The 121,896-nt window shown below is 46.1% G+C and overlaps 6 protein-coding genes and 2 long non-coding RNA genes across 13 annotated transcripts in view; 4 read left to right on the top strand and 4 right to left on the bottom strand.

Annotated features, from left to right (window-relative positions):
• Positions 1 to 653, bottom strand: part of LOC125986142 (uncharacterized) — a 4,142-nt gene extending 3,489 nt beyond the window's left edge. For 2 of the 3 annotated variants that reach the window (XM_068648786.1, XM_049749598.2), the window contains exon 1: positions 534 to 620. The gene's annotated coding sequence lies outside the window, so the exon portion shown is untranslated. Of the gene's footprint in view, positions 1 to 533 lie in introns of all 3 variants that reach the window. The other variant, XM_068648787.1, reaches the window with a different exon arrangement.
• Positions 654 to 1,301: 648 nt separating this feature from the next.
• LOC125986025 (gamma-aminobutyric acid receptor subunit rho-3-like) lies at positions 1,302 to 9,702 on the bottom strand. Of its 2 annotated transcripts, none has more exons than XM_049749361.2 (10): positions 9,552 to 9,702; positions 5,478 to 5,590; positions 3,492 to 3,559; positions 3,198 to 3,421; positions 2,958 to 3,040; positions 2,745 to 2,882; positions 2,424 to 2,576; positions 2,274 to 2,335; positions 2,080 to 2,211; positions 1,302 to 1,986 (listed from the first exon to the last, which is right to left on the bottom strand). In XM_049749361.2, exons 2-10 carry the CDS (start codon positions 5,494 to 5,496, stop codon positions 1,684 to 1,686), a joined length of 1,182 nt encoding a protein of 393 aa, XP_049605318.1. In that variant the 5' UTR covers positions 5,497 to 5,590; positions 9,552 to 9,702; the 3' UTR covers positions 1,302 to 1,683. The 2 variants fall into 2 exon arrangements, with proteins under 2 accessions (XP_049605318.1, XP_049605317.1); XM_049749360.2 differs by lacking the exon at positions 9,552 to 9,702 and adding an exon at positions 5,865 to 6,744.
• LOC125986026 (CD276 antigen) lies at positions 6,839 to 25,573 on the top strand. Of its 2 annotated transcripts, XR_011085692.1 has the most exons (9): positions 6,839 to 6,985; positions 7,747 to 7,881; positions 8,925 to 9,221; positions 9,573 to 9,857; positions 9,920 to 10,246; positions 10,323 to 10,430; positions 23,286 to 23,348; positions 23,776 to 23,940; positions 25,130 to 25,573. XR_011085692.1 is itself a non-coding variant. In XM_049749362.2 (8 exons), the coding sequence occupies exons 2-8, from the start codon at positions 7,809 to 7,811 to the stop codon at positions 11,082 to 11,084; spliced, it is 1,227 nt and encodes a 408-aa protein (XP_049605319.1). In that variant the 5' UTR covers positions 6,844 to 6,985; positions 7,747 to 7,808; the 3' UTR covers positions 11,085 to 11,462. The 2 variants fall into 2 exon arrangements, 1 of the variants encoding a protein (XP_049605319.1); XM_049749362.2 differs by lacking the exons at positions 23,286 to 23,348; positions 23,776 to 23,940; positions 25,130 to 25,573 and adding exons at positions 10,506 to 10,568; positions 11,011 to 11,462 and having other exon boundaries at positions 6,844 to 6,985.
• Positions 25,574 to 43,381: 17,808 nt separating this feature from the next.
• LOC125986308 (uncharacterized) lies at positions 43,382 to 94,201 on the top strand. The gene is made up of 13 exons (XM_068648816.1): positions 43,382 to 43,549; positions 44,290 to 44,610; positions 44,693 to 44,968; positions 45,046 to 45,336; positions 45,438 to 45,599; positions 45,727 to 45,939; positions 48,292 to 48,612; positions 48,707 to 48,982; positions 53,393 to 53,683; positions 55,054 to 55,161; positions 80,150 to 80,278; positions 80,360 to 80,422; positions 93,398 to 94,201. The coding sequence occupies exons 1-13, from the start codon at positions 43,480 to 43,482 to the stop codon at positions 93,583 to 93,585; spliced, it is 2,709 nt and encodes a 902-aa protein (XP_068504917.1). The 5' UTR covers positions 43,382 to 43,479; the 3' UTR covers positions 93,586 to 94,201.
• On the top strand, positions 48,989 to 49,676 carry LOC137839654 (uncharacterized). Its single transcript, XR_011085693.1, has 2 exons — positions 48,989 to 49,489; positions 49,568 to 49,676. It is a non-coding gene; the product is annotated as an uncharacterized lncRNA (long non-coding RNA).
• LOC137839655 (uncharacterized) lies at positions 71,964 to 73,573 on the top strand. Its single transcript, XR_011085694.1, has 3 exons — positions 71,964 to 72,171; positions 72,557 to 72,580; positions 73,213 to 73,573. It is a non-coding gene; the product is annotated as an uncharacterized lncRNA (long non-coding RNA).
• A 15,357-nt stretch (positions 94,202 to 109,558) lies between the features above and the next one.
• mynn (myoneurin) lies at positions 109,559 to 114,709 on the bottom strand. Of its 2 annotated transcripts, none has more exons than XM_049749359.1 (8): positions 114,639 to 114,709; positions 113,322 to 113,589; positions 112,092 to 113,098; positions 111,843 to 112,002; positions 111,574 to 111,752; positions 111,410 to 111,502; positions 111,187 to 111,312; positions 109,559 to 110,713 (listed from the first exon to the last, which is right to left on the bottom strand). In XM_049749359.1, exons 1-8 carry the CDS (start codon positions 114,646 to 114,648, stop codon positions 110,340 to 110,342), a joined length of 2,217 nt encoding a protein of 738 aa, XP_049605316.1. In that variant the 5' UTR covers positions 114,649 to 114,709; the 3' UTR covers positions 109,559 to 110,339. The 2 variants fall into 2 exon arrangements, with proteins under 2 accessions (XP_049605316.1, XP_068504873.1); XM_068648772.1 differs by having other exon boundaries at positions 114,559 to 114,688.
• Positions 114,710 to 115,038: 329 nt separating this feature from the next.
• Positions 115,039 to 121,399, bottom strand: tnfsf10 (TNF superfamily member 10). Its single transcript, XM_049749967.2, has 6 exons — positions 121,190 to 121,399; positions 119,700 to 119,825; positions 118,095 to 118,140; positions 117,842 to 117,964; positions 116,481 to 116,734; positions 115,039 to 116,304 (listed from the first exon to the last, which is right to left on the bottom strand). Exons 1-6 carry the CDS (start codon positions 121,295 to 121,297, stop codon positions 116,095 to 116,097), a joined length of 867 nt encoding a protein of 288 aa, XP_049605924.2. The 5' UTR covers positions 121,298 to 121,399; the 3' UTR covers positions 115,039 to 116,094.
• Positions 121,400 to 121,896: the final 497 nt, after the last annotated feature.

A 121,896-nucleotide genomic window follows, 5' to 3' on the forward strand; every position in this document is an offset into this window, starting at 1 on the left:
TGGACCTCTATATGATCAAGAGCCTCCGGAGGAGCATCCCAGAACTCCCACGTGTGTTCCTTCCAACGGCAAATGTTAACAAATGTAAAAGGTAGGCTATTTCACTAATTTATTATTAGACCTTAATTTACAGTGTTGGGAACTCACTACTTGTTCAAAAAAGTAACGGAGTTATTAATTGTATTACTGAAAAAAAGTAACTCGTTACCAGGTAAAGTGTTACACTTGAAAAAGAAACAACAAAATACATGCACATTTTTGCCTTTAACCTAAATGAATTTGAAATACCATTTCTGCTCTTCTGTTTGTGTCGAGTGTGACTTCTAATGAAAGTGCGTCAGTCGGCACACTAAGTTAGCTAGCTTGTGAGCGGCACGAGGCTTGTTAGCTCACTCGGGAATTTACGAAGTGGTTAGCGAAACGTGCACCGCTATATACTCAAATTTAAACTTCAATTAGGTTGTAATTTCTGTGAGGTAAAAAAAAGTTACCGATGAGTAATTCAGTCAAAGTTGGTCAAGGGAGAAACTTACCACGGTTGTCTTCTGAGCTGACTGCCAATTAGCGAATTGGCGCGCTCGTTCGTTGCGTTATTCTTCTTCTTTTTGGATTGTTCAGCGGTTGGCCACCTAACGGGGCATTACCGCCACCTACTGTTCCGGATACTCGATCAGAGCATAAACTCACAATCTAAAATCAAGAAACCCAGTAATAATAGTAAGAAACTCTGTGCCCGAAATCTGACTTTATTCTCAGAATTCTGACTGTGAATTAGGAATTCTCACTTTAAAGTCAGAATTCTGAAAAAAAAAGTCAGAATCCTGTCACCGCCATTTTTCTTCTTCACTGGCCCTAAACCTCTTCCATACAATCAAGATCCACCTTACTTTTATCCTTTTTCTTTCATCCACTTGGCAGGATGAGACTCTCTATGGCTCTTCAGATGAATCAAGAAGTTAACCATGATTTGTTTCCTCCTCAAGTGCAAAGGCACCTTACCCATCTCCACCTGCAAGCAACATATCTTCAGAGCCTGGGCCTGTATTACTTTTTAACGACGACGGTGCTGCTGACCCATAACTCACACACCCATAGTCGATCACAGATCTTATCAGAGCTTGATCGTTTTGACCCCTTTGGTCACGTCTGCGCAGTAGCAATCTTGAGTTGCTATGACAACTGCTTTACGTACTGCTGCAAAGCATAAAGACTCAAATGGACTCAACGACACATCGCACGTTGTGTCGTTTTATTTTTTTTAAAATAAACAATACATTAAAAAGACAAGCACGTGAAGAGAATAACTTATGTAAAATGTAACTTTATCCTTTCTCCATTAATTTTTACAACAAAGATATGAATTAGTCAGAACATATGACCGTTTTACAAGAATTTGCCCTTCAGTTTTTGCTTAAGTTTTCAACAGAGAGAAATATTTGACGTACAAAACATGTCAAAAAGCATTAACTGATGAATTTAGCTTGGGGCATGGATCCAAGCAAAACATCACTTTCATTGCCAAGGAACGATGACCTCAAACAATCATTCTGTTTCATAATAAAGTAAGAATATATTGCGTTTATGCAGCAAAACTCAGGCCGATTGTAAATATTTAGAAAATGGCTAATATTAGCCGATAAAATCGTCCATCAGATGAATGCGTATACAAGACACGCACCCGTCTCAGGAGTAGAGGCTCCAGTAGATGGTGTTGAAGAGGAGGTAGGAGAGCGGGAAGGCCAGGCGGGAGTACGAGTCAATCATGTAGCTGTTGCTCACCAGGAGGTCCACGTTCTCCCGCACCGACCGCTGCCGGCGCAAACGCGTCCCTTCCGAGGGCCGCGTGTCCACCTGCGGCGAGGCGGCGGCCGGGGACTCGGGGACCGGGCCCTGCGCCGGGCGGGGGAACGGCGTCAGCTCCATCTCGTCGTCATGGAAGCAGCCGTCAAAGGCCATGGCCTGGCTGGCGTTGAAGGTAGATGGAAGCTGGGGGGACACGGAAAATGTCAATTATCTGCATTTTGACATGTGTCGCTTTGGCCTTCTGCCACCGGAGGGAGCTGTTTCCTGTTTGCTCACCTTTCCCCGTTTCATCTTTCTCATCTCCTCCAGCGTGGTGCAGTAGTTCACGGCGGCGTACTCGATCACAGTCAGGAAGACAAACAGGAAGCTGGTCCACAGGTAGATGTCTACTGCCTTCACGTACGACACCTGCAAGCAGAAGTGTCTCACTTAAGTAGCTAGCGTGAGTACTTGGTGAACGCAGGTGGTACCTGAGGCATGGAAGAGGACACGCCTGTGATGATGGTGGACATGGTGAGCACGGTAGTCATGCCTGCGGAGGAGATGGGAAGGTCAAAATACATGTGTGCTTCAAAATACACCGGATTAGCAAAAAAACGGTCTTCGTCGTGCGTATGCACCCAGAGAGACGCGGGCCGGTACGGCCCGGCGGTCGATCCAGAAAGACACCCAGGACAGGACCACCATCAGCATGGTGGGGAAGTACGTCTGCAGCATGAAGAAGAAGATGTGCCGCCGCAGGATGAAGTTGATGAACAGCCGGTTGTACCAACCTGGCACGCACACACACAGGGTGTGACCTTCTCGACACCACGCATGCTAATTATAGTGTTTACCTTTCTAGAACCATAATTAGAGTGCAGACGTATTTTGTTTTCATCTTGGTCAGTTCTCAAGCTCAAACAGCTTTGGACTAAAAAAAAAAAATTGAGGATCCAGACCTGTGCTGCTGTAGAAGGCCAAGCCGCTGGAGGGGTGAAAGTGCTCGATGAAGAACTGAGACAAAACGATCTCGTCGGTTCTCAGGGAGTCGTTGCCGTTTTTCCAATAGAGCATCAGGTCGTTCTCGTTGTACGCATCTGGGGAGACACACAAACTATTTGATTTGTGCAGTGCTGGGCGACACTACGCTTATGTGTGTGTGTGTGTCTCACAGCTCTCCAGTTCCAGCGAGCAGTTCTGCGTGTCCAGCGGGAAGCTGCTAAAGTCCATTGAGCACAGTGACGTGACGGTGACCCTGAAAGCAACAGCAGAGTCTTCAGCAGCCAGACGGCATCCGTCTTGTCCCCGACTGACCTTTCTACCGGTGTTGCCACGGCAACCTGGCAGCAGCTTGTGATTCAGAAAGCGCCAGGTCGTTTGTTTTCGTTTTTGGTGCCGGCATCGAGGCTGACCTGACGCTGTAGAGGATGTTCCCGTCGGGGTAGACGCGCAGCATGATGTTCTCCATGGTGGTGTCGTGGATGAAGGACCGCTTGGAGTGCGCAAAGAAGACATCTGGCACCCAGATCTTCTTGACCAGCCGCGAGTCGAACGTCCTGCTCCGGTTGTTTTGCGACGGGAAGGCCAGACGCTCATCCTTCCAGTAGTGGCGCAGGTACAAGGTCATGGTGAAGTCCTGTGGACACATCCACGTGAGTCACTATAGCAACAAGAAGGGGGCGGGGGTTCATCATGAGGAAGCTCACCATGTTGACTTCGGAGATGCTATCGATGCTCTCCACCTGAACGTCGATGCCCACGGGGATGGCCGCTCCTGCCGGTTAAAGAAATTCAATCGCTTCAGTCCGTGCACGTAAAAGAACTGCAGCGGAAAGTTCCATCAGCGAGTGATGTCATGCCGAAAATGTCTGTAACATGCTTTTGGTGGCAGCGGGGGAGTCACGTTGTGACACAACAACATAGCGATGAGGAGGCTTTTTTTGACCGCGTCTGCGGGCTGTCCAGGAGACGCTGGCGTTTGCTTTCTCACTGACCTCGGCCTGCACCAGGTCATGTGTGTGTGTGTGTTAATTCCACCTGAGCGTCAGCATGACAGCGGCTCAATAAACACTTTATCTAATGAAGCTCGGCAAAGCTCCTGCAGAGGCCGTCGCCATGGCAACCTCTGCTGGGGAAAAAGTGAGACGGCCGGGTGACTCACACACTCTTTTCCCACATCACGGCCCAAACTTGGTGCGAGAGGTCCTTCTTAGAAGTTCACCTCTGCCAAGGCCTTAAGTGCTAACATGGCATCAACTCGAACGATTTGTTCAGTGTTGCGAGTCAAACGTTCACAAAATTGTTGAAAGGCAAGTTTTGGCGACCCCGCATCACGAGTGTCGTCTCAAGCGATAATATGCTGAGTGACTTCGAGATTCATGTGACACAGAGGAGAATGTCACAAACATGTCCATTAGTCAAACGGCGCGCACGACGTTAACCTGTGACTTGACAACGGACGGGAATGACAATAATGAAGACGATGATGGATGGCCAGGTGATGGATCCGCTCTCATCACGATAACTCGACAGCCTCCGGCTGCGACCTCTGGGTCAACTCAGTCACACAAACCAAAACGAATGCAGACAAGACTCAAGATGGATGAAGAAAAACACCCGAATGGAATTTGAGTGCAAATTAGAAAAGACAGGACAGAAAGTGGAGATAATCATAAGGGCAATTAGACGCCATTTTCTTTTTTCTCCGAAACAGTCCATACTGGTTCAACACACACACAAAGCAAAAAAACTAGGACGCACAACACACACTTTTGTGCGCGTGCGTGTGAGGCCCCTCAACAAAGTTCAATTTTGACATGACATCAATCACCTGGAGTGACAGTGATTTGTTTTCTCAAGGCGTGTGTGTTTTTGTGAGTGTCCCCGGGACAGAGCGGAGGTGGAGGGCTCATTTGTTTGCTGTGGCATGCATGCACATGCATAACACACACACACACACAAATTGTAACACATTCAAACCTGAATGTGCACTGTGTGTGTGTGTGTGTGTGTGTGTGTGTGTGTGTGTGCTGTTTGAGCAAATGACAGGTCCTGCACTCCAATATAGTCCATGGAGGCGGCGAGGAGGAACACACATTTCGATTCTGAGAACATTTAATGTTTTTGGGAGCGTCTTTGTTTGCTTGTTTGTTTTCAAACTCTGACTTGCCATTTTTTTTTTTCCCACCTTCACGCGTATTTTCGAACGCAGAAGTCGGTCGGCATCATAGTGTATGTTGCCGTGCTTTGTTTCCATCTGCTCTAGACCCTGCATATAATCCAGATTATTGCACTCGACCCCCCCCCCCCCCCCCGCCTCTCTGAGGGCCGCACCCCCCCACCCCCAACTCACACAATCGTTATATTACAATAACACGCACGCAAGGACACACAATCCTGTTGGAGTGAGTGCACACACACACACCCGTTTGTAATATGTGGGTCATTTGTTGAGTGATTTGGGATTGGTGACGCGCCCCAGTGCCCTTTATCACATCATCGGGCCGAGTCTCAATCGCATTTTTGTAGCGGTCGTGTCACGAGTAGCATCCTCGCTGTCATCAACATCGTTAACATCCTCATCGTCACGATAACGCGTGCGGCACAAGGGACAAATAGTTTGTCATCTTTGCCATTCCTACAACAGTGTCAGGAAAGATGTGGGTGTGTGTGCGTGTGTGTGTGTGTGTCACCTCCAAAGCCAGGTCTCATGGCAAAGTCATGCTCCTCGATCCTGAGCAGCTGTTCAGTTTTGATCAGCAGAGTTTTGGTGCTGTCCTGCCTCTTCAATTTGTAGTCAATACGTCTGATCGGAGTAAAAACAAGATGAAGAATTCAATTCCTGGAAAGGGCCCGCGGTCCCGAAGAATGAAAAATCGCATGTCAAACAGATTTTGTCTGATTAGAAGGTCACAAATTGTCTCGGCAGACAGTCGGGGGCCAATTTCGGCATTTGTCGAGGATGATGATATCACGCAACAAACAAAAGTGTGAGATGTTGATTGATCTCCACCAATAAAATAAAACTGCATTGATTAGCATAGCAACACTCAGAAGTGAGTTTCAACATGACCCCTCACCCTCCAAATTTGAACTTGCTGTTTTCCCCGAGGAAGACCTCCTTGTGCCTCCTGCGGCCGGAGTTGCGTCCGCCGGTCACCATGGCGACCAGGCTGGCGAGGGCCACGGTCAGACAGGTCAGACAGGTCAGCCAGGTTAGCCCGACCACCTTCATCTTCCTCCCCCTCCCCTAGCCGCCACGTCTTCCGCGCTCCGGTCGGGCCCGCTAACTGTGGACGCTGGCGTCACTCATGTGGAGGGTCCGCATGAGGCTTCCACGAGCATCCCGCAAAGTCGCTGCTCTTTTCCTTTTTCTTCTTCTTGTTATTCCCGCCGCATCCTTCATCTCCGAGAAGGTTTCTGGGCTCACGTCGGTCGTCGTCGCCGTCCTCGTCCGTCTGCCCGCCGGCCGCCCGCCTGCTTCATCTGCGGCTTATTCTCTCTCTCTCTCTTTCTCACTCTGATTAAAATCGATATGAATCCATTTCTCTCGGTGATAGAGGAATGACACTAATTCCACACTAATCCTCTTATCCTCGGCCACAGCAATCTTTCTCGAACCTACGCACACACACAACTCGGCACTAATCAGGATTTTCTCGCTGCGCCGTGAAAAATGAGACATCTGACCAACAAAGGAATTCAAAGCGGCAATCAAACAATCAAGTCGTCACGCTAATCCCAACAAACTCACACCTCTGGAAAATCCTTTTTCCAAACACACAAATTTGATTGCATCTTAAGGGGTGTGCAAACTTTTGATCCAAGGCCACCGCCAGGTTTCACATAATTTTTGTTGCCGATTTTGAAGTAAGGGGGAGGAGCTTCTTTTTATTGGGCCATAGCCTTGTCTAATCGAAAAAAAATCTCTTTTGCACAATCTTGTGATCTGATTACAAAGCGTTTTTGCCGGACAAAAGTGAATTGTGCAACAAGCAACCTGCCCTTTGGAAACAAAGCGCTCTGCTGACATTTGGCAAAGTTGCGCGCGTCCACGCAAACTCCACCCACGGTGAGAGAGACAAGCGTGTACCGGAGTGTGTGAGAGGGAGCGAGCGAGCATCTATTCTCTAAATAACCTGTTGATCCAGTCAAGCTCTGTCAGGCGCTCGCGGGGCTCACTCTTCCTCTTTGGCTTCACGTAAGTCCCCCCAGGCTTCCTCGCGTCTCGACTTTCTCAAACTTTCCGCTATTCTCTTGCTCTTTATCACGCATGGCTAATTGGGAAACAATCTCACATCTATTCCTCTCATGCGGCTCGCACGTCTGGCTCCTCTGCTCACTTTCTGACGTCACCCACTTTCAGTTTTTTGGGACATGACGTCTGACTCCTCTCTCGGTTGTTCTGACTTTTTATGCCTTGCGCGGCTCTCACACGTCACTCACTAATCAGTCCTGTTTTGCGCAAGAATGCCTCGCTGTGCGTAAATCTGTCGAGTCGGGGGGCAATGGTCGGCGTGCGACAAAGTGCGCTGATAAAGTAGTTAATAATAAATATAATTTTATTGCTAAGCCACAAAATGCCGGTGTCGTTCCCGATTGTGCGCTCCGACACTTTATTTTGTTAAGGTGATGAGCGTTTATCAGTAGCGGATCAGCACGCTTTCTTTGGCTTTGTATCGGAGCGTGATGAGCTCACTCATCAGCTGTCAGCGGGGGATAAAGTTCTCCCGAAACAAAACGCGTCGATCCAAAAGCATTCCAGGAAGGCTGGGACTAACTTTTGATACTCTGCTTTGAGGTGATGACAAGGGAGATTGAAACAAAAATCCTCAAACATGGATTGTCCTCAAAGGGCAGCACATGCTCTGTCACGTTTTCAGCATCATCCAGGGCTGCTTTGTAATTACGCCTTTCTTCCCCTTCTCCGTGTGTGTGCTTGTGGGCTGCCAAACCACATAGATCCAAAGAAAAAACTGCAGAGCATGGAGTGAAAGCTTGCAGGAGTTTTCTGGCCCCAAACCATGTCAGCATTCATTTGCATCTGGGCCTGCTTCCTGCTGCGACTCATCGCCGCCGCAACGGAAAAGACGCCAGGTGAGACACAAACTCCTCTTTGTCCCACGGCAAAGCGGCGAGCCTCGAGGGGCTTCGCTTTGAGACTGACCCCATTGGATCGCATATCTGGCAAGAATCTGGCCAAGGCAAACGGACTGGGCCCGATTGATTAAAAGCTTTGCAAAACCCCACACCGTTTTGTTTTGATCCATTTTTGTAATATTCCATCACTTCAAACATCTGATAAGATTTATGAAATTGCGGGAAAGCAGTAACAAGCACAAAGATAACGAGAAGCCTCTCATGGTTGCTGCTGTTAGCCCCGGCTCACGGCCAGCCACTCACAGGAAGATATCGCGGGCCACCTCAGCTTCTTAAAGACTCCAACCTCAGATACAAAAATATTTACAGGGATTTCTCTACATGATAGATGTACAGATCTTTAAATATGTCTTTAAAAAGTGTCATTTCAGTTAAGGTTTGGATTATAATGGAAAATTGTCTCCTCTGAACCTCAAATGTCCGTTGACACTTGCTCAACTTTGATTTTTGAACGATCAGGTGAGCACATAGGGGAGTTTTCTTTTTTGGGCTGTGCTAATCTGTGCTGTGAGTCAGCCAAGTGACTCACTGCTCTGCTCCCGTCTGCGCCTCAGCCAAAGAATGACGGGAACGTCCGTCCCATCTGCGAGTGAGCCAGCCGGCTGGCGAGGGAGCGGGCAGACGCCTGAGGAATGTCAGGGACTCATTTTTAGAACAAAACCCACGCTCTTGATCCACATTTGCACACCTGCGACACCGTCATTTGGCAAAGTATGAAGATGTGCTCCACTTCCTCTTTTGACTCGGTGAACAAGCCACGTCACGGCCTGGCTGAGAAGTCACAAAGATCCAAAGAGGAAGTAAGACTTAAATACGTCAGTAGGGCATCACATCAATGCTTTGACTTAAGAGTGCCCCAACTTCAGAGTTTTTCCAAATTACAAGCCGCTTGGTCTATTTCTGGTGCACCTGCTTGATCTTTGCCTTGAAAAAAGACTTTTGGCATCCAAGCTCACCACGGCCACCCATTCTCATTGCAGATGAAAGCGTCACTTGTTTCGTGTCAGAGGAGTGCCACCTCCCGTGTATGTTCCCCCCCGCCTCCAACCAGAGCGTGCGCTGGTTCCGGCAGGACGCGGTGATGCTCAGTTTCGGCGAAACGCCCAGTGAAGGCCAGCCGCTGGCCGGGCGGGCCGCCGTGTCCCCGCCCATGATCGCCGGGGGCAACGCTACTCTGGTCCTCAGGGAGGCGGCCCTCAAAGACCGCGGCACGTACCGGTGTCATGTACGTACGTCCGAGGGGGAGCACAGCGCCAAGGTGGTCTTGAAGGTGGAAGGTATGTTTTGCATTCGCTTTACGACAACTGATTGATTTTGACACTTCGATTGTAAAATAAGAATTTTAAATGAATCGGCATACGCTGTACAGTTTCAACCATTTTTTGGTGGGGGTGGGGTCAAAAGGTCATTATTTCCTTATGGGATCTAAGTGACAAATCATTTGTTGTTTTTGCTTCCTGTTGTTTTTTTTTTGCAAGAGAGCCATTGTTATTCATCAGATCTTTGACATTGTATTTATTTAAATTATGTGTTGTAAATGATTGTATTTAAGGGTCATAAATCTAAACATCAGTGGGGGCCATTTTGTACGTACGAGTTTGACTTACTTGTACTTTTGTATCACGCAGCGCCCATCCGAGGCCTTTCCCTGGAGCTGTCGCGGCTAAGCGGCTACGAGGAGATGAAGTGCATCGTGCGGGACGTCTTCCCTCCGCCCCGGGTCACTTGGGCCACGGAGCCGCCCACCTTCGAGGACCTGCGACCCATCACGCGCATGCTGGCCGACAAGCGGGGCCTGTACACGGCTGACAGCAGGCTGAAGGTTCTGGAAGGCCAGCCGGACCTCATCTACATTTGTAAAGTCACCACCTCCTACGGGGGGCCCACCTGGACGTCCTCACTGCGGGAGAGAGGTAAGACCGCAGACCTGGCGCATATCTATGTCCTGTACCCAACTATGCCGTCCCCCCGACAGCTATAGCAGGTAGCGAGGGTCGAGATTTGACCATCCCATGCTTCGCCCCGCCGTACCTGAACAGCCTCACCCTCCGGTGGAGTTTCTCCAACGGCGAGGACCCGGTGCACATCCTGACCTATGACAGCCACTCGGGGCACAGCACCTCTGCACCATCCTGGGACCACCACTTGGAGCTGGACGGCTTCAGGGTCCCATTCGGGGACGGCTCGCTGCGCCTGATGGACCCCGAACACGTCCACCATGAGGGCACCTATAGCTGCGTCTTCTCCATGCCGTATAACACGCACACGGAGCGCTCCGACGTCGCCATCAACTCGCCCATTGGTGAACACAAGGCGGCGCTAACATCAACATCATGTCCGGTCTGCCTGAACTCACGTGTGTGTGTGTCTTTGTGCAGCCAATCGGAGCACCTCGCTGCAGAATTCATACTGGTGGATCGTCGGCCTGGTAGTGGCGTTGACAGTCCTGGTACTGGCAGCCATGTTGGTTTACCTGAAGATGCGAGGTGAGGCCACGGCAAGCCTCGAGCATGTGTGTGTGTGCATCTATGTGTGATGCTCACAATGTGTGTGTGTCTTAGGAAAAGCAGCAAAATCTTCATCATGTGACCCTGAGGAGGAGAACGAGCTGAACTCGGTCAAAGGTACAAGAGTAGAAGATAAAAATACTTACGTATGAGCACTAGGTGGCGCCATTGTGTTGTCCAGCAATAACAACCCTGAAAAGACACGGGAAAAATAAGTTGCTGTTTTCATCTTTATTGCAAAATATGTCTCGTTTTTCCATCAATGACCATCGAATTTAAATTAGTAAAAAAATATCAAGGAAATATTTCATATGTTTGAGAAACAATTCCCCCTAGTAATTCAAATGAGTGCAATATAGTATTCCAATTAAACATTTCTGTAAATATATTAAAGTAAAATTGATATCAATTAGGAAAATACAAATAAATGTACTTGCCATCGAGTACAAAATAATTTTGATCTATTTTATATGACTATTTCTTTCAATTATATACCTATTGGGACTAAATTTAGTTGCATAAAATAACACTGAATGTACATTATCCCTTGGATTTTCAGGCGTAGAGGGTGAAAGTGAGAAGAGCAACCAACTCCCTGCCAGAGGCAACAACGGACAGACTGGACCCTCGTGACCCCCGACCCCACCCCTCCACACACTGAACTATGTTTCTATTGTAGACATTTTATATGAAGTGATGTCTACTAAAGTTGCATATTGAACCGGACACGCACTAGAACCTTTACAGGTGAACTTCCCTAGACCTTCTGCAAACCTTTGAATGCACTTGTCTGGGGGAAAGCGCGCCATGGCGCGATATTCCGAGGAAATTGAAGGGAAAGGTGGGCGAGCATGTCTTCAGAATTAAACCCTGTTGCGCAACTGTGTGTGTGGGGAGGGGGGAGGGCTGTGAGTTATCACGTAGGGGTGTACTCACTTTTGCAATATGAAAATTAATGGCTGTGTGTTGACTGATTTTGAAAGGACAGTAAAAATATTGCCAAAAATCTGAGGAGTGTGTTCAGTTTACTGAGATTGCGTATCCCTAACGACGCTTAATTAGGAGGGAGACACCAGGAGGGCTCTCGAGAACCGCCCCACCAGGCACGGTGCTGAGCAGTTTTGAGTTTTGTGTATCTCTCATTTTTGGACCGACCAGTGGCTTCCAAGTTTAACATGCGGACTGGCAATTCTGCTGTAAAACAAAGTCCGCACGAGTGTGAACGCAAACTGAGGTATTCACGTCATGTGAGCGGGGGTGTGGCGGAAGACTTTGACACGCCTATTTGAGAGCTCTTTTCCAGCCACAGGGAATGCTGGTGGACCAGTCCGGGTACTCGGCAACAATGAGAAAAGCGAAAAGATGAAGAGCAGCGGCACTGCTGTGGTGGGCTTTTTGGTGGTCATTGTCCTATGGCGTCTGGTCATTGGAGGTAAAGTGGAACGAGACAAACATATACTTTTTTATGATGTACGTATATCTTGTATTTTATGCCACACCAGAAAAGTTCACTCATTCGTTTAATTACCTGTTATAGGGAAATTGATGAAAAATATCATACGATTCAATGTTGCATTTTTTTTGGCTTGGTTTTTGACCTGTTGTCTCAGACCATATGAGGTTGTCATTATCGAGCTGACCTCAAAGCTATTTTCAGTTTCATTTTTACGCCATTTGATTTACTTTCAAAGTTAATAAAACCTGGAAACCTTTTTTTCTCTCATTGTGCCAAGTAAACAAACCGAGTAATACATATTTAATACATACTTTCGCTTTTAAATTGAGTACACAAGTACTTTTACTTGAGGTCACTTCCCTAACGCCCCAAGTATCAAATTCTTAGTAAGTACCTTACGAGTACAAGTGCCTTTGTTTTCCCTACCGTTGCTGTACTATGGTCTCATTTGTAAATGAATGTCAATCATCTTCCAAGGATCTTTTATTACGGCTATACTACCCTGAGAATGCTCGACCTTGGAAGATAAGCAGGGTTAAGGTTAGTCCTTGGATGGTAGACCTCCTGGGAATACCGGGTCCTGTAATCTTGACTAAGATTTACGTTTATGCGCTTGTAAATATGACACATTTGTTGTTATAAGAAACATAACTTGAGCACTTGTTATTCAATGTGGATTTGATACTTTACGAGCAAAACAATCAATGCCTATTCAGTGGCCTTTCATTTAGAATCAGATATTGAAATGAATGTTAATAACACAAAGCTATTTGAATGTTGCTCATACTGGAAGTACTTAGAGAGCGACATGGGAGTGTTGGGAGTAATTAGCGTTTGAGAACAAGTGGTGGAACAGAAACAGCTGCTGGGGGGTGGGGGGGGGGGCTTCCCTCACGGAGCATCTGCGTGAATATTATGTTTGCTTACTTAGCCGTCACTGAGTTCCAGCTCAGGTACTCGACACGGGCATGTCATCAGAAGGAATTTGGTGTGACATTGCATTGCTGACCTGATTGCGCGGACCTTTTGCAGGCAACCGTGACGTCTGGTGTCGCTGGAAGGCGCCCTGCCTTTTGGAGGCCAACTTTCCCATCGGAGATGACGTGGTCATCCACTGGAAGCGGGAGTCACCAAGCAAACTCCAGGTTCATTCCTTCTACTATGAGAAAGACCAGCTGCAGGAGCAGGACCAGCACTTCAGGGGCCGCACGTCGCTGTTCAAGGAGAACATCCCCAAAGGGAACGCTTCTCTGCTGCTCACCAATGTGCTGGTTGCAGATGAAGGCACCTACATGTGCTATGTGGGAACACTCACGGGACATGGGAGGTCCTTCATCAAGCTCAACGTGGTAGGTGAGTCCACAAGCCACCTGATCAGAGGTCATTCAATGAATGGAATGGAAGCGAGTGGACGTTATCCTATCATGGCATCCCATTGCAGCTGCAGTCACCTCAATCTGCTTCCGTCCCGACGATGAGGATCAACTGATCTGCAGCTCGGGCGGAATCTTCCCGCAACCCGAACTCCGCTGGTCCACAGAGCCGGCGCTGCCTGACACCCTCCGCAACAGCAGCCAGGTCCAGCAAGAGACGCAGACGCAGCTTTACAACATCAACGGCTCGCTGGCGTTGGCGGGTGACGCCCACCCCAACCTGGAATACATCTGTGATGTCAGCACCAGCAACAGCAGCCGAAGAATCACGTGGAGGAAAACAAGTGAGACACTCACCCGGTGGGGGGGCATTTCAATTGCCCACCGCACATGCTGACAAACTTTAAATGCCTCCTTCCAGTTCTGGACATTTCCGTCGCAGAAACGAGCATCGAGTGTGCGCCCGTCTCTCACCCGAGCAGCCTCGAATGGACGTTCAACCGCAGCAACGTCATCGCAAATAGGTCCGCCGGACACAAACTCCATATCGTCAGCGACTGGAAGGAGCACGTGAAGGACGTGTCCGAGGCGGGCGCCCTCAACCTGTACTACCTGAGCGCTAACCAGAGCGGCACATACACGTGCACGCTCAGCAACAACACACAGACGCGCGTTCAAGACATCCTGCTGACCGTGACGGAGGACGGTGAGTTCCTGCCGAGATACCTTGCAGCATCCACAAAAACATGGTTCCTCTGAGCTTCTGAAAATGGAACCTACATGAGTTTCACATTTTGTTCTTAGGTCAACTTTGTTTGCTGCTGAGAAATAGTGAGATGCCATTGTGAATAACAAACCATCTCACCCGTTCTGTTACAGTGCACAACGACTCGGCCAAAATCGCAGGGGGCGTGGTTGGAGCGATCGTGGTTGGAGCATTCATCGTGGCTGTAGCCATTTACTGCAAGACCAAATCGCGGTGCTGCACTCGTGACGGAGTTATATAATGTGACATTTGCAGGAGAACAGCGATTGTCTACTCTCACCCCCACTCTCACCTCCACTCTGTTTCTCTCAATAAAAATGCTCCTGCCAGAGGTCTGAGTCAGACTTCATTCGATCATCGCTGTTCACACAGCGACGAATGGACTCTCCACCTGCAGGTGCTTAAAAGGACTTACTTGTCTCCTGTTCTTGCAAAATAAGTTGGAGTGTGCACAACTCTAACACTGCACGTCAGTGCGATAGAACGTCCACAAAGTTTTCAACTTTTTGTGCCCTCAATATCCTACTACTTCTTGACCTTAGCGCAGCCTTTGACACTGTGAACCATTCCATCCTCCTTCAAAGGCTGCACCAACTAGGTGTTGAGGGCACTGCGCTCGACTGGCTCGCCAACAGAAACCAGTTCATCTCTCTCTCCGACCACACATCCATCCTCTCCCCAGTTACACAGGGGGTCCCCCAAGGCTCAGTTCTTGGCCCCCTCCTATTCATCTGTTACCTCTGTAATGTCATCCGCAAACTCAATCTAGACTTCCACTGCTACGCCGATGACACGGAGATCTATATACGCACCGCACCAACCCAAAACCCTCCCCTCACCCACTTTGAAACCTGCATCTCTACAATAAAAACATGGCTGACCCACAACTTTCTCAAACTTAACAGTGACAAAACAGAGCTCCTCCTCATAGGTACTAAATCCTCCCTTAATAAAACTGGATCCATCACACTCACCATTGACTCCTCAAACATCACTCCCTCCCCTCTGGAACGCAACCCTGGCATTATTTTTGACCCTACGCTGTCCTTCCACCCTCATGCTAGATCAGTTGTTAAGACCTCCTACTTCTACCTCCGACGCATCGCCAAAATCCGGCACTGCCTCTCTCTCCCTGCCGCTGAATCCCTCATCCACGCTTTCATCTCATCCCGGCTTGACTACTGCAACTCCCTTCTCACTGGAATCACTGCTCACTCACTCCACAGATTTCAACTAGTCCAAAACTCTGCTGCCCGCCTCCTTATCCACACCCGGTCCTGTGAACACATCACTCCTGTTCTCCACTCTCTTCACTGGCTCCCCATTAAGGAGCGTATCATCTTCAAGATACTCCTCCTCACCTTCAAAGCCCTTCACCACCTGGCTCCCACTTACCTATCCGACCTCCTTGTCCCCTACTGCCCCAACCATTCCCTCCAATACTTCACGTCTGACAGTCCCAAAATCTAAACTCAAATCCTTCGGTGACGGAGCGTTCTCCTGCCCATCACCCCGACTCTGGAACTCTCTCCCTCAGTCTGTCTGTGACTCACCCACACTCCCCATATTTAAGTCCCGTCTAAAAACGTACCTCTTCTCTCAAGCCTATTACCTCCCCTTCCCATAACTGGTTTCCTCTTCTTAATTATATCCCAAAGTCTTTTCCCCGTCCCCCTCCCCTCCTGTGTGTCTTTGCATTGTTCCCTGTAAGCGTCTTTGGGTTTTTGAAAAGCGCTATACAAATTTTATTATTATTATTATTATATTTATTATTATTATTATTATTATTATTATTACTAAAGTTGCATATTGAACCGGACACGCACTAGAACCTTTACAGGTGAACTCCCCTAGACCTGTTGCAAACCTTTGAATGCACTTGTCTGGGGGAAAGCATGCCATGGCGCGATATTCCGAGGAAATTGAGAAGAAAGGTGGGTGAGCATGTCTCCAGAACTAAACCCTGTTGCGCAACTATGTGTGGGTGTGTGGGGGTGGGTGGGTGCTCTCCATGGATCACCACTTTACCGTGGTGGAGAGCCTTGCGTGTTCCGATGAACCGGAGAGCGATGCCGTCTGGAGTCTCGGCTCCTGGTAGGTTCAACCATGGCGGTGAGGTCGAAGGAGAGGTTCCAGACAAAGTGCGATCCAAAGACCTCACCGGTGAGAGTGGCGGAGGATGACACTGTGAGTCACAACGGCACTGAAGGCGGATGAAGGCTGCAACAGAGGGTGGTTTTCAATTGTCATGGACTCCATGCCATTGGATCCTGGCCCCTTTCTGCCAAGGACCCTGTGGTGGCTGCAGGCGCATCAGTCTCCCCACGCTAAAAGACGTCACGCGCAGGCGTCCTCCTGAAGGGAACCTATTCCATTTTACATCCTGGACAACAAAGTCCTGTGGCGATCAGGAAGTGGTAACGGGGGCAGGACAGTAAGGTCTGGCAGCCCCTAGCCACAACCTAGCACACAGGCGGTGGGTGTTAGATTCAGTCGTTAAGTTCTTGGACTGAGGCAGAAGAGCTTCTCGGCAGCTGCACCCATGACTGAGCAGCCCTATTCAGGATCCACTCTGCTCACCCCATTAGAGGAGGGGGTTAGAAAGGTACTGCAGGAAATGGGGTCAAAATACAAAAAGTCCTGCCTAGCTACAAAAACAGATATGCTCAAACCTCATTGAATAAAGTACACAAGCAGACAAGTATACTCACATATTAAATAAATAAAAGAAACATTTTAAGCATATAATTATACCTACACACCAAATCAATAAAGAAGACATAACTACACATTTTTGATAAGTGGTGATGAGAAAGGTTTTTATAACTTTATGATCTGATATATTTCTGAGGACTTTGAAATAACAAATGACTTTTGATATATTGCCTAAATAGCTTAATGACCCTTAAGGAACTGTGGAATGTATGCCTGATGTTTTTTCTCTGAATCATGGACACGGCCAGAGTCGTCTTGACCGTTCAGTACTTGATTGTATCTTATGTTTTGACTAATGCTAGACGCCAGTTTTTGATTACTACCGAACGCTCTGCACAGAGGGAAATAGTTTGCCTAACAAAGAAAAGATACGGTTGAATGAGGTACGACAGTGTATGTCCAAGATTGGAGAAGAATGTTCACAAGAAGGTCACGTGGAGATAAAACCAGCAGGTGCCAGAAGGAGCCACCCAAAGACTCGGCCAAAGATGATCGCCAAGGCCGAAAGACGGGAGGGAAGACAACAGCCCCCACCCGAGAACTCGGCCAAAGATGATCGCCAAGGCTGAAAGACGGGATGGAAGACAACAACCCCACAACCCCCCCCCCCTCCACACACATACACCAACAGCCGCCTACCTACACACCGAATCGCCCATAACCAGCACCACTCCCATGGAAGCAGACTCTCCTTCGAACTTGCCCCACCCCGAAGACTCATCGCCCATCAATCCCGGCCCACAATGTGCTACTGAATATAAAACTGATCTAACAACCTTGGACTTTGCCTTTTCTGAATGGAGACTTTCCGCTCTTGAAGGGCCCAGCGCTGTAGTGTACTTTCCTGAAAACAGAGCTTTTTGAACAAGAATTGTGATTGAACTCAACCAATCTGTCTAAGTCTAATTTCTGCTTCAGTGTCTTTGCATTTTCCTAAATCTGAAGAAATCAAACGAGCACGCAGTGAGTAAATGGGATAACAGGTTATTGGCAAAGGCTTTTGCCGTGAGGCGCAGATAACGCGCTCCCTAAATTGTGTACAAAATCCAACAATGGCTCAAAATGTCACAACTGTGCCTTTCTGTGACTCTTCCAGTCTCGCCGCAACATGCCGATGACATTGGCCATTTGGTTTGGAATGTCATCAGCAGGTTGTAACACAGAGACTGGAAGAAGTGGACTAACTTCCTTGGTAGCTTTGGGTCAGAAACAAACCTTATGAATTTGGGCGTTGAGCTCCCGAGAGAGAGAAAGAGAGAGAGAGAGAGAGAGAGAGAGAGAGAGAGAGAAAGAGAGAGAGAGAGAGAGAGAGAGAGAGAGAGAAAGAGAGAGAGAGAGAGACAAAACGCAATTCAGATGTGGAATGAATGCGAAGAGATAATGCGCCCAAGAAGAGTTTGTGTTTACAACATTTCGCGCATCACGCAGAACGCGATCAAGACTGACATTACTGAAAGGAAGATTTTATACACAAACCGTCATTATGGGGGACAAAAGAAATGCATATGATGCCGCTTTTAAGCTAAAGGCAGTCGATGTTGATGACATTGTGTTGCGGCACCCTTTTCTTTATTTCGTGGTCCCGTCTACTCTGGAGCTATACGTGTCGCTCGCTAGTATAATGTAATTTAGCATAATGTAATTTAGCGCTTCGTGCATGAATAAGATTAGCATGAACAGACCCTCATCATGGAAAATGCTAAAAGAAATGGATAAAAACGACGACGAAAGAGATACTGAGAAAGTGTGTGGCGAAGGATATCTAACGCTATTCCAATCGGAAATTGAGGAGGAAGACTTCGACGGTTTCAGTGCACAAGAGGAAGATGAAGACGATGAAGCTCTTTTTTTACTTTTATTTTAACCAGCCCTGTTAGTGCTGTGCTACCGTGTTGCTGCTGTGTTACCGCCGCGTCTCAGTGACTTTTACCGGTATGTTTTATTTAATCAAACCCTATTAGTGCTGTGTTACTTCCGTGTTGCTGCGGTATTACTGCCGCGTCACAGGCAATGTTTGGAAAGACATGTTAAAGCATGTTATTCAAACTTCAAAAAGGCTTTCTGTGTACTGTCTTTCTTTGTAAAAAACTCGTGTGCACGTGCAGCTTATAGTCCGGTGCGGCTTACGTAAGAAAAAAAACAAAAATATCCCCGAATTTTAGCTGGTGCGGCTTATACACCGGAAATTACGGCACTCACTTTTGCAGTTTGAAAATTAATGGCTGCGTGTTGACTGATTTTGAAAGGACAGTAAAAATATAGCCAAAAATCTGAGGAGCGTGTTCAGTTTTGTGAGATTGCGTATCCCTAACGACGCTTAATTAGGAGGGGGACACCAGGGGGGCTCTCGAGGACCGCCCCACCAGGCACGGTGCTGAGCAGTTTTGAGTTTTGTGTATCTCTCATTTTTGGACCTCCCACTGACTTCAAAGTTTACCATGAGCAGTTTATAGGTTTGTGATTGGCAATGCTGCTGTAAAACAAAGTCCGCGTAAGTGTGAACGCAAACTGAGGTATTCACGATACGAGACTTTGACCCTCGTATTTTGAGAGCTCTTATCTAGCCATGGGGAATGCTGGTGGACCAGTTCGTGATGATGAAGAGCAGCGGCACTGCTGCGGTGGGCTTTTTGGTGGTCACTGTCCTATGGCGTCTGGTCATTGGAGGTAAAGTGGAACGAGACAAACATACTTTTTTATGATGTACGTATGTATAGCTTGTATTTTATGCCACACCAGAAAAAAAGTTCAACATGGCGTTATAATGTGGTAAGTCTCACTCGTTTAATTACTCGTTATAGGGAAATTGAGGAAATTCATGATAAGAAAAATATCATACGATTCAATGTAGCATTTTTTTTGGCTTGGTTTTTGACCTGTTGTCTCAGACCTTATGAGGTTGTCATTATCGAACTGACCTCAAAGCTATTTTCAGTTTCATTTTTACGCTATTTGATTTACTTTCAAAGTTAATAAAACCTGGAAACCTTTTTTTCTCTCATTGTGCCAAGTAAACAAACCGAGTAATACATATTTAATACACACTTTCGCTTTTAAATTGAGTACACAAGTACTTTTACTTGAGGTCACTTCCCTGATGCCCCAAGTATCAAATTCTTACGAGTACAATTGCCTTTGTTCTCCCTGGTCTCATTTGTAAATGAATCTGAATCATCTACCAAGGATCTTTTATTACGGCTATACTACCCTGAGAATGCTCGACCTTGGAAGATAAGCAGGGTTAAGGTTAGTCCTTGGATGGTAGACCTCCTGGGAATACCCGGTCCTGTAATACTGACTAAGATTTACGTTTATGCACTTGTAAATATGACACATTTGTTGTTATAAGAAACATAACTTGAGCACTTGTTATTCAATGTGGATTTGATACTTTATGAGCAAAACAATCAATGCCTATTCAGTGGCCTTTCATTTAGAATCAGATATTGAAATGAATGTCAATAACACAAAGCTATTGGAATGTTGCTCATGCTGGAAGTACTTAGAGAGCGACATGGGAGTGTTGGGAGTAAGGCGTTTGAGAACAAGTGGTGGAACGGAAACAGCTGCTGTGGGATGGGGGAAGCTTCCCTCACGGAGCATCTCTGTGAATATTTTGTTTGCTTACTTAGCCGTCACTGAGTTCCAGCTCAGGTGCTCGACACGGGCATGTCATCAGAAGGAATTTGGTGTGACATTGCATTGCTGACCTGATTGCGCGGACCTTTTGCAGGCAACCGTGACGTCTGGTGTCGCTGGAAGACGCCCTGCCTTTTGGAGGCCAACTTTCCCATCGGAGATGACGTGGTCATCCACTGGGAGCGGGAGTCACCAAGCAAACTCCAGGTTCATTCCTTCTACGACGAGAAAGACCAGCTACAGGGGCAGGACCAGCACTTCAGGGGCCGCACGTCTCTGTTCAAGGAGAACATCCCTAAAGGGAACGCTTCTCTGCTGCTCACCAATGTGCTGGTTGCAGATGAAGGCACCTACATTTGCTATGTGGGAACACTCACGAGACAGTGGAGGTCCTTCATCAAGCTCATCGTGGAAGGTGAGTCCACAAGCCACCTGAAGTACATCAGAGGTCGTTGAATGAATGGAATGGAAGCGAGTGGACGTTATCCTATCATGGCATCACTTTGCAGCTGCGGTGACTTCAAGCCACTTCCGTCTCGACGATGAGGATCAGCTGATCTGCAGCTCGGGCGGAATCTTCCCTCAACCCGAACTGCGCTGGTCCACAGAGCCGGCGCTGCCTGACGCCCTCCGCAACAGCAGCCAGGTCCAGCAAGAGACGCAGACGCAGCTTTACAACATCAATGGCTCGCTGGCGTTGGCGGGCGACGCCCACCCCGACCTGGAATACATCTGTGATATCAGCAACACCGTCAGCAGCCAAAGAATCACGTGGAGGAAACACAGTGAGACACTTTGAGCGTCATGTTGTCAAAGTCATGTTGATTCTTTTAGATTTTAATCACCATCACTTTCAATAGTTTATTCCCGTCTAAAACCTATTTAAAAAACCCGCACCTTTACATAAAAAAAGTAAAAACAGGACGTTTTTTTATTCAATGATCCCACTCTCTTTTTATAGGCATATATAGGACATTTAAAATGTCTTCTATTGTAATATACTAATATACTTGACAGATTTTTGTTGGTGGTGTGCCTCAAGCTTTCCTCCAATGAAAAAGTATGAGGTGGCTAAAAACATGTTGGGAAACACTCAGTTGGAGCAAGAAGCTGAATGGTACAAAGTCTGTTACACATCACAGATAAAATGTAACGTTGAAAGCGCTTCAAGGAAATGAAAGCCTGGACTGTATTTCAATAATCATTTACTAGACTGCAATTAACTGCTTAAGATTTGTTCAAGGTCAATTTGAAAGAAAGGTAATGGGCTTGTTTGGCAGCCTGCTCCGACGTCGCCATCAACTCGCCCACTGGTGAACGCAAGGCGGCGCTAACATCAACATCATGTCCGGTCTGCCTGAACTCGTGTGTGTGTGTGTGTCTTTGTGCAGCCAATCGGAGCACCGCGCTGCAGACGTTACACTGGAGCATCCTCGTCGGCCAGATACTGGCTTTGACGGTCTATTTACAGGCAGTCTTCTTGGTTTACCCTAAGATGCGAGGTGAGGCCACGGCAACCCTCGAGCATGTGTGTATGCATCTATGTGTGATTTATATAAAAAAAAAATAAAAACAGGACGTTTTTTTATTCAATGATCCCACTCTCATATATAGGACATTTAAAATGTCTTTTATTGTAACATACTAATATACTTGACAGATTTTTGTTGGTGGTGTGCCTCAAGCTTTTCTCCAATGAAAAAGTATGAGGTGGATAAAAACATGTTGGGAAACACTCAGTTGGCGCAAGGCGCTGACTGGTACAAAGTCTGTTACACATCACAGACAAAATGTAACGTTGAAAGCGCTTCAAGGAAATGAAAGCCTGGACTGTATTTCAATAATCATTTACTAGACTGCAATTAACTGCTTAAGATTTGTTCAAGGTCAATTTGAAAGAAAGGTAATGGCCTTGTTTGGCAGCCTGCTCCGACGTCGCCATCAACTCGCCCACTGGTGAACGCAAGGCGGCGCTAACATCAACATCATGTCCGGTCTGCCTGAACTCGTGTGTGTGTGTGTATGTCTTTGTGCAGCCAATCGGAGCACCTCGCTGCAGACGTTATTCTTGAGCATGGTCAGCCTGGCACTGGCTTTGATGTTCCTGTCAGAGGCAGCCATGTTGGTTTACCAGAAGATGCGAGGTGAGGCCACGGCAACCCTCGAGCATGTGTGTATGCATCTATGTGTGATTTATATAAAAAAAAATAAAAACAGGACGTTTTTTTATTCAATGATCCCACTCTCATATATAGGACATTTAAAATGTCTTTTATTGTAACATACTAATATACTTGACAGATTTTTGTTGGTGGTGTGCCTCAAGCTTTTCTCCAATGAAAAAGTATGAGGTGGATAAAAACATGTTGGGAAACACTCAGTTGGCGCAAGGCGCTGACTGGTACAAAGTCTGTTACACATCACAGACAAAATGTAACGTTGAAAGCGCTTCAAGGAAATGAAAGCCTGGACTGTATTTCAATAATCATTTACTAGACTGCAATTCACTGCTTAAGATTTGTTAAAGGTCCATTTGAAAGAAAGGTAATGGCCTTGTTTGGCAGCCTGCTCCGACGTCGCCATCAACTCGCCCACTGGTGAACGCAAGGCGGCGCTAACATCAACATCATGTCCGGTCTGCCTGAACTCGTGTGTGTGTGTCTGTGTCTTTGTGCAGCCAATCGGAGCACCTCGCTAAAGACGTCATACTGGTGGATCGTCGGCCTGGTAGTGGCGTTGATAGTCCTGGAACTGGCGTTGACAGTCCTGGTACGGGTAGTCATGTTGGTTTACCTGAAGATGCGAGGTGAGGCCACGGCAACCCTCGAGCATGTGTGTATGCGTCTATGTGTGATGCTCACAATGTGTGTGTGTGTGTGTCTTAGGAAAAGCAACAAAATCTTCATCACGTGACCCTGAGGAGGAGACCGATCTGAACTCGGTCAAAGGTACAAGAGTAGAGGATAAAAAACTCACTTATGAGCACTAGGTGGCGCCATTGTGTTGTCCACCAATGACAACCCTGAAAAGACACGGGAAAAATAAGTTGCTGTTTTCATCTTTATTGTAAAATATGTCTCGTTTTTCCATCAATGACCATCGAATTTAAATTAGTACAAAAAAATCAAAGAAGCATTTCAGATGTTTGAGGAACAAGTAATTCAAATGAGTGCAATATAGTATTCCAATTAAACATTTCTGTAAATATATTAAAGTAAAATTGATATCAATTAAGAAAATACAAATAAATGTACTTGCCATCGAGTACAAAATCATTTTGATTTGATTTTACATGACTATTTATTTCAATTAGATATCTATTGGGACTAAATTTAGTTGCATAAAATAACATTGCATTATCCCTTGGATTTTCAGGCGTGAAAGTGAGAAGAGCAACCAACTTCCTGCCAGAGGCAACAACGGACAGACTGGACCCTCGGGACCCCCGACCCCACCCCTCCACACACTGAACTATGTTTCTATTGTAAAAACATTTTGTATGAAGTGATGTCTACTAAAGTTGCATATTGAACCGGACACGCACTAGAACAGGGGTCACCAACCTTTCTTAAACCGAGAGCTACTTCCTGGGTACTGATTAAGGCAAAGGGCTACCAGTTTGACACGCACTTCTGAAATAGCAAATTTGCTCAATTTGGCTTTCACTATGTGTTATTATTGTCATTTCCAGTTCATATGTAAGTGTGATTTTAACAAGAATAGCAAAAATACAGTCAAACCTTGGTTTTTGACCACAATCCGTTCCAGAAGGTGGTTCGAGAAGCGAATCGGTCGAATTCCGAATCTATTTTTCCCATTACAAATAATGGGAATTTTTTTTATCCGTTTCAAGACAAAACACCCCGCCTTTTTTAAGCATTATTTTTCATTTGCGCATATTTGTCCGATCGCGCAACTGCAGCTCACCGCCGAACGTGCAACCGTAGCGCGTCGCCCACCGCGCAACTGCACCACGCTGGTCGCATTATTGTGACAGAGCCGTCGCTGTAATTTAGAAAATATTTTTAAAGTCCTGATGTACTTTCAAAAATGTAAGTGGACCTCAGTGCGCAGGGAGCTTAATTAGGCCCGATCGCCCAACTGCAGCGCACCGCCGAACGCGCAACAGTAGCACGTCGCTGACCGTGCAACTGCACCGCGCTGGTCGCATTATTGCGACAGAGCCGTCGCTAAAATTTAAAAAATATTTTTAAAGTCCTGATATACTTTCCAAAATGTAAGTGGACCTCAGTGCGCAGGGAGATTAATTTGGTTCGATCGCGCAACCGCAGTGCGCTGGGCGCTCACTGTCGCATTGCTTTAAGAGCGTCTTTGTGTTTAAGGATGACTTTACTGCTCCCACTTGCTTTCTTTGGAGGCATGATTAGGGGTTAATACAATCGTCAAAGTAACGAAAATACAATAACAACAGTCAGTCGGCATCCGGGCCGCGAGGTCGGGTTTTCTCGGGTCCTCCCGGCTCATCTCGCGAGGTTCGACCTCCGAATTTTGTTCGACAACTGAAGCTAAAAAATCTTGAATTTTTTGTTTGAAATCCGATTTGTTCGAGAACCAGGACGTTCGAAAACCGAGGTTTGACTGTAAAATAAATAGATGCATCTCACTGACAAGTGCCGCGATTTGAGCTAATTTTAGAACAATCCTGCGGGCGACTCATGCGGTCCTCACGGGCGACCTGGTGCCCGCGGGCACCGTGTTGGTGACCCCTGCACTAGAACCTTTACAGGTGAACTTCCCTAGACCTTCTGCAAACCTTTGAATGCACTTGTCTGGGGGAAAGCGCGCCATGGCGCGATATTCCGAGGAAATTGAAGGGAAAGGTGGGCGAGCATGTCTCCAGAACTGAACCCTGTTACGCAACTGTGTGTGTGGGTGTGTGGGGAGGGGGGGAGGGCTGTGACTTATCACGTAGGGGTGTACTCACTTTTGCAATATGAAAATTAATGGCTGCGTGTTGACTGATTCTGAAAGGACTGTAAAAATATTTGCATAGGTTCTTTGGTAGGGTAGGTCATTTATAGATGCCATTCTCTAATCTTGCCCCCTTTTTCGTCCATAATTGAATTTCACTCTATGGACTTTGTCGCTGCACATCTTTAAAAATGTTTCAGTGATTTAATCTGCTTCTTGTGTATATAAAATTTGAAGTGTCTTTTGCGCTGCAGCTTTGTGGTTCTGTCTGCAAGCTTGTTACCTCTTGTGTACTGCACACGTGCATATAGCTACTTTTCGCGGCAATTGGACTGTTTCGACAACTAGCTTAGCAAGTAAATGGATGCCCTCCCCGAATGGGGAGTGACCCAGCTAGCAAATGATTAGACATTTTCACTTTCTTGTAGTTTCTTTAGTTACTTATGTATGTATGTACGTATGTTTTATTTTACTCAATTGTATGATTTAGAGAATCCATATGTAGTAAAGTGTTGTATTACTACATATGATTTCATCATCTTTTAATTTGACTTTCTTTCCAAAACGCTTCTTAATTTCTCAGTTCACACATCTTCTACATGTGTTACTGGTTCTCCAGTTTTTTCTCTAGTTAATTATCAATCCAAAAGCTACGTTTTCGTTTTAGCATTCAACCTGCTCAAAATCACTGTTAGAAAAATTGTATATATATATATGTTATCATGCGTTCTCTAATGAGTACTTATTCATAATGTTACTGTTCAGTATGCTTGCTGCTTTGCCTTGCTTATTCTCATCTTGTACAACAGAACAGAAGGATTACGTACGGCTGGGTCAGGGGCGAGATGACGGTTGTGTCAAACAAGATACTGCTGACATCTCAGCGTCCACCAGAACAGATCGTGAAAACAACACGTCAAACGACGTGTCATGAACCTTCTGATCTTCCTTAAAGAACGTCACTTTCTCTTTTTATCTCTCGGAATATTGCTTAAACTGTTTTGCTGATATAGCCATATCTGCACGCACTTTGTGCGTTACTTTATGTTTCTTTTCTTACGAGACGAAGCCACAAAAAAAAGGACCGGAAACTCCTCTTGCCCCTTGCTTGAGCCGCGGCTTGAGCTGCGGCCTTGCACCTGCTCACAGGGGCCTTATTGTCTCCTGGTCTGACAAACACTTGTGACCGCATCAGTTTTCATCTTTCTAGCTTTTGTCTCTTGAATTCGTTCTCATCTCTTTGTCAAGATTTCAACCACACTCTAGCACTTCTACCACTTCTTCCACATTTCAAATTTCCTTGTACTCCATACATTTTCTTCCACTTCAGCATCTATTGCACAAATTTAAGAAATCTACTTGCCATGAACTTCTCATCTCAAAGAAGAGCAGAGCAAGAGATTTACCGTTCTTATTTCCCATCTTAATTCTAGTAGTTTAAGGTTTTACAATTTTTTTTTCAATTTTTTTTTTTTTTTTTTTGTCTTTGAGGATCCTCAATGCAGGTTTAAATTGACCTTTCAACAGATTACTAGCCTGTTTTATTGCCGTGGATAAACGGTAGAACTGCTATTTAGTCAATTTATCCTACCAGTCACACACTCAATCACACAAACTCCAGCGCTTTTTTTTTAGGCCTCATAGCTCGGACAAACCAAAGCCGTATCTCATAGCTCGGACAAACCAAAGCCGCATCTCATAGCTCGGACAAACCAAAGCCGTATCTCATAGCTCGGACAAACCAAAGCCGTATCTCATAGCTCGGACAAACCAAAGCCGTATCTCATAGCTCGGATAAACCAAAGCCGTATCTCATAGCTCGGACAAACCAAAGCCGTATCTCATAGCTCGGACAAACCAAAGCCGTATCTCTCGTGCACCTGTGGCTTTTTACGCGTTTCACAACAACACAATCACACAACTTCAGGCCTTTAACTTACTTGTCCCCTGGTTCGTTGCACTGCCCGGTCCCGTCAATCCACCTCTGTCAGACGAAGGCAGACCTAAGATGCTGGCCCAGCGAAGAATTCTCTTCCCAGGACTTTCTCCTCCAGGTCCTCCTAGTGGACGCTGGCTTGTCGACAATGCAGCACGGCCTTCTTCGTCAGACAGATAGCGGGTATGAGGGGTCCCGGGTTTCGGCACCAAAATGTTAGAGATTTGCTCACTCCAACTTATTTTGCAAGAACCACACGGGAGACAAGTAAGTCCTTTTAGACACCTGCAGGTGGAGAGTCCATTCGTCGCTGTGCGTGCAGCGATGTTTGAATGGAGGTCTGAAATCTCCCAACTGCAAGGACATATTTATTAAGAGAAACAGAGTGGGGGGAAGAGCAGGCTGAATAGGAAGCCCTTGTGCTCTTCAAAACATATCAGGGGATGTTTTACGACCTTGTAGAGGATGGGACAAGGTAGGTTATTTATTACCGGTTGCATTCCAACATAATCATACGATAAGGATAATCTGAAAAACCCTAACAGCTCCCTCCTATTCATCTGTTACCTCTGTAATGTCATCCGCAAACTCAATCTAGACTTCCACTGCTACGCCGATGACACGGAGATCTATATACGCACCGCACCAACCCAAAACCCTCCCCTCACCCACTTTGAAACCTGCATCTCTACAATAAAAACATGGCTGACCCACAACTTTCTCAAACTTAACAGTGACAAAACAGAGCTCCTCCTCATAGGCACTAAATCCTCCCTTAATAAAACTGGATCCATCACACTCACCATTGACTCCTCAAACATCACTCCCTCCCCTCTGGCACGCAACCTTGGCGTTATTTTTGACCCTACGCTGTCCTTCCACCCTCATGCTAGCTCAGTTGTTAAGACCTCCTACTTCCACCTCCGACGCATCGCCAAAATCCAGCACTGCCTCTCTCTCCCTGCCGCTGAATCCCTCATCCACGCCTTCATCTCATCCCGGCTTGACTACTGCAACTCCCTTCTCACTGGAATCACTGCTCACTCACTCCACAGATTTCAACTAGTCCAAAACTCTACTGCCCGCCTCCTTACCCACACCCGGTCCTGTGAACACATCACTCCTGTTCTCCACTCTCTTCACTGGCTCCCCATTAAGGAACGTATCATCTTCAAGTTACTCCTCCTCACCTTCAAAGCCCTTCACCACCTGGCTCCCACTTACCTATCCGACCTCATTGTCCCCTACTGCCCCAACCGTTCCCTCCGATCCTCCAATACTTCACGTCTGACAGTCCCAAAATCTAAACTCAAATCCTTCGGTGACGGAGCGTTCTCCTGCACATCACCCCGACTCTGGAACTCTCTCCCTCAGTCTGTCTGTGACTCACCCACACTCCCCATATTTAAGTCCCGTCTAAAAACGTACCTCTTCTCTCAAGCCTATGACCTCCCCTTCCCATAACTGGTTTCCCCTTCTTAATTATATCCCATTGTCTCTTCCCCGTCCCCCTCCCCTCCTGTATGTCTTTGCTTTGTTCCCTGTAAGCATCTTTGGGTTTTTGAAAAGCACTATACAAATTTAATGAATTATTATTATTATTATTATTATTATTATTATTATTATTATTACTAAAGTTGTATATTGAACCGGACACGCACTAGAACACAGGTGTCAAACTCAAGGCCTGGGGGACAGATATGGCCCGCCACATCATTTTATGTGGCCCGCGAAGACAAATTGTGCTTCAAATTCGTGTCATTACTAGAATTGTAAATTGTTTTCACTTTTAATATATATTTTTTAAATGTTTGACCAGTTTTTACTCATCTGATTTGAAAACGAGTTATTTGTCAATTTGTTTTGTAGCTTTTACTGTATATAATATAAGGTGCTCATAAGTTTATTTGGGTTGACAGTCATAATGGCCCTCCGAAAGAAGCTATGACTACAATGCGGCCCGTGAAAAAAATGACTTTGACCCTTCCTGCACTAGAACCTTTACAGGTGAACTTTCCTGGACCTTCTGCAAACCTTTGTATGCACTTGTGCAATGTTTCGGACCAGCTGGCTGAAGGGCAAACTCACAATTGCTGTATGATGGCTCAAAATGTCACAACTGTGCCTTTCTGTGACTCTTCCAGTCTCGCCGCAACATGCCGATGACATTCCAGGCCATTTGGTTTGGAATGTCATCAGCAGGTTGTAACACAGAGACTGGAAGAAGTGGACTAACTTCCTTGGTAGCTTTGGGTCAGAAACAAACCTTATGAATTTGGGCGTTGAGCTCCCGAGAGAGAGAAAGAGAGAGAGAGAGAGAGAGAGAGAACGAGAGAAAGAGAGAGAGAGAGAGAGAGAGAGAGAGAACGAGAGAAAGAGAGAGAGAGAGAGAGACAAAACGCAATTCAGATGTGGAATGAATGCAAAGAAGAGATAATGCGCCCAAGAAGAGTTTGTGTTTACAACATTTCGCGCATCACGCAGAACGCGATCAAGACTGACATTACTGAAAGGAAACTTTTATACACAAACCGTCATTATGGGGGACAAAAGAAATGCATATGATGCCGCTTTTAAGCTAAAGGCAGTCGATGTTGATGGCATTGTGTTGCGGCACCCTTTTCTTTATTTCGTGGTCCCGTCTACTCTGGAGCTATACGTGTTACTCACTAGTACAATGTAATTTAGCATAATGTAATTTAGCGCTTCGTGCATGAATAAGATTAGCATGAACAGACCTTCATCATGGAAAATGCTAGAAGAAATGGATAAAAACGACGACGAAAGAGATACTGAGAAAGTGTGTGGCGAAGGATATCTAACGCTATTCCAATCGGAAATTGAGGAGGAAGACTTCGACGGTTTCAGTGCACAGGAGGAAGATGAAGACGATGAAGCTCTTTTTTTTACTTTTATTTTAACCAGCCCTGTTAGTGCTGTGCTACCGTGTTGCTGCTGTGTTACCGCCGTGTCTCAGTGACTTTTACCGGTATGTTTTATTTAATCAAACCCTATTAGTGCTGTGTTACTTCCGTGTTGCTGCGGTATTACTGCCGCGTCACAGGCAATGTTTAGAAAGACATGTTAAAGCATGTTATTCAAACTTCAAAAAGGCTTTCTGTGTACTGTCTTTCTTTGTAAAAAACTCGTGTGCACGTGCGGCTTATAGTCCGGTGCGGCTTATGTAAGAAAAAAAACTAAAATATCCCCGAATTTTAGCTGGTGCGGCTTATACACCGGAAATTACGGTACTCACTTTTGCAATTTGAAAATTAATGGCTGCGTGTTGACTGATTTTGAAAGGACAGTAAAAATATAGCCAAAAATCTGAGGAGCGTGTTCAGTTTTGTGAGATTGCGTATCCCTAACGACGCTTAATTAGGAGGGGGACACCAGGGGGGCTCTCGAGGACCGCCCCACCAGGCACGGTGCTGAGCAGTTTTGAGTTTTGTGTATCTCTCATTTTTGGACCTCCCACTGACTTCAAAGTTTACCATGAGCAGTTTATAGTTTTGTGATTGGCAATGCTGCTGTAAAACAAAGTCCGCGTGAGTGTGAACGCAAACTGAGGTATTCACGATACGAGACTTTGACCCTCGTATTTTGAGAGCTCTTATCTAGCCATGGGGAATGCTGGTGGACCAGTTCGTGATGATGAAGAGCAGCGGCACTGCTGCGGTGGGCTTTTTGGTGGTCACTGTCCTATGGCGTCTGGTCATTGGAGGTAAAGTGGAACGAGACAAACATATACTTTTTTATGATGTACGTATGTATAGCTTGTATTTTATGCCACACCAGAAAAAAATGTTCAACATGGCGTTATAATGTGGTAAGTCTCACTCGATTAATTACTCGTTATAGGGAAATTGAGGAAATTCATGATAAGAAAAATATCATACGATTCAATGTAGCATTTTTTTTGGCTTGGTTTTTGACCTGTTGTCTCAGACCTTATGAGGTTGTCATTATCGAGCTGACCTCAAAGCTATTTTCAGTTTCATTTTTACGCTATTTGATTTACTTTCAAAGTTAATAAAATCTGGAAACCTTTTTTTCTCTCATTGTGCCAAGTAAACAAACCGAGTAATACATATTTAATACACACTTTCGCTTTTAAATTGAGTACACAAGTACTTTTACTTGAGGTCACTTCCCTGATGCCCCAAGTATCAAATTCTTACGAGTACAATTGCCTTTGTTCTCCCTGGTCTCATTTGTAAATGAATCTGAATCATCTACCAAGGATCTTTTATTACGGCTATACTACCCTGAGAATGCTCGACCTTGGAAGATAGGCAGGGTTAAGGTTAGTCCTTGGATGGTAGACCTCCTGGGAATACCCGGTCCTGTAATACTGACTAAGATTTACGTTTATGCACTTGTAAATATGACACATTTGTTGTTATAAGAAACATAACTTGAGCACTTGTTATTCAATGTGGATTTGATACTTTATGAGCAAAACAATCAATGCCTATTCAGTGGCCTTTCATTTAGAATCAGATATTGAAATGAATGTCAATAACACAAAGCTATTTGAATGTTGCTCGTGCTGGAAGTACTTAGAGAGTGAGATGGGAGTGTTGGGAGTAAGGCGTTTGAGAACAAGTGGTGGAACGGAAACAGCTGCTGTGGGGTGGGGGAGGCTTCCCTCACGGAGCATCTCGGTGAATATTTTGTTTGCTTACTTAGCCGTCACTGAGTTCCAGCTCAGGTGCTCGACACGGGCATGTCATCAGAAGGAATTTGGTGTGACATTGCATTGCTGACCTGATTGCGCGGACCTTTTGCAGGCAACCCAAAGTCAGTCTGGTGTCGCTGGAAGACGCCCTGCCTTTTGGAGGCCAACTTTCCCATCGGAGAGGAAGTGGTCGTCCACTGGGAGCGGGAGTCACCAAGCAAACTCCAGGTTCATTCCTTCTACGACGAGAAAGACCAGCTACAGGGGCAGGACCAGCACTTCAGGGGACGCACGTCTCTGTTCAAGGAGAACATCCCCAAAGGGAACGCTTCTCTGCTGCTCACCAATGTGGTGGTTCCAGATGAAGGCACCTACATGTGCTATGTGGGAACACTCACGGGACAGTGGAGGTCCTTCATCAAGCTCAACGTGGAAGGTGAGTCCACAAGTCACCTGATCAGAGGTCATTCAATGAATGGAATGGAAGCGAGTGGACGTTATCCTATCATGACATCCCTTTGCAGCTGCGGTGACTTCAAGCTTCCGTCTCGACGATGAGGATCAGCTGATCTGCAGCTCGGGCGGAATCTTCCCTCAACCCGCACTGCGCTGGTCCACAGAGCCGGCGCTGCCTGACGCCCTCCGCAATAGCAGCCAGGTCCAGCAAGAGACACAGACGCAGCTTTACAACATCACTGGCTCGCTGGCGTTGGCAGGCGACGCCCACCCCGACCTGAAATACATCTGTGATATCAGCAACACCGTCAGCAGCCAAAGAATCACGTGGAGGAAAACAAGTGAGACACTTTGGGCATCATGTTGATGTCAAAGTCATGTTGATTCTTTTGGATTTTAATCACCATCACTTTCAATAGTTTATTCCTGTCTAAAACCTTTTTTAAAAAACCTGCACCTTTATATAAAAAAAATACAAACAGGACGTTTTTTTATTCAATGATCCCACTCTCATATATAGGACATTTAAAATGTCTTTTATTGTAATATACTAATATACTTGACAGATTTTTGTTGGTGGTGTGCCTCAAGCTTTTCTCCAATGAAAAAGTATGAGGTGGATAAAAACATGTTGGGAAACACTCAGTTGGAGCAAGGCGCTGAATGGTACAAAGTCTGTTACACATCACAGATCAAATGTGACGTTGAAAGTGCTTCAAAGAAATGAAAGCCTGGACTGTATTTCAATAATCATTTACTGGAAAGCAATTAACTGCTTAAGATTTGTTAAAGGTCCATTTGAAAGAAAGGTAATGGCCTTGTTTGGCAGCCTGCTCCGACGTCACCATCAACTCGCCCACTGGTGAACGCAAGGCGGTGCTAACATCAACATCATGTCCGGTCTGCCTGAACTCGTGTGTGTGTGTGTGTGTGTGTGTCTTTGTGCAGCCAATCGGAGCACCTCGCTGCAGACGTCATACTGGTGGATCGTCGGCCTGGAAGTGGCTTTGATAGTCCTGGTACTGGCGTTGACAGTCCTGGTGGCCTGGTTGGTTTACCCTAAGATGCGAGGTGAGGCCACGGACACCCTCGAGCATGTGTGGATGCATCTATGTGTGATGCTCACGATGTGTGTGTGTCTTAGGAAAAGCAACAGAATCTTCATCACGTTACCCTGAGGAGGAGACCAAGCTGAACTCAGTCAAAGGTACAATAGTAGAGGATAGAAATACTCACTTATGAGCACTAAGTGGCGCCATTGTGTGATGCTCACAATATATGTGTGTGTGTGTGTGTGTGTGTGTGTGTGTGTGTGTGTGTGTGTGTGTGTGTGTGTGTGTGTGTGTGTGTGTGTGTGTGCGCGTGTGCGCGTGTGCGCGTGTGCGCGTGTGTGTGTGTGTGTGTCTTAGGAAAAGCAACAGAATCTTCATCACGTGACCCTGAGGAGGAGACCGAGCTGAACTCGGTCATAGATACAAGAGTAGAGGATGAAAATACTCACTTATGAGCACTAGGCGGCGCCATTGCGTTGTCCAGCAATGACAACCATGAAAAGACACGGGAAAAATAAGTTGCTGTTTTCATCTTTATTGTAAAATATGTCTCGGTTTTTCCATCAATGACCATCGAATTTAAATTAGTACAAAAAAATCAAGGAAGCAATTCAGATGTTTGACAAACAATTCCCCCTAGTAATTTAAATGAGTGCAATATAGTATTCCAATTAAACATTTATGTAAATATATTAATTAAAGTAAAATTGATATCAATTAGGACAATACAAATAAATGTACTTGCTGTTGAGTACAAAATAATTTTGATCTATTTTATACGACTATTTCTTTCAATTAGATACCTATTGGGACTAAATTTAGTTGCATAAAATAACATTGAATGTACATTATCCCTTGGATTTTCAGGCGTCGAGGGTGAAAGTGAGAAGAGCAACCACCTTCCTGCCAGAGGCAACAATGAACAGACTGGACCCTCGTGACCCCCGACCCCACCCCTCCACACACTGAACTATGTTTCTATTGTAAAGACATTTTGTATGAAGTGATGTCTACTAAAGTTGCATATTGAACCGGACACGCACTAGAACAGGGGTGGGCAAACTTTTTGACTTGCGGGCCGAATTAGGTTCTAAATTTTGACCGGGGGGCCGAACCAGGAGCAGGTGGATGTAGTGTTTGTGTGAAGTAATATAAACGACCTGTAAAGGTCATTGCATAAAAGGTTTTGGCCTTTAGTAGTTAGTAAAGCATGGATATTCAAAAAAAGTTTTTTGAAAACAAATGCATTTATTAACAGCATTTAAAAAAAAAAATCCCTAAAAAACTGCTATCAGTGATTCTCATAAAATACGACACTGTTATTATGAATAACAGTCTCCATCACTTCAGTGTCTGCAGGTCAGATTAATGAAAGATGTTTATCTCATGAGATCACATCAAACGGCAAACATTCTGACCAAATATATCATCTTGAAGAATCGGTGAAAGCATACATCCAAATAAAGTAATCAAAACGGAAACACGGTGAGGGGTATCTGAAAATCAGAGCAGAGTTTTAACTCACAAACACCTAATAACAGAGGTGAGGAAACGGGAAACCCTTCCTTAAAGTAAGCCTTAAGAACTTTACAGGTTAAGATTAGTCACAAACAGGTGGTGCATCAATGTCCTTGAGCATCCTGCATTGTTTGAAAATGAGAATGGTCGCTAGTTTCAATCCCTGCTATTTGTACAGATCATATTCAAAATGCATTTTTTTTACAACAAACTTGAAAGCCTCCCTTTCATTTTCAGTGGTCTCCCTTTTTTTGCTAGTGTGTCATAGTCTGGAGTAAAATTTGTTGTGGCAATTCTTAGGAGAGATCCGAGGTGTTGGTCCGTTTACCTAGATCTGTGACGGGTTGATGTTGATGTGGCTGAACGTCACGTCGCGTACGTCGAGCCAAATTGGCCACTCTTTTGAAACACTCGGCACTCAGTGTCCACCTTGCTTTTCCTTGGGCGACTCATTTTAATGGAAGGATTCCAGGGGAAGGTTTGTGGGTGGCTTTAGCGTAAAACTGTATCCGAAAGCTCGGCGCGCAAATTACAAGAATGCTGTCGTCACAGCCCACGCTCTAAATTCGGCACTGAGACAAATAGAGCGAGAGTGCGCCATTTCCGTACTACTGAGTACGTACACGCACTTGTGAGTGTGCACCGAGCTTTCTGACACGGCTTCCGGTAGTAAATGCGCAGGCGAGTGGTTCCCCATCTATTGGGGAAACGCAGTCATTGCAGGCAAAATTATCCAAAAAAAAAAAGTTTAATAATACAATTTATTTAGGGTTGGCGGGCCGGATTAAACGGTCCCGTGGGCCGGATGTGGCCCGTGGGCCGTAGTTTTTTTGGACTGGAAAAATGGGAGTGTTGCAAGGAGAATCCGAGCTCTCCCTAATGATTCCTCCTGTCAAAAGATCATTTATAACAGGGGCAATCCCGTTCACTGCCTCCTGTTTTAAAGGATATTGTTTAACTCTTGGACGCCACTCTGATCTTGGTTTGATCTGTACTGGGGAAATGGATTTTAAAAGTCCTACATCAGATGGGCCCTTGGTCCACAGTTTTTCAGGAAGCCCAGCCAATTCCCCCTCCTCCTTTTCATTCAAATAAATGTCAACTAGTCAGGGAAGCGCACAAGCGCCTGCTCTGCCTACAGCTACTTCACACACTGTTTGGTTCCACACGTCACAACTGGTACTGTAGCTCTACCCATCACCCTTGTCCTCATAATCAGTCACAGATCCAGCAAGTTTAATTCGGGAACCCACATCTGCCCACGTTATACTGTGAGGTTTAAACAATGAGATGTGGGGTACAGCCGACAATTTGTATCCGTCTTTCCGAGTAGCGGGCAGGAGCACAGCAGCAGCTGCAAATGACCTGCGATCAGTGTACAGAGCAGTGATTGTTAAAGTTACTTCTGTGTCGCTGAGAAAACTTCCAATATAGTCATCTTGTGGATCAGTGAGAATATTCATGGTGACATGTAATTCATTACAAGTCATTTCTGATTCAGGTTTGTCACGCCCGTGCCACTTCGCTCAGCCACACCCCTTTCGTTACCGTAATGTCTGTCACCTGCTTCCTCTTGTTACCCTGTGTATTTAAGCCCTGCCCGTGTGTTTCTCCCTGGCGGTGTCTACTGTTGTGTCCATTCCTGTTCGTGCCCAGTGTTCCTGTTCGTGTCATCTGGTTTTCCCTCGGTCTGTCTGAAGGCTCACGGTCAGAATTTTAATCTTGTCCAAGGGGACTTCATGTCGGTCTGTCTGTTTTGCTGGCCGTGAGTCTTCCTCCCGTCTGTGTCGTTCGTTCCCCACCTGCCTCCCTTCCAACTCCTTTTCCCTGCAATAAATCCTGGTTCAAGCTGCATTTGGTCGCCCTGGCTCAACTCATTCCTGACAGAAGACACCGACCCTCACAGCGACCAGCGCTTGGACCAACCTTTGCCGGCTCCCGCAACTGCTGCATGGTCGCCAAGGAGATGATTTCAAGCGACGCAAGATGCACGGTTGCCCCCCCCCCAAAACAGATCCGACGGCGCGGATGTTGCGGCCGCCACTTGTTCCGGCGGCGCGGATCCAGCGGCTGTCACCGTCGGCCTTCAACGGTGCATGACGCACGGCCGCCCCCCCGACCCAGTCCCGACGGCGCGGATGCTGCGGCCGCCACCAGTTCCGGCGGCGCGGATCCAGCGGCCGTCACCCAGTCGGCTTCAACGGCGCATGACGCACGGCCGCCCCCCGATCCAGTCCCGACGGCGCGGATGCTGCGGCCGCCACCAGTTCCGGCGGCGTGGATCCAGCGGCCGTCACCCAGTCGGCCTTCGGCGGTGTGTGACGTGCGGCCACCTCCCCATTTCCTCCCGGCCCTTGTTGGACAGTTTTGGACTTTTTCTTTTTTGGGACGTCGGGAGCCGTCCCTTGTGGGGGGGGTACTGTCACGCCCGTGCCACTTCGCTCAGCCACACCCCTTTCGTTACCGTAATGTCTGTCACCTGCTTCCTCTTGTTACCCTGTGTATTTAAGCCCTGCCCGTGTGTTTCTCCCTGGCGGTGTCTACTGTTGTGTCCATTCCTGTTCGTGCCCAGTGTTCCTGTTCGTGTCATCTGGTTTTCCCTCGGTCTGTCTGAAGGCTCACGGTCAGAATTTTAATCTTGTCCAAGGGGACTTCATGTCGGTCTGTCTGTTTTGCTGGCCGTGAGTCTTCCTCCCGTCTGTGTCGTTCGTTCCCCACCTGCCTCCCTTCCAACTCCTTTTCCCTGCAATAAATCCTGGTTCAAGCTGCATTTGGTCGCCCTGGCTCAACTCATTCCTGACAAGGTTGGGACAATTGTTTTCGAGCTTCACTCAGCAATCTGCTTGGGAGTTTAGGATTTCGTTCAGGAGGGATGGCATAGGAGCAGCAAATCTGTTCACCTGCTTGTGCAGCATATGAGTCCACATCTCTCACTTTACATGCTCGCATGCCACCCTTTACTGGAATTATTACAATTCCCAACCAAGTCATCAGATCTCGTCCCAGCAGGTTTATGGGACATTTTGGGGATAGGACAATCAAAACTGAAGCCATGCTTCCAGTTTCCTTATCTCTCACTTCAACTGGATTAGAGATACTCTCCTTGTGTACCTGCCCATCAGCAGATTTCACCCAAATAGTATTTTGGGAGGCCTTTAGATTTGGGACTTTAGTTTTTATCACGGTTTTACAAACCCCGATATCACACAAAAACTCGACATCACTTCCTCCAATGTTTAGAGTAACATATGGTTTTTCTTTTAATGCACTCAGAATGTCCCATGCTGTATGGACATCTACTATTTCTTCCTCTATAGGAGTACCAGAGGTCAAAGGGGGGGGGGGGATCTAGTCATGCTGAAAATTTGGCCTTTCCTCTGCCTCTTCCTGCACCCTTTGATTGATATCGTTTTGCAGAACGACACACTCTTGCATAGTGTCCTCGTTTCCCACAGTTCCAACAGTTGTCAGAATCTCGTGGGGGTTTTGAATTATATGGCGGCCCGCGACCTTGTTGGCCTCTACCTCCTCCTCTGCCTTGCTGGGACCCTTGGAAGAAGACTCTTGTATCTTCATCTAGTTCATCATCATTATCTAGATGAAATACATCAGAACTTTTGCCTTTTTCGATCACTTTTTCAGCATGTCTGGCCCATTGCATAGTTGTTGTCACACTTGCAACATCCACTTCCACCAAATGTTTCCTCACCCAGTTGCCTATTTCAGGGCGGAAATTAGTGAGGAGCGCATTTTTAAGCTGTTGTTGATAAGCACTCTCAGCTGTATCATTGAATGGGATGCCACTATGCACCCTGAATTCTTTTTCAAATCTCAAACGAAAATCATCAGTATCTTCGCCAGGCTTCTGTTTTATTCCTGCCAAATGACCATAATTCGCTCGTCTTTGAAATATAGTTCGCACTCTTTGCACAAGACCATTCCATTGTGCTGCATACTCCCCTCCCAATTGATTTCCCTCAACGGGATAGGGAAAAGGCCCTTGATTATTTCTACCTGTATAATTACCTTTGCCCAGTCTTTTCCCAAGGAGGACATTGCAGCTTCTCCTGCCTCATGTCCATTCAGTCTATAGGAATGTATAATTCCAGCCATGTCCTCTGCCCATATATCTGGGTCTTCAGCAACAGGGGTAACCCCTTCAACTGCTTTTCTTGCCTCTTCCAGAGTCCATGGCCGGAAAACATATGTATGTGGGGGTTGGCCTTCCCCTACAATAGGGTTTGGCGCCTGTATCAACATTGTCTACATTTTGAGAAAATTTAGCAGCAGTGGTCAAACTTCTTGTTTGCACAGGACTTCTAATAATGTGACCCTGACTTCTTTTGCTGTTATATGGGGGGGCTGCAGGTCTGTTAAGCTTGGATACAAGTTTTGCGTACGAGCGGAAGGCCCCTCTTGCTCCTCTGCTTGAGCTGCGCCTTCAGCTTCGGCTGGAGCCGTGGCCGCGGCAGTGCGCCTGTGCACTGTGGCCTTATTGTCTTCCGGCCTGACAAACATAGTCTCAGCCTCATCACCTTTCATCTTTCTATCTTTTGTCTTTTGGATTTGTTCTTTTCTCTCTTGTGAAGCTTTCAACCACATTTTAGCACAATCCAATTCTCTCTCTTTTCTTTTTCAGTCCATTTTTCTTTTTATCCACACTCTCTTCTAAAACATCAACTACTATCTTCCACACTTCAACCCTCAACTTCCCTTCTACTCCATACTTTTTCTTCCACTTCGGCATATATTGCATACAATTAAGAAATCTACTCGCCATGTACTTCTCATCTCCGTCAAGAGGTAGAGATTTACCATTTTTATTTCCCATCTTAATTCTAGTAGTTTTAGGTTTTACAATCTCTTTGTCTCAAAAATATTATTATTATTATTATTACTATTATTACTTATTTATTTCTTTGAGGAGCCTCAATGCAGGTTTAATTTTTTTTTTTTAAGGCCTCATAGCTCGGACAAACCAAAGCCGTATCTCATAGCTCGGACAAACCAAAGCCGTATCTCATAGCTCGGACAAACCAAAGCCGTATCTCATAGCTCGGACAAACCAAAGCCGTATCTCACGGCTCGGACAAACCAAAGCCGTATCTCATGGCTCGGACAAACCAAAGCCGTATCTCATAGCTCGGACAAACCAGAGCCGTATCTCATGGCTCGGACAAACCAAAGCCGAATCTCATAGCTCGGACAAACCAAAGCCGTATCTCACGCGCACCTGTGTTTTTTTTTTATTTTATTTTATTTTTTTTTATACGCGTTTCACAACAACACAATCACACAACTTCAGGCCTTTAACTTACTTGTCCCCTGGTTCGTTGCACTGCCGGGTCCCGTCAATCCACCTCTGTCAGACGAAGGTAGACCTAAGATGCTGGCCCAGCGAAGAATTTCCTTCCCAGGTCTTTCTTTACCAGGTCCGGCTAATGGACGCTGGCCCGTCAACGGTGTACAGCGCGTCGTCCTCCGTCAGCCAGATGATGGGTATGAGGGATCCCGGGTTTCGGCACCAAAATGTTAGAGATTTGCTCACTCCAACTTATTTTGCAAGAACCACACGGGAGACAAGTAAGTCCTTTTTGGCACCTGCAGGTGGAGAGTCTATTCGTCGCTGTGTGTGCAGCGGTGATCGAATGGAGGTCTGACCCTCTCCCTCCTGTAAGGGCATATTTATTAGGAGAAGCAGAGTGGGGGTGAGAGTGGACAGGTTTGGTGAACCCCCGGCCTCTGGTAAGATCAGAGCAGGGGGTGTTTTACGATGTTGTGGGAAAAAGAACAACTTTGATTGCTTCCTCTGCAGCTGGTCACTCAAGCAGAGGAAGCAACCACTTCATTTTACTGCATTGTGAGTGCAAGACAAGATTGGTTAATCATTATAGTCTACATTCCAACATAATCCTATGATAAAGATAACCTGGAAAACCCTAACACGGGATGTTTTACGACCTTGTGGAGGATGGGACAAGGTAGGTTATTTTTTTACCGGTTGCATTCCAACATAATCATACGATAAGGATAATCTGAAAAACCCTAACAGCTCCCTCCTATTCATCTGTTACCTCTGTAATGTCATCCGCAAACTCAATCTAGACTTCCATTGCTACGCCGATGACACCCAGATCTATATCCGCACCGCACCAACCCAAAACCCTCCCCTCACCCACTTTGAAACCTGCATCTCTACAATAAAAACATGGCTGACCCACAACTTTCTCAAACTTAACAGTGGCAAAACAGAGCTCCTCCTCATAGGCACTAAATCCTCCCTTAATAAAACTGGATCCATCACACTCACCATTGACTCCTCAAACATCACTCCCTCCCCTCTGGCACGCAACCTTGGCGTTATTTTTGACCCTACGCTTTCCTTCCACCCTCATGCTAGATCAGTTGTTAAGACCTCCTACTTCCACCTCCGACGCATCGCCAAAATCCGGCACTGCCTCTCTCTCCCTGCCGCTGAATCCCTCATCCACGCCTTCATCTCATCCCGGCTTCTCACTGGAATCACTGCTCACTCACTCCACAGATTTCAACTAGTCCAAAACTCTACTGCCCGCCTCCTTACCCACACCCGGTCCTGTGAACACATCACTCCTGTTCTCCACTCTCTTCACTGGCTCCCCATTAAGGAGCGTATCATCTTCAAGATACTCCTCCTCACCTTCAAAGCCCTTCACCACCTGTCTCCCACTTACCTATCCGACCTCCTTGTCCCCTACTGCCCCAACCGCTCCCTCCGATCCTCCAATACTTCACGTCTGACAGTCCCAAAATCTAAACTCAAATCCTTCGGTGACGGAGCGTTCTCCTGCACATCACCCCGACTCTGGAACTCTCTCCCTCAGTCTGTCTGTGACTCACCCACACTCCCCATATTTAAGTCCCGTCTAAAAACGTACCTCTTCTCTCAAGCCTATGACCTCCCCTTCCCATAACTGGTTTCCTCTTCTTAATTATATCCCATTGTCTCTTCCCGTCCCCCTCCCCTCCTGTATGTCTTTGTCTTGTTCCCTGTAAGCATCTTTGGGTTTTTGAAAAGCGCTATACAAATTTAATGAATTATTATTATTATTATTATTATTATTATTACTAAAGTTGTATATTGAACCGGACACGCATTAGAACACAGGTGTCAAACTCAAGGCCTGGGGGCCAGATATGGCCCGCAACATCATTTTATGTGGCCCGCGAAAAGAAGTTGTGCTTCAAATTCGTGTCATTACTAGAATTGTAAATTGTTTTCACTTTTAATATATATTTTTTAAATGTTTGACCAGTTTTTACTCATCTGATTTGAAAATGAGTTATTTGTCAATTTGTTTTGTAGCTTTTACTGTATATAATATAAGGTGCTCATAAGTTTATTTGGGTTGACAGTCATAATGGCCCTCCGAAAGAAGCTATGACTACAATGCGGCCCGCGAAAAAAATGAGTTTGACCCCCCTGCACTAGAACCCTGACAGGTGAACTTCCCTAGACCTTCTGCAAACCTTTGTATGCACTTGTGCAATGTTTCGAACCAGCCGGCTGAAGGCCAAACTCACAATTGCTGTTTGATGGCTCAAAATGTCACAACTGTGCCTTTCTGTGACTGTTCCAGTCCCGCCGCAACATGCCGATGGCATTGGCCATTTGGTTTGGAATGTCATCAGCAGGTTGCAACACAGAGACTGGAAGAAGTGGACTAACTTCCTTGGTAGCTTTGGGTCAGAAACAAATTGATGAATTTGGGTGTAGAGCTCCCAAGAGAGAGGGAGAGACAAAATGCAATCCAGATGTGGAATGTAGCCCGACTAGAATGATTTGCCAGCGTCCCGCCTGCAAATTCCCAAAGCGTGATCACGTTCAGAGCGTCAACATGGACATTCAGCAACAGATTCTTCAACTCTTGACCGCTGATGTTATAACCCCCCAGCGAGAGGGAACTGCATAAGTAAACATCTGCTTGGGGAAAGCGCGCCATGGCGTGATATTCCGAGGAAATTGAGGGGAAAGGTGGGCGAGCATGTCTTCAGAACTGAACCCTGTTGCGCAACTGTGTGTGTGGGGAGGCAGGGGGGGGCTGTGACTTATCACGTAGGGGTGTACTCACTTTTGCAATTTGACTGATTTTGAAAGGACAGTAAAAATATTGCCAAAAATCTGAGGAGCGTGTTCAGTTTTGTGAGATTGCGTATCCCTAACGACGCTTAATTAGGAGGGAGACACCAGGAGGGCTCTCGAGGACCGCCCCACCAGGCACGGTGCTGAGCAGTTTTGAGTTTTGTGTATCTCTCATTTTTGGACCGCCCAGTGGCTTCAAAGTTTAATATGCGGACTGGCAATTCTACTGTAAAACTATGTCCGCGTGAGTGTGAGTTATTCATGTCATGTGAGCGGGGTGTGGCAGAAGACTTTGACGCTTGTATTTTTAGAGCTCTTATCCAGCCACGGGAATGCTGGTGGACCAGTCCGGGTATTCGGCACCAATGAGAAAAGCGCAAAGATGAAGAGCAGCGGCACTGCTGCGGTGGGCTTTTTGGTGGTCACTGTCCTATGGCGTCTGGTCATTGGAGGTAAGGTGGAACGAGACAAACATACTTTTTTATGATGTACGTATATCTTGTATTTTATGCCACACCAGAAAAAAAAAAAGTTCAACACGGCGTTATAATGTGATAAGTCTCACTTGTTTAATTAATAGGGAAACCGATGAAATTCATGATAAGAAAAATATCATACGATTCAATGTAGCATTTTTTTATGGCTTGGTTTTTGACCTGTTGTCTCATCAGACCATATGAGGTAGTCATTATCAAGCTGGCCTTGAAGCTATTTTCAGTTTCATTTTTACGCTATTTGATTAACTTTAAAAGTTAATAAAACCTGGAAACCTTTTTTTCTCTCATTGTGCCGTGCTTGAGCACTTGTTATTCAATGTGGATTTGATACTTTACGAGCAAAACAATCAATGCCTATTAGTGGCACTTCCTTTAGAATCAGATATTGAAATGAATGTCAATAACACAAAGCTATTTGAATGTTGCTCATGCTCGAAGTACTTAGAGAGCGACATGGGAGTGTTGGGAGTAAGGCGTTTGAGAACAAGTGGTGGGACGGAAACAGCTGCTGTGGGGTGGGGGAGGCTTCCCTCACGGAGCATCTGCGCGCGAGTATCATATGTGATGAGTAAAACTTACTCAGCTGACACTGAGTTCCAGCTCAGGTGCTCGACACGGGCATGTTATTCGAAGAAATTTGATCTCTCAATGGTGTGACATTGCACTGCTGACCTGATTGCACGGACGTTTTGCAGGCAACCGTGACGTCTGGTGTCGCTGGAAGACGCCCTGCCTTTTGGAGGCCAACTTTCCCATCGGAGATGACGTGGTCGTCCACTGGGAGCGATGGTTACCAAGCAAACTCCAGGTTCATTCCTTCTACTACGAGCAAGACCAGCTCAAGGGGCAGGACCAGCACTTCAGGGGCCGCACCTCTCTGTTCAAGGAGAACATCCCCAAAGGGAACGCTTCTCTGCTGCTCACCAATGTGCTGGTTGCAGATGAAGGCACCTACATGTGCTATGTGGGAACACTCACGGGACAGTGGAGGTCCTTCATCAAGCTCAACGTGGAAGGTGAGTCCACAAGCCAGTACATCAGAGGTCGTTCACGAATGGAAGCGAGTGGACGTTGTCCTATTATGGCGTCCCTTTGCAGCTGCGGTCACCTCAATCCGCTTCCGTCCCAACGATGAAGATCAGCTGATCTGCAGCTCGGGCGGAATCTTCCCTCAACCCGAACTGCGCTGGTCCACAGAGCCGGCGCTGCCTGACGCTCTCCGCAACAGCAGCCAGGTCCAGCAAGAGACGCAGACGCAGCTTTACAACATCAATGGCTCGCTGGCGTTGGCGGGCGACGCCCACCCCGACCTGGAATACATCTGTGATGTCAGCACCACCAACAGCAGCCGAAGAATCACGTGGAGGAAAACAAGTGAGACACTCAGCCGGTGGGGGGGCCTTTCAATTGCCCACCGCACATGCTGACAGACTTTAAATGCCTCCTTCCAGCTCTGGACGTTTCCGTCGCAGAAACGAGCATCGAGTGTGCGCCCGTCTCTCACCCGAGCAGCCTCGAATGGACGTTCAACCGCAGCAACGTCATCGCCAATAGGTCCGCCGGACACAAACTCCATATCGTCAGCAACTGGAAGGAGCACGTGAACGACGTGTCCGAGGCGGGTGCCCTCAACCTGTACCACCTGAGCGCTAACCAGAGCGGCACATACACGTGCACGCTCGGCAACAACACACAGACGCGCGTTCAGGACATCCTGCTGACCGTGACGGGGACGGAGGACGGTGAGTTTCTGCCGAGATACCTTGCAGCATCCACAAAAACATGGTTCCTCTGAGCTTCTGAAAACGGAACCTACCAAAACATCTCACCCGTTCTGTTACAGTGCACCCCAACGCGGCCGGCATCACGTTGGGCGTGCTTGGAACGATCGGATCCGTGGCTGCAGTGGGCGCTATCTACTTGTTCACCAGGCGAGGACCAAACAGATCGTGGTGCTGCAACCGAGATGGAGCTCCTGTGACATCGTCACCGAATGGAGTCATATAACGTGACATTAACAGGAGAACAGCGATGAAATCTTAAGATGTCAGTGCGATTGAATGTTCACAAAGTTTTTGACTTTTCGGAATATTTCACTGTCAGTCATGATGAAGGCGGCAAGAGTAGATGAATGAAGAACAAAGAAAAAGGACCTTCTCTGAGAGTAAAGGCTAGTCATCCAACGGAACCTTTGGCCCAAGAGCTGGAAAAAGAACAAATGACGAGGATGAGACTTTTGACGACAAGCAAGCTACATTCTGGACTGGTCGCCAAACAGGCATTCGCACATACGAGCAGTTTCTGCTCACACGTGAGCTGGAAGCAAGCCCCAATGACTTTTGGAGGTGAGCTGAAGCAGTTTCCCAACCACTGAGCATGTGTGGCTAATTGAAGTGACGCTCTGACGGCCGTGGTGCGTTTACAGACTAATGGAAATAAGAGCATCCTTGACTGTGATAGCCACTCGGCTGCTGCCACAACAGTAGTGCGTCTTTAAAAGTGACTTTGTTCTTATTGTCGCAATATTTATAGAGCTAGTCTAAAACATAAAGCAAAGTCATGTCTATTCTTTTGGATTTTAATCACAATCACTTTCAATAGTTTATTCCTGTCTAAAACCTTTTTAACAAAACAACAACGCACTTTTATACAAAAAAAGTACAATTTAAAACATCTAGAATGTTTTTTTTTTTATTCAATGATGCCACTCTCCATTGATATATAGGAATAGGGTTTTATATAGCACATTTTAAATGTCTTATTGTAATATAACTCATTTTATAATTGAAGCTGAGTAGTTTTGAGTTTTGTGTATCTCTCATTTTAGGACCGCCCAGTGATTTCAAAGTTTAATACGCGGCGGTGTGGCAGAAGACTGACACGCCTATTTAAGAGATCTTATCCAGCCACGGGGAATGCTGGTGGACCAGTCCGGATACTCAGCAACAATGAGAAAAGCGCAAAGATGAATAGGAGCGGCACTGCTGCGGTGGGCTTTTTGGTGGTCACTGTCCTATGGCGTCTGGTCATTGGAGGTAAGGTGGAACGAGACAAACATACTTTTTTATGATGTACGTATATCTTGTATTTTATGCCACACGAGAAAAAAAAGTTCAACATGGCGTTATAATGTGATAAGTCTCACTCGTTTAATTAAGAGGGAAACCGATGAAATTCATGATTTAAAAAAATCATACGATTCAGTGTAGCATTTTCTATGGCTTGGTTTTTGACCTGTTGTCTCATATAAGCTTGTCATTATCAAGCTGGCCTCGAAACTATTTTCATTGTCATTTTTACGGTACGGTGATCCCTCGCTACTTCGCGTTTCGTTTATCGTGGCTTCATTACATCGCGGATTTCTTTTTCAAATTAAAAAAAAAACATTTAAAAGTCAAAATAAAACTTCTAAATCGAGGAAACATGTGTCTAACCTTTAGGACAATGTAGTATTGCTCCAAATGTTCGTTTATATTCCTTTAGAAGTCCGCTTTCGCGTATTAGCACGATCGCGAATTAGCATCTATCCGCTAACTCGTTAGCCTGCCCAGTACTTCTTGTTGGTGAACATACTTCACGGATTTCACTTATCGCAGGTGGTTTTTGGAACCAATTATCCGCGATAAACTAGGGATTACTGTACTTGATTTACTTTCAAAGTTAATAATACCTGGAAACTGGAAATCTTTCTCTCTCATTGTGCCAAGTAAACAAACCGAGTAATACACATTTAATACACACTTTTGCTTTTAAATTGAGTACACAAGTATTTTTTCTGCTGTATGCACACTTGCTCCATTTTTGCTCCTCTTATTTGTTATTTCTTTATTTATTATTTATTCATCACTCTTATTTATTCATTGTTTGTGCCTTCTTGTTTTTACTTTTTGTGTTGTTTACTTGTATGTATATTGTGTACTATGTCTTGTCACCGTGGGATAGTGGGAAACGTAATTTCCATCTCTTTGTGTGTCTTGACATGTGAAGAAATTGACAATAAAGGAGACTTTGACTTTTGACTTTGACTTTTACTTGAGGTCACTTCCCTGACGCCCCAAGTATCAAATTCTTACGAGTACAATTGCCTTTGTTCTCCCTACCGTTGCTGTACTATGGTCTCATTTATAAATAAATGTCAATCATCTTCCAACGATCTTTTATTATGGCCATACTACCCTGAGAATGCTCGACCTTGGAAGATAAGCAGTCCTCGGATGGTAGACCTCCTGGGAACACCTGGTGCTGTAATCTTGACTAAGATTTACGTTTATGCACTTGTAAATATGACACATTTGTTGTTATAAGAAACATAACTTGAGCACTTGTTATTCAATGTGGATTTGATACTTTACGAGCAAAACAATCAATGCCTAATCAGTGGCATTTCATTTAGAATCAGTTATTGAAATGAATGTCAATAACACAAAGCTATTTGAATGTTGCACATGCTGAAAGTACTTAGAGAGGGACATGGGAGTGTTGGGAGTAATTAAGCGTTTGAGAGCAAGTGGTGGAACGGAAACAGCTGCTGTGGGGTGGGGTGGGGTGGGCTTCCCTCACGGAGCATCTCGGTGAATATTATGTTTGCTTACTTAGCCGTCACTGAGTTCCAGCTCAGGTGCTCGACACGGGCATGTCATCAGAAGGAATTTGGTGTGACATTGCATTGCTGACCTGATTGCGCGGACCTTTTGCAGGCAACCGTAACGTCTGGTGTCGCTGGAAGACGCCCTGCCTTTTGGAGGCCAACTTTCCCATCGGAGATGACGTGGCCATCCACTGGAAGCGGGTGTCACCAAGCAAACTCCAGGTTCATTCCTTCTACTACGAGAAAGACCAGCTGCAGGAGCAGGACCAGCACTTCAGGGGCCGCACGTCGCTGTTCAAGGAGAACATCCCCAAAGGGAACGCTTCTCTGCTGCTCACCAATGTGCTGGTTGCAGATGAAGGCACCTACATGTGCTATGTGGGAACACTCACGAGACAGTGGAGGTCCTTCATCAAGCTCATCGTGGTAGGTGAGTCCACAAGCCACCTGAAGTACATCAGAGGTCGTTGAATGAATGGAATGGAAGCGAGTGGACGTTATCCTATCATGGCATCACTTTGCAGCTGCGGTGACTTCAAGCCACTTCCGTCTCGACGATGAGGATCAGCTGATCTGCAGCTCGGGCGGAATCTTCCCTCAACCCGAACTGCGCTGGTCCACAGAGCCGGCGCTGCCTGACGCCCTCCGCAACAGCAGCCAGGTCCAGCAAGAGACGCAGACGCAGCTTTACAACATCAATGGCTGGCTGGCGTTGGCGGGCAACGCCCACCCCGACCTGGAATACATCTGTGATGTCAGCACCAGCAACAGCAGCCAAAGAATCACGTGGAGGAAAACTAGTGAGTCACTTTGGGCGTCATGTTGATGTCAAAGTCATGTTGATTCTTTTGGATTTTAATCACCATCACTTTCAATAGTTTATTCCTGTCTAAAACCTTTTTAAAAAACCTGCACTTTTATACAAAAAAAAGTAAAAACAGGACGTTTTTTTATTCAATGATCCCACTCTCTATTTATAGGCATATATAGGACATTTAAAATGTCTTTTATTTTAATATACTAATATACTTGACAGATTTTTGTTGGTGGTGTGCCTCAAGCTTTTCTCCAATGAAAAAGTATGAGGTGGATGAAAACAAGGCGCTGACTGGTACAAAGTCTGTTACACATCAGAGATAAAATGTAACGTTGAAAGCGCTTCAAGGAAATGAAAGCCTGGACTGTGTTTCAATAATCATTTACTCCACTGCAATTAACTGCTTAAGATTTGTTCAAGGTCAATTTGAAAGAAAGGTAATGGCCTTGTTTGGCAGCCTGCTCCGACGTCGCCATCAACTCGCCCACTGGTGAACGCAAGGCGGCGCTAACATCAACATCATGTCCGGTCTGCCTGAACTCACGTGTGTGTGTGTGCCTTTGTGCAGCCAATCGGAGCACCTCGCTGCAGACGTCATACTGGTGGATCGTTGACCTGGTAGTGGCGTTAAAAGCCCTGGTACTGGCAGCCATGTTGGTTTACCTGAAGATGCGAGGTGAGGCCACGGACACCCTCGAGCATGTGTGGATGCATCCATCTGTGATGCTCACAATGTGTGTGTGTGTGTGTGTGTGTGTGTGTGTGTGTGTGTGTGTGTGTGTGTGTGTGTGTGTGTGTGTGTGCGTGTGCGTGTGTGTGTGTGTGTGTGTCTTAGGAAAAGCAACAGAATCTTCATCACGTGACCCTGAGGAGAAGACCGAGCTGAACTCGGTCAAAGGTACAAGAGTAGAGGTTAAAAATACTGACGTATGAGCACTAGGTGGCCCCATTGTGTTGTCCAGCAATGACAACCCTGAAAAGACACAGGAAAAATAAGTTGCTGTTTTCATCTTTATTGTAAAATATGTCTCGTTTTTCCATCAATGACCATCGAATTTAAATTAGTACAAAAAATCAAGGAAGCAATTCAGATGTCAATTAGATACCTATTGGGACTAAATTTAGTTGCATAAAATAATATTGAATGTACATTATCCTTTGGATTTTCAGGCGTCGAGGGTGAAAGTGAGAAGAGCAACCAACTTCCTGCCAGAGGCAACAACGGACAGACTGGACCCTCGGGACCCCCGACCCCACCCCTCTACACACTGAACTATGTTTGGATGAAGTGATGTCTACTAAAGTTGCATATTGAACCAGACACGGACTAGAACACAGGTGTCAAACTCAAGGCCTGGGGCCATATCTGGCCCGCAACATCATTTTATGTGGCCCGCGAAAACAAGTTGTGCTTCTAATTCGTGTCATTACTAGAATTGTAAATTGTTTTCACGTTTAATAATATACGTATATTTTTTTAAATATTTGACCAGTTTTTACTTGTCTGATTTGAAAACGAGTTATTTCTCAATTTGTTTTGTAGCTTTTACTGTATATTTTATAAGGTGCTCATACGTTTACAAGAAGAGTTTGTGTTTACAACATTTCGCGCATCACGCAGAACGCGATCAAGACTGACATTACTGAAAGGAAGCTTTTATACACAAACCGTCATTATGGGGGACAAAAGAAATGCATATGATGCCGCTTTTAAGCTAAAGGCAGTCGATGTTGATGACATTGTGTTGCGGCACCCTTTTCTTTATTTCGTGGTCCCGTCTACTCTGGAGCTATACGTATCGCTCGCTAGTACAATGTAATTTAGCATAATGTAATTTAGCGCTTCGTGCATGAATAAGATTAGCATGAACAGACCCTCATCATGGGAAATGCTAGAAGAAATGGATAAAAACGACGACGAAAGAGATACTGAGAAAGTGTGTGGCGAAGGATATCTAATGCTATTCCAATCGGAAATTGAGGAGGAAGACTTCGACGGTTTCAGTGCACAGGAGGAAGATGAAGACGATGAAGCTCTTTTGTTTACTTTTATTTTAACCAGCCCTGTTAATGCTGTGCTACCGTTTTGCTGCTGTGTTACCGCCGCGTCTCAGTGACTTTTACCGGTATGTTTTATTTAATCAAACCCTATTAGTGCTGTGTTACTTCCGTGTTGCTGCGGTATTACTGCCGCGTCACAGGCAATGTTTAGAAAGACATGTTAAAGCATGTTATTCAAACTTCAAAAAGGCTTTCTGTGTACTGTCTTTCTTTGTAAAAAACTCGTGTGCACGTGCGGCTTATAGTCCGGTGCGGCTTATGTAAGAAAAAAAACTAAAATATCCCCGAATTTTAGCTGGTGCGGCTTATACGCCGGAAATTACGGTACTCACTTTTGCAATTTGAAAATTAATGGCTGCGTGTTGACTGATTTTGAAAGGACAGTAAAAACATAGCCAAAAATCTGAGGAGCGTGTTCAGTTTTGTGAGATTGCGTATCCCTAACAACGCTTAATTAGGAGGGGGACACCAGGGTGGCTCTCGAGTACCGCCCCACCAGGCACGGTGCTGAGCAGTTTTGAGTTTTGTGTATCTCTCATTTTTGGACCTCCCACTGACTTCAAAGTTTACCATGAGCAGTTTATAGTTTTGTGATTGGCAATGCTGCTGTAAAACAAAGTCCGCGTGAGTGTGAACGCCAATGAGGTATTCACGACATGTGAGCGGGGGGGGGGGGGGGGGGGGGCAGAAGACTTTGACCCTCGTATTTTGAGAGCTCTTATCCAGCCACGGGGAATGCTGGTGGACCAGTTTGGGTACTCGGCACCAATGAGAAAAGCGTGATGATGAAGAGTAGCGGCACTGCTGCGGTGGGCTTTTTGGTGGTCACTGTCCTATGGCGTCTGGTCATTGGAGGTAAAGTGGAACGAGACAAACATATACTTTTTTATGATGTACGTATGTATAGCTTATATTTTATGCCACACCAGAAAAAAAGTTCAACATGGCGTTATAATGTGGTAATTCTCACTCGTTTAATTACCCGTTATAGGGAAATTGAGGAAATTCATGATAAGAAAAATATCATACGATTCAATGTAGCATTTTTTTTGGCTTGGTTTTTGACCTGTTGTCTCAGACCATATGAGGTTGTCATTATCAAGCTGGCCTTGAAGCTATTTTCAGTTTCATTTTTACGCTATTTGATTTACTTTCAAAGTTAATAAAACCTGGAAACCTTTTTTTCTCTCATTGTGCCAAGTAAACAAACCGAGTAATACATATTTAATACATACTTTCGCTTTTAACAATTTTTAACAATTCAGTGGCATTTCATTTAGAATCAGATATTGAAATGAATGTTAATAACACAAAGCTATTTGAATGTTGCTCATGCTGGAAGTACTTAGAGAGCGACATGGGAGTGTTGGGAGTAAGGCGTTTGAGAACAAGTGGTGGAACGGAAACAGCTGTTGTGGGGTGGGCTTCCCTCATGGAGCCTCTGCGTGAAAATTATGTTTACTTACTCAGCTGTCACTGAGTTCCAGCTCAGGTGCCCGACACGGGCATGTCATCAGAAGGAATTTGGTGTGACATTGCATTGCTGACCTGATTGCACGGACCTTTTGCAGGCAACCGTGACGTCTGGTGTCGCTGGAAGGCGCCCTGCCTTTTGGAGGCCAACTTTTCCATCGGAGATGAGGTGGCCATCCACTGGAAGCGGGAGTCACCAAGCAAACTCCAGGTTCATTCCTTCTACTACGAGAAAGACCAGCTGCAGGAGCAGGACCAGCACTTCAGGGGCCGCACGTCGCTGTTCAAGGAGAACATCCCCAAAGGGAACGCTTCTCTGCTGCTCACCAATGTGCTGGTTGCAGATGAAGGCACCTACATGTGCTATGTGGGAACACTCACGGGACAGTGGAGGTCCTTCATCAAGCTCAACGTGGAAGGTGAGTCCACAAGCCAGTACATCAGAGGTCGTTCACGAATGGAATGGAAGCGAGTGGACGTTGTCCTATTATGGCGTCCCTTTGCAGCTGCGGTCACTTCAATCCGCTTCCGTCCCGACGATGAGGATCAGCTGATCTGCAGCTCGGGCAGAATCTTCCCTCGACCCGAACTGCGCTGGTCCACAGAGCCGGCGCTGCCTGACGCCCTCCGCAACAGCAGCCAGGTCCAGCAAGAGACGCAGACGCAGCTTTACAACATCAATGGCTCGCTGGCGTTGGCGGGCGACGCCCACCCCGACCTGGAATACATCTGTGATGTCAGCACCAGCAACAGCAGCCAAAGAATCACGTGGAGGAAAAAGAGTGAGACACTCACCCGGTGGGGGGGCATTTCAATTGCCCACCGCACATGCTGACAAACTTTAAATGCCTCCTTCCAGTTCTGGACATTTCCGTCGCAGAAACGAGCATCGAGTGTGCGCCCGTCTCTCACCCGAGCAGCCTCGAATGGACGTTCAACCGCAGCAACGTCATCGCCAATAGGTCCGCCGGACACAAACTCCATATCGTCAGCGACTGGAAGGAGCACGTGAAGGACGTGTCCGAGGCGGGCGCCCTCAACCTGTACCACCTGAGCGCTGACCAGAGCGGCACATACACGTGCACGCTCAGCAACAACACACAGACGCGCCTTCAGGACATCCTACTGACCGTGACGGGGACGGAGGACGGTGAGTTCCTGCCGAGATACCTTGCAGCATCCACAAAAACATGGTTCCTCTGAGCTTCTGAAAACGGAACCTGCCAAAACATCTCACTCGTTCTGTTACAGTGCGCTCCAACGCGGCCGGCGTCACGTTGAGCGTCATGTTGATGTCAAAGTCATGTTGATTCTTTTCAATTTTAATCACCATCACTTTCAATACTTTATTCCTGTCTAAAACCTTTTTTTTTTTTTAAACGCACTTTTATATTAAAAAAAGTAAAAACAGGACGTTTTTTTATTCAATGATCCCACTCTCTATTTATAGGCATATATAGGACATTTAAAATGTCTTCTATTGTAATATACTAATATACTTGACAGATTTTTGTTGGTGTGCCTCAAGCTTTTCTCCAATGAAAAAGTATGAGGTGGCTAAAAACATGTTGGGAAACACTCAGTTGGAGCAAGGAGCTGACTGGTACAAAGTCTGTTACACATGTTAGGTTACGGATTCTAGTTATTGATCTGACTCCAAATTGCGATCAACACTTAACACATAAATTGCTATGTCCTAATCCACACACTGGCGCACCTAACAATTTTGCGAGTTCGTTCTGTCAAAGAGAAGACCAGTAGATCAATCAGACCAAATTTACCAATTATTTATTCCTGACAAAGCGCACTAATACAGGCCTGGGTCCCGGGTCCCTCACACTAAAACTCGTGCGTTTTTGTGACCACCAAAAGACGACACATTCTTCCGGGTTGCCCAGTTTTAAAGAAACACAATATGAATATTAAAGCATGCAAAATATTGTGAGATGATTGGTCGATGGCCATCTCCTCCCCGGTCCAGGTGTCGCTGAGGTCAGACAGTTGGGTTTTTCCCTCGAAGGCCGGTCTCATAGACGTGCTGTTGTTCTTGTTCCTAACCGACCTTGAGATGGTCTCCTCCGGTACTCCCTATCCGGGCCTATTCCACAACACTTTGAAGAAAACAAGTTCATGCAGTTTGTCTGCACATTCCTCACCCCCCACCAATCCACACGAGCACTCTAATACTAGATATTAATATGATTATAAGTTTAACACAACCTTAAAACATATGTTTGCAAACTGCCGAAAGCACATTTTCCTTTACACATCACAGATAAAATGTAACGTTGAAAGCGCTTCAAGGAAATGAAAGCCTGGACTGTATTTCAATAATCATTTACTAGACTGCAATTAACTGCTTAAGATTTGTTCAAGGTCTATTTGAAAGAAAGGTAATGGCCTTGTTTGGCAGCCTGCTCCGACGTCGCCATCAACTCGCCCACTGATGAACGCAAGGCGGCGCTAACATCAACATCATGTCCGGTCTGCCTGAACTCGTGTGTGTGTGTCTTTGTGCAGCCAATCGGAGCACCTCGCTGCAGACGTCATACTGGTGGATCGTTGACCTGGTAGTGGCGTTGAAAGTCCTGGTACTGGCAGCCATGTTGGTTTACCTGAAGATGCGAGGTGAGGCCACGGCAACCCTCGAGCATGTGTGTGTGTGCATCTATGTGTGATGCTCACAATGTGTGTGTGTGTGTCTTAGGAAATGCAACAGAATCTTCATCACGTGACCCTGAGGAGGAGATCGAGCTGAACTCGGTCATAGGTACAAGAGTAGAGGATGAAAATACTCACTTATGAGCACTAAGCGGGGCCATTGCGTTGTCCAGCAATGACAACCCTGAAAAGACACGGGAAAAATAAGTTGCTGTTTTCATCTTTATTGTAAAATATGTCTGGTTTTTCCATCAATGACCATCGAATTTAAATTAGTAATTAAATTTAGTAATTTAAATTAGTACAAAAAATCAAGGAAGCAATTCAGATGTCAATTAGATACCTATTGGGACTAAATTTAGTTGCATAAAATAATATTGAATGTACATTATCCTTTGGATTTTCAGGCGTCGAGGGTGAAAGTGAGATGAGCAACCAACTTCCTGCCAGAGGCAACAACGAACAGACTGGACCATCGTGACCCCCGACCCCACCCCTCCACACACTGAACTATGTTTCTATTGTAAAGACATTTTGTATGAAGTGATGTCTGCTAAAGTTGCATATTGAACCGGACACGCACTAGAACAGGGGTGGGCAAACTTTTTGACTTGCGGGCCGAATTAGGTTCTAAATTTTGACCGGGGGGCCGAACCAGGAGCAGATGGATGTAGTGTTTGTGTGAAGTAATATAAACGACCTGTAAAGGTCATTGCATAAAAGGTTTTGGCCTTTAGTAGTTAGTAAAGCATGGATATTCAAAAAAAGTTTTTTGAAAACAAATGCATTTATTAACAGCATTAAAAAAAAAAAAAATCCCTAAAAAACTGCTATCAGTGATTCTCATAAAATACGACACTGTTATTATGAATAACATTCTCTGCAGGTCAGATTAATGAAAGATGTTTATCTTATGAGATCACATCAAACGGCAAACATTCTGACCAAATATATCATCTTGAAGAATCGGTGAAAGCATACATCCAAATAAAGTAATCAAAACGGCAACACGGTGAGGGGTATCTGAAAATCAGAGCAGAGTTTTAACTCACAAACACCTGGTAACAGAGGTGAGGAAACGGGAAACACTTCCTTAAAGTAAGCCTTAAGAACTTTACAGGTTAAGATTAGTCACAAACAGGTGGTGCATCAATGTCCTTGAGCATCCTGCATTGTTTGAAAATGAGAATGGTCGCTAGTTTCAATCCCTGCTATTTGTACAGATCATATTCAAAATGCATTTTTTTTTACAACAAACTTGAAAGCCTCCCTTTCATTTTCAGTGGTCTCCCTTTTTTTGCTAGTGTGTCATAGTCTAGAGTAAAATTTGTTGTGGCAATTCTTAGGAGAGATCCGAGGTGTTGGTCCGTTTACCTAGATCTGTGACGGGTTGATGTTTATGTGGCTGAACGTCACGTCGCGTACGTCGAGCCAAATTGGCCACTCTTTTTAAACACTCGGCACTCAGTGTCCACCTTGCTTTTCCTTGGGCGACTCATTTTAATGGAAGGATTCCAGGGGAAGGTTTGTGGGTGGCTTTAGCGTAAAACTGTATCCGAAAGCTCGGCGCGCAAATTACAAGAATGCTGTCGTCACAGCCCACGCTCTAAATTCGGCACTGAGACAAATAGAGCGAGATTGCGCCATTTCCGTACTACTGAGTACGTACACGCACTTGTGAGTGTGCACCGAGCTTTCTGACACGGCTTCTGGTAGTAAATGCGCAGGCGAGTGGTTCCGCATCTATTGGGGAAACGCAGTCATTGCAGGCAAAATGACCCAAAAAAAAAAGTTTAATAATACAATTTATTTAGGGTTGGCGGGCCGGATTAAACGGTCCCGTGGGCCGGATGTGGCCCGTGGGCCGTAGTTTTTTTGGACTGGAAAAATGGGAGTGTTGCAAGGAGAATCCGAGCACTCCCTAATGATTCCTCCTGTCAAAAGATCATTTATAACAGGGGCAATCCCGTTCATTGCCTCCTGTTTTAAAGGATATTGTTTAACTCTTGGACGCCACTCTGATCTTGGTTTGATCTGTACTGGGGAAATGGATTTTAAAAGTCCTACATCAGATGGGCCCTTGGTCCACAGTTTTTCAGGAAGCCCAGCCAATTCCCCCTCCTCCTTTTCATTCAAATAAATGTCAACTAGTCAGGGAAGCGCACAAGCGCCTGCTCTGCCTACAGCTACTTCACACACTGTTTGCTTCCACACGTCACAACTGGTACTGTAGCTCCACCCATCACCTTTGTCCTCATAATCAGTCACAGATCCAGCAAGTTTAATTCGGGAACCCACATCTGCCCACGTTATACTGTGAGGTTTAAACAATGAGATGTGGGGTACAGCCGACAATTTGTATCCGTCTTTCTGAGTAGCGGGCAGGAGCACAGCAGCAGCTGCAAATGACCTGCGATCAGTGTACAGAGCAGTGATTGTTAAAGTTACTTCTGTGTCGCTGAGAAAACTTCCAATATAGTCATCTTGTGGATCAGTGAGAATATTCATGGTGACATGTAATTCATTACAAGTCATTTCTGATTCAGGTTGGGACAATTGTTTTCGAGCTTCACTCAGCAATCTGCTTGGGAGTTTAGGATTTCGTTCAGGAGGGATGGCATAGGAGCAGCAAATCTGTTCACCTGCTTGTGCAGCATATGAGTCCACATCTCTCACTCTACATGCTCGCATGCCACCCTTTACTGGAATTATTGCAATTCCCAACCGAGTCATCAGATCTCGTCCCAGCAGGTTTATGGGACATTTTGGGGATAGGACAATCAAAACTGAAGCCATGCTTCCAGTTTCCTTATCTCTCACTTCAACTGGATTAGAGATACTCTCCTTGTGTACCTGCCCATCAGCAGATTTCACCCAAATAGTATTTTGGGAGGCCTTTAGATTTGGGACATTAGTTTTTATCACGGTTTTACAAGCCCCAGTATCACACAAAAACTCAACATCACTGCCTCCAATGTTTAGAGTAACATATGGTTTTTCTTTTAATGTACTCAGAATGTCCCATGCTGTATGGACATCTACTATTTCTTCCTCTATAGGAGCACCAGGGGTCAAAGGGGGGGGGGGTCTAGTCATGCTGAGAATTTGGCCTTTCCTCTGCCCCTCCCTGCACCCTTTGATTGATATTGTTTTGGAGAACGACACTCCCTTGCAAAGTGTCCTCGTTTCCCACAGTTCCAACAGTTTGTATCTGATGGGGGTTTTGATTTATATGGCGCCCTGTGACCTTGTTGGCCTCTACCTCTCCCTCTGCCTAGCTGGGACCCTTGGAAGAAGACTGTTGTATCTTCATCTAGTTCATCATCATCATTATCTAGATGAAATACATCAGAACTTTTGCCTTTTTTGATCACTTTTTCAGCATGTCTGGCCCATTGCATAGTTGTTGTCACACTTGCACCAAATGTTTCCTCACCCAGTTGCCTATTTCAGGGCGGAAATTAGTGAGGAGCGCATTTTTAAGCTGTTGTTGATAAGCACTCTCAGCTGTATCATTGAATGGGATGCCACTATGCACCCTGAATTCTTTTTCAAATCTCAAACGAAAATCATCAGTATCTTCGCCAGGCTTCTGTTTTATTCCTGCCAAATGACCATAATTCGCTCGTCTTTGAAATATAGTTCGCACTCTTTGCACAAGACCATTCCATTGTGCTGCATACTCCCCTCCCAATTGATTTCCCTCAACGGGATAGGGAAAAGGCCCTTGATTATTTCTACCTGTATAATTACCTTTGCCCAGTCTTTTCCCAAGGAGGACATTGCAGCTTCTCCTGCCTCATGTCCATTCAGTCTATAGGAATGTATAATTCCAGCCATGTCCTCTGCCCATATATCTGGGTCTTCAGCAACAGGGGTAACCCCTTCAACTGCTTTTCTTGCCTCTTCCAGAGTCCATGGCCGGAAAACATATGTATGTGGGGGTTGGCCTTCCCCTACAATAGGGTTTGGCGCCTGTATCAACATTGTCTACATTTTGAGAAAATTTAGCAGCAGTGGTCAAACTTCTTGTTTGTACAGGACTTCTAGTAATGTGACCCTGACTTCTTTTGCTGTTATATGGGGGGGGGCTGCAGGTTTGTTAAGCTTGGATACAAGTTTTGTGTACGAGCGGAAGGCCCCTCTTGCTCCTCTGCTCGAGCTGCGCCTTCAGCGTCGGCGGGAGCCGTGGCCGCGGCAGTGCGCCTGCGCACTCCGGCCTCATTGTCTTCCGGCCTGACAAACATAGTCTCAGCCTCATCACCTTTCATCTTTCTATCTTTTGTCTTTTGGATTTGTTCTTTTCTCTCTTGTGAAGCTTTCAACCACACTTTAGCACAATCCAATTCTCTTTCTTTTCTTTTCTTTTTCAGTCCATTTTTCTGTTTATCCACACTCTCTTCTAAAACATCAACTACTATCTTCCACACTTCAACTCTCAACTTCCCTTTTACTCCATACTTTTTCTTCCACTTTGGCATATATTGCATACAATTAAGAAATCTACTCGCCATGTACTTCTCATCTCCGTCAAGAGGTAGAGATTTACCGTTTTTATTTCCCATCTTAATTCTAGTAATTTTAGGTTATACAATTTATTTTCTCAAAAATATTATTATTATTATTACTTATTTATTACTTATTTATTTAATTATGTCTTTGAGGATCCTCAATGCAGGTTTAAATTGACCTTTCAACACATTACTAGCCTGTATTATTGCCGTGGATCAATGCTAGAACTGCTTCTTAGTCAATTTATCCTACCAGTCACACACTCAATCACACAAACTCCAGCGCTTTTTTAGGCCTATCCAGGGATGGGTGTAAAACCCTCCCAAACAGCTTTGGAAAAACGGACAAAAGAAAAAATCTACGCCCTTCTTCAATTAAGAAAAAGAAGCTCTGTTTTTCTTAGCCCGTTTCTTCCACTGGGACTTGAACCCAAGCTATTCTTTGGCTTGGAAAAACATACAAAGAAAAATCTACGCCCTTCTTTGATTAACAAAAAAGAAGCTCCGTGTTTCTTAGCACGTTCCTTCCACTGGGACTTTAACCCAAGCCAGATCCCTCAGCTCGGAAAAACAGACAAAGAAGAGTCTACACACTTCTTCGATGAACGAAAAAGAAGCTCTGCCTTTCTTAGCCTGTTTCTTCCACTGGGACTTGAACCCAAGCTATCTCCCGTGCACCTCTATGTGTTACGCGTTTAACAACACAACACAATTTCAAGCCTTTAACTTACTTGTCCCCTGGTTCGTTGCACTGCCGGGTCCCGTCAATCCACCTCCGTCAGACGAAGGCAGACCTAAGATGCTGGCCCAGCGAAGAATTTCCTTCCCAGGTCTTTCTTTACCAGGTCCGGCTAGTGGACGCTGGCCCGTCGACGGTGTACAGCGCGTCGTCCTCCGTCAGCCAGATGATGGGTATGAGGGTCCCGGGTTTCGGCACCAAAATGTTAGAGATTTGCTCACTCCAACTTATTTTGCAAGAACCACACAGAGACAAGGCAAGTTCTTTTAGACACCTGCAGGTGGAGAGATCACTCGCTACAGGAATGAAATCTGAAAAGTCTCCTTCCTGCAAGGGCATATTTATTAGGAGGAACAGAGTGGGGGTATGGGTAGGCTGGCTAAAGCCCTTGCCCTCTAGTCTAAACATGTCAGGGGATGTTTTATGACCTTGTGATAAGGAGGACAAGGTAAGGTATTTATTACCTGTTGCACTCCAACATAATCCTACGATAAAGATAACCTGGAAAACCCTAACAATGGGAGTGTTGGGAGTAAGGCGTTTGAGAACAAGTGGTGGAACGGAAACAGCTGCTGTGGGGTGGGGGGGAGGGGGGCTTCCCTCACGGAGCATCTTGGTGAATATTATGTTTGCTTACTTAGCCGTCACTGAGTTCCAGCTCAGGTGCTCGACACGGGCATGTCATCAGAAGGAATTTGGTGTGACATTGCATTGCTGACCTGATTGCGCGGACCTTTTGCAGGCAACCGTAACGTCTGGTGTCGCTGGAAGACGCCCTGCCTTTTGGAGGCCAACTTTCCCATTGGAGATGACGTGGTCATCCACTGGAAGCGGGAGTCACCAAGCAAACTCCAGGTTCATTCCTTCTACTACGAGAAAGACCAGCTGCAGGAGCAGGACCAGCACTTCAGGGGCCGCACCTCGCTGTTCAAGGAGAACATCCCCAAAGGGAACGCTTCTCTGCTGCTCACCAATGTGCTGGTTGCAGATGAAGGCACCTACATGTGCTATGTGGGAACACTCACGGGACAGTGGAGGTCCTTCATCAAGCTCAACGTGGTAGGTGAGTCCACAAGCCACCTGATCAGAGGTCATTCAATGAATGGAAGCGAGTGGACGTTATCCTATCATGGCATCCCATTGCAGCTACGGTCACCTCAATCCGCTTCCGTCCCGACGATGAGGATCAACTGATCTGCAGCTCGGGCGGAATCTTCCCGCAACCCGAACTCCGCTGGTCCACAGAGCCGGCGCTGCCTGACACCCTCCGCAACAGCAGCCAGGTCCAGCAAGAGACGCAGACGCAGCTTTACAACATCAACGGCTCGCTGGCGTTGGCGGGCGACGCCCACCCCGACCTGGAATACATCTGTGATGTCAGCACCACCAACAGCAGCCGAAGAATCACGTGGAGGAAAACAAGTGAGACACTCACCCGGTGGGGGGGCCTTTCAATTGCCCACCGCACATGCTGACAAACTTTAAATGCCTCCTTCCAGTTCTGGACATTTCCGTCGCAGAAACGAGCATCGAGTGTGCGCCCGTCTCTCACCCGAGCAGCCTCGAATGGACGTTCAACCGCAGCAACGTCATCGCCAATAGGTCCGCCGGACACAAACTCCATATGGTCAGCGACTGGAAGGAGCACGTGAAGGGCGTGTCCGAGGCGGGCGCCCTCAACCTGTACCACCTGAGCGCTAAGCAGAGCGGCACATACACGTGCACGCTCAGCAACAACACACAGACGCGCGTTCAAGACATCCTGCTGACCGTGACGGAGGACGGTGAGCTCCTGCCGATATACCTTGCAGCATCCACAAAAACATGGTTCCTCTGAGCTTCTGAAAACGGAACCTACATGAGTTTCACATTTTGTTCTTAGGTCAACTTTGTTGCTGCTGAGAAATAGTGAGATGCCATTGTGAATAACAAACCATCTCACCCGTTCTGTTACAGTGCACAACGACACGGCCAAAATCGCAGGGGGCGTGGTTGGAGCGATCGTGGTTGGAGCGATCGTGGCTGGAGCCATTTACTTGAAGACCAAATCGCGGTGCTGCACTCGTGACGGAGTCCTATAATGTGACTTTTGCAGGAGAACAGCGATGATAACCTGCACGTCAGTGCGATAGAACGTCCAAAAAGTTTTTGACTTTTCGGAATATTTCACTGTCAGTCATGATGAAGGCGGCAAGAGTAGATGAATGAAGAACAAAGAAAAAGGACCTTCTCTGAGAGTAAAGGCTAGTCATCCAACGGAACCTTTGGCCCAAGAGCTGGAAAAAGAACAAATGACGAGGATGAGACTTTTGACGACAAGCAAGCTACATTCTGGACTGGTCGCCAAACAGGCATTCGCACATACGAGCAGTTTCTGCTCACCCGTGAGCTGGAAGCAAGCCCCAATGACTTTTGGAGGTGAGCTGGAGCAGTGTTTCCCAACCACTGAGCATGTGTGGCTAATTGAAGTGACGCTCTGACGGCCGTGGTGCGTTTACAGACTAATGGAAATAAGAGCATCCTTGACTGTGATAAGCCACTCGGCTGCTGCCACAACAGTAGTGCGTCTTTAAAAGTGACTTTGTTCTTATTGTCGCAATATTTATAGAGCTAGTCTAAAACATAAAGCAAAGTCATGTCTATTCTTTTGGATTTTAATCACAATCACTTTCAATAGTTTATTCCTGTCTAAAACCTTTTTAACAAAACAACAACGCACTTTTATACAAAAAAAAGTACAATTTAAAACACCTAGAATGTTTTTTTTTATTCAATGATGCCACTCTCCATTAATATATAGGAATAGGGTTTTATATAGCACATTTTAAATGTCTTATTGTAATATAACTCATTTTATAATTGAAGCTGAGTTTTGTGTATCTCTCGTTTTAGGACCGCCCAGTGATTTCAAAGTTCAATACGCGGACTGGCAATTCTACTGTAAAACAATGTCCGCGTGAGTTCGACAATGCAACCTTTGAGCGGGGGTGTGGCAGAAGACTTTGACACGCCTATTTAAGAGATCTTATCCAGCCACGGGGAATGCTGGTGGACACTCGGATACAATGAGAAAAGCGCAAAGATGAAGAGCAGCGGCACTGCTGCGGTGGGCTTTTTGGTGGTCACTGTCCTATGGCGTCTGGTCATTGGAGGTAAGGTGGAACGAGACAAACATACTTTCCAGCTCAGGTGCTCGACACGGGCATGTCATCAGAAGGAATTTGATCTCTCAATGGTGTGAAACTGCATTGCTGACCTGATTGCGTGGATGTTTTGCAGGCAACCGTAACGTCTGGTGTCGCTGGAAGACGCCCTGCCTTTTGGAGGCCAACTTTCCCATCGGAGATGACGTGGTCATCCACTGGGAGCGATGGTTACCAAGCAAACTCCAGGTTCATTCCTTCTACTATGAGAAAGACCAGCTGCAGGAGCAGGACCAGCACTTCAGGGGCCGCACGTCGCTGTTCAAGGAGAACATCCCCAAAGGGAACGCTTCTCTGCTGATCACGGACGTGCGGGTTGCAGATGAAGGCACCTACATGTGCTATGTGGGAACACTCACGGGACAGTGGAGGTCCTTCATCAAGCTCAACGTGGAAGGTGAGTCCACAAGCCAGTACATCAGAGGTCGTTCAATGAATGGAATGGAAGCGAGTGGACGTTAAATTGAGTACACAAGTACTTTTACTTGAGGTCACTTCCCTGAAATATCTAATTCTTAGTAAGTACCTTACGAGTACAAGTGCCTTTGTTTTTCCCTACCATTGCTGCACTATGGTCTCATTTGTAAATGAATGCCAATCATCTTCCGAGGATCTTTTCTTACGGCCATACTACCCTGAGAATGCTCGACCTTGGAAGATAAGCCGGGTTAAGGTTAGTCCTTGGATGGTAGACCTCCTGGGAATACCGGGTCCTGTAATCTTGACTAAAATTTACGTTTATGCACTTGTAAATATGACACATTTGTTGTTATAAGAAACATAACTTGAGCACTTGTTATTCAATGTGGGTTTGATACTTTACGAGCAAAACAATCAATGCCTATTCAGTGGCCTTTCATTTAGAATCAGATATTGAAATGAATGTCAATAACACAAAGCTATTTGAATGTTGCTCATGCTGAAAGTACTTAGAGAGCGACATGAGAGTGTTGGGACTAAGGCGTTTGAGAACAAGTGGTGGAACGGAAAAAGCTGCTGGGGGGGGGGGGCTTACTTGCTTACTTAGCCGTCACTGAGTTCCAGCTCAGGTGCTCGACACGAGCATGTCATCAGAAGGAATTTGGTGTGACATTGCATTGCTGACCTGATTGCGCGGACCTTTTGCAGGCAACCGTGACGTCTGGTGTCGCTGGAAGACGCCCTGCCTTTTGGAGGCTAACTTTCCCATCAGCGGTGACGTGGTCATCGACTGGGAGCGGTGGTTACCAAGCAAACTCCTAGTTCATAACTTTGACTACGGAAAAGACCAGCTGCAGGAGCAGGACCAGCACTTCAGGGGCCGCACATCGCTGTTCAAGGAGAACATCCCCAAAGGGAACGCTTCTCTGCTGATCACGGACGTGCTGGTTGCAGATGAAGGCACCTACATGTGCTATGTGAGAACACTCACGAGACAGCGGAGGTACTTCATCAAGCTCAACGTGGAAGGTGAGTCGACAAGCCACCTGAAGTACATCAGAGGTCGTTCAATGAATGGAATGGAAGCGAGTGGACGTTGTCCTATCATGGCATCCCATTGCAGCTGCGGTCACCTCAATCCGCTTCCGTCCCGACGATGAGGATCAGCTGATCTGCAGCTCGGGCGGAATCTTCCCGCAACCCGAACTCCGCTGGTCCACAGAGCCGGCGCTGCCTGACGCCCTCCGCAACAGCAGCCAGGTCCAGCAAGAGACGCAGACGCAGCTTTACAACATCAATGGCTCGCTGGCGTTGGCGGGCGACGCCCACCCCGACCTGGAATACATCTGTGATGTCAGCACCACCAACAGCGGCCGAAGAATCACGTGGAGGAAAACAAGTGAGACACTCACCCGGTTGGGGGGGGGGGGGGGCATTTCAATTGCCCACCGCACATGCTGACAAACTTTAAATGCCTCCTTCCAGTTCTGGACATTTCCGTCGCAGCAACGAGCATCGAGTGTGCGCCCGTCTCTCACCCGAGCAGCCTTGAATGGACGTTCAACCGCAGGAACGTCATCGCCAGCAGGCTCGCCGGACACAAACTCCATATCATCGGCGATTGGAAGGAGCACGTGAAGGGTGTGTCCGAGGCGGGCACCCTCAACCTGTACCACCTGAGCGCTAAGCAGAGCGGCACATACACGTGCACGCTCAGCAACAACACACAGACGGGCGTTCAAGACATCCTGCTGACCGTGACGGAGGACGGTGAGTTCCTGCCGAGATACCTTGCAGCATCCACAAAAACATGGTTCCTCTGAGCTTCTGAAAACGGAACCTACCAAAACATCTCACCTGTTCTGTTACAGTGCACCCCAACACGGCCGGCATCATTTTGGGCGTGCTTGGAACGATCGGATCCGTGGCTGCAGTGGGCGCTATCTACTTGTTCACCAGGTGAAGACCAAACAGATCGTGGTGCTACAACCGAGATGGAGCTCCTGTGACATCGTCACCAAATGAAGTCGTGACATTAACAGGAGAACAGCGATGAAATCTTAGATGTCAGTGCGATTGAACGTTCACAAAGTTTTTGACTTTTCGGAATATTTCACTGTCTGTCATGATGAAGGCGGCTTGAGTAGATGAATGAAGAACAAAGAAAAAGGACCTTCTCTGAGAGTAAAGGCTAGTCATCCAACGGAACCTCTGGCCCAAGAGCTGGAAAAAGAACAAATGACGAGGATGAGACTTTTGACGACAAGCAAGCTACATTCTGGACTGGTCGCTAAACAAGCACTTGCACATATGAGCAGTTTCTGCTCACGTGTGAGCAGGAAGCAAGCCCCAATGACTTTTGGAGGTGAGCTGAAGCAGTTTCCCAACCACTGAGCATGTGTGGCTAATTGAGGTGACGCTCTGACGGCCGTGGTGCGTTTGCAGACTAATGGAAATAAGAGCATCCTTGACTGTGATAGCCACTCGGCTGCTGCCACAACAGTAGTGCGTCTTTAAAAGTGACTTTGTTCTTATTGTCGCAATATTTATAGAGCTAGTCTAAAACATAAAGCAAAGTCATGTTGATTCTTTTGGATTTTAATCACAATCACTTTCAATAGTTTATTCCTGTCTAAAACCTTTTTAAAAAAAAACAACGCACTTTTATACAAAAAAAAGTACAATTTAAAACACCTGGAATGTTTTTTTATTTTATTCAATGATGCCACTCTCCATTGATATATAGGAATAGGGTTTTATATAGCACATTTAAAATGTCTTATTGTAATATAACTAATTTTATAATTAAAGCTGGGGGTAATGACAGATTTTTGTTGGTGGTGTGCCTCAAGCTTTTCTCCAATGAAAAAGTATGCGGTGGATAAAAACATGTAACAACTCAGCTGGAGCAAGGCGCTGACTGGTACGAAGTCTGTTACACATCACAGATAAAATGTGACGTTAAAGCCCTGCTGACTCATTTGTTGCCTTCAAAGAAATGAAAGCCTGGACTTTATTTCAATAATCATTTACTGGAAAGCAATTAACTGCTTAAGATTTGTTAAAGGTCCATTTGAAAGAAAGGTAATGGCCTTGTTTGGCAGCCTGCTGACAGGTAATATTACATTTACATTTGTAAAAATTCTGATTATTGTACTGAAATAAACTGAAGTACTGGAAAATCCAATAAAAAATGAGAATGAAGCGGGGGGGTGAAGAGATATTAAGTGTGAAGGCATATTTGTAACTGAAGAATAGTCATGACGCCAGTTGTCTTAGTGCAACCAATATTAAAGTTGACTAGCTAACATTTAAGTCAACAAATAAACAAATTGAGATCGGATAGTTTAGGGCTTGAATTTGCTTCCACAGAACAAGTACACCCTTATTTACCATGCTGCGCAAAGTTCGCTCGTCTTGTGCTATCAACATAATTGTTCCTCTTATCTTTAAGTCCAAGTAGGAGTCGAGTTGGGAGCTAAATAAAAAAAAAAAAAGACTTGTCCAAACAAGTTGTGTTGAATCGCTTTTTTTATTGTGCGGTAAAAGATTTCATCCAGTCACAAGTGTCATGGGTATTTCTGTACATATGTCAACACATCCATCAAAAGCAAACAGGAGAAGAAAAAAAACCCCACATTGGGCATCTACAAAAGGTGAAGAAGCACTACAACATCACATCATGTCGTCAAAGTTTTAACGGGAGTGCGGCTGACTTCATTGTAAGATATTGCCTTTTCCTGCACCACACAAAATCTGTGCGCTCTCTGTACTAGTACACTTTTTGTCCTCAACAGCAAGACATATAGAAATAATAGCGACCGAGTTTTTATTCCCCATACAGGTAAAAAGAATCTATTGGGGATGAGAATGGCAAATGTGAAAAAACACTGAAAAGTAGCCGGGGGTCTGAGGGGCCCACCGAGGGTCTGTATATATATTGACTGAAGATTGATATATATTGAAGATTTATTCTTTAACAATAGTGTAACATTAGCTTACATGTTACTTTCTAAACCCACATGCTTGTAAAAGTAAGAAAGTATCTTTGTGTTTTTTTGTTTCGATGTGCTCCTTAATGTTCCTCGTGCCGCGACCCCCATAGCTGATCATATCTTGATAGAAAATACTCAAAACCTTCCCCGGGACATCTACTTTACGGATATGTTCCGTCAAGCACGTGGTTACGGACTGTGTTCCGAATTGTACGATGACGCTGCTCTCGAGCCATGCCCATCTGAGTTCTTGTTCCTGTTCGGCTTGTCTAATTCCCTGGCACGATCCACATGCTGGCGAAAACTTTTGCCGAGTAGGCCCTAGATCAGGGGTCACCAACACGGTGCCCGCGGGCACCAGGTCGCCCGTGATGACCGCATGAGTCGCCCGCAGGACTGTTCCAAAATTAGCTCAAATAGCGGCACTTGTCAGTGAGCTGCATCTATTTATTTTACAATCAAACCTCGGTTTTCGAACGTCCTGGTTCATGAACAAATCGGAATTCTAACAAAAAATTAGAGATTTTTTTGCTTCGGTTGTCCAACAGAATTCGGAGGTCGAACCTCGCGAAAGGAGCCGGGAGGACCTGAGAAAACGCGACCGCGCGGCCCGGATGCCGACTGACTCCGTTGTTATTGTATTTTCATTACTTTGAGGATTGTATTAACCCCTAATCATGCCTCCAAAGAAAGCAAGTGGGAGCAGTAAAGCCATCCTAAAACACAAAGACGCTCATAAAGCAATGCAACAGTGAGCGCCCGGCGCGCTACGGTTGCGCGATCGGACCAAATTAAGCTCCCTGCGCACCGAGGTCCACTTAAATTTTGGAAAGTACATCAGGACTTTAAGAATATTTTCTAAATTCTACCGGCGGCTCTGTCACAATAATGCGACCGGCGCGGTGCAGTTGCGCGGTGGGCGACGCGCTACGGTTGGGCGTTCGGCGGTGCGCTGCAGTTGCGCGATCGGACAAATATGCGCAAATGAAAAAGTGCTTATAAAAGGCGGGGTTTTTTTTTTTTGTCTTGAAATGGATTTTAAAAAATTCTATTATTTGTAATGGGAAAAATAGATTCGGAATTCGACCGATTCGCTTCTCGAACCGCCTTCTGAAACGGATTGTGGTCAAAAACCAAGGTTTGACTGTATTTTTGCTATTCTTGTTAAAATCACACTGCAAATTCCGTTATTTCAGAAGTCTATGTCAAACTGGTAGCCCTTTGCCTTAATCAGTACCCAGGAAGTAGCTCTCAGTTTCCGAAAGGTTGGTGACCCCTGCCCTAGATCTATCTACCTAAATAACTCGTCTACAAGAGATGAAAACCCAATCGCAAATTCACATTGTGGCGGTGTAAAAACACTAGTTCTCCAGGTAAGTTAAGTTAATAAGTGGAAAATTAGCGCCAAAATACTGCCGAAAATAAGGCGGATGTTGTCGCATCACTGCTGCCAGTGAGTTAGGTTAACAGGGGCCAACCGATTTCCATACTCACAGCTTAACTAATTTTGCCTTGAGATGTGCCAAAAGATGGCGTCGTGACGGGCAAATGCTCGTGAGTCGCCGAGGCTAACGTTGCCCGGTGTTACAGGTTAACTTGCTCATGTTATCTTGTTCCCCGTCTCCAGTTGCGCTCGTTCGGGTAAAGCGTGTCGCGCAGTCTTGTGTTTTGTGACTGCAGATTCGTCACAAGCGATATGGAACTTGCCTGACTGCAAAACTGTTCAAATTCTCAATTGAAAAGTTGAACAAAACACACACTTACCGTCTTTTTCGCACTATAAGGCGCACCGGATTATAAGGCGCACCTTCAATGAATGGCCCATTTTAAAACTTTGCCCATATATAAGATATAAACATTTGGCCCGCGGGCCGGACTTTGGACACGCCTGATGTAGTGTTTGCAGAAGCAGTCCAGGTATCATACCCGGAGGAATCCGTGTATAAATGTATAGCACTGAAATTAAAACAGGCGCCAGCGCGTTGTGGTGGTGGGGGTTATGTTAGGAAACGAACCAAAAGATGCTAGCAGCCCCCTGATCCAGGCCTAACACGACCCTACTGTGGTAGGATTTGTGGTTCCAGGATCGGACTGCATGGCGTGGCATCGTCGCCAGCAGCAATAGCCACCGACCAGAGCAACAAAATGGAAGCTACGTCATATTGGCCTGCCTAAGCAATATGCAGACGCCACAAGGGTCTCACGCACTCGGCCAAAGTTGTTAAAACATCTGCTGAGGCCAGCGATATCTTCCACGATTTGCATGTAACCAGTCATGAGGGTCACTGTGATATGGAAAGGACCCACGATGCCATCAGCAAGCATTTTTATTGGCCTGGAATGCAGCTAGATATTCGCAAATGGGTAAATTATTGCATTTTTCAAATTTAATTTCAGGCAGTCAACTAAAGAATGACCTTCATCTCTAGATTTTTGGAATGCCCTGAATGCCAGGCCAAGCAGAATTGCCTTAAGGATAAGAAATCCTACATTCCCATAGAAGTGTGCAGTAATAAAATGGATAAAAAAATATTAATTTTATAGGACTATTATATAAGTGTCACCAATAACACACTATTGCATTGTAGGTCACAGAGCCATTTGAGTTGGTGGGGATGGACCTCATTGGGAAGATGAAGCCCACCCAAAATGGCCACCATTACATTTGTGTAATGGTGGACTATTTCACTAAGGGGACGGAGGCCTATCCGCTCAAAACGAAAAAGGCTATTGAGGTGACTAATTGTGTGCTAGATTATTTTTATAAGTTTGGGCCACCCAAGACAATTTTAACGGATCAAGGAAGAGAATTTGCTAATGAGGTATGCTAATTACTAGTGGTGGGTCCGCGCCAAAGCTCTGTTAAAGGACGCGCATTGTCAACGGGATGGATTTGCTAAAACAATATCTGATATTTTGCGGTTCATCGTCGAAGTTATCCGAAATTATGGAGCGGCCCCAAGTCAAAAGAAAGGTTTCTGCTGTGTGGGACCATTTTGATCTCATATCGGAAAATAAGGTATTTGTTTTAATTACCTTGTTGTTTACACTTTATATATCTGAATTCAAATTAATTTCAAAGTGACTCTTACTATTCATATTATTTTCTGCAGGTTAAATGTCACGTTTGTTATACCGAACTTTCCTATTCAATACGAGCACCTCCTCAATGCTGAGGCATTATAGGGCCAAGCATGAACCTGAAGTCCAAGATCCACCCAACATTAACTCAGGTATACAGCCAGTTTACAACTTACTCACAGTTGCTTTCTTGATAATTAATTCATATTAATGACAATTTTATTGTATTTTATTAGGGCTCTTGAAAGATGTTCATGCAGTTCCTGGCACATCTTGGTATGCATTGTACTCCGTGAGTTGTCACCTTATCGTGGAGGAGGGGTTTGCGTGCCCCTATGATCCTAGGAGCCATGTTATCTGGGGGTTCTTGCCCCTGGTAGGGTCACCCATGGCAAAAGGGTCCTAGGTGAGGGGCCAGACAAAGCACGGCTCAGAAGACCCCTTATGATGATTAAAATATATGGACCTAATTTTCCCCTCGCCCGGACGTGGGTCATCGGGGGCCCCCTTCTGGAGCCAGGCCTGGAGGTGGGGCTCGAAGGCAAGCACCTGGTGGCCAGGCCTTCGCCCATGGGGCCCAGCCGGGCACAGCCCGAAGAGAAAACGTGGGTCCTCATCTCATGGGCTCACTACCTGTAGGAGGGGCCAAAGGGGTCGGGTGCAAAGCGAGCCAAAGGCAGGGACCTTGGCGGTCCGATCCCCGGCTGCAGAAGCTGGCTCTTGGGACATGGAATGTCTCCTCTCTGGTTGGAAAAGAGCCCAAGTTGGTGTGTGAGGCAGAAAAGTTTCGACTAGACATAGTCGGACTTGCCTCCACACAGTTTGGGCTCTGCTACAAGCCCTCTCAAGAGGGGCTGGACTCTCTTCCACTCTGGAGATGCCCACGGTGAGAGGCGTCGAGCAGGTGTGGGCATACTTATTGCCCCCCCGGTTGGGTGCCTGCACATTGGGGTTCACCCCGGTGAACGAGAGGGTAGCCTCTGTACAGAGGCCTACAATACCTAAACCCACACCAACCCTCCAGAGCTGTAAGTAAACCCTTTAATTCATCACAATGAATAATAAATTCCTGTTAATATAATTTACTTTAAGTAATATATGACATATGGAATGGGAGCTTCCTGACAAATGTATTGTGGAGCAAAATAGGCCCATATAAGCTTTACACTCAGGACCTTCGGGACCACCTTGGGCCTGGGAAGCTCTTCGAGAGCGAAGTATGTTACTTTGGTCCCATTCAGAATTATAGTTTGTATTTGTATTATCGGCGTGCGCCTTCTCCTATGTGTTTTGTGTGTCCTATACCAAATACTGTCGGTGGTAAATGCATTCTTGGCCACCACGGTCAAAGGCCACGAATCTCGAATCAAAGGTCATTTAATTGACTTTTATGAAATTACTTCCATTTGGCAGGGGAGGTTCAAGGGTCTTAGGAAGGTAAGAATAAGTTCAATGTATTCCTAAATTAACTATATTGTTCAGAATATTTCATCTGCACATAAAGAGATTAATCAAAGACACTGATAAAATATTTAATTAGATATTAGGAAGTATGTACATACTTGATACAATATTTTATTTTGCAGACGATTTGTCAAATATATCATCCTATAGAGTAACTGCGTGGAATGGGCTGGAAGAAAGCAGAAATATAGTTCTATTTAACAAAATGTATAAAGGAATGATATTTGCAAATTACCAAAAAGAGGAAAATGTAGGCGACTACTGTTAAACTTTTGGATTATAAGATGTTTTTGTTGCTTTTCTTTTGTAGTTTTAATGTTCTCACTTGGAACTAAGTGATGGATGGGGTAGGACATGATAAGCTTAGGTTTCTTCCTACTCCTTTTCGAACAGTAATATATATATATATATATATATATATATATATATATTTTTTTTTTATTGTTTTTATTCTTTAAATCATGTTCAAAATATAGATTCATTCATATATGTAGAGTGTGTGGGGCGGAAGATTTGGAAGAAGTAATCGATTGGGTAAGACCTGACAACATCCAGATGAGCGTTACATTTTGCTCGAATGTATATTCTGCTTTTGTGCCCCACAGATAGAGCGTTCGTTTTGATGGACATGGTACCATTCTAAATGTGTGGGTGAACCAAATGTGGAGGATTATTGTTGCCCTTTGTGTATTTGACCATTTTTTTCTGTATTAAAAGTTACGTATTGCCTTCTTCACCAAACTACCGTAATTTCCGGACTATAAGCCGCGACTTTTTTCCATAATTTTGGACCCTGCATCTTATAGTCAGGTGCGGCTTATACGAGATTTTTTTTCGTGATTTTTGTGACGACTTTATCACTTTTACTCTTAACACTATTATACACAGTAAAATCTACAAAACAAACTGACAAATAACTCGTTTTCAAATCAGACGAGTAAAAACTGGTCAAATATTTTAAAAAAAGATATTAAAAATGAAGACAATTTGCAATTCTACACACAAATTTGATGCACAATTTGTCTTTGCGGGCCACATAGAATTATGTGGCGGGCCGTATCTGGCCCCCGGGCCTTGAGTTTGACACCTGTGCTCTAAACCCTCTCTCTTACTCTGCCATATCACTCAGAGATTACACAAAGCAGTGGCGCTGTTTGGACCATCTGCATTGTATTAAAAGTCAAAGTCAAAGTCAAAGTCAGCTTTATTGTCAATTTCTCCACATGCCAAAGACACACAAAGAAACCGAAATTTCGTTCCCCCCTATCCCACGGTGACAAGACATGGCTCACAACAGACAAACAAGTAAACAAGTATAACAAAAGCGTGCTGAATAAATAATGAATAAATAACACAACAATAAATAAATAAATAAATAGGAGGAGCAGGAAAAAAAAGGAGCAAGTGCGCGTACAGCAGACATTCCCGAAAATAGCGCAACAGTGCCGCACGCTACGCAGAAGGGGGTAGCGAGTTCAGGGCCCTAACAGCCTGGAGAAAGAAGCTGTTGGCGAGTCTGGTGGTGCGGGAGCGCAGGCTCCTGTACCTCTTCCCAGAGGGCAGAAGGTCAAACAAAGAGTGAGCCGGGTGACTCACATCTCTGGCAATCGAGGTTGCCTTGCGGGCGACATGGGAGGTGTAAATGTCCTTCAGGGAGGGTAGCGAAGCACCAATAATCTTACCAGCCGTATTCACTATGCGCTGCAGGGCCTTCAAGTTCTGTTCAGTGCAGTTACCACCCCAGACAGCGATGCAACTGGTGAGGACGCTCTCAATGGTGCCACGGTAAAATGTAGACAGGACTGCCTGAGGAGCACATGCACGCCTGAGCTTCCGCAGGAAGTACAAGCGGCGCTGAGCTTTCTTTGCCAGTGACGAGGTGTTTTCGGACCAGGAGAGGTCCTCACTGATGTGCACCCCCAGGAACTTGGTGCAGCTCACCCTCTCCACCACAGCACCGTCGATGATCAGCGGCAGGTGTGTTGTGTGACCCTTCCGGAAGTCAACAATCATTTCCTTGGTCTTATTGACGTTCAGCAGGAGGTTGTTGTCCCTGCACCACGTGGTCAGAAGGTCAACTTCCGACCTGTACCGAGTCTCGTCACCCTTCGTGATGAGACCCACCAGAGTCGTGTCGTCAGCAAACTTCACTATGCGGTTGTCGCTGTAGGTTGCAGTGCAGTCATGCGTCAGCAGGGTGAAGAGCAATGGACTGAGCACGCAGCCCTGGGGGGCTCCCGTGCTCAGCGTGATGCTGGCGGAGATTTTGTCGCCAACACGCACCACCTGAGGCCTCTGACAGAGGAAGTCCAGTATCCAGTTGCAGAGGGAGGTACTGAGGCCCAGCTCGTCGAGTTTGCAGACGAGTCGCTGCGGCACAATGGTGTTGAAGGCAGAGCTGAAGTCCACAAACAGCAACCTCACATATGAGTCCTTTCTCTCCAGGTGGGTGAGGGCCGAGTGGAGGGCAGAGCAGATGGCATCCTCAGAGGACCGCTTGGCACGATACGCAAACTGGAAAGGGTCAATGATGGGGGGGAGAACGGACTTGATGTGCTCCATGACCAGCCGCTCAAAGCACTTCATGATGATGGGCGTCAGTGCCACAGGGCGGTAGTCATTGAAGCAGGACGGTGCAGGTTTCTTTGGCACAGGAACGATGGTGGCAGCCTTGAAACACGAGGGGACGATGGCCTGCTGCAGGGAAACGTTAAAGATGTCCGTGAAGACACCCGACAGCTCCCCAGCACAGTCCTTCAGCGCTCGACCCGGGATGTTGCCAGGGCCCGCCGCCTTACGGGTGTCAATAGCGGCAAGCGCCCTCCTCACACGGTCGGCAGAGAGGCGCAGGGGCTGCTCGTGTGGGGGGGGAGTGGACTTCAGTGGGCAAGTGCTGTTCTGGGCGTCGAAGCGAGCAAAGAAGCGGTTCAGATCGTTCAGCAGACGGACGTCGCCCTCACAGCTCCTCGGCGCGGGCTTGTAGTCCGTGATGGTCTGAATGCCCCGCCAAAGGCTACGTGCGTCCTTGCTGTCCTTGAAGTGGGTGGAGACCTTGCACGAGAACGCCTTCTTCGCTTCTTTGATGCCTCGGGACAGGTCGGCCCTCGCTGTCCTCAAGCCAGCCTCATCCCCCGCTCTGAAAGCCTTGTCCCTGGCCCTCAACAGTCTGAGGACAGCCCCCGTCAGCCACGGCTTCCAGTTCGCGCGAGTGACGACGGATTTTGAGCAAGTCACATCATCGATGCACTTTGTGATGTAAGAGGTAACAGAGTCAGTATACTCCTCTATGTCCGTCCAATCGTTGTAGGTGGCTGCCTGCTTAAATAAACCCAATCAATCAGCATTTAAATTCAATTCTTCTGACATTTTGCTCACCAAAACAAGTTGTAATGAATGTGAACTTTTAATGCATTTTAATCAGAAGGTTACTTTGAACCTTAAACGGCGGCGCGGCGTACTTATGGATTTTTAATGCGCCTAAGAAGACGTGATCGTCTCGGGCATCATGCACACACCCGCATTCACACAAAGACAGGAAGCTTTTATACACAAACCGTCATTATGGGGGACAAAAGAAATGCATATGATGCCGCTTTTAAGCTAAAGGCAGTCGATGTTGATGACATTGTGTTGCGGCACCCTTTTCTTTATTTCGTGGTCCCGTCTACTCTGGAGCTATACGTGTCACTCACTAGTACAATGTAATTTAGCATAATGTAATTTAGCGCTTCGTGCATGAATAAGATTAGCATGAACAGACCCTCATCATGGAAAATGCTAGAAGAAATGGATAAAAACGACGACGAAAGAGATACTGAGAAAGTGTGTGGCGAAGGATATCTAATGCTATTCCAATCGGAAATTGAGGAGGAAGACTTCGACGGTTTCAGTGCACAGGAGGAAGATGAAGACAATGAAGCTCTTTTTTTTACTTTTATTTTAACCAGCCCTGTTAGTGCTGTGCTACCGTGTTGCTGCTGTGTTACCGCCGCGTCTCAGTGACTTTTACCGGTATGTTTTATTTAATCAAACCCTATTAGTGCTGTGTTACTTCCGTGTTGCTGCGGTATTACTGCCGCGTCACAGGCAATGTTTAGAAAGACATGTTAAAGCATGTTATTCAAACTTCAAAAAGGCTTTCTGTGTACTGTCTTTCTTTGTAAAAAACTCGTGTGCACGTGCGGCTTATAGTCCGGTGCGGCTTATGTAAGAAAAAAACCTAAAATATCCCCGAATTTTAGCTGGTGCGGCTTATACACCGGAAATTACGGTACTCACTTTTGCAATTTGAAAATTAATGGCTGCGTGTTGACTGATTTTGAAAGGACAGTAAAAATATAGCCAAAAATCTGAGGAGCGTGTTCAGTTTTTTGAGATTGCGTATCCCTAACGACGCTTAATTAGGAGGGGGACACCAGGGGGGCTCTCGAGGACCGCCCCACCAGGCACGCTGCTGAGCAGTTTTGAGTTTTGTGTATCTCTCATTTTTGGACCTCCCACTGACTTCAAAGTTTACCATGAGCAGTTTATAGTTTTGTGATTGGCAATGCTGCTGTAAAACAAAGTCCGCGTGAGTGTGAACGCAAACTTGAGTGTTGGGGGTGGCAGAAGACTTTGACCTTCGTATTTTGAGAGCTGTTATCCAGCCACGGGGAATGCTGGTGGACCAGTTTGGGTACTCGGCAGCAATGAGAAAAGCGTGATGATGAAGAGTAGCGGCACTGCTGCGGTGGGATTTTTGGTGGTCACTGTCCTATGGCGTCTGGTCATTGGAGGTAAAGTGGAACGAGACAAACATATACTTTTTTATGATGTACGTATGTATAGCTTGTATTTTATGCCACACCAGAAAAAAAGTTCAACATGGCGTTATAATGTGGTAAGTCTCACTCGTTTAATTACTCGTTATAGGGAAATTGAGGAAATTCATGATAAGAAAAATATCATACGATTCAATGTAGCATTGTTTTTGGCTTGGTTTTTGACCTGTTGTCTCAGACCTTATGAGGTTGTCATTATCGAGCTGACCTCAAAGCTATTTTCAGTTTCATTTTTACGCTATTTGATTTACTTTCAAAGTTAATAAAACCTGGAAACCTTTTTTTCTCTCATTGTGCCAAGTAAACAAACCGAGTAATACATATTTAATACATACTTTCGCTTTTAAATTGAGATTTACGTTTATGCACTTGTAAATATGACACATTTGTTGTTATAAGAAACATAACTTGAGCACTTGTTATTCAATGTGGATTTGGTACTTTACGAGCAAAACAATCAATGCCTATTCAGTGGCCTTTCATTTAGAATCAGATATTGAAATGAATGTCAATAACACAAAGCTATTCAAATGTTGCTCATGCTGGAAGTACTTAGAGAGCGACATGGGAGTGTTGGGAGTAAGGCGTTTAAGAACAAGTGGTGGAACGGAAACAGCTGCTTTGGGTTGGGGGGGGCTTCCCTCACGGAGCATCTGCGTGAATATTATGTTTGCTTACTTAGCCGTCACTGAGTTCCAGCTCAGGTGCTTGACACGGGCATGTCATCACAAGGAATTTGGTGTGACATTGCTTTGCTGACCTGATTGCGCGGACCTTTTGCAGGCAACCCGAAGTCAGTCTGGTGTCGCTGGAAGACGCCCTGCCTTTTGGAGGCCAACTTTCCCATCGGAGATGACGTGGTCATCCACTGGGAGCGATGGTTACCAAGCAAACTCCAGGTTCATTCCTTCTACTACGAGAAAGACCAGCTGCAGGGGCAGGACCAGCACTTCAGGGGCCGCACGTCTCTGTTCAAGGAGAACATCCCCAAAGGGAACGCTTCTCTGCTGCTCACCAATGTGCTGGTTGCAGATGAAGGCACCTACATGTGCTATGTGGGAACACTCACGGGACAGTGGAGGTCTTTCATCAAGCTCAACGTGGAAGGTGAGTCCACAAGTCACCTGATCAGAGGTCATTCAATGAATGGAATGGAAGCGAGTGGACGTTATCCTATCATGGCATCCCTTTGCAGCTGCGGTGACTTCAAGCCACTTCTGTCTCGACGATGAGGATCAGCTGATCTGCAGCTCGGGCGGAATCTTCCCTCAACCCGAACTGCGCTGGTCCACAGAGCCGGCGCTGCCTGACGCCCTCCGCAACAGCAGCCAGGTCCAGCAAGAGACGCAGACGCAGCTTTACAACATCAATGGCTCGCTGGCGTTGGCAGGCGACGCCCACCCCGACCTGGAATACATCTGTGAAATCAGCAACACCATCAGCAGCCAAAGAATCACGTGGAGGAAAACAAGTGAGACACTTTGGGCGTCATGTTGATGTCAAAGTCATGTTGATTCTTTTGAATTTTAATCACCATCACTTTCAATAGTTTATTCCTGTCTAAAACCTTTTTTAAAAAACCTGCACTTTTATATAAAAAAAAAGTAAAAACAGGACGTTTTTTTATTCAATGATCCCACTCTCTATTTATAGGCATATATAGGACATTTAAAATGTCTTTTATTGTAATATACGAATATACTTGACAGATTTTTGTTGGTGGTGTGCCTCAAGCTTTTCTCCAATGAAAAAGTATGCGGTGGATAAAAACATGTTAGGAAACACTCAGTTGGAGCATGGCGCTGACTGGTTCAAAGTCTGTTACACATCAGATAAAATGTAACGTTGAAAGTGCTTCAAGGAAATGAAAGCCTGGACTGTATTTCAATAATCATTTACTAGACTGCAATTAACTGCTTAAGATTTGTTCAAGGTCTATTTGAAAGAAAGGTAATGGCCTTGTTTGGCAGCCTGCTCCGACGTCGCCATCAACTCGCCCACTGGTGAACGCAAGGCGGCGCTAACATCAACATCATGTCCGGTCTGCCTGAACTCGTGTGTGTGTGTGTGTGTCTTTGTGCAGCCAATCGGAGCACCGCGCTGCAGACGTTATACTGGAGCATCGTCGTCGGCCTGATACTGGGTTTGATTGTCCATTTACAGGCAGCCATGTTGTTTTACCAGAAGATGCGAGGTGAGGCCACGGCAACCCTCGAGCATGTGTGTATGCATCTATGTGTGATTTATATAAAAAAAAATAAAAACAGGACGTTTTTTTATTCAATGATCCCACTCTCATATATAGGACATTTAAAATGTCTTTTATTGTAACACACTAATATACTTGACAGATTTTTGTTGGTGGTGTGCCTCAAGCTTTTCTCCAATGAAAAAGTATGAGGTGGATAAAAATATGTTGGGAAACACTCAGTTGGCGCAAGGCGCTGACTGGTACAAAGTCTGTTACACATCACAGACAAAATGTAACGTTGAAAGCGCTTCAAGGAAATGAAAGCCTGGACTGTATTTCAATAATCATTTACTAGACTGCAATTAACTGCTTAAGATTTGTTCAAGGTCCATTTGAAGGAAAGGTAATGGGCTTGTTTGGCAGCCTGCTCCGACGTCGCCATCAACTCGCCCACTGGTGAACGCAAGGCGGCGCTAACACAACATCATGTCCGGTCTGCCTGAACTCATGTGTGTGTGTGTCTTTGTGCAGCCAATCGGAGCACCTCGCTGCAGACGTCATACTGGTGGATCGTCGGCCTGGTAGTGGCGTTGATAGTCCTGGAACTGGCGTTGACAGTCCTGGGACTGGTAGCCATGTTGGTTTACCTGAAGAGGCGAGGTGAGGCCACGGCAACCCTCGAGCATGTGTGTATGCGTCTATGTGTGATGCTCACAATGTGTGTGTGTGTGTGTGTCTTAGGAAAAGCAACAAAATCTTCATCACGTGACCCTGAGGAGGAGACCGAGCTGAACTCGGTCAAAGGTACAAGAGTAGAGGATAAAAAACTCACTTATGAGCACTAGGTGGCGCCATTGTGTTGTCCACCAATGACAACCCTGAAAAGACACGGGAAAAATAAGTTGCTGTTTTCATCTTTATTGTAAAATATGTCTCGTTTTTCCATCAATGACCATCGAATTTAAATTAGTACAAAAAAATCAAAGAAGCATTTCAGATGTTTGAGGAACAAGTAATTCAAATGAGTGCAATATAGTATTCCAATTAAACATTTCTGTAAATATATTAAAGTAAAATTGATATCAATTAAGAAAATACAAATAAATGTACTTGCCATCGAGTACAAAATCATTTTGATCTATTTTACATGACTATTTCTTTCAATTAGATATCTATTGGGACTAAATTTAGTTGCATAAAATAACATTGCATTATCCCTTGGATTTTCAGGCGTGAAAGTGAGAAGAGCAACCACCTTCCTGCCAGAGGCAACAACGGACAGACTGGACCCTCGGGACCCCCGACCCCACCCCTCCACACACTGAACTATGTTTCTATTGTAAAGACATTTTGTATGAAGTGATGTCTACTAAAGTTGCATATTGAACCGGAGACGCACTAGAACCTTTACAGGTGAACTTCCCTAGACCTTCTGCAAACCTTTGAATGCACTTGTCTGGGGGAAAGCGCGCCATGGCGCGATATTCCGAGGAAATTGAAGGGAAAGGTGGGCGAGCATGTCTCCAGAACTGAACCCTGTTACGCAACTGTGTGTGTGGGTGTGTGGGGAGGGGGGGAGGGCTGTGACTTATCACGTAGGGGTGTACTCACTTTTGCAATATGAAAATTAATGGCTGCGTGTTGACTGATTCTGAAAGGACTGTAAAAATATTTGCATAGGTTCTTTGGTAGGGTAGGTCATTTATAGATGCCATTCTCTAATCTTGCCCCCTTTTTCGTCCATAATTGAATTTCACTCTATGGACTTTGTCGCTGCACATCTTTAAAAATGTTTCAGTGATTTAATCTGCTTCTTGTGTATATAAAATTTGAAGTGTCTTTTGCGCTGCAGCTTTGTGGTTCTGTCTGCAAGCTTGTTACCTCTTGTGTACTGCACACGTGCATATAGCTACTTTTCGTGGCAATTGGACTGTTTCGACAACTAGCTTAGCAAGTAAATGGATGCCCTCCCCGAATGGGGAGTGACTCAGCTAGCAAATGATTAGACATTTTCAATTTCTTGTAGTTTCTTTAGTTACTTTTCAATCGTTTTCTCATTGTTTATCACAAGAATCTTAGAAATTTGAATACGAATCAAAGCGTATGTTTTATTTTACTCAATTGTATGATTTAGAGAATCCATATGTAGTAAAGTGTTGTATTACTACATATGATTTCATCATCTTTTAATTTGACTTTCTTTCCAAAACGCTTCTTAATTTCTCAGTTCACACATCTTCTACATGTGTTACTGGTTCTCCAGTTTTTTCTCTAGTTAATTATCAATCCAAAAGCTACGTTTTCTTTTTAGCATTCAACCTGCTCAAAATCACTGTTAGAAAAATTGTATATATATATATGTTATCATGCGTTCTCTAATGAGTACTTATTCATAATGTTACTGTTCAGTATGCTTGCTGCTTTGCCTTGCTTATTCTCATCTTGTACAACAGAACAGAAGGATTACGTACGGCTGGGTCAGGGGCGAGATGACGGTTGTGTCAAACAAGATACTGCTGACATCTCAGCGTCCACCAGAACAGATCGTGAAAACAACACGTCAAACGACGTGTCATGAACCTTCTGATCTTCCTTAAAGAACGTCACTTTCTCTTTTTATCTCTCGGAATATTGCTTAAACTGTTTTGCTGATATAGCCATATCTGCACGCAACACTTTGTGCGTTACTTTATGTTTCTTTTCTTACGAGACGAAGCCACAAAAAAAAGGACCGGAAACTCCTCTTGCCCCTTGCTTGAGCCGCGGCTTGAGCTGCGGCCTTGCACCTGCTCACAGGGGCCTTATTGTCTCCTGGTCTGACAAACACTTGTGACCGCATCAGTTTTCATCTTTCTAGCTTTTGTCTCTTGAATTCGTTCTCATCTCTTTGTCAAGATTTCAACCACACTCTAGCACTTCTACCACTTCTTCCACATTTCAAATTTCCTTGTACTCCATACATTTTCTTCCACTTCAGCATCTATTGCACAAATTTAAGAAATCTACTTGCCATGAACTTCTCATCTCAAAGAAGAGCAGAGCAAGAGATTTACCGTTCTTATTTCCCATCTTAATTTTAGTAGTTTAAGGTTTTACAATTTTTTTTTCAATTTTTTTTTTTGTCTTTGAGGATCCTCAATGCAGGTTTAAATTGACCTTTCAACAGATTACTAGCCTGTTTTATTGCCGTGGATAAACGGTAGAACTGCTATTTAGTCAATTTATCCTACCAGTCACACACTCAATCACACAAACTCCAGCGCTTTTTTTTTAGGCCTCATAGCTCGGACAAACCAAAGCCGTATCTCATAGCTCGGACAAACCAAAGCCGCATCTCATAGCTCGGACAAACCAAAGCCGTATCTCATAGCTCGGACAAACCAAAGCCGTATCTCATAGCTCGGACAAACCAAAGCCGTATCTCATAGCTCGGATAAACCAAAGCCGTATCTCATAGCTCGGACAAACCAAAGCCGTATCTCATAGCTCGGACAAACCAAAGCCGTATCTCTCGTGCACCTGTGGCTTTTTACGCGTTTCACAACAACACAATCACACAACTTCAGGCCTTTAACTTACTTGTCCCCTGGTTCGTTGCACTGCCCGGTCCCGTCAATCCACCTCTGTCAGACGAAGGCAGACCTAAGATGCTGGCCCAGCGAAGAATTCTCTTCCCAGGACTTTCTCCTCCAGGTCCTCCTAGTGGACGCTGGCTTGTCGACAATGCAGCACGGCCTTCTTCGTCAGACAGATAGCGGGTATGAGGGGTCCCGGGTTTCGGCACCAAAATGTTAGAGATTTGCTCACTCCAACTTATTTTGCAAGAACCACACGGGAGACAAGTAAGTCCTTTTAGACACCTGCAGGTGGAGAGTCCATTCGTCGCTGTGCGTGCAGCGATGTTTGAATGGAGGTCTGAAATCTCCCAACTGCAAGGACATATTTATTAAGAGAAACAGAGTGGGGGGAAGAGCAGGCTGAATAGGAAGCCCTTGTGCTCTTCAAAACATATCAGGGGATGTTTTACGACCTTGTAGAGGATGGGACAAGGTAGGTTATTTATTACCGGTTGCATTCCAACATAATCATACGATAAGGATAATCTGAAAAACCCTAACAGCTCCCTCCTATTCATCTGTTACCTCTGTAATGTCATCCGCAAACTCAATCTAGACTTCCACTGCTACGCCGATGACACGGAGATCTATATACGCACCACACCAACCCAAAACCCTCCCCTCACCCACTTTGAAACCTGCATCTCTACAATAAAAACATGGCTGACCCACAACTTTCTCAAACTTAACAGTGACAAAACAGAGCTCCTCCTCATAGGCACTAAATCCTCCCTTAATAAAACTGGATCCATCACACTCACCATTGACTCCTCAAACATCACTCCCTCCCCTCTGGCACGCAACCTTGGCGTTATTTTTGACCCTACGCTGTCCTTCCATCCTCATGCTAGCTCAGTTGTTAAGACCTCCTACTTCCACCTCCGACGCATCGCCAAAATCCAGCACTGCCTCTCTCTCCCTGCCGCTGAATCCCTCATCCACGCCTTCATCTCATCCCGGCTTGACTACTGCAACTCCCTTCTCACTGGAATCACTGCTCACTCACTCCACAGATTTCAACTAGTCCAAAACTCTGCTGCCCGCCTCCTTATCCACACCCGGTCCTGTGAACACATCACTCCTGTTCTCCACTCTCTTCACTGGCTCCCCATTAAGGAGTGTATCATCTTCAAGATACTCCTCCTCACCTTCAAAGCCCTTCACCACCTGGCTCCCACTTACCTATCCGACCTCCTTGTCCCCTACTGCCCCAACCATTCCCTCCAATACTTCACGTCTGACAGTCCCAAAATCTAAACTCAAATCCTTCGGTGACGGAGCGTTCTCCTGCCCATCACCCCGACTCTGGAACTCTCTCCCTCAGTCTGTCTGTGACTCACCCACACTCCCCATATTTAAGTCCCGTCTAAAAACGTACCTCTTCTCTCAAGCCTATGACCTCCCCTTCCCATAACTGGTTTCCTCTTCTTAATTATATCCCAAAGTCTTTTCCCCGTCCCCCTCCCCTCCTGTGTGTCTTTGCATTGTTCCCTGTAAGCGTCTTTGGGTTTTTGAAAAGCGCTATACAAATTTTATTATTATTATTATTATATTTATTATTATTATTATTATTATTATTACTAAAGTTGCATATTGAACCGGACACGCACTAGAACCTTTACAGGTGAACTCCCCTAGACCTGTTGCAAACCTTTGAATGCACTTGTCTGGGGGAAAGCATGCCATGGCGCGATATTCCGAGGAAATTGAGAAGAAAGGTGGGTGAGCATGTCTCCAGAACTAAACCCTGTTGCGCAACTATGTGTGGGTGTGTGGGGGTGGGTGGGTGCTCTCCATGGATCACCACTTTACCGTGGTGGAGAGCCTTGCGTGTTCCGATGAACCGGAGAGCGATGCCGTCTGGAGTCTCGGCTCCTGGTAGGTTCAACCATGGCGGTGAGGTCGAAGGAGAGGTTCCAGACAAAGTGCGATCCAAAGACCTCACCGGTGAGAGTGGCGGAGGATGACACTGTGAGTCACAACGGCACTGAAGGCGGATGAAGGCTGCAACAGAGGGTGGTTTTCAATTGTCATGGACTCCATGCCATTGGATCCTGGCCCCTTTCTGCCAAGGACCCTGTGGTGGCTGCAGGCACATCAGTCTCCCCACGCTAAAAGACGTCACGCGCAGGCGTCCTCCTGAAGGGAACCTATTCCATTTTACATCCTGGACAACAAAGTCCTGTGGCGATCAGGAAGTGGTAACGGGGGCAGGACAGTGAGGTCTGGCAGCCCCTAGCCACAACCTAGCACACAGGCGGTGGGTGTTAGATTCAGTCGTTAAGTTCTTGGACTGAGGCAGAAGAGCTTCTCGGCAGCTGCACCCATGACTGAGCAGCCCTATTCAGGATCCACTCTGCTCACCCCATTAGAGGAGGGGGTTAGAAAAGGTACTGCAGGAAATGGGGTCAAAATACAAAAAGTCCTGCCTAGCTACAAAAACAGATATGCTCAAACCTCATTGAATAAAGTACATAAGCAGACAAGTATACTCACATATTAAATAAATAAAAGAAACATTTTAAGCATATAATTATACCTACACACCAAATCAATAAAGAAGACATAACTACACATTTTTGATAAGTGGTGATGAGAAAGGTTTTTATAACTTTATGATCTGATATATTTCTGAGGACTTTGAAATAACAAATGACTTTTGATATATTGCCTAAATAGCTTAATGACCCTTAAGGAACTGTGGAATGTATGCCTGATGTTTTTTCTCTGAATCATGGACACGGCCAGAGTCGTCTTGACCGTTCAGTACTTGATTGTATCTTATGTTTTGACTAATGCTAGACGCCAGTTTTTGATTACTACCGAACGCTCTGCACAGAGGGAAATAGTTTGCCTAACAAAGAAAAGATACGGTTGAATGAGGTACGACAGTGTATGTCCAAGATTGGAGAAGAATGTTCACAAGAAGGTCACGTGGAGATAAAACCAGCAGGTGCCAGAAGGAGCCACCCAAGGACTCGGCCAAAGATGATCGCCAAGGCCGAAAGACGGGAGGGAAGACAACAGCCCCCACCCGAGAACTCAGCCAAAGATGATCGCCAAGGCTGAAAGACGGGATGGAAGACAACAACCCCCCAACCCCCCCCCTCCACACACACACACCAACAGCCCCCCACCTACACACCGAATCGCCCATAACCAGCACCACTCCCATGGAAGCAGACTCTCCTTCGAACTTGCCCCACCCCGAAGACTCATCGCCCATCAATCTCGGCCCACAATTTGCTACTGAATATAAAACTGATCTAACAACCTTGGACGTTGCCTTTTCTGAATGGAGACTTTCCGCTCTTGAAGGGCCCAGCGCTGTATTGTACTTTCCTTTTTGAACAAGAATTGTGATTGAACTCAACCAATCTGTCTAAGTCTAATTTCTTCAGTGTCTTTGCATTTTCCTAAATCTGAAGAAATCAAACGAGCACGCAGTGAGTAAATGGGATAACAGGTGATTGGCAAAGGCTTTTGCTGTGAGGCGCAGATAACGCGCTCCCTAAATTGTGGACAGAATCCAACAGTACCCTAAACATAGCCTGCCTCACAAAATCCTGTTTGGTATACCGCATCCAGAGGGATCACCACCACGCGGTCAGAAACAAGAACATGTACACATTGGAGCCTGGAACGTGCGGAACCTAACGGACAACCAAGCCAGCGATCGACCTGAAAGGTGAATTGCCATCATCTCCAGAGAGCGAAGGAAGTTCCAGATCGACATCGCAGCACTCTCCGAGACCCGACTGGCAGATGAAGGGCAGCTGAAGGAGGAAAAAGGTGGATATACTTTCTTTTGGAAAGGAAAGCCTGCAACTGAGCCAAGAATCCACGGTGTGGGTTTTGCTATCAAGAACCGCCTCATCAACCACCTCCATGAACTCCCTGTGGGCATTAACAAGCTCCTAATGACCATACGCCTGATGCTTGTCAACAATCAGATGGCCACGGTCATTAGTGTCTATGCACCAACACTTGATGCACAGGACGAAGTGAAGGAGGCCTTCTACGCTGACCTAGACAAAGTCCTATCGGAAGTCCCCAAGGAGTATAAGCTAATCCTGCGTGGAGACTTCAAAGCCAGAGTGGGACGAAACCACCACCTATGGAGGGGTACGCTGGGGAGAGAAGGGGTTGGAAACACAAACTCTAATGGCACATTACTACCAACCAAGTGCTCAGAACACAACCTGGTCATGACCAACACACTTTTCCGTCCAAAAAACAAGTTCAAAACATCTTGGATGCATCCTCGCTCCAAACTGTGGCATCTCATCGACTATGTCGTTGTCCGCTCTAAAGACCGCCGCGATGTCTTAAACACCAGAGCAATGACCAGTGCAGACGACTGCCGGACCGACCATCGCCTCATTCGCTCCGTCATGTCCATCCGCCTAATGCGGAAAAAACGGATGCAGAAAAAACAGTACCGGCCAAGAATTAACATCGAGTCGCTGAATGACACCGCCTCCTAACAACAGCTGCAGGAGGCTCTTAGTGCAGCGCTGCCCAACCACTACCCAGAGGATATTGAAACACACTGGAGCACACTTTCGACGACCATAATGAACACCTGCAAAAAAATCCTCGGTCACAAAAAGCGGACGCATCAAGACTGGTTTGATGAGAATGACACTGAGATCCAGTAGTTAATTAACAACAAGCGGCAAGCTTTCATCACCTAGCAAAATGACATCCACTGCAAGGTGAAAAGAGTAGCCCATGCCAAAGCGAAGGCAGCCGTCCAAACACAGGTGAGGAAACTGAAGAACCAATGGTGGACAAAGAAGGCTCTGGAGATCGAGCAGCTTGCTGACTCCGGAGACACGAGAGGCTTCTTTGATGCCACAAGAGCGGTGTATGGTCCTAGCCACCACTGCCTAACCCCCCTTCGCTCTAAGGATGGCCTGCTGCTGAAGGACAAGGAGGCAATTACAAACAGGTGGAAAGAACACTACGAGGACCTCTTAAACAGGGACACTATACCTGAGATGGAGGCTCTTGATCAACTACCACAACAGCCCACAGCTGAAAGCATGGGAGAGCCACCCAGCCTGAACGAGTTGCAGGATGCCATTAGGAAGATGAGGAACAACAAGGCTGCTGGGCCCGATGAAATTCCAGCAGAGGTCTTGAAGAAAGGCGGACCTGACCTTCTCAAGCACATCCATGCCCTGCTTCTTAAGATCTGGGGAGAAGAGGAAATCCCTGCGCAGCTCAGAGATGCCTTAATCGTCTCCGTATTCAAGAAAGGAGACAAGGCAGACTGCGGGAATTACCGTGGTATTTCTCTCGTCTTCACCGTAGGGAAAGCCCTCGCTCGGGTTCTGGCCAACAGACTCACCCACCTGTCAGAAAGCATCCTTCCTGAGTCTCCGAGTGGATTTCGCCCAAGTAGAGGCACCACAGTTATGGTTTTCATTGCTCGACAACTGCAAGAAAAATGCCGGGAACAAAATCAACCACTATACATGGCCTTCATAGACCTCACCAAGGCCTTCGATTCAGTTAGCCGTCAGGCCCTTTGGCTGGTTCTATCCAAGATTGGCTGCCCAGACAAATACATCAGAGTACTGAGACTACTGCATGATAACATGTCAGCCACAGTGCTCAGCGGCAGTGGAGACGAGACGGAACCCTTCAGGGTTGACACAGGTGTCAAACAGGGATGCGTTATCGCTCCGACACTATTTTCCCTCTTTATCGCTGCTATCCTCCGCCGCACAAGCAAGCATCTGCCCCACGGAGTCAAAATCATGTACGGAACTGACGGTCAACTTCTCAACATCAACCGATTCAGGGCTAAAGGTCAAACCACCACCATATCCCATCATGGAGATGCAGTATGCGGACGACAATGCCCTTGTAGCCCTGTCGGAAGAAGACCTACAGAGTATTCTGTCTGCCTTCGCGAAGGCATACAAACAGCTTTGTCTAGCCATTAATATAAAAAAGACCCAAATCCGCCACCAACCACTACCAAACTGCAGTTTGCCTGCCCCAAACATCTCTATTGACAACATCCGACTGGAAAAGGTTGACCACTTCCCCTATCTCGGCAGCCTCCTGTCATCTAAAGCCACCAGTGATGATGAAATTGACCATCGCCTCAACTGTGCCAGTGGGGCTTTCTCAAGGCTACGGAAGCGAGTCTTCAAGAATCGTGACCTCCAAGCAAAGACCAAAATCCTGGTCTACAAAGCTGTGGTCTCCCCCACCCTTCTGTATGGGTCAGAAGCCTGGACCACATACAGCAGGCACTTAAGGGCACTGGAGACCTACCATCAGAGATGCCTCCGGAAAATCCTCAGACGCACCAACACCAGCGTCCTGGAGAACGCTGGCTTGCCTACCATCACTGCCATCATTGCCCAAAACCAACTCAGACAGACTGGCCCTATAATCCGCATGCCTGACTCTCGCCTCCCAAAACAAGTCCTTTATTCCCAGCTCGCTGAAGGAAAGCGGGCCCCGGGAGGTCAGAAGAAGAGGTTCAAGGACAACATAAAAGCAAACATGACGAAGTGTCACATAAACCTTAAAACCTGGGAAGGCAAGGCCACAGACAGGACGACGTGGAGATACCTTGTCCGTGACAGCGCCGCTCAATATAACGTTGACTTCCACCATGCTGCTCAAGAAAAACGCAGACGCAGAAAGGAGAGAGCCTCCACCAAGCTGGCTCAACCCACACCCACCACCATTACATTCCCCTGTCCGCACTGCACCAGAGTTATCGGGTCCAGGATCGGCCTCTTTACCCACCTGAAGACCCACAAAGACCAGGAAGGAGGACCGTCATACGAGTGACTGCCGATGATGATGGTGTTGAGAGGGGGGCTGTGACTTATCACATAGGGGTGTACTCACTTTTGCAATTTGAAAATTAATGGCTGCGTGTTGACTGATTTTGAAAGGACAGTAAAAATATTGCCAAAAATCTGAGGAGCGTGTTCAGTTTTGTGAGATTGCGTATCCCTAACGACGCTTAATTAGGAGGGCGACACCAGGGGCGCTCTCGAGAACCGCCCCACCAGGCACGGTGCTGAGCAGTTTTGAGTTTTGTGCATCTCTCATTTTTGAACCGCCCACTGACTTCAAAGTTTACCATGCGGATTGGCAATGCTGCTGTAAAACAATGTCCGCGTGAGTGTGACAACGCCGGGGTGTGGCGGAAGACTTTGGCTCTTGTATTTTGAGAGATCTTGCCAGTGCAGGATCCTGCCGGTGAGAAAAGCGCCATGATGAAGAGCAGCGGCACTGCTGCGGTGGGCTTTTTGGTGGTCACTGTCCTATGGCGTCTGGTCATTGGAGGTAAGTTGGGACAAGACAAATATAGACATGTAATGTGAGCGGGTGTATTGCAGAAGACTAATACGCTCGTATTTTTAGAGCTCTGATCCAGCTACGGGGAACGCTGGTGGACCAGTTCGGGTACTCTGCACCCGATGAAGCGCGATGAAGAGGAGCGGGGCTGCTGCGGTGGGCTTCCTCGTACTCACTGTCCTATGGCGTCTGGTCATTGGAGGTAAAGTGGAACGAGACAAACATATACTTTTTTATGATGTACGTATAGCTTGTATTTTATGCCACACCAGAAAAAAAGTTCAACATGGCGTTATAATGTGGTAAGTCTCACTCGTTTAATTACCCGTTATAGGGAAATTGATGAAAAATATCATACGATTCAATGTAGCATTTTTTTTTGGCTTGGTTTTTGACCTGTTGTCTCAGACCATATGAGGTTGTCATTATCGAGCTGACCTCAAAGCTATTTTCAGTTTCATTTTTACGCGATTTGATTAACTTTCATAGTTAATAAAACCTGGAAACCTTTTTTTTCTCTCATTGTGCCAAGTAAACAAAAAGAGTAATCCATATTTAATACATACTTTTGCTTTTAAATTGAGTGCACAAATACTTTTACTTGAGGTCACTTCCCTGACACTCAAAATATCTAATTCTTAGTAAGTACCTTACGAGTACAAGTGCCTTTGCTTTTCCCTACCATTGCTGTACTATGGTCTCATTTGTAAATGAATGCCAATCATCCTCCAAGGATTTTTTCTGACAGTCATACTACCCTGAGAATGCTCGACCTTGGAAGATAAGCAGGGTTAGTCCTTGGATGGTAGACCTCCTGGGAATACCGGGTCCTGTAATCTTGACTAAGATTTACGTTTATGCGCTTGTAAATATGACACATTTGTTGTTATAAGAAACATAACTTGAGCACTTGTTATTCAATGTGGGTTTGATACTTTACGAGCAAAACAATCAATGCCTAATCAGTGGCATTTCATTTAGAATCAGATATTGAAATGAATGTCAATAACACAAAGCTATTTGAATGTTGTTCATGTTGGAAGTACTTAGAGAGCGACATGGGAGTGTTGGGAGTAAGGCGTTTGAGAACAAGTGGTGGAACGGAAACAACTGTTGTGGGGTGGGCTTCCCTCATGGAGCATCTGCGTGAAAATTATGTTTACTTACTCAGCTGTCACTGATTTCTAGCTCAGGTGCTTGACACGGGCATGTCATCACAAGGAATTTGGTGTGACATTGCATTGCTGACCTGATTGCGCGGACCTTTTGCAGGCAACCGTAACGTCTGGTGTCGCTGGAAGACGCCCTGCCTTTTGGAGGCCAACTTTCCCATCGGAGATGACGTGGTCATCCACTGGGAGCGATGGTTACCAAGCAAACTCCACGTTCATTCCTTCTACTACGAGAAAGACCAGCTGCAGGAGCAGGACCAGCACTTCAGGGGCCGCACGTCTCTGTTCAAGGAGAACATCCCCAAAGGGAACGCTTCTCTGCTGCTCACCAATGTGCTGGTTGCAGATGAAGCCACCTACATGTGCTATGTGGGAACACTCACGAGACAGTGGAAGTCCTTCATCAAGCTCAACGTGGTCGGTGAGTCCACAAGCCACCTGATCAGAGGTCGTTCAATGAATGGAATGGAAGCGAGTGGACGTTATCCTATCATGGCGTCCCTTTGCAGCTGCGGTCACTTCAATCCACTTCAGTCTCGACGATGAGGATCAGCTGATCTGTAGCTCGGGCGGAATCTTCCCTCAACCCGAATTGTGCTGGTCCACAGAGCCGGCGCTGCCTGACGCCCTCCGCAACAGCAGCCAGGTCCAGCAAGAGACGCAGACGCAGCTTTACAACATCAATGGCTCGCTGGCGTTGGCGGGTGACGCCGACCCCGACCTGAAATACATCTGTGATATCAGCAACACCGTCAGCAGCCAAAGAATCACGTGGAGGAAAACAAGTGAGACACTTTGGGCGTCATGTTGATGTCAAAGTCATGTTGATTCTTTTGGATTTTAATCAGCATCACTTCCAATAGTTTATTCCTGTCTAAAACCTTTTTTAAAAAACCTGCACTTTTATATTTTACTGTATTTCAATAATCATTTACTAGACTGAAATTAACTGCTTAAGATTTGTTCAAGGTCTATTTGAAAGAAAGGTAATGGCCTTGTTTGGCAGTCTGCTCCGACGTCGCCATCAACTCGCCCACTGGTGAACGCAAGGCGGCGCTAACATCAACATCATGTCCGGTCTGCCTGAACTCATGTGTGTGAGTGTGTGTGTGTCTTTGTGCAGGCAATCGGAGCACCTCGCTGCAGACGTCATACTGGTGGCTCGTCGGCCTGGTAGTGGTGTTGACAGGCCTGGCAGTGGTTTTGACGGTCCTGGTAGCCATGTTGGTTTACCCGAAAATGCGAGGTGAGGCCACGGCAACCCTCGAGCATGTGCGTGTGCATCTATGTGTGATGCTCACAATGTGTGTGTGTCTTAGGAAAAGCAGCAAAATCTTCATCACGTGACCCTGAGGAGGAGACCGAGCTGAGCTCGGTTAAAGGTACACGAGTAGAGGATAAAAATACTCACTTAAGAGCACTAGGTAGCGCTATTGCGTTGTCCAGCAATGACAACCCTGAAAAGACACTGGAAAAATAAGTTGCTGTTTTCATCTTTATTGTAAAATATGTGTCGGTTTTTCCATCAATGATGAGTACAAAATAATTTTGATCTATTTCATATGACTATTTCTTTCAATTAGATACCTATTGGGACTAAATTTAGTTGCATAAAATAATATTGAATGTACTAATATCCTTTGGATTTTCAGGCGTCGAGGGTGAAAGTGAGAAGAGCAACCAACTTCCTACCAGAGGCAACAACGGACAGACTGGACCCTCGGGACCCCCGACCCCACCCCTCCACACACTGAACTATGTTTCTATTGTAAAGATTCAAGATTCAAGATTCAAGAGTTTTTTATTCGCCATGTTTGAGCGTGCCAAACAAGGAATTTGACTTCGGTAAATCACAGCCTCTGTTCAACATTTAGGTGACTAAAGACACTTTGTATGAAGTGATGTCTACTAAAGTTGCATATTGAACTGGACACGCACTAGAACACAGGTGTCAAACTCCTGCGGGGACCCGCAACATCATTTTATGTGGCCCGCGAAAAGAAGTTGTGCTTCTAATTCGTGTCATTACTGGAATTGTAAATTGTTTTCACTTTTAATAATATACGTATATTTTTTTAAATATTTGACCAGTTTTTACTTGTCCCGCACCACCAGACTTGCCAACAGCTTCTTTCCCCAGGCTGTTAGGGCCCTGAACTCGCTACCCCCTTCTGCGTAGCGTGTGGCACTGTTGCGCTATTTTCGTGAATGTCTGCTGTACGCGCACTTGCTCCTTTTTTTTCTGCTCCTCTTATTTATTTATTTATTGTTGTGTTATTTATTCATTATTTATTCAGCACGCTTTTGTTATACTTGTTACTTGTTTGTCTGTTGTGAGCCATGTCTTGTCACCGTGGGATAGGGGGGAACGAAATTTTGGTTTCTTTGTGTGTCTTTGGCATGTGGAGAAATTGACAATAAAGCTGACTTTGACTTTGACTTTGATTTGAAAACGAGTTATTTGTCAATTTGTTTTGTAGCTTTTACTGAATATAATATAAGGTGCTCATACGTTTATTTGGGTTGACAGTCATAATGGCCCTCCGAAAGAAGCTATGATTACAATGCGGCCCGTGAAAAAAATGAGTTTGACCCCCCTGCACTAGAACCTTTACAGGTGAACTTCCCTAGACCTTCTGCAAACCTTTGTATGCACTTGTGCAATGTTTCGGACCAGCTGGCTGAAGGCCAAACTCACAATTGCTGTATGATGACTCAAAATGTCACAACTGTGCCTTTCTGTGACTCTTCCAGTCCCACCGCAACATGCCGATGGCATTGGCCATTTGGTTTGGAATGTCATCAGCAGGTTGCAACACAGAGACTGGAAGAAGTGGACTAACTTCCTTGGTAGCTTTGGGTCAGAAACAAATTGATGAATTTGGGTGTAGAGCTCCCAAGAGAGAGGGAGAGACAAAATGCAATCCAGATGTGGAATGTAGCATGACTAGAATGATTTGCCAGCGTCCCGCCTGCAAATTCCCAAAGCGTGATCACGTTCAGAGCGTCAACATGGACATTCAGCAACAGATTCTTCAACTCTTGACCGCTGATGTTATAACCCCCCAGCGAGGGAACTGCATATGTAAACATCTGCTTGGGGAAAGCGCGCCATGGCGTGATATTCCGAGGAAATTGAGGGGAAAGGTGGGCGAGCATGTCTTCAGAACTGAACCCTGTTGCGCAACTGTGTGTGTGGAGAGGCAGGGGGGGGCTGTGACTTATCACGTAGGGGTGTACTCACTTTTGCAATTTGACTGATTTTGAAAGGACAGTAAAAATATTGCCAAAAATCTGAGGAGCGTGTTCAGTTTTGTGAGATTGCGTATCCCTAACGACGCTTAATTAGGAGGGAGACACCAGGAGGGCTCTCGAGGACAGCCCCACCAGGCACGGTGCTGAGCAGTTTTGAGTTTTGTGTATCTCTCATTTTTGGACAGCCCAGTGGCTTCAAAGTATAAAATGCGCACTGGCAATTCTGCTGTAAAACAAAGTCAACATGAGTGTGAACGCAAACTGAGGTATTCATGTCATGAGAGCGGGGGTGTGGCAGAAGAATGAAACGCTCGTATTTTTAGAGCTCTTATCCAGCCACGGGGAATGCTGGTGGACCAGTCCGGGTACTCGGCAACAATGAGAAAAGCGCAAAGATGAAGAGCAGCGGCACTGCTGCGGTGGGCTTTTTGGTGGTCACTGTCCTATGGCGTCTGGTCATTGGAGGTAAGGTGGGACGAGACAAATATATACTTTTTTGATGATGTACGAATATCTCGTATTTTATGCCACACCAGAAAAAAAAGTTCAATATGAGGTTATAATGTGATAAGTCTCACTCGTTTAATTAATAGGGAAACCGATGAAATTCATGATAAGAAAAATATCATACGATTCAATGTAGCATTTTTTTATGGCTTGGTTTTTGACCTGTTGTCTCAGACCATATGAGGTTGTCATTATCGAGCTGGCCTCGAAGCTATTTTCAGCTTCATTTTTACGCTATTTGATTTACTTTCAAAGTTAATAAAACCTGGAAACCTTTTTTTCTCTCATTGTGCCAAGTAAACAAAAAGAGTAATCCATATTTAATACATACTTTCGCTTTTAAATTGAGTGCGCAAGTACTTTTACTTGAGGTCACTTCCCTGACGCCCCAAGTATCAAATTCTTAGTAAGTATCTTACGAGTACAAGTGCCTTTGTTTTTCCCTACCATTGCTGTACTATGGTCTCATTTGTAAATGAATGTCAATCATCTTCCAAGGATCTTTCATTACGGCCATACTACCCTGAGAATGCTCGACCTTGGAAGATAAACAGGGTTAAGGTTAGTCCTTGGATGGTAGAGCTCCTGGGAATACCCGGTCCAGTAATCTTGCCATATGAGGTTGTCATTATCGAGCTGGCCTCAAAGCTATTTTCAGTTTCATTTTTACGCTATTTGATTTACTTTCAAAGTTAATAAAACATGGAAACCTTTTTTCTCTCATTGTGCCGTGCTTGAGCATTTGTTATTCAATGCGGATTTGATACTTTACGAGCAAAACAATCAATGCCTATTAGTGGCATTTTATTTAGAATCAGATATTGAAATGAATGTCAATAACACAAAGCTATTTGAATGTTGCTCATGCTCGAAGTACTTAGAGAGCGACATGGGAGTGTTGGGAGTAAGGCGTTTGAGAACAAGTGGTGGGACGGAAACAGCTGTTATGGGGTGTGGGGGGCTTCCCTCACGGAGCATCTGCGCGCGAGTATCATATGTGATGAGTAAAACTTACTCAGCTGACACTGAGTTCCAGCTCAGGTGCTCGACACGGGCATGTTATTCGAAGAAATTTGATCTCTCAATGGTGTGACATTGCACTGCTGACCTGATTGCACGGACGTTTTGCAGGCAACCGTGACGTCTGGTGTCGCTGGAAGACGACCTGCCTTTTGGAGGCCAACTTTCCCATCGGAGATGACGTGGTCGTCCACTGGGAGCGATGGTTACCAAGCAAACTCCAGGTTCATTCCTTCTACTACGAGCAAGACCAGCTCAAGGGGCAGGACCAGCACTTCAGGGGCCGCACTTCTCTGTTCAAGGAGAACATCCCCAAAGGGAACGCTTCTCTGCTGCTCACCAATGTGCTGGTTGCAGATGAAGGCACCTACATGTGCTATGTGGGAACACTCACGGGACAGTGGAGGTCCTTCATCAAGCTCAACGTGGAAGGTGAGTCCACAAGCCAGTACATCAGAGGTCGTTCAATGAATGGAATGGAAGCGAGTGGACGTTGTCCTATCATGGCATCCCATTGCAGCTGCGGTCACCTCAATCCGCTTCCGTCCCAACGATGAAGATCAGCTGATCTGCAGCTCGGGCGGAATCTTCCCTCAACCCGAACTGCGCTGGTCCACAGAGCCGGCGCTGCCTGACGCTCTCCGCAACAGCAGCCAGGTCCAGCAAGAGACGCAGACGCAGCTTTACAACATCAATGGCTCGCTGGCGTTGGCGGGCGACGCCCACCCCGACCTGGAATACATCTGTGATGTCAGCACCAGCAACAGCAGCCAAAGAATCACGTGGAGGAAAACAAGTGAGACACTCAGCCGGTGGGGGGGCCTTTCAATTGCCCACCGCACATGCTGACAGACTTTAAATGCCTCCTTCCAGCTCTGGACGTTTCCGTCGCAGAAACGAGCATCGAGTGTGCGCCCGTCTCTCACCCGAGCAGCCTCGAATGGACGTTCAACCGCAGCAACGTCATCGCCAATAGGTCCGCCGGACACAAACTCCATATCGTCAGCAACTGGAAGGAGCACGTGAACGACGTGTCCGAGGCGGGTGCCCTCAACCTGTACCACCTGAGCGCTAACCAGAGCGGCACATACACGTGCACGCTCGGCAACAACACACAGACGCGCGTTCAGGACATCCTGCTGACCGTGACGGGGACGGAGGACGGTGAGTTTCTGCCGAGATACCTTGCAGCATCCACAAAAACATGGTTCCTCTGAGCTTCTGAAAACGGAACCTACCAAAACATCTCACCCGTTCTGTTACAGTGCACCCCAACGCGGCCGGCATCACGTTGGGCGTGCTTGGAACGATCGGATCCGTGGCTGCAGTGGGCGCTATCTACTTGTTCACCAGGCGAGGACCAAACAGATCGTGGTGCTGCAACCGAGATGGAGCTCCTGTGACATCGTCACCGAATGGAGTCATATAACGTGACATTAACAGGAGAACAGCGATGAAATCTTAAGATGTCAGTGCGATTGAATGTTCACAAAGTTTTTGACTTTTCGGAATATTTCACTGTCTGTCATGATGAAGGCGGCAAGAGTAGATGAATGAAGAACAAAGAAAAAGGACCTTCTCTGAGAGTAAAGGCGAGTCATCCAACGGAACCTCTGGCCCAAGAGCTGGAAAAAGAACAAATGACGAGGATGAGACTTTTGACGACAAGCAAGCTACATTCTGGACTGGTCGCCAAACAGGCATTCGCACATACGAGCAGTTTCTGCTCACACGTGAGCTGGAAGCAAGCCCCAATGACTTTTGGAGGTGAGCTGAAGCAGTTTCCCAACCACTGAGCATGTGTGGCTAATTGAAGTGACGCTCTGACGGCCGTGGTGCGTTTACAGACTAATGGAAATAAGAGCATCCTTGACTGTGATAGCCACTCGGCTGCTGCCACAACAGTAGTGCGTCTTTAAAAGTGACTTTGTTCTTATTGTCGCAATATTTATAGAGCTAGTCTAAAACATAAAGCAAAGTCATGTTGATTCTTTTGGATTTTAATCACAATTACTTTCAATAGTTTATTCCTGTCGAAAACCTTTTTTTTTTAAAAAAAAACACTTTTATAAAAAAAAAGGACAATTTAAAAAAACAGGATGTTTTTTATTCAATGATGCCACGCTCCATATATATGTAGGAATAGGGTTTTATATAGCACATTTAAAATGTCTTATTGTAATATAACTAATTTTAGAATTGAAGCTGGGGTAATGACATATTTGGCATATTTGTAACTGAAGAATAGTCATGACGCCAGTTGTCTTAGTGCAACCAATATTAAGGTTGACTAGCTAACATTTAAGTCAACAAATAAACAAATTGAGATCGGATAGTTTAGGGCTTGAATTTGCTTCCACAGAACAAGTAAACCCTTATTTACCATGCTGCGCTAAGTTCGCTCGTCTTGTGCTGTTCCTCTTATCTTTTAAGTCCAAGTCGGAGTCGAGTTGGGAGCTAAATAAAAAAAAAAAAAAGACTTGTCCAAACAAGTTGTGTTGAATCGCTTTTTTATTGTGCGGTAAAAGATTTCATCCAGTCACAAGTGTCATGAGTATTTCTGTACATATGTCAACACATCCATCAAAAGCAAACAGGAGAAAAAAAAAAAACACATTGGGCATCTACAAAAGGTGAAGAAGCACTACAACATCACATCATGTCTTCAAAGTTTTAACGGGAGTGCGGCTGACTTCAGTGTAAGATGGTGCCTTTTCCTGCACCACACAAAACCTGTGCGGTCTCTGTACTAGTACACTTTTTGTCCTCAACAGCAAAACATGTAGAAATAATAGCGACCGAGTTTTTATTCTCCATACAAGTAAAAAGAATCTATCGGGGATGAGAATGGCAAATGTGAAAAAACACTGAAAAGTAGCCGGGGGTCTGGGGGGCCCACCGGGGGTCTGTATATATATTGACTGAAGATTGATATATATTGAAGATTTATTCTTTAACAATAAGAAAGTATCTTTGTGTTTTTTTGTTTCGATGTGCTCCTTAATGTTCCTCGTGCCGCGACCCCCATAGGTGATCATATCTTGATAGAAAATACTCAAAACCTTCCCCGGGACATCTACTTTACGGATATGTTCCGTCAAGCACGTGGTTACGGACTGTGTTCCGAATTGTACGATGACGCTGCTCTCGAGCCATGCCCATCTGAGTTCTTGTTCCTGTTCGGCTTGTCTAATTCCCTGGCACGATCCACATGCTGGCGAAAACTTTTGCCGAGTAGGCCCTAGATCAGGGGTCACCAACACGGTGCCCGCGGGCACCAGGTCGCCCGTGATGACCGCATGAGTCGCCCGCAGGACTGTTCCAAAATTAGCTCAAATAGCGGCACTTGTCAGTGAGCTGCATCTATTTATTTTACAATCAAACCTCGGTTTTCGAACGTCCTGGTTCATGAACAAATCGGAATTCTAACAAAAAATTAGAGATTTTTTTGCTTCGGTTGTCCGACAGAATTCGGAGGTCGAACCTCGCGAAAGGAGCCGGGAGGACCTGAGAAAACGCGACCGCGCGGCCCGGATGCCGACTGACTCCGTTGTTATTGTATTTTCATTACTTTGAGGATTGTATTAACCCCTAATCATGCCTCCAAAGAAAGCAAGTGGGAGCAGTAAAGCCATCCTAAAACACAAAGACGCTCATAAAGCAATGCAACAGTGAGCGCCCGGCGCGCTACGGTTGCGCGATCGGACCAAATTAAGCTCCCTGCGCACCGAGGTCCACTTAAATTTTGGAAAGTACATCAGGACTTTAAGAATATTTTCTAAATTCTACCGGCGGCTCTGTCACAATAATGCGACCGGCGCGGTGCAGTTGCGCAGTGGGCGACGCGCTACGGTTGGGCGTTCGGCGGTGTGCTGCAGTTGCGCGATCGGACAAATATGCGCAAATGAAAAAGTGCTTATAAAAGGCGGGTTTTTTTTTTTTGTCTTGAAATGGATTTTAAAAAATTCTATTATTTGTAATGGGAAAAATAGATTCGGAATTCGACCGATTCGCTTCTCGAACCGCCTTCTGAAACGGATTGTGGTCAAAAACCAAGGTTTGACTGTATTTTTGCTATTCTTGTTAAAATCACACTGCAAATTCCGTTATTTCAGAAGTCTATGTCAAACTGGTAGCCCTTTGCCTTAATCAGTACCCAGGAAGTAGCTCTCAGTTTCCGAAAGGTTGGTGACCCCTGCCCTAGATCTATCTACCTAAATAACTCGTCTACAAGAGATGAAAACCCAATCGCAAATTCACATTGTGGCGGTGTAAAAACACTAGTTCTCCAGGTAAGTTAAGTTAATAAGTGGAAAATTAGCGCCAAAATACTGCCGAAAATAAGGCGGATGTTGTCGCATCACTGCTGCCAGTGAGTTAGGTTAACAGGGGCCAACCGATTTCCATACTCACAGCTTAACTAATTTTGCCTTGAGATGTGCCAAAAGATGGCGTCGTGACGGGCAAATGCTCGTGAGTCGCCGAGGCTAACGTTGCCCGGTGTTACAGGTTAACTTGCTCATGTTATCTTGTTCCCAGTCTCCAGTTGCGCTCGTTCGGGTAAAGCGTGTCGCGCAGTCTTGTGTTTTGTGACTGCAGATTCGTCACAAGCGATATGGAACTTGCCTGACTGCAAAACTGTTCAAATTCTCAATTGAAAAGTTGAACGAAACACACACTTACCGTCTTTTTCGCACTATAAGGCGCACCGGATTATAAGGCGCACCTTCAATGAATGGCCCATTTTAAAACTTTGCCCATATATAAGATATAAACATTTGGCCCGCGGGCCGGACTTTGGACACGCCTGATGTAGTGTTTGCAGAAGCAGTCCAGGTATCATACCCGGAGGAATCCGTGTATAAATGTATAGCACTGAAATTAAAACAGGCGCCAGCGCGTTGTGGTGGTGGGGGTTATGTTAGGAAACGAACCAAAAGATGCTAGCAGCCCCCTGATCCAGGCCTAACACGACCCTACTGTGGTAGGATTTGTGGTTCCAGGATCGGACTGCATGGCGTGGCATCGTCGCCAGCAGCAATAGCCACCGACCAGAGCAACAAAATGGAAGCTACGTCATATTGGCCTGCCTAAGCAATATGCAGACGCCACAAGGGTCTCACGCACTCGGCCAAAGTTGTTAAAACATCTGCTGAGGCCAGCGATATCTTCCACGATTTGCATGTAACCAGTCATGAGGGTCACTGTGATATGGAAAGGACCCACGATGCCATCAGCAAGCATTTTTATTGGCCTGGAATGCAGCTAGATATTCGCAAATGGGTAAATTATTGCATTTTTCAAATTTAATTTCAGGCAGTCAACTAAAGAATGACCTTCATCTCTAGATTTTTGGAATGCCCTGAATGCCAGGCCAAGCAGACTTGCCTTAAGGATAAGAAATCCTACATTCCCATAGAAGTGTGCAGTAATAAAATGGATCAAAAAATATTAATTTTATAGGACTATTATATAAGTGTCACCAATAACACACTATTGCATTGTAGGTCACAGAGCCATTTGAGTTGGTGGGGATGGACCTCATTGGGAAGATGAAGCCCACCCAAAATGGCCACCATACATTTGTGTAATGGTGGACTATTTCACTAAGGGGACGGAGGCCTATCCGCTCAAAACGAAAAAGGCTATTGAGGTGACTAATTGTGTGCTAGATTATTTTTATAAGTTTGGGCCACCCAAGAGAATTTTAACGGATCAAGGAAGAGAATTTGCTAATGAGGTATGCTAATTACTAGTGGTGGGTCCGCGCCAAAGCTCTGTTAAAGGACGCGCATTGTCAACGGGATGGATTTGCTAAAACAATATCTGATATTTTGCGGTTCATCGTCGAAGTTATCCGAAATTATGGAGCGGCCCCAAGTCAAAAGAAAGGTTTCTGCTGTGTGGGACCATTTTGATCTCATATGTTGTTTTAATTACCTTGTTGTTTACACTTTATATATCTGAATTCAAATTAATTTCAAAGTGACTCTTACTATTCATATTATTTTCTGCAGGTTAAATGTCACGTTTGTTATACCGAACTTTCCTATTCAATACGAGCACCTCCTCAATGCTGAGGCATTATAGGGCCAAGCATGAACCTGAAGTCCAAGATCCACCCAACATTAACTGGTATACAGCCAGTTTACAACTTACTCACAGTTGCTTTCTTGATAATTAATTCATATTAATGACAATTTTATTTTTATTGTCTTATCGTGGAGGAGGGGTTTGCGTGCCCCTATGAGCCATGTTATCTAGGGCTTCTTGCCCCTGGTAGGGTCACCCATGGCAAAAGGGTCCTAGGTGAGGGGCCAGACAAAGCACGGCTCAGAAGACCCCTTATGATGATTAAAATATATGGACCTAGTTTTCCCTCGCCCGGACGTGGGTCATCGGGGGCCCCCTTCTGGAGCCAGGCCTGGAGGTGGGGCTCGAAGGCAAGCACCTGGTGGCCAGGCCTTCGCCCATGGGGCCCAGCCGGGCACAGCCCGAAGAGAAAACGTGGGTCCTCATCCCATGGGCTCACCACCTGTAGGAGGGGCCAAAGGGGTCGGGTGCAAAGCGAGCCAAAGGCAGGGACCTTGGCGGTCCGATCCCCGGCTGCAGAAGCTGGCTCTTGGGACATGGAATGTCTCCTCTCTGGCTGGAAAAGAGCCCAAGTTGGTGTGTGAGGCAGAAAAGTTCCGACTAGACATAGTCGGACTTGCCTCCGCACATAGTTTGGGCTCTGCTACAAGCCCTCTCAAGAGGGGCTGGACTCTCTTCCACTCTGGAGATGCCCACGGTGAGAGGTGTCGAGCAGGTGTGGGCATACTTATTGCCCCCCCGGTTGGGTGCCTGCACATTGGGGTTCACCCCGGTGAACGAGAGGGTAGCCTCTGTACAGAGGCCTACAATACCTAAACCCACACCAACCCTCCAGAGCTGTAAGTAAACCCTTTAATTCATCACAATGAATAATGAATTCCTGTTAATATAATTTACTTTAAGTAATATATGACATATGGAATGGGAGCTTCCTGACAAATGTATTGTGGAGCAAAATAGGCCCATATAAGCTTTACACTCAGGACCTTCGGGACCACCTTGGGCCTGGGAAGCTCTTCGAGAGCGAAGTATGTTACTTCGGTCCCGTTCAGAATTATAGTTTGTATTTGTATTATCGGCGTGCGCCTTCTCCTATGTGTTTTGTGTGTCCTATACCAAATACTGTCAGTGGTAAATGCATTCTTGGCCACCACGGTCAAAGGCCACGAATCTCGAATCAAAGGTCATTTAATTGACTTTTACGAAATTACTTCCATTTGGCAGGGGGGGTTCAAGGGTCTTAGGAAGGTAAGAATAAGTTCAATATATTCCTAAATTAACTACTATATTGTTCAGAATATTTCATCTGCACATACAGAGATTAATCAGACACTGATAAAATATTTAATTATATATTAGGAAGTATGTACATACTTGATACAATATTTTATTTTGCAGACGATTTGTCAAATATATCATCCTATAGAGGAACTGCGTGGAATGGGCTGGAAGAAAGCAGAAATATAGTTCTATTTAACAAAATGTATAAAGGAATGATATTTGCAAATTACCAAAAAGAGGAAAATGAAGGCGACTACTGTTAAACTTTTGGATTATAAGATGTTTTTGTTGTTTTTCTTTTGTAGTTTTAATGTTCTCACTTGGAACAGGTTCTGCTTGACATCGGCAGAAGTGGGTTTTGCGGCGTTCTGGACTTTGAAGTGTCGACATTAAAGGCGCTCGGACTGCTACGTCCTGAAACGTCGCCGACCTCACCCGCTATTCCTCCCCCGGTTGGGAGCCGTCGGAAATGGTGCGCGAGGAGGCAGAAGAGGGGCAAGCGCGGAGGCGTCCGGGCCAGGCTGGCGGCCAACCCAGCGCGACCGGCGGTGCCCTCCATTCTTCTGGCGAATGTTCGATCGCTGGACAACAAAATGGATTACGTTCGCCTGCTGAGGTCTACGAACCGGACGGTGCGGAACTGCCGTGTGCTCGTGTTCACCGAGACCTGGTTGAGTGACAACATTCCGGACTCTGCAGTGCATCTGGAGCGGCTAGCGTGCTATCGGGCGGACCGTGCCATTGTACGAGGGGGAAAGTCGCGAGGAGGTGGAATATGCGTCTACATCCGAGAAGAATGGTGCCGGGACTCTGTGGTGGTATGTAAGCACTGCTCGCCGCTTGTGGAATTTGTGATCATTAAGTGCCGTCCTTTTTATCTGCCGAGGGAATTTACCGCGATTCTGCTAGTCGCGGTATACATCCCGCCTTCCAACATCGAAGGAGACAGGATCGCGGCGCTTGGTGAACTGTACCAGGCTGTCAGTGAACAGCAAACAGCGCACCCTGACGGTTTCACCATCTTCGCTGGAGACTTCAATCATGCCAACCTGAAGTCTGTTTTCCCGAGGCTTCACCAGCATGTTCCTTTTCCGACACGTGGAGACAGCTTCCTGGACCTAGTCTACTCGGCGCAAAAGGGAGCTTTCAAAGCCACCCCCCTCCCCCATCTGGGGCTTTCTGACCATCTCACCGTTTTGCTTTTGCCCGCATACAGACAATTGGTAAAGGCATCCAGGCCGGTTCGGAGGCAGGTTCGAGTGTAGCCTGAGGGTGCCTCCGATGCACTTCGTGACTGCTTCGACACTACTGACTGGCACTTGTTTAAGCAGGCAGCCACCTACAACGATTGAACGGACATAGAGGAGTATACTGACTCTGTTACCTCTTACATCACGAAGTGCATCGATGATGTGACTTGCTCGAAATCTGTCGTCACTCGCGCGAACTGGAAGCCGTGGCTGACGGGGGCTGTCCTCAGACTGTTGAGGGCCAGGGACAAGGCTTTCAGAGCGGGGGATGAGGCTGGCTTGAGGACAGCGAGGGCCGACCTGTCCCGAGGCATCAAAGAAGCGAAGAAGGCGTTCTCGTGCAAGGTCTCCACCCACTTCAAGGACAGCAAGGACGCACGTAGCCTTTGGCGGGGCATTCAGACCATCACGGACTACAAGCCCGCGCCGAGGAGCTGTGAGGGCGACGTCCGTCTGCTAAACGATCTGAACCGCTTCTTTGCTCGCTTCGACGCCCAGAACAGCACTTGCCCTCTGAAGACCACTCCCCCCCACACGAGCAGCCCCTGCGCCTCTCTGCCGACGGTGTGAGGAGGGCGCTTACCGCTATTGACACCCATAAGGCGGCGGGCCCTGACAACATCCCGGGTCGAGCGCTGAAGGACTGCGCTGGGGAGCTGTCGGGTGTCTTCACGGACATCTTTAACGTTTCCCTGCAGCAGGCCATCGTCCCCTCGTGTTTCAAGGCTGCCACCATCGTTCCTGTGCCGAAGAAACCTGCACCGTCCTGCTTCAATGACTACCGCCCTGTGGCACTGACGCCCATCATCATGAAGTGCTTTGAGCGGCTGGTCATGGAGCACATCAAGTCCGTTCTCCCCCCCACCATTGACCCTTTCCAGTTTGCGTACCGTGCCAAGCGGTCCTCTGAGGATGCCATCTGCTCTGCCCTCCATTCGGCCCTCACCCACCTGGAGAGAAAGGACTCATATGTGAGGTTGCTGTTTGTGGACTTCAGCTCAGCCTTCAACACCATTGTGCCGCAGCGACTCATCTGCAAACTCGACGAGCTGGGCCTCAGTACCTCCCTCTGCAACTGGATACTGGACTTCCTCTGTCAGAGGCCTCAGGTGGTGCGTGTTGGCGACAATATCTCCGCCAGCATCACGCTGAGCACGGGGGCCCCCCAGGGCTGCGTGCTCAGTCCATTGCTCTTCACCCTGCTGACGCATGACTGCACTGCGACCTACAGCGACAACCGCATCGTGAAGTTTGCTGACGACACGACTCTGGTGGGTCTCATCACGAAGGGCGACGAGACTCGGTACAGGTCGGAAGTTGACCTTCTGACCACGTGGTGCAGGGACAACAACCTCCTGCTGAACGTCAATAAGACCAAGGAAATCATTGTTGACTTCCGGAAGGGTCACACAACACACCTGCCGCTGATCATCGACGGTGCTGTGGTGGAGAGGGTGAGCTGCACCAAGTTCCTGGGGGTGCACATCAGTGAGGACCTCTCCTGGTCCGCAAACACCTCGTCACTGGCAAAGAAAGCTCAGCGCCGCCTGTACTTCCTGCGGAAGCTCAGGCGTGCATGTGCTCCTCAGGCAGTCCTGTCTACATTCTACCGTGGCACCATTGAGAGCGTCCTCACCAGTTGCATCGCTGTCTGGGGTGGTAACTGCACTGAACAGAACTTGAAGGCCCTGCAGTGCATAGTGAATACGGCTGGTAAGATTATTGGTGCTTCGCTCCCCTCCCTGAAGGACATTTACACCTCCCATCTCGCCCGCAAGGCAACCTCGATTGCCAGAGATGTGAGTCACCCGGCTCACTCTTTGTTTGACCTTCTGTCCTCTGGGAAGAGGTACAGGAGCCTGCGCTCCCGCACCACCAGACTCGCCAACAGTTTCTTTCTCCAGGCTGTCAGGGCCCTGAACTCGCTACCCCCTTCTGCGTAGCGTGCGGCACTGTTGCGCTATTTTCGGGAATGTCTGCTGTACGCGCACTTCCTCCTTTTTTTCTGCTCCTCTTATTTATTTATTGTTGTGTTATTTATTCATTATTTATTCAGCACGCTTTTGTTATACTTGTTTACTTGTTTGTCTGTTGTGAGCCATGTCTTGTCACCGTGGGATAGGGGGGAACGAAATTTCGGTTTCTTTGTGTGTCTTTGGCATGTGGAGAAATTTACAATAAAGCTGACTTTGACTATATTCTGCTTTTGTGCCCCACAGACAGAGCGTTCGTTTTGCTGGACATGGTACCATTCAAAATGTGTGGGTGAACCAAATGTGGAGGATTACTGTTGCCCTTTGTGTATTTGACCTTTTTTTTCTGTATTAAAAGTTACATATTGCCTTCTTCACCAAACTACCGTAACTTCCGGACTATAGGCCGCGACTTTTTTTCATAATTTTGGACCCTGCGGCTTATAGTCAGGTGCGGCTTATATAAGATTTTTTTCCGTGATTTTTGTGATGACTTGATCACTTTTACTCTTAACACTATTATATACAGTAAAAGCTACAAAACAGACTGACAAATAACTTGTTTTCAAATCAGACGAGTAAAAACTGGTCAAATATTTAAAAAAAGATATTAAAAGTGAAGACAATTTGCAAGTCTACACACGAATTTGATGCACAATTTGTCTTCGCGGGCCACATAGAATGATGTGGCGGGCCGTATCTGGCCCCCGGGCCTTGAGTTTGACACCTGTGCTCTAAACCCTCTCTCTTACTCTGCCATATCACTCAGAGATTACACAAAGCAGTGGCGCTGTTTGGACCATCTGCATTCTCCGGCCTCCAGGGGGCGCTCTAGCAGGAAGCAAGAGCGAGACAGGCGAAGAAGAGATAATGCGCCGAAGGAGACGTGCTAGTTTGTGTTTACATTTCACGCATCACCCAGAACGCGATCAAGTCGGACATTACTGAAAGGAAGCCTTTATACACAAACCGTCATCATGGGGGACAAAAGAAATGCATATGATGCCGCTTTTAAGACAAAGGCAGTCGATGTTGATGACATTATCTTGTGTCTACTCTGGAGCGTACTTATGGATTTTTACGGCCTCCGGTCTCCAGGGGGCGCTCTAGCAGGAAGCAAGAGTGAGCCAGACGAAGAGATAATGCGCCAAAGAAGACGTGATCGTCTCACGGATCACGCACACACCCTCATTCACACAAAGACAGGAAGCTTTTATACACAAACCGTCATTATGGGGGACAAAAGAAATGCATACGATGCCGCTTTTAAGCTATACGTGTCGCTCGCTAGTTTAATGTAATTTAGCGCTTCGTGCATGAATAAGATTAGCATGAACAGACCCTCTTCACACTCGAAGAAATGCATAAAACCGACGACAAAAGAGTGACTGAGAAAGTGTGAGGCGAAGGATATCTAACGCTATTCCAATCCATAAGGAGGAAGACTTTGATGGTTTCAGTGCACAGGAGGAAGATGAAGACGGCTCTATTTTTACTTTTACTGGTATGTTTTTTTTAACCAGCCCTGTTAGTGCTGTGCTACCATGTTGCTGCTGTGTTACCGCCGCGTCTCAGTGACTTTGCTGTGTTGCTTCCGTGTTGCTGCGGTATTACTGCCGCGTCACAGGCAGTGTTTGGAAAGAAATGTTAAGGTATGTTATTAAAGCTTTAAAAAAACTTTGTGTCCAGTCTTTCTTTGCTAATAACTCGCGTGCACACTTCCGTGTTGCTGCGGTACTACTGCTGCGTCACAGGCAATGTTTAGAAAGACATGGACAAGTATGTTATTAAATGTTAAAAAGGCTTTCTATGTACTGTCTTTCTTTGTAAAAAACTCGTGTGCACGTGCGGCTTATAGTCCGGTGCGGTTTATGTAAGAAAAAAAAACTGAAATATCCCTGAATTTTAGCTGGTGCGGCTTATAATCCGGTGCGGTTTATAGTCCGGCAATTACGGTATTTAAAGATATATACCTGATCTGTTGAGGTGAATTCCATTTGGAGTTCTCCATCATGAGCAATTGGTCAAGTTAGACACCTTCCTCGCATGAGTCTAATTTAGGTTGTATTATCTTATTACATTATATTTGTGTTACACATGTAAAATTCACTTATGGACTTCAGTTATTTGTCTCTAATTATTATTATAATTGTCTCTAACCAGCTCAGTGGCCTAGTAGTAGAGTGTCCGCCCTGAGACTGGAAGGTTGTGGGTTCAAACCCCGGCCGGGTCATACCAAAGACTATAAAAATGGGACCCATTGCCTCCCTGCTTGGCACTCAGCATTAAGGGTTGGAATTGGGGGGTTAGATCACCAAATGATTCCCGAGGGCGGCACCGCTGCTGCTCACTGCTCCCCTCTCCCCCAGGGGATGGATCAAAATCACATGGGGATGGGTTAAATGCAGAGGACAAATTTCACCACACCCAGATGTGTGTGTGACGATGATCATTGGGGACTTTAACTTTAATTATTCATCACATTTTAATGGTCTTTACACTACTATTACAAAATCCATCCATTGACATCATCCCTGACTTGGTGGTGCAAACAAACTGAACATTGCGCGGGGGTGTATTCGAATGCCTACAAGGACTTTTGAATGTCAACATTGTCCAAAGAGTGCTCTGATGTCAAACTTAACATAACAATAAACCATCCTTGGCTGGGGCGGTGTGCAAGTGTGCCACATTTTCAGCGGTAAACATTTGTATATCCCACCGCTCACCCTTCGCGCGTCGCATATGACAGACAACCATTTGTGAAATTCTGTTCTCTCCACGCTCTTATTAATATGCAAAGCTAGACAAGTTCCATATCGCTTGTGATGAAACTGCAGTCATGAAACACAACACACTTTACCCTAACGAGCGCAACTAGAGACAACATGGGAGCAAGTTAACCTGTAACACCGGCCGCTTCCATACCACCCCCCATATATGTATTAAAAAAATAATAATTCAACGGATTTACACGATTCACGAAAATGATATTTTTGACGGACAAAAACATGGAAATCTGCGGATCAGCTGAAAGTTCTCATCCCTGATCTATGCGGTTGCCCTCGTGGGTTTTACAAGCACTGAAATTTGTCTTGGTAGTGATGAGGAGGTGTACTAGTACATGTACATGAAGTCAAAGTGCGCACGTGTACATGGACCCTCAAATTGGCTAGTAAGGATATCGAAGGAACGTGTACAACACTACGCAAAACTCACTGCGGCGGTGCATTGTTCTCCATGTTGTCCACCGTGCGGATGATGACGATCTGCTCCAGGTTCTGCGCCGGCGAGGGCGGCGGCCTCAGCTGCTCCACCAGCGCGTGCAGCGTTTCCGAGTTGATGGTGGACACGGGATCGGTCTCGAAGGTCGTCGCCTCGGCTTGGGAGATGGGCAAGTGGCTGGGCTCCGCTTTCAGATCTTGTAGCGTCTCGCTCAGGGCGGCGGTGTCCGCCACGCCGCCGGCCTGAGGCGTGGCCTGTTCCGGCTCGCTAGGCTCGGCTTCGGGGATAGAGCTCAGACTTTTGCCGTCCTTGCTCAGTTTGCTCTGCACAAAGGCGATCGGGTGGCTGGACGCCAGCAGGACGACTGAGGACGCAAAAGCAAAAATTTGGTATCAAGCTAGTTTCAACAGTTGAAATTGGTTAATGGTGTGTAAAAATCACCAGTGCTGTTGGGACAGAATAGTATCAGATTGCAAAAAAGTATTCAACTGACCTGTTAGAAATGCATATTGGTCAAGCTCCCACACGCTTTTTTTAATAATATAAATAAACTTCAAATAGATGCAAACTGTGTCCACTGCCCAACAAATCAGACACGATGTTGCCATCTAGCGGTAATCACAGCACATAGCATTTGAGAAAAGAAAAAAAAAGCAAGTGGCACTTTTGGGCCAGCATAGCGAGTTCAGGTCACACCGCTGCGCTGTTACGTTAACACATATATTATGCTTGAAAATATGTTTTATGCTTTCAAAGTGTTTACAAACGTAAATGTGCTAAAAGTACTCACAAAGAACTTGAAGGGGAAACTGCCGGTAAAATGGCGTGTCGACTCACCTGCGCGCGCCCTCTCTTTGTGTTGTCGCACCTCGTCGGCGTGCGCCTTCTCCTGGTGCTTGATCATGTTCTTGACGCTAGCGAAGCGATTCCCACACAGTAGGCACTGCACGCCGTTGGTGCCGTCTGAGTGTACACACAGAGAAGACAAGCATGAGTGACGTGAGTGGAGGGTAGGCATCATTTGGGCGTCTTGGAAGGATTTGAGAGGTGGTTGGCTCACCCGGGTGGAGCCGCCGCATGTGTTTCTTCAGTTCGGACGAGGTGACGAAGCTGCTGTCGCACTGCGGCTGGGAGCACTTGTAGGGCGTCTCGCCTGGACGCAAACAGGGAGGCGGTCAGGGGGCGAGGCGGTCAAACGCCTGCGAGGCCGGGCCGCTTCCTTACCCGTGTGCTTGCGCGCGTGTGCGATGAGCGAGGATGAGACGGAGAAGGACATGCCGCACAGGTCGCACTGGTAGGGCTTCTCGCCCGTGTGTCGCCGCTTGTGGTAGGTCAGCGTGCTGGACTGGGCGAAGGCCTGGCCGCACACGTCGCATACGTACGGTTTTTCGCCGCTGTGCAGTCTGCAGGGGCAGGGCAATGTGTGAGCATCAAAATCCTGATAATCGTCCTCATGTTTTCATCTGCTATGAGGCATGTCTGCCCCCCCGCACCTGACGTGGATTTTGTAGTTAGATGAGGTGGCAAACTTGAAGCCGCAGCGCTCGCAAGTGTAGGGCTTCTCCTCGCCGTGGTGCATGCGGCGGTGAGCCACCAGCTGACACTTCTGAGCAAAACACTTTTCGCAGTCATTGCAGCTGAAGGGCTTCTCGCCTGCGCCAAACAAGACACACTTCATTTCGAGCACCGTGCAGTGCAAAACGGGCATTGCGATTTGGCCTTTTCAAGAACATGTCACTCACCTGTGTGCGTACGCAGGTGAGTTTTGAGCTGCGTAGCTTGTCGGAACGTTTTGGAGCAGAAGATGCAGATGAAGGGCTTGAGGCCGGCGTGGATCTGCTCGTGCCTCCGCAGGCTGCACAAGTCCTTGAAGGTCCTGTTGCACTCAATGCAGGTCCGCGCGGTCTCTTGCGAGGTGTTGGAGGCGTCCTGCTCTGCGTCCTCCGTCCCTTCGTCGCCGCTATCGTCGTCCTCGCCCTCCGCTTTGCTCCTCCCTCGGCCCCTCCCTCGGCCACGTCCACGTCCCCGGCCACGTCCGCGCCGGGGCTCCCCTATGCGAGGCCTCTTGGCAAGTGGCTCGTCTAGCGAGGGGCTCCAGTCGGCCGACGTGTCCCCGAAATCTTTAACACTGGTGTCGGAATCGTCAAGGAAGTCTTCTTCGGTCTTGACCAGGCTTAATCCTCCTCTTCCTCTTCCTCGGCCTCTGCCCCTGCCGCGACCCCTGCCTCGGCCACGTCCCCTCCCCCTTGGGGCTGCCAGTTTGGTGGTGTTGGCGACAGCATCGCTGGGCTCCGTCAGTTCGTGGCTGGCAATTCCTCCTTCCTCTTCCAAGCCGGCGGCTTGGCTTTCCTGATCTTGCTGGCCTTCCAGATCTTGCTGGCCTTCCTCGCCTCCCTGGCCTTCCTCGCCTCCCTGGCCTTCCTCACCTCCCTGGCCTTCCTCGTCCACCTGGCCTTCCTCGCCCACCTGGCCTTCCTCGCCTACCTGGCCTTTCTGGGTTTCCTCATCTTCCTGGCCTGCTTGGCCCTCATCCAAACACGCACCGGATATAGAGACGATCGACAGAGGGGCGGGGGAGCGAGTACTGCCCGGTGATCCAGGACTGAGCGAAGACAGGCCCGCCTCTTTGTCCAGCTCGGACTGGGACGCCTCGCTGGCCTCAGACAAATGAGAAATTCCTTCCAGATACTTTGTGGCGTCGGACATGCCCAGGAAGATGGCGGCTCGGCGGACAGCGGCTTGTCTGGTGCTGAAAGTAACAAATATTGATTCATTTGATTAACAATTAGTGGTCGATTCATTATTTTTAATTAGAATGTGTTAAGGAAAGTGTTATAGGGCATTTACTCTAAGAGGAGGCTCTTATGTATTAAAGAAAAAGGTATTCTTTCTGTGGAAGATGGTACAGTTAAAATTGGGGGTACAAATTCAAAGCTTTTGTAAAACGGATATATGTCATGTTGCCAGCCTACCTGCTGAGGTTCATCTGTCCCGTGTAGACAAACTCCAGCAGCTTCTCCAAGGCGTAGCGACTGACTTTATCGGGGTCCAAAGTGGTGACGTCCTGGTCCTTCTCAGCTTGGGAGGCAAAGTACTTACTGAACGCAGCCAGAATGTTACGATGTGCGCGGAACTCCACGTCTCTGACCATGATGGTGACATCACACAGGAAGTCCATTTCCCGCTGCTGATGTAGGCGCTGCAGGAGCAGCTTGCCATGACTGGCACCGTGAGCCATTGCTACAAGAGAGTCCATGTTAATCATTTCTACTCTGGCAATCTAGGCTCATTTATGTTTGCCAGTCAATGGCATTTCACATTGTATATTAGAAAAAAATTAGCAGGTATAGCTACTGTAAAACATCTTTGAGTGTCCAGAAAAGCCCTATATAGATGTGATGCAATATTAAGACTACAATCAGGGTTCAGAGTTAGGGTTTTGAAGTTGGGTTTCAAAGTCAGGGTTTGGGTTACTGTTTCACACCAGGCCCAGTGTTGGGATGATAAATAAGGAGTTGGGATTCAAAGTAGCGCTTCAAATCACAGTTACGGTCGAAAAGTCAGCTGTAAAGCCAAGGTGAAGATCCAACTCGTCTCAAGTCAGCTTGAAACTAGGGTAAGGGCTTCAAAACCAGGTGTATAGGTAAGATTTCAAGCCACAATTTAAGAGAATCGTAAGGTATGATGCCAGATTTCAATTTCCAAGCCGATTTTAGCATTTAGTTTTTTTGAATGTTGGTATATTCTCACCAACGTTAAGTTTACATTCCTAAAAGTCACAAAAGTACCAAGATAAGTAATTTATTCGAGGGAGAAGCCGTGTAGGGAAGACTAGCAGTTGGCTATAATGAAGATTTCGAAAATAAAAGCTCCTTCCCGCTTCCTGAGTAGGCCTCCGCCCGATGCTAATGCTAATAGCCGCGTCGTGGCTCGCCTTAAAAAAGCGCCATCTGCTATTCGAGGCGCCGGGTCCTCTTGTCAGCACATAACCTTACAAACACGTCGGTTCCGAATAGGTTACGACGCCCGCTAGTCCGTTCGGGCTACCCGAATGGACAGGCTGAAGCTAAGCGAGTTCACACGGTAGCAAAAGGCGTCGATAACGTCGTGCTCTTATTTCGAAGGATTCGCCGATTGCGACGGCGGTGCCCGCTTACGTTAGCCCAAATATTAACAAACGCACAATTCGGAAAAGCAGTGCAAACGTACCATCCGTGGCCAAAATTAGTTAGCTAGGAAATTCTTTTTGGAACTGAGTCCGTGTAAATAAAAGCCGGAAAGTGCTGTACCTTTTAACATCCGTAATCCCGGGCCGTTATCTCGGGATTTTACGAAATCTCGCGAGACTGGCTGACAAACTAGAATTTGAAGATCGTAATCGGAATTAAACAAGTCAGTGCTCATCATTAATTACAGAACTGTCTCAGAAAATTAGAATATTGCAGTTATATTGAAATAATAAAAGGCTTGCAATATTTCAGTTGATTTGTAATGAATCCAGAATGTATGTCATTTTTGTTTTTTTAATTGCATTACAGAAAATAAAGAACTTTATCACAATACTCTAATTGTCTGAGACAGTCCTGTATATTAGAACGGATTTAACGAATTATCCCATAAATCAAAACCTTTTGTCATATTTTTGTTGTAATTTTGTATTTAAAAATCAAATTTAAAAAGTGGTGATAATTTGTTATTGTCACAAACTCTTTATTGCACATATTTACAGATAAAAGATATTTACACTCACGTTTTATTTACAAGTGAGAAGCAATGCATTGTTGCTCACGGTCCCATATTAGTGTCTAACCAAATCTAACGAGCCTCTAAAACGGTTTGTATTTGCTTAAAGACGGCACAAGATGGAAGCACAGGGCTACTTTTATCCAAGTCAAGCTCCTCAACTCACATCAAATTGTTTCTTTAGCACCATAATACCACCAAACAGCGCTAAAAGCAATTGTTCAGCAAACAACAGGATTTGCGAAGGGCCCAAATTTACCACCACAATAAACGCTGTAGTAATCTTTGGTTGATCTAAAATAATATTTAAAAACAATGACATGCAAAAGTGCTGTGGGATGATTGGCTGTTCATATGCAGTTGATCAGAGTCAGTACATTTAGCAGATACACATGAAACACACAACAAAAAAACCACAAAGGATTATTAACATCTTCAATACACTCAGATGAGCAGCAAAAAATTGACAACAAACTTTTCTTTGATGCGCAATGTTTTCACAAATGTTTCTAATAAGGAACAGAATTACTCTTCATGTCTTATGGCGTCAATCATCTGTGAACCATCAACAAATGGGGGGAAAAAAGCAAATTGCTTACTTATTTACATAGACCACTGAAAACATGCTATTTTTGAGACGTTGCAGATTTTGTTCCCCACTAGAAAGAATCCTGTTGAACAAATAAAAAAAATCTGCTGCTTTGTCACAAGCGGCCAAATAAAAATTACAGTCAGACATCACATGCTCACTGATTAAGGCTACAAAGGGGAAGCGCATGTTTGTTAGCAGCAAGTAGTCATTTTTAGATCTTTGAATTGGATTTTTTACTCAATGGAAATTTTAAGAAAATCGTCCTCGTGTCCATCGCCGCCTCACCTCTGGCCATCACTTGACGCCGCTCCCGCGTTTGTCCCTCGCTTAGAACGTCTTTGGGTTTGATGTCCACCAAGTTCTGATGGACAGGATCCTCTGGAGGAAGTGCAACAGCGGCCTCTTGTGGCCTAGCTGATGAGGAAGGCCCCAAAAAAGCTGCTCTTCTCGTCCATGTCCACGGCAGAGGCGTTGGTCACTGTGACAAAGAGGCGGTCGCCCGGGTTGAGAGAGAAAAGCCCCCCCTGGTGGGCTGAGTGCAGCGAAAACTGGGAGTCCTTGGACCAGCAGGAGGTCCTGCTGGTCTTCATCAGCAGGATGGGCACTGGGTAAGTGCTCACCTGCAAGAAAAGGCTTGTCAAGGTTGTGCATAAATTTGATTTGTAGCAACTTCTGTAGGTCAAAGGGCATCTTTGCTAAAATGCTCACATTAAGAAGATGGCTGCCAACAGAGAGGAGCCGCTTTATTAAAGCATATTCAGAGTTGAGTTTTAAAATGGAGAATGGGCGCCCTTACCTTCTTGTAGATGTACTGCAGCAGAGGCCTTCCTCTGTCCTCGCCACCATCATCCGAGGCATCCTCGTCCACGGGGCGGCTGTGTCTGAAGTAGGTCTGGGCGTAGATGTAGTAGAGGCCGGGCCGCGGGACCACCAGCTCGCCGTCCACCAGCTGGACGTCCTGCAGGAAGGCCAGCCCCTTCTCGCCCTCCCACCACGAAATCTTCTGCCCGTGAACGCGCCGGGCACCCGCCGTTCCCCCTGGGAAGGAGACTGAACACAAATCAGTTACTAACAAATGCTACATAATTATCATTTCAGTTCAGAAACCACAAAAAAAAAAAAAAAAAAAGGAACCAAATGCTAATTACATTTAAGAATTTCATTTCAGGGGCATAATTGCATGAGTTACCTTTATCCCCCAAAGCCAATTCGGATCAAAAAGTCATAAAAAATATCAACGGTATCCATAATTAGGCAGGTTAGGATTAGAATAACCTGACACCAGCAAAAATCTTAGTAAAATTGCCGAAACCGCCACAAGAGGGCGGCAAAACACTTTTATTCCATTACGTTAAATGGAAGCCTTTCTCTTATTTCAACAGCTTTGGCCGCAAAGTGCCGCAAGATGGCGCTAAAGCAATACTTTTATGTTAGCTAAGCATGAAACAGTAAGCAATTTGCGATGAGTGAATATACCATTTGCGACTGCCGACGCACAAATATGTTGTTGTTTTTAATAGCGGTATTCCTCACACATTTATTAATTTCTTTGTGTGGAACGTCCGTTCGTCACCAAAAATTGGCTGTTTTTGGTACTCCCTGAAATTCTGAGGAAACAAGTTGGAGTGAGGCCATTTCATTTCAGATGAAATCAAAGTTGACGAGCTTCATTCACATAAAAGTAGTGCTTTAACATCTGTAGGCAGTTAGGGCTAGTGGTACAAAAATTGTGGTTAACTGGTTATGAATAACACAACGCGAGTCAAACGTGAATGATTCAATCACGAGTCAAAACGATTTGGCTCGCACATTTGAAGCGCTTGTTTGAAAAGCGCTCGCGTGCGAGTGCGTCGTTTGGTTTCTCTCTTCGTGTCGCACGTGAAGCAGGTTGGACGACAATTTTGCAGGTCACGGCAGACGTCGCTGCGCATGTCGTTGCTTCTGCGCGAACACGCAAAGCTGACAGACAATCACTAATTGCCTGTTGACTTTACGACGAAAACGAGTGGCTGCTTAAATCCCCGAACCAAATTCAAAACGTTAACACATTGGCCCCACAGCACGTGTTGACATTTTCACTCCTTTGATGCCATGATTGTTGTCTGCTGCTGTAAAAGTCGGATTTGCATTTCTGTTCTAATGTCGACGACGCCTTACCAGGTCCGCCACTTCCTGCCTCCAGCTTGGGCGCGAAACTTCCGGTGACGTGAGCGGCGACTTTAGGCCGTGGTGACGCGCCGTCCTCTGGCACCAGCGAGGGCAGAACCCGCGAAACTTCATCTGAACAGGAAGCAACCCGACGGGGAGTCAAACGACAACAATAGCAGCTATACCACGCAGCTATTGTTGCTACACGTTCTTGCAAATACCACGAGTGATATTTATGAATCGTAATGGAAGACGGCCTCACCTCTGACCGCTGACGAGATCTGCTTCTGGTAGCGTTGCGACAGCGACTACAAAACAAACACACACATCAGCTCTCAACGTTTTGCTAATTAAGAGAAAGCACAACACAAAATAACAGCACGCCGTGCCTTGTAAATCATCTGGAATCGATATTTATGTCATACAAGGATGAAAACATCAAGCGTGTCCAATCAAGCTCCCCAGGGGCACTTGGTGCGAAATATTCGAATGATGTCGTTTGAAACTTTGCAAACGACAGAAACGCCTTTTCTCTCTGCTCCGTGGGAACGACGACAAACGAAACGGGTTCGTCAGCCCTTAGGGTGAAAAAAATGACAAGGTTTCAAGAAGAGGCTCATTGTGCATGGCGGTTCAGCACAATGGCATCAGACCGACTCAGCAATACCAAATGATTAAGTACGGAAGATGATTTATGTTGACAAAGTGGATCAAGTTTTGAAAGCACTCCTCAATTTGTCAGAATTGAAGGCACTTTACGGACAGCCAGTCAATATTAGATCAATAAAAGCAGCAACCCGCTCGTCAATAATAATACATGCGATTGAGTCCACACCGCAACAAAGACTCTATGTCCACGACTAGTCTGGATTCAATTTTCAAATCAAAGTCTTTCGCTGCTTTTACGACACATTTAAGTGTTTTGTCAAGTCGATTTTTTTACACAAAAAACAACTCAATTATACATTTATTATTTCCAAACATGGTTTCGATCCAAAGTTCTAACACAATAAATTTCCAGGCGGTTTTGAATCCCTCAACATGTGTTTCCTCTCCTTGAACAAAAACAATCAACACGAACAATTTTATCACCTTTACTGCTCGTGGCATCACGTGTCTGCCAAGTCGCTCGTCTTTTATTTCTTCATTTACGGGACGTCAACTTCCTGCTTTGGTGGCGGCACAATCAGCTCTGTGTGTGTGTGTGCGTGTGCAGGTGCACGCATTCCGGTGGCGCTTAAAGCCGAGGGGATCACCTCAATGACTTCATTGTGTGGCTGACTCTGATTAACATCTTCAACCTTTTTTTTTTTTTTACTGCCATGCCGCCAATGCAGTGATTCAGATGCTATATAAAAGATGTTTTTTTTTGTCTTTCTTTTTTAATGGGCTTGCTAACCTTTGCGCAAGAATTGTGAAGGATTTATCAGCGCTTGGGTCTCGCTTCAAAGTTTAGGAAAGAGAACATTGCATTCCTACACTTGCTATGCTAAGATAACAATCTGAGCGGGGATTCAAAAGGATTTGGCATCGTCAAGCTATCGTGAATTACGATTGTGACGATGATGTGCACTTTGTAATTCCGAATCGCGGGCGTCTCGACAAAGACAATCACGTTGATATTCGATTGGCAAGAGCTCGTATTTGACGTTTTTGAAAATGGATTTGCGAGAAGCTTCGTGAGCAAACGAGGCCATGGAAATATTAGAAGCAGCTCTCATTGTGATGCGCTGCAGATGTACCAGTGCAATTATAAACATATTAAAAGTAGAATCATTGTCCTTGCGCGACGGGAAAACCAAGTGTGTGTCAAATTAATTGGAAGGTCTCGCTCTCTGAACGTTAACGATGTTTACGTGAGACTGACCTTCTCGATGAGTTGGTGGAGCTGCTGCGTGACCTGCCGGCACGGATCGTCTGGCACGGCCGAAACGCTCTGCAGATCCCAACCTTGCAGGCACGATGCGCTGCTCCTGGAGAAGGTCTCCTTCATCTGCACGTGAGAGGTTGAAGGAAGGTTGTTTCATGAAAGACTCCAAGTCGGCGTGACAAAGCCACAGATAATCTGACTTTTGGATCATGAATCTCGCATCTTCTCTTGGAATAAAAATGAATTTATTACTTGTGTTAGTTTAAAACATAATAAGGAAGAAGTAAGCCATTATCTCAGAATAGGTTGTGAAAGAGTGATTAGCTGAGATTTTTGCTCCCCCTGAATATCTATTACTCGGCATTTCACATGACTCAACGATTCAACTTGACTTTCTTGGACTTGATCCAAAAGGCACGCGTGTACACACACACGCACAGTTATAAAAAAATGGGAAAAAAAATACTTCCTGATTGTTTGCAGGAACTCAGAACAACAACTCAAACTACTTCTAGAACGTTTGCACTCCAACTAAAGTAATTGTTGTCTTTCTAAAGAACACAGGTGGAAAAAGTACAAACACTGTATTGGAGTTAAAGTACCGATAAATTGTGCTTTAAAAATGGTGAAAGTTGAAGTACTAATTTCATCTTCTGTACTCGAGTAAATGTAAAAGAGTATTTCTTACATGGTGTCATCATCTGCGGAGGTTGACAAAAACTAATGAAACTATTTTAACAGTCTGCTGTTAAATGTAGCGAGGAAAAATAAAAAGGTGGCAGAAAAAGAACAGTAAGTGGTTACTTACAAAATACAGAAAAAGCAGAAACAAGTTACTTATTCGCTTACTAACTAACTAACTAACTAACTAACTAACTAACTAACTAACTAACTAACTAACTGAATCCCAAATTACCGACTGACTGCCGCATTTGATAACAAGTTACTTATTCGCTTACTAACTAACTAACTAACTAACTAACTAACTAACTAACTGAATCCCCAATTACCGACTGACTGCCGCATTTGATAACTCAGCCACTCAATCACTGCTGCGTTTACGTGCTCACTAAGAGTTTTACTTTTGTTCTCAATCCCGCGGTAACAACTCATTTGCTTGTTTACTTCTCGCGCTCACTTACTTGCTTATTAACTCACTAACTCAATTGCATTTATTCACTCACTGACAAACTTACTCGGCGACTACTGATTTAATATGTTTATTTACTCATTTATTTACGCACTCAATTCATTTCTTGAGTAGTCTCACTCACTTGCGCACCCACCGACTTATTATTTCACTAAATTAGTCAATTAAATTTATTTAAAATAAGTAACTATATCAAAATAGTTACATTCTCACTTCTTAGATTGTGGGCTGTTTACTGAACTCATTAGTTTCTAGACTTGCTGTTTCGTCAGCACACACCTACCTTCTCGCTTTTGGAGTGAGTGAGTTGCAAAGTGAGTGCGTGCATGCGACTTACGGCGTTGAGCGAGGTGCTGAAGTGCAGCAGGGTGACGGCAACCAGGACCGTCTGCAGCAGGACGGCCAGCAGCAGCACGACTCCGAACTGCGGAGCGGTGCCCGTCATGGCGACAGAGCGCCGCCCGGTACGCGGCCACGGTCCGCCCGACCGACTTCCAGCACGCGAGCACGAACAATGGCCGAGGAGTGACGAAGGGGAGGAGGAGAAAGTAGACTAGAAGGAGGTCACTGGGGGACGGGACGGACGGGACGGGACGGGGGAGGCTCCGCAGCTGCAGCCGAACCTCCTCAAGGAGGAGCGCCGACCGGGGGAGGATCTTGTTGCCTTTGTGCATTATACAAACTATTTTTAAACTTCATTTTAAATGTATTTCCTCGTACTAAAATTGCAGATCAGGTTCCTTACAATGTTGTTTATTTTTTCTTTTCAAAGGGTCACATTATGTGAAATTACGATGCGATGCTACAACCATGCAAGGATTCCGTTGTTACATTGTGACGTCATATGGGGACGTGACGTCATTGTGAGTCGTCGGGTTGCCTTCAAGGTAACGCAACAGTGTAACACAACGTTCCGCAATATAGCGCAACTGTGTAAAATTAAAAAGATGATTGATGACATTTCTCATCTTGTTTCCAATCAACGTTTACCTTTCAATCATCTTAATAATCAATTAAAAAAAAAAACGAACACCTGAGTCACTT

This window comes from Syngnathus scovelli, chromosome 18, assembly GCF_024217435.2.
Source record: "Syngnathus scovelli strain Florida chromosome 18, RoL_Ssco_1.2, whole genome shotgun sequence".
NCBI classification, from domain to species: Eukaryota; Metazoa; Chordata; class Actinopteri; order Syngnathiformes; family Syngnathidae; genus Syngnathus; species Syngnathus scovelli.

Bases quoted from the DNA above. Each gene is read 5' to 3' on its own strand.
- tnfsf10 (XM_049749967.2), bottom strand. From the start codon at position 121,297: ATGACGGGCACCGCTCCGCAGTTCGGAGTCGTGCTGCTGCTGGCCGTC. The intron at 118,141-119,699 runs GTCAGTCTCACG...TTTGTTTTGTAG, and splicing joins TCCACCAACTCATCGAGAAG to TCGCTGTCGCAACGCTACCA. The intron at 116,735-117,841 runs GTAAGGCGTCGT...ATTTGTGTTCAG, and splicing joins GGCAGGAAGTGGCGGACCTG to TCTCCTTCCCAGGGGGAACG.
- mynn (XM_049749359.1), bottom strand. The intron at 112,003-112,091 runs GTGAGTGACATG...TGTTTGGCGCAG, and splicing joins TCACCTGCGTACGCACACAG to GCGAGAAGCCCTTCAGCTGC. The intron at 110,714-111,186 runs GTGAGTCGACAC...TTGCGTCCTCAG, and splicing joins CAAAGAGAGGGCGCGCGCAG to TCGTCCTGCTGGCGTCCAGC.
- LOC125986025 (XM_049749360.2), bottom strand. From the start codon at position 6,019: ATGAAGGTGGTCGGGCTAACCTGGCTGACCTGTCTGACCTGTCTGACC. The intron at 3,560-5,477 runs GTGACACACACA...TTTAACCGGCAG, and splicing joins CATGAGACCTGGCTTTGGAG to GAGCGGCCATCCCCGTGGGC. The intron at 2,883-2,957 runs GTGAGACACACA...GTGTCTCCCCAG, and splicing joins CTCGCTGGAACTGGAGAGCT to ATGCGTACAACGAGAACGAC.
- LOC125986308 (XM_068648816.1), top strand. From the start codon at position 43,480: ATGAAGAGCAGCGGCACTGCTGCGGTGGGCTTTTTGGTGGTCACTGTC. The intron at 43,550-44,289 runs GTAAGGTGGAAC...GACGTTTTGCAG, and splicing joins ATGGCGTCTGGTCATTGGAG to GCAACCGTGACGTCTGGTGT. The intron at 45,940-48,291 runs GTGAGCTGAAGC...GACCTTTTGCAG, and splicing joins AGCCCCAATGACTTTTGGAG to GCAACCGTAACGTCTGGTGT.
- LOC125986026 (XM_049749362.2), top strand. From the start codon at position 7,809: ATGTCAGCATTCATTTGCATCTGGGCCTGCTTCCTGCTGCGACTCATC. The intron at 9,858-9,919 runs GTAAGACCGCAG...TCCCCCCGACAG, and splicing joins GTCCTCACTGCGGGAGAGAG to CTATAGCAGGTAGCGAGGGT. The intron at 10,569-11,010 runs GTACAAGAGTAG...TTGGATTTTCAG, and splicing joins CGAGCTGAACTCGGTCAAAG to GCGTAGAGGGTGAAAGTGAG.